This window comes from Drosophila gunungcola, assembly GCF_025200985.1.
Source record: "Drosophila gunungcola strain Sukarami chromosome 2R unlocalized genomic scaffold, Dgunungcola_SK_2 000017F, whole genome shotgun sequence".
NCBI lineage: Eukaryota > Metazoa > Arthropoda > Insecta > Diptera > Drosophilidae > Drosophila > Drosophila gunungcola.
Window position 1 is genome coordinate 1,073,881 of NW_026453173.1, and position 144,179 is coordinate 1,218,059.

Genomic DNA, 144,179 nt, shown 5'->3' on the forward strand with positions numbered 1-144,179 from the left:
GGTCAGTATATGATCACAGAAGGTTCTACATATAAACTACTAAGAGATCTGGATATGTTAGAGGATCGGGCTATTCAAGTCAGTCGAGATGATTCAGTCGATATGTTTAGGGGAGATGCAGTGAAAGCTATGAGGCAACAGCAACGTCGGAATAAAAAATCGTACAATTTAAGAAGCCGAGAAGTGTCATAAACTGTTGGCCAGGAGGTGTACAGAAGAAATTTTCAACAAAGCAAGTTTGTGAAAGGTTTTAATGCCAAGCTAGCGCCAACTTTTGTGAAAGCTAGAATAAGAAGGAAGCTAGGTACAACCTATTACGAACTCGAAGACCTCCAAGGAAAATCAATAAAAAAGTACCACGCAAAAGACATAAAGCAGTGATAGATGTTGGCTCTCCAAGCGTGTATCGCACATTGTGTGTTTAGACCTCCCAAGTGCGATTTTAGCGGTGGGGACTTGTAGAAGGGCTTGTTCGAGCTCTCTTATAAAATAAAAAGAAAACAATAAGAAATCCCGAAAAGTAGGCAGTATAGCTTAGGACTTATAGTCAGAATGCTAGCTTGTATCAAGTGCAGCCCATCATGATCAGGTGGCGCCCTCTAACGCGGGAATCCGAACTTTGTCGTACTGGCAACGCAACAAATACAATCAGCTGAGTAGAAGACAGTGGTCTGTGGTCAATATCAATTTTGACAGAGCTATATTTCCGTTTTGGGGTAACCTGCTAAACTCACGGCTTTAGCTTATTCTTTTCGATTTCTACCGCCAATGATACAAGTCGTCTGGAATAAATTTTCTCCAGCAAGCAGGCAGACCTCGTGCTTTGTTTATTTGGTTAGAAAAATAAACCGTGAGTAACCATCAACCAAAAGAAAAAGCAACGAAAGCTTATTAGTGCTGCAGAGCAGGTCCAGCAACAGCAGGGCTACCCAGCAGCCCAAATAAGCCCCAATACCCAGTGGAAATAGAGCAGAGCAGGAGCAGCAAACCCAGGGCTATCTTCAGCAGTTATACTAAAGCCTAAATAGGCCCAACAAGCTGTCCAATGTAGAGCAGCAGCCGCAGCAGCATCAGCAGTAGCTGTTGCTACTCATCCTAACCCTACCTCAACATAAATCTAATGCACGTTGTTGCTATATTTTTCTCAGTTTTATAAGAAAAAAATCTACCTAGTATGAATATAAATATTCGATAAAAAAATGTAATAATTAAAATTAGAGTTCTAAATTTGCTGTGGTTTTAAGATATTAGAGAGAAAAATTATAGGCAAAGAGATCAACGTTGCTGCTGCGAACCGGTGAAAATTTACAGTGAAAAAAATATATAAAAAAAACTTGGCGAAATAAATGATATGTGAGTGTGCTAGTAAATGTGTAATGTGTGTGTTTGAACGCGCAAATTTTATAAAATTCATACCTAAAATGTTAACGAAAAATAATTCACAAAATTAAAAGTAAACAATGTTGCCGAATCAAAACTAAAACATTGTTAGCTAAAAATAAACCCGACGACCATATAACTAAATAAACATGTACAAGAAGTCGCCGCTGCCGAAGATCTTTCGCCGCCGGAGTTAATCGACTGTAAGTTACCTTTATCATACATTGTTTCATTATTTCCTTTATTTAGTTATTTCGTCACTGGTTAAACTGCATAAAATTTACGATGTTTTGTTTTGAATATACATATTTGAGCGTTTACGCTGTATTGCTGACCGTTGCTCGCAAGTTCTAAAGCTTTGTTTTAATAAACGAGGGCCGCTAAAAAAGTTCTCTCAAGATTTACACGCGCAGTCACTTATAAATTTAAAAACCTGAAATCTTTACAATGATCGTATACTATTAACCTACATGATATTTTCATATAAATTTATATATATATAGCCATTATTATTTATATATATTAATCCCGTTCTCTTTCAGCAACTTTGAACTCTTTGCAATTTTCGATAAGAAAAAGAAAAGAATGAAATTAATTAATTAGACAGTTTTTTTTAGGTATGTACATAAAGCGGAAATTTTTGTGAAGCAGTAATTTTCAAATTATTTTGTTTTGGTAATACACAAGAATAAAGAAAAAAAATAAATAAATTAAATCGAAATGAAATCGAAATGATAGAGAGCTTTTGTTAGAAATAAAGTTTACCTTCATCTAAAAATTCTTTATATGAAAATTCCACAAATATGAAAATTTATATGAAAACCATTTATTTTTCTTAAGTCGAAGTAACCTACAAATAAACAAATTTAATAAAAAATAAGATTTTATGAAACTACAACAAAAATATCTCAGCCCATATGAAAGGGATAGCTCGTAATTATAATTTGTAATAAAAGAAATGAATTTTAACTAAGTTTCTCCTTATCCGGGGATCATGGAAGTCGAGTGTCGTTTAAAAAGGTGATTGGTAGTCACTCCTAGGGATCCTGACGAGGAAATGTTGGACCACTAGGATCATGGTAGGGTGGGCACTTCGCCTTCTTGGCAAAGTAAAAGGAGTGATGTTTTGGCAAGTATCTCTCACGTTTTGTTTTGTTTTCGTATTCTTTCCTTTCTTCAGCCCTTCTCTTTTATTTTTTTTTTCTCTTGCTTCCCCAATGTACGCAAATGAATAGTACGCGAATTTTAATTTATTTCTACTAGCATACGAGCCTTATAACGTGGCGGTCTTCTTTTCTTCGTTAAACCACCCCATGCCGACCAGACATATGAAAAGCCGAGGATGTCGCGTACTCCGCAAACACGTTAATTTTTTCACCAGCTCTTTCTTAATAGATCGTTATATGCTACAGAAATAATTATGGCGCCCAACCGTGTGAGGCCGACCTTGGCTGGCCCCGATATAGAATTAAATAGTCAACTTCATCAAACAGTGCGTAATTTTCATACACACTGGAGACTAAAAATATGGTCAGATTTATTACTTTTCTTTAACTTTCGCTTACCCAAACCGAAAATAAAACTAATTGCACCTTGATTTTGAGTTAAGATGTTTCTGGATTAGCGTACTATTAATATAGAAACGTTCCGAACAATTTTAATTTCTATGAGTCATTAAAGAGAAAACAGCTAAATCAAGTAGGAACCTGCGATTGGATGTGGATATTTTAGAAGATTTCTATCACCTGCCACGCAGCAAAATAAAAACTCTGATAGGCTTTTGAAGTACAAAAGGATTAGATACACTTTTATAAAAAGGGTTCTACCGTTACTTACAATATTCTCGCAAGGTGCTTAGGGTTTCCAAAACGGTGTTTTAAGATACGAACTAATCTCTTGCCAGGTCTATAAACTTGGATATAGATGGATATTAGTTGCAGTACCGCTTTGGAATTTTTTGTTGTTCAATTTAGTTATTGCAGGTTGCAAACAAGTCAAAATCGTAACAGAGGTGTGCCAGAGTAGAAGCTTTATTTAGTAGCTTTTAACGTTTTGGATCACACATTTGTACGAAGTTTGGAATGTCTGCAATAGTTAAACCTAATTTTTGTTGTTTTCTCTTGATACACAATACTTAAACAATTATCATTGCCAGACACAAAGATTGTTCTTATTCCCGGAAATTATTTGTAATTTCAAAGAATAAAAAAAAACTTTTTAAATATGGAGTTATCTTTTTGATAAATTATAAGAAAAATTAATGATTATTAAGAAATATACTTCCGTCACGGCAAACGGTGATTGCTTTATTTGTCTAAGAGGAATTGAATACGCTGCTCAGTTATTATCTGCTAACTGTGGTCATACTTTTCATCGAGTTTGTTTTAACACAAAGGTCCGAAATCATAAAAATTGCCCTGTGTGTAAAGCAGATTTAAAATTCGGTAGTGAAAGGGCAAGTAGACCGAATGCATTGGGTAGGTCTCAAATTGATTTGAGCAAGGAACTAGCAGGAAATCCTATTACAGACGACTTTAACATGGAAGAGTTACAGCAAGCCGTTAAGGAATCTAATAAAAGAACGGAAGCGTTAGCAGAAACTATTAGCGCTGGGTTTCAACGAGTGTTAATTTTTTTGGAGAACCAAAAGCAAGCCCCAGATGCTGGTAATAGGCTAATAGAGAAAGATGATCAGCTTCAGGAAAGAGGGAACTTCTCTGCAGCAGGACATTCTTCGGCTACAGGAAATCTTCCTCCAATAGAAAGTAGACCTGTAGTAGGAAATTCATCTCCAGTAGGAAATCGTTCGACAATAGGAAATGAGTCCGAAGCTAGGTTTTCGCAAATGAATACAGATTTAAGACCAGATCGTATTAGCCAGATAATGATAAACTGGAAACTGCGTTTCCCAGGCCGGTCAAACATGTCGATTGATAAATTTATATATCGACTTGAAGCCCTTACCTATCAAACTCTACATGGTAACTTTGATCTAATATCTCGCTACATACAGCAGGCCATGGGACAGCCACAAAGTAACATGGAAACTATGATGATAACTTTGCAACAAAATATGATGGAATTTATGTCCTTCATGAAAACCACCATGCAAACTCTAATGCAAAACCAAAATATCTTGTTACAAATGCTTGCAGCTCAGCAGTCCAAATAAATTATGCCTAGCCTCCGAATAACTCTGTGGAACGCCAACGGTGTTTCACGGCATATACCTGAAATAACTCAATTTCTGAACGAAAATCACATCGACGTTATGTTTCTGGCAGAAACGCATCTCACCAGCAAATATAACTTTCAAATACGAGGATACACGTTCTACGGCACCGATCATCCAGATGGTAAAGCACATGGCGGAGCCGGCATCTTAATAAGAGACCGTATCAAACACCACTTTCACCAACGGTTTGCAAAAAACTATCTGCAAGCTACATCGATAAAATTACAGTTGGGCACCAGCAACCTTGCCATTGCCGCTGTCTACTGCCCACCCCGCTTTACAGTCTCAGAAGACCAATTCATGGACTTCTACAATTCACTTGGAGAGCGATTCATAGCAGCAGGTGATTACAACGCCAAGCACACACACTGGGGATCCCGCCTTGTTACCCCCAAAGGAAGGCAACTATATAATGCACTCATCAAAACATGCAACAAACTGGACTACGTTTCACCAGGCAGTCCTACATACTGGCCAACAGATCCTAAAAAACGACCTGATTTAATTGATTTTGCTGTGACAAAAAATATTTCTCGCAATCTAATATCTGCAAAATCGCTTTTGGATCTATCATTGGACCACTCACCAGTGCTAATAACTCTTCTTCAAAGCCCGGAATTAATCGAGCACCCTTGCAGGCTGACGTCGCATCGAACCAACTGGCTGAAGTTCAAAAAGTACGTAAGTTCCCACATCGAACTAACTCCACAGCTCAACTTCAAGGAGGACATCGACTACTATGCCAATGAACTGGAGTCTGTACTCATCGCATCAGCCAAAGTCTCTACACCGCAAGGGAGGGATGGGCACACACACCAACACAAAACTAACCTTGAAATCTAACAGCTTGTTTTGGAGAAAAGACGTTTGAGGCGTGCTTGGCAAACCAGCAGATCGCCATCCTCAAAACATAGTCTTAAGGAAGCTGGTCGCAGACTTACCAGGGCTCTAAGGCACAGAGAAGAAAAAGCACAACGCCAGTACATTGAGAAACTTTCACCCACCAGCACCAAGCATCACCTGTGGAGGGCCCACCAAAATCTAAGTGCGCCGGACGAAACAGTAATTCCCGTAAGAGACTCTTCAAGCAGCTGGGCCAGAAGCGACAAAAACAGAGCCTGTACATTTGCTTTACACCTTCGAAATGTTTTTCAGCCAAACCCTGCAAATAATTCATTCACACTACCGTCGCCGTCAATTCGAGGTGGAACTGAGACGGCGCCAATTCTGTTCCAAACAAACGAAGTTGCAAAAGTCATCAGCGAGCAATTAAAAACAAAAAAGGCCCCAGGCGGTGATCTAATAACTCCTAAGATGCTAATTGAACTCCCAAACTGTGCAGTTGAGGTAATTTGTAAACTATTTAACGTGATTACAGGACTTGGCTACTTCCCAAAAAAATGGAAAAAGTCGGTAATCATAATGATCCCAAAGCCAGGAAAAGATCACACAATACCAGCCTCATATAGACCGATAAGTTTACTCTCGTGTCGGTCAAAACTGCTCCAAAAATGCCTTTTGACACGCATAATCCCATATCTGAAAGAGCACAACATTATTCCGGCGCATCAATTTGGCTTTCGAGAAAGCCATGGAACAATAGAGCAAGTTAACAGATTAACAACAGAAATACGAACTGCATTCGAGTCTCGGGAATACTGCAGTGCGGTATTCCTTGACGTTGCGCAGGCTTTCGACCGAGTCTGGCTCGATGGCCTTATGCATAAAATCAGAGCGTTACTACCGGAAAACACTCACAGGATACTTAAATCGTACCTTTACAACAGAGCCTTCGCCGTGAGATGCAACACTACAATATCCGACGATTACACGATAGAGGCTGGAGTTCCTCAAGGTAGCGCCCCTGGTCCAACTCTATTTCTCCTTTACACCGCAGATATTCCCACGAACGAGCGGCTAACTACTTCTACATTCGCAGACGATACCGCGATCTTAAGTCGGTCCAAATGCCCAATTCAGGCAAAAGCACAACTAGCTGATCATCTCGTGGTAGTGGAGAGGTGGTTATCAGACTGGCGTATAAAAATAAATTCGCAAAAGTGTAAACACATAACGTTTACTCTTAACAGACAAACGTGTCCCCCGCTAACTCTGAATAACACGCCACTTCCACATGAAATTTCAAAACAAAAGGCGTCCTACCACACCAAGCTAACTTCTCATCCAAACCAGCTCGCCAGGGGCCTAGCCAGGGTTTCCAACCGGACCCGATTGCAACGAAATGACCTTCCAGCTCAGCAATAGTTATTAGAGCCCTTACATCCCGTGTCAGTCAACTTGACTGTCAGATATAGCTTTTTAATTTAAGATTTTATATACTTATTGTTAGTCTCAATTCAGAGAAGATTCAATAAATAAAATGCATATGTAGAAAAAAAAAAAAAAAAAAACATAAGCAATATATTAGACGGAAGTGCTAATGACTGGTTTTGGCGTTATCACAAAAGCGTTCAACTAAGTCAGGGTACTAGATCATTGCAGTGGGTAAATTTGCGTGCCGCTATGAAGGCTCAGTTTAAAGATGAACTTACGGATCTCAACATTCGCTCAGCAATAGATCGACGTAAGCAGAGGGAAAACGAATCGTTTGATGAATTTTATGAGTCGATCGTATTGTTGGCCGATAAACTTTCGGTTCCATTGTCAGACTTAGCATTTTTGGAAACTTTACGGGCTAATTTGCTGCCTCAAATTCAACATGAACTTCTTTATGAAAAAGTGACTAGCACAGCACACCTACGTCACTTAGTTAGAACTCGTGAGGTATTTATGCTGAGCTTGACAAAGAATAAACCTATATCGCAAAGGCCACAACCTCCTCTACGACGTATAATTCACGCTGTAGAGACACATGGCGATTGCGAAGAGGTTTTCAGCGATGAAGACGAGAGTCTTGAGGTAGCAGCAATTAATTTGACTTTGCGAACTGCAGGTGTTTTGTTACGGCTGTGGTCAGCCCAACACTTATAAACCATCCTGTACAAAATGTACTGGCTCAAAAAACTTAGTAGATCGTGCACCAGTGGCAAGTGCACGGAAGAAACAAACAGCAAATACGACTCAGACGGAGTTGTAGAGCCACCTCAATCTACAAAAACAATTCTACCAGACAGAACCACAAACCTGCCAATACCAAAACTTTTGCATTCACCACCAGCAAGAAGCAAAAGATCTCGCTTGCGAATCAGTGAATACTATAGGAAAATTAGAAATGAAAAACAGGCCTTGATCTCAGCCACAGTCGGTCGCGACGTACGTCCTTATGCGGAAGTCACTATTTTTGTTGGATACCGGCGCATCTATTAGTTGTATAGGAGGAAACTTCGCCAACTGGCGAAATGTAAATTTTAAGCAAATGTCCTCAAATGTGCGCACGGCAGATGGTCAGTCACAGACTATAATTGGTAAACTTAATGTAGACGTCACTTATCGGGAGACAACAAAACGCCTAAATTTGTACATCGTTCCGTCACTTGTTCAGTCGTTATATTTAGGCATTGACTTTTGGACTGCATTTGATATGCTACCTTCTGGATTGTCAGTCCGCGAAGGTATTGCTAGCTTAGCAAGTCCAGGTGTATAAGAAGCTGATGCTGTTTCGCAACGTAATTTAACAGAGCACCAGCGTACTTTATTGGAAAAAGCTATTTAATCATTTCCATCATTTTCTGAAAAGGGTCTGGGTAAAACAAATTTGTTGCATCACGAAATAGATGTAGGTAGTACAAAGCCCATTAAGCAACGACATTATCCAGTTTCTCCTGCTATCGAAAAACTTATGTATGAGGAAATAGATCGTATGATTGGTCTTGGAGTCATTGAAGAATCCAATAGTTCGTGGTCTTCGCCAGTAGTGATCGTAAGAAAGCCCGGCAAGGTGCGCCTCTGTATAGATTGTCGTAAAGTCAATGAGGTGACACGAAAGGATGCTTATCCTATGCCACTAATAGAGGGTATCTTAAGTCGTCTACCAAAGGCTGAGTACATCACTGTCCTTGACTTAAAAGACGCGTATTGGCAAATACCTCTCGACCTTGATTCTAAAGACAAAACCGCCTTTACAGTTCCCTGGAGACCGTTATATCAATTAAAAGTTATGCCTTTCGGCCTTACGAATGCCCCTTCAACAATGTCAAAGTTAATGGATCGCATAATCCCAGCCTACCTTCGAAATGAGGTATTTATTTATCTGGATGACCTCCCTATAATTTCTTGAGCGGCACATAAAGGTGTTGCGCGAAATTGCAGAAGTATTGGAAAAAGCAGTTCTTACCATAAACGTTTAAAAAAGTCGGTTTTGTGTACCTGAAGTTCATTATTTGGGCCACATTGTCGGTCATGGGACCATAGCCATGGACGTTGTGAAGATTGAAGCCATTAAAGAGTGCCCCACACCGCAGTCGTTAAAACAACTTCGTAGGTTTTTAGGTATGACCGGGTGGTACAGTAAGTTTATTGAGAATTATGCTTTAATAACTTCTCCGCTTACAGATTCCTTAAAAAAGAAGAAAAACAAGTCTAGTGCAGCGGAGCAAGCATTTCAGGACCTAAAAGCAGCAATGTGTAAAGCTCCTGGAGTTTTGATGCAAGTTAACCAAGAAGGAGATTAAATTCCAATAGCATTTATGTCACGAAAACTTAATGATTGTCAGCGAAGCTATTCTGTAACGGAAAAAGAATGCTTAGCGGCCATTCTGAGCATAAAAAAATTTCGAGCATACGTAGAAGGAAGGTCGGTAATAACCGACCACGCCTCACTAAAGTGGCTGGTGTCGCAATCCGATCTAAGTAGCCGCTTAGCGAGATGGGCACTCAAGCTACAAGGATATAGTTTTACCATTCAACACAGAAAGGGTATTAGGAACGTAGTTCCCGATGCGTTATCACGGACGTTTACCGAAGATTTATCTAGTTTAGAAATCGAAGACTTCATAGATCTCTGTTCACCACAATTTCAATCAAAACAATATCAAGAACTAAGAGCAAAGCTAATGCAAGCTGAAAAGCAGTTTCCGGAAATCAAAGTCGTGAGGGATTGTATTTATAGAAGGACAGAGCATGCGTCGGCTGAAAGATTAGCGGATTATATGGTGTAAAAACTATGGTTGCCACAAGAACTAATCTCGGTTGCTTTACAAAAAGCTCACGATAGCCCGTTAGCCTCGCATTGTGGGATAAATAAAACACTTGAAAGGATTAGGCGACACTATTTTTGGCCAAATTTAGTTAATGATGTTAAAGATTACGTCAAAAATTGTGCAGTGTGCAAAACCACTAAGCATGCCAATTATGTTCTTAGACCTCCTCTGGCTAAAACAGGTGAAACCCAGAGGTTGTTTCAGAAACTTTATATTGACTACCTAGGCCCTTATCCTCGATCAAAATCAGGATATGTAGGAATTTTTGTGGTCCTTGATCACTTTACAAAGTTTCCATTCCTAAGGCCAGTTAAAAACTTCACAGCCGAAGCTATTCTAAAATATCTAGAGGAAGATTTATTTTATTGCTTTGGAATACCTGAAGTTATCGTGTCCGACAACGGAGTACAATTTAAATCCAAAATTTTCAAAAACTTGCTTAAAAAGTACGGCATACAGCATGCTTACACCGCTGTTCATGCTCCTCAAGGTAACGCGTCAGGGAGGGTTAACCGTAGCATTATTGCTGGAATCAAAGCTTATGTTCATCCGGATCAATCCAATTGGGATGTCAAACTTAGTAGCATATGCTGTTCGCTTAGATCTAGATGGCATTCAGCTGTTAACAACACACCTTATCGCCTAGCTTTCGGTCAGCATATGATCACAGAAGGTTCTACATATAAACTACTAAGAGAACTGGATATGTTAGAGGATCGGGCTATTCAAGTCAGTCGAGATGATTCAGTCGATATGTTTAGGGGAGATGCAGTGAAAGCTATGAGGCAACTGCAACGTCGGAATGAAAAATCTTATAATTTAAGAAGCCGAGAAGTGTCATAAACTGTTGGCCAGGAGGTGTACAGAAGAAATTTTCAACAAAGCAAGTTTGTGAAAGGTTTTAATGCCAAGCTAACGCCAACTTTTGTGAAAGCTAGAATAAGAAGGAAGCTAGGTACAACCTATTACAAACTCGAATACCTCCAAGGAAAATCAATAGGAAAGTACCACGCAAAAGACATAAAGCAGTGATAGATGTTGGCTCTCCAAGCGTGTATCGCACATTGTGTGTTTAGACCTCCCAAGTGCGATTTTAGCGGTGGGGACTTGTAGAAGGGCTTGTTCGAGCTCTCGTATAAAATAAAAAGAAAACAAAACGAAATCCCGAAAAGTACGCAGTATAGCTTAGGACTTATAGTTGGAATGCTAGCTTGTATCTAGTGCAGCCCATCATGATCAGGTGGCACCCTCTAACGCGGGAATCCGAACTTTGTCGTACTGGCAACGCAACAAATACAATCAGCTAAGTAGAAGACAGTGGTCTGTGGTCAATATCAATTTTGACAGAGCTATATTTCCGTTTTGGGGTAACCTGCTAAACTCACGGCTTTAGCTTATTCTTTTCGATTTCTACCGCCAACGATACAAGTCGTCTGGAATAAATTTTCTCCAGCAAGCAGGCTTTGGTTATTTGGTTAGAAAAATATACCGTGAGTAACCATCAACCAAAAGAAAAAACAACGAAAGCCTATTAGTGCTTTTATTTAATTTTGTTTAAAGAAATATATTCGTTCAACGGTAACGACCTAATTTCTTAGATGTTCTCGCTCGCTACGTTAACGGGCGGCTAGCTCAGAGAGGTTATGGGTTTGTTCCACCATATTTATATTGGGTGATTGCCTTTGACCAAAAAATAACGCAAGTCCTCGACTGCTTGCTGGTATCTGACTCGTGACGGCTCCTTTGAGACTCGGGATATTATGCGAACCTCACTGTCGGGACCGGCAAGGTGCTTCGCCTAGCAGGTAGAACTAGGTTCTGCCTCTTCGCCCAGCCACCTTTATCGCAGACTCCACGCAAGGACTCCCTGAGCTCGATTTAACCACGACCTAGCACCCGTTGGATCTCAGCGTTGTAGTCTCAGCCTTGTAGACTCTCAGTCGTTCGGCGTCTCGACTTTGCGATTTTGATCCTGGTACTCGGCACTTGTTTAACTTGCTACTGGTCTCGTGTACACTGCACACCAGTTTTTACACTATATTGGGAATCAAATAGGTTTATAAGGGTTCTTAACAAAGGAAAGCAAATCTAAACTACTAGTCGATATAATTACGCATGCATGAGCGGGTCTTTACCAAACCAAACAGTTCTCGAAGCATCGGCGAGAGGCAGTCGAACAGTTTCGTGAGGCAGGATACTGTATTTAATTGTATGAGGCGCCTACTCCTGCCATATGAAGATCGAAGACGGTAACGCAGCGTTTTGACGAATGTGGTGACTGCTCCTGATTCCTGCACGAAGATTGATCACACTGACATAGCGTTTTGATGTTTACTTTGCAAGCCCTGGCATCGTTTCGATTCGTGTAAGGACAGAGAGTTCCTATGTATGCGTTGTCAGCCCTGGGTGTGATGGTAACGCAACTTTCGATGTTCCAGGAATGTGCTTGAAGTTTAATGTACGTACTCCAGATATTAGAAATATCCAATGTTTTTGTTTTTAATTTCGATACTATGGACACAATCTAATAGAAGCTTTCAAAATATCGAAAACATCGAATACGCCAACTATAATTACCCAAAAAATGAAAAATTATCTATTTTCATGCCAATTTAAATTTTTATCTCCAGTTCTGCTTAACCGATTTCAGTCATCAAAAGTTAACCCACATAACCACCGATTGAGCCGTAAGAAGTCCTAATCTCTAACCGCGAGTGCTCCACGTGTGATGCTACTTTCGCGCAAACCATACTACCTCGATAAGAATTATGCCAGCCAGGAGCCTAGTATTAGTGTTCAACAGCCAGTTTACGTTATCCATATTTAGAGCCCTATGATCTCTCGAAAGAAAGCCGTCGTCTTAAAGCATATCATCAAACTTAAATTCGTGAAATTTTATACAGCACACCGTCATCTTCAGGCCTGTCGACAACGGAGGAAAGCAGCTGATTCGTGAGTACGGCCAAGCCGAAACATTTTTTTTTATGATTAATGATGTGAACCGTATGTTGATTAAACTTGTTTTGTATCTGAGCTGTTAAAACCCAAAGAGATCGTAACCTTTCCTTTCTGTTACCGAGAGCTCTTCATTAATATATTAAATTGTATTTTTGTAAAATAACTTACGGCCAACAAAATAATTTCCCCGATGTGATTTATAAACAATCGAATGTATTTCATATAAGTTCCTGAATAGCTAAGTAAACTTTACTTTGTTTACAATAATATTTTGATTAAATAAGACTTACAGTTGAATTTCAACAAATATGCGCGTACCCCAAGAATGAGTATCCATTAATCTGAAATCTGAATTGGTACTTAAAGTATGAGTCTCAAAATCCTAAACAGTTGTCCAGTTATGTGGTTTTAATCATTTTGTAATTGCATCCTTTATTGGGTTGCTCATGAATGAGTTAACAAAAAAGTGATCACTCAAGTTAGTGAACTGAACGTGTTTGCAATTATTGATCATTTTTGGTCACTTGTTTTGTTACTCACTTGTTCAGTTGCTCACTTGTTCAGCTGATCACTTGTTTAGTTGCTCACTTGTTCAGTTGTTCAGTTACTCACTTGTTCAGTTGCTTAGTTGTTCAGTTCAGTTGTTCAGTTCAGCTGCTCACTTATTCAGTTAAGCAGTTGCTTAAAGATCTTTATTCGCTCAACAGTTTTATTTGCTGACTAGTTCATGCAAAATATTATTTAAGTACATATGTATATGATCTCAAATAATATTCCATTTGACATTGTACTGTACTCGAAAACATTTGATAACAAATGTCTGCTGCAAATTATTTTTTTTTTTCAAAGCTTTTTTAACTTGCGATTCTCTATCAGTCATAAACTGAATTTTCGTCAGTGTGTTTGCTGCGGTCGCCATTTGATAATCAATTGTTCTCAATCCTTATATGACATCATTTATTTTTAATCTTTTACGCACTACGTAACGCTGTGAAGACTCCCCACAATAAGCAGTGAAGCGGTTGCGCGTAGCAACAGCGAAGGTGGCAGAAGGAGGAGGCCGGAGGAATACCGTTCTAGCGCGCTTAGCAACAGCAAAAGAGGCACAAGGAGGAGGCCGGATAATACTGCGCGCATAGCAACAGCCGACGGGCCAATGGAAACGAGATCGAACGGTAAATAAGTGGACTACGGACCCGCCACAAAGAGGACTCACCGATAATAAAAGGTACGATTATGTACCTTGCACCCGGTCTCAAGGAGCAAAGGATAACGGGACCGGGGTAGGCTATTTAAGGTAGGCGCAAGCGCAGCTCAAGGCAGAAAGTGAGTGAGAGCGCGCACGTTGAAAGCAGCCAGTGAAACAACAGTGAGACAATCAGGAAACCAGGCGTTGAGCCCGGCGTGAAACAAGGCGTAAGCCAGGCGTTAAACCAGGTGTTGACCGCAATTAATCCCACAGAAAGGATCGGGTGCCAAGACACGATCGAAAGGTGCCCGTCTCAGCAACGTATAGTGAGAGAAACGAATAATTTTATCGAACAATAAAGACGGGGATGTAGTCATTGAAGTTCTTTGTTCTATTTGGTTGGCGGCAATCACGTAATATAAATTTGGTGGGACGAACCTACGGATTCTCTGAGCTAGCCGCACGGTTACGTAGCGAGCGAGAAGGACAAAAACATGTCGTTACAACGCCTAAAACGCAAGTTAGTTTAATTAAACTGGCTTACAAATTTAAATCGATGAAATCCTCAAAAGATCAAACTTTGATTTGCCGATGGACTCCTTGATTCAAAAAATTACACTCAAGATTTTTTGTATGGTAAAATTTTTTTTTTAAGTGTAAATAACGTTTTTTACCTGTTTTCATCACAATTTTATTTTTTATTTCCAGTTCTGCTCGACCGATTTATCCCCAACTTTTATTTACACTTCATAAGGATAGGTTTCCCAATTTAGATGCTAAAGTTCGACAAAGCTTAAATTAATTTGAATACTTAAGTTTCGGCATCATAAATTAATTTTTAAAATTGGTCAAGCTCGCAAAAACGGTGATTTTAGGGGTGTTAGCGGCTGTAAAGCATTTATTTAGTACTATTTGCAGATGTATACGAAGACAAAAGAGGTCGAAAAATACAATTTTTTCGCAGACAGTAAAATCCGTAAAAAATCGGTTTACCCGCCGAATGTTAAAGTTACTAGTGAATACAATCTTGCAATCTGCAATTTATAATTTTATATAAATTTGTTATTTTTTCAGTCGTGTTTTTTTTTTTTTTTAATTAGTTTTTGGAAATTCAATTTTAGCCATTAATTCAAACTTTGCCGAGGTCAAGCATCTATATTAGGCATAGCTTTGTGATTAGTGTCACCGGACTAGCAACATTAAATTTAAAGGATGTGCGATCACAACATCATCTACCAGCGCATTACTGGATGATATATTTGCGAAGTTTGTAGTGCCCCAGAGGTAGTTTCTGATGATGGAACGAATTTTAAATCCGCGGAGTTTAACGAATCTTATCTTCAACCAGTCAAGTCGGCACTCAAGGCAACTTCGTGATCATTAGAGGCATATTCAAATTTATTCCTTTGGCTTTATAACAACGCTCCACTTTCAACAACAGGCAAGTCATCATCGAAATTGTAAATGGAAATAAACTGCAGAACAGAGAAAATATATAAACATGGTTACATTGGAGAAATCTCCATAAACTCACGTCATTCCATCGTGCTGCAGCACATACTCCGTCCAGTAAATCGCTGTGTTTAGGACTGTTAGGCGCTGGTTGAGCAAGAATTTTTGGCGGTACCGAGCTGCATTTTTGTAGCGCGGATCATGAATCACTTTCATAATAGCCTTGTAAAGCTGATTGATCGAAAGTGTCTGAAGATCTAGTTTAATGGCATAACCATCGAGCTCGGCCTTAGCTGAATTGACATCGTGATCGCAAAACACCGGCATTGTGACGACGGGCACCCCGTGAAACACCGTTTCAAACATGCTTAGCAAACCTCCATGAGTGACAGCCTTTACCGAAGATCCCATGGAAACATAAATGAATCCCGAGACTCCGGATGCACCGACGAATTCCTCGAGGTTCCTGGGAAGTTTTTTAGCAGCCTTACAGAATGCAAGCCACCTCTGCCACATTTGGATTAAAGGCTCTGGGATAAGACAGAACTGCATGTCCATTCTGCAAAATAAAGCTCACATTGCGCGACAAGTCGTAGGGATGTGGGCCCTTAAATGCTTTTTCAGCATAACATACTATAATGGAGATGACAACGATATTGATCACGTCCTTAACTTTACTTTGTTAATAATAATATTTCAATTAAATAAGAGGTATAATTGAATACCAACGAATTTGCGCGTTCCCCAAGAATGAGTTTCCATTATAAATGTGGAAGTAAATTATGAAACGTTACTTAAAGTATTAGTTGAATCTCATAACCCTCCCGCGAATAGTAATCTTAATAAATATTGTATTCCAGTATGACATTGAAAACATCAGGAGATGTTGATGGTTGACTCAACGTCAACCACAAATTGGGTAGGAGAATGCAACCATCTCAGGTTCTACAGGTATAGTGGTCCAGAAAAACAAGAACAACCACATCTTACTTCTTCTGTCAAACATATGAAGGTCAAACATATCGGAGTACCAAAATGATAGGGAATGCTAAATGACACAACCTCTTCTATTGAGTTCTTAATTAAAACTGTTTTATTTTTCTAAAATTTTTTCCAAGATTCTTATTCTAGTCTCATAATGGGCCTACGCAGAGACCGCATCTGTTTGCCTGAGAGGAAGAATTTCTTTTGACTCTCGCCCAGAACTGGTGCAGTGTGTGAGACACATCTGAAGCGATAATATGTAGTAGTTCGAGTAGCCTAATAAACAAAAATGATTTTTTTTTAAAGAAAAAACGAGTTGCCTTACAATTACCTATAATTAAGTACTCATCATGCCCTCCTGAAAGTTTGGTGAGGAGGCGGTATCTATTTTAATTTGGATATAGTTCACAGAGTTTTTGGTGTGACGCACCCGTCCCACTCTCTTGCATCCTTTCACAACTCTCTGTAATTATAATGAAATCTCATGAAACGGTAGAGAAAAACAAACTTACTTTTTCTCGAACCCAGCCGTCAGAGCCTTGGTTCGAACTAAGGACCTTTGGTTTCGCATCAGCAGGTTGCGCTATCACAATCGACTGTGCCCTAGGCCCGTACAAGAATTCAAACGGAAATGTTTGTAATCAATTGGCCTTAATTTTGCAAGTCTTTTAAAATTAGCTGAGTAAAAACTTAAAATAACAATAAAGGAAGCAAACCTAGGCAAGCTGAAATTCATATACGCATACTGCAAAAGTAAAAATGAAATATTCTTTAAAACATATAAACTTTGATTGCGTATATGTTTAAAAATATTGAAGCTATGAAGGCTTTCAGCCAAATTAAACTATCAAGTGAAATCTTGAGTGTCATTTTTTGAATCAGGGAGTCCATCTGCACCGGAAAATCAAGGCTTGATCTCTGGAGGATTTCATCGACCTAAATTTATAAACCAGTGTTATCTGTCCTCACAACAGGAGTCTCAAAGACTCCATCGCTTTCCACTGCATCTGAAGGGGATGCTAACTAAATGAAACAACCTTCTACATTGAGTTCTGAATTAAAACCGTTTTATTGTTTTAAATATTGTTTCCAATATAGTCTTATCAATGGCCTTCGCAGAGACCGCATCTGTTTGCTTGAGCAAGAGACTTATCTTTTGTCCCCCGCACTGGAGGTGGGATAATATTAGGCATCTCAATTGGCCTGCACTTACAGATTACAAGTACTAAGAACTGCACTTATGTCATGTTTTGATAAATAAATTATGGCTCTAGATCGATTAGCTAGACTCACCCTGAGCTCATAAAATCTTATACTTTATGATTTTTTGTGTTCTTTTGAACAGCATCCTTAATCTCTTTGGAGATTAGAGCACGTTGTCTTTCGACTCCTCTTGCGCATAGCGGCAAATGGGCGGTTGTCCTGAGTGACCCAATCGGCGCAGGTTTGACTAGAAAAGTATTTTAGCACCTTACCGCGAGTACTGCAATGAACCACGACTTCCCGAACCATCCCGTGAATAAATGCCTAGGGACTGTTTCGCGGGACTGGACACCACACCCAACTCATACACCACCCACATCCCAACCCTGATATGTATAATCATATTTGTTAAATAAAATAAAAAAAAGTTACCATGGTGAATGCGTGGCACGCAATACAGGCATATTATTCCTTATCCTCGTGCATTGCCTTACGTTTTTTGTATGACTTGCACAAACTGACGAAAAATTGGATTGGAGACGGGTGAAAAAAATTGGTTGCAGTGGATGAAAAAATGGCTAAATATTTCCCACCCGAAACACACAAAAAGCCTTTTAAAAGTGTGTGCCGGTGCTTTACTTTGCAGGTGATAAGTGCCACCGTTACAAATAGGTTTATGGATGTGCGCAAGGTGGCAAAAAGTAGCACTCTTTCAGTTCTTTGATACACACCGACTATATCTGACCGGTTAAGGGCGTGATATTGTTGATAACCACAGATGCATACTCAAAGTGGTTGAAAGTGGCAGCTACAAAATCGATAACAGCATCAGCTACCTGTGCATTACTGGATGGTATATTTGCAAAGTTTGTGGTGACCCAAAGATAGTTTCTGATGATAGAACGAATTTTAAATCCGCGGAGCCTAACAATTTTTTGAAGAACGGGCAAGCGGAATCTTATGTTCAAACACGCAAGACAACTTTGTGTTGATTAAAATCATACCAAGTTAATTCCCTTATCATTATAAAAACGCTCCAATTTTCAAAACAGCCGAGTCACCATCTAAACTGTTGATGGAACAACCACACATTTTGATCCTGTTCGCCTTGAAAGACCTGATAGCCCATTTTGGTTTGGACTATTAGTACTCGTACAATATCGTTTTTGGCTTATCAAAATGAACACTATGTTCTCCCTATCATCTTAGTTTTTTTAAATAACATCTCATTTAATAAAATATAGAACAAATTATAAATATATTTACAAAATAAGTTTTCCAAAATATATGGAAATCACTACAAATCCCTTTTAAATGGTTTAACAAGTGATCTCTTTACAGCTTTTTCGATTTCGTTTTTACTTCTGAATATGAAGCAGACGTCAGTAATTGAAGGCTCTGGAGCTTTTCAGACCGGAAGTCGATGCGTTTTATTAATAAAAACAGGCCGTAAAGTAAGGTTAAATAGACTGCAACTACATCAAGTAGATAGTATTGCCACCAACTAAGTACAGAGAAAATATATAAACATAGTTACATTGAAGAAATCTCCATAAACTCACGTCATATTCCGTGAGGAAGCCTGAAGGTGATAAGCTCCCTTGTGCCGCAGCACATACTCCGTCCAGTAAATCGCTGTGTCTAGGGCTGTTGAGCGCTGGTCGAGCAAGAGTTTTTGGCGGTACCGAGCTGCACTTTTGAAGCGCGGATCATGAATCACTTTCATAATAGCCTTGTAAAGCTGATTGATCGAAAGTGTCTGAAGATCTAGTTTAATGGCATAACCATCGAGCTCGGCCTTAGCTGAATTGACATCGTGATCGCAAAACACCGGCATTGTGACGACGGGCACCCCGTGAAACACCGTTTCAAACATGCTTAGCAAACCTCCATGAGTGACAAATGCCCGAAGCTTAGGATGGCCCAAAATATCTTGTTGCGGTAGCCATCGCAAGAGCTTTACATTAGAAGTTAGATCTTTAATATCTGCGGAGCTGCCTTCATACTTCCATAGCACATGATACGGCAAGCGTGCAAAGGTCCTTACAAGCATGCGCCGCAGAGCCTCTGGCATATTCGCAGCCTTTACCGAAGATCCCATGGAAACATAAATGAATCCCGAGACTCCGGATGCACCGACGAATTCCTCGAGGTTCCTGGGAAGTTTTTTAGCAGCCTTACAGTGAATGCAAGCCACCTCTGCCACATTTGGATTAAAGGCTCTGGGATAAGACAGAACTGCATGTCCATTCTGCAAAATAAAGCTCACATTGCGCGACAAGTCGTAGGGATGTGGGATGTGGGCTCCTAAATGCTCTCTCAGCACAATATGTGTCCTCCGCATAACATACTATAATTGAAATAACAACGATCTTGATCAATTGCACCGTAAATCCGAAGTCCACTCACCATGTGCATCAGGTTTTGTCCAATCTGCATGGCCGTGTTGACTGCCCGTTCATAGAGGCTCATAGTGTCCGTAAATCGAGAGTAAAAGTTCGGAGTAATAGCGTAGCTAACGGGATTTCCCGCTGTCGAAAGACTTCCTGTGTAGAAGCCCACCGTGTTTATGTACATGAACGGGATCTTAAACTGGTACATCAACCCCAAAAAGCACTCCGGGAAAGCTCCATCCAATACTGCTAAGTCAAAGCTCCGATTTGCCAGCTCTTTCGTCTCAGTGTCACCAAGCATGGCGTCGCACGACTGTTGATAAAAGAAAATAGTACGAAGCCTTGTCGTTAAGTTGTACAGTATTTAAGGTGCTTTGGTTATCTCAAAAAAAAAAGATCAGATTCGCGTCATATAACAAATTTCAAAATAATTATTCCCAAAGAAAACAAACGAAGTTTGGTGTCATCTACCAAACTGCATTAACAACACAACAAGCAAAAAGCAAATAGCGCACACACACCCCGCCAACAGCGGCCCCATATAATGCAGACCAGCGGCAGAGCACGACACAAACAGTATTAAGCCCCGTGCAAAAAATATTTTTCAAAGCCAACGAGGATATGCCATCTCTCAATATTGTTATGTAAATTAACCGAGAGGTGGTATGGCAGCTATATAGCTATAGATATATATCAGCTATTCGAATTCTATAAAATTAGAAAAGTACTACAATGTTCGTGCATTACAACTCAGCCTAGTTGACAGCGCGTCGGTTATATTAAATTAAAGGGGGTCTGGCAGATTAAGAACGAATCCTTAAACTTCCCCACACTGCGCACTTCAAATGCTTGTTTAGCTTTGATTGAACGTCTAAAATAGCTCAACACCGTTACTTACCGCGCTGCTTGACAGCGGGACGAGTCAGTCCCAATGCCGCTTCAACATGCATGGTTAACAGCTTTTTCGTCAAAACACCTCTTGGACTCTCTGGTCATCCCACGATTTTACGTACAGCGCCACATAAAAGACCTACAAATTCTGCAATGCCTGCGTACGGAAGAAGCTGCATCTACGCGCGAACGAAACTTATCACCTAAAATCGAAAGTGGCTTGCGCTTCGCAGAGCTGACCTCTTGGCTCGACTCTACATGCAAAAATAACCAGAAATATACAATGACATTTTGCAGGATTTTTTGTACCAAGTAGAAGTGTTGCTGTGCATGCCTGTTTTTTTTAAGATTGTGTGAAATGAAATTGTTGCTTTGTACACAGACGGGTAGTTTTGTGTTTCTCCTGCTTTTTTATTATGTTGTTATTGCATTATCTCTTATTATGAACATACACCAACTCTAAGTTGGACATTTGACCTTAACCCGGTCGTTTTAACATTTTAATAGGAACACAACATTTTGAGGCGACTAGTGACAAAAAAAACAAAACACAAAATTTGCGCAGAAAAATTTTATTTTGTGTATTTCGTAGTAATGGCTAACAATGCCGGACAATCAATGTTCAAACGTTGTTGGCTCAACAGCAACAATTTGCAAAGATTGGTGGAATCCATACTTACCCAAAAATATGGATTGAGAGTAGCTAGATTATCAGTGTCTCTGCCGTTACCAAATGTTAATAAAGTCTATCAGAATTCAAAAAAGTATCATCAACAACTATCCCAGGACTTCGCCGCTTACTCGGTATAAAGTGTATTTTCTATTCTACTCCAATCGACGAAGTTCGCACAGCTGCGTTGCAAACGTTCCGCCCCTCGATAACGTTCTCTTAATTGCCGAAACATACCAATCAACAACAAAAACAATGGCAGAAAACAAAAACAGAAAATAGAAAAAAGAGCTTTTGATATGAACGCAATCTTATTACACAAGTCAAAAAAAAGGATCTCAATGGTATTGACGCAAAAGAGTCACTCACATACTCGTGAAAATTGCAAATTTCGCTACGCAAGTGTGCTTAAAAGGGACATATTGCTGTTATTAGCTTATCCAACCAGTGTAAAACCGAAACAAGATCTCAAAAATAGTTTAAACAATTTACAATGCTTAAAGTTTAGTTAAGTTATAGGAACACGAAACCGGGATTAAAATTCGATTGTTTTTTAAGGAATGCTTAGTTTGACTTTGTTAGCTGAGTAACGGGTAACTATAGCGTTCTCTATTGTTTTAAAATGTCTGTGAATAGCAGGGTACTTAAATGACGGATCTTTGCAAAAATTACATCGAAGTACTTAAGGCAGCTATCGGTACAAGCATTTATTTAAAACTGAATTCCGTAGAACTGCGCCCAAGCCAGGTGGAGCACTATAATTTTGCGGCGATTTCAAACAAGATGTCAATTCCCAAATCGAGCCTAAAGCAAAATCCATTGCCAACTCGTGAGTCATGGAACACATTTTCCCAAAACTCAAAACGATGTTTTTTAATTGGATTTAATAAAAGCAAAAATTAAAATGTTTAAAAAAAAAAGGGTTGGTGCTTTTGCAGTATACACGTTTGACCTATGGAATAGCTAGCGCTCCAGTTATAATCCAGTGTCATCTTGAGCAACTTCTTAGTGGAATAAAAATTTGTGGTAATTATTCGACGGTATACCTTCTGTCTGTCAAAAAAGTACAGGGACTGGATTACTTAAAAATCCCGTGATAAAACGATTTTGGAATTTTTTTGTTACGTTGGTAACTTTTTTCTGCATTACGAAGGGAAGTTTGTGCGCAATCTGTCAAGTAGTTTGCTTACAGTCGCTGGTGGTGTAATTGTATATGTTATCATCTATTCTTAAATGTTCCTCTCTGAAATCAGCCTTTGTAATTATTGCATTGTTATATACCTTGTACACACACCAATACACACCCCAAGCTTGTATAAAAGGATGGCCACTGTTGGAAAAAGGCGTTTCCATGATCTGAGAGTTTCCAGACTCGGGTGGGCGTGCGTCGATTCCTGAAACTTGCGAAAGGCTGGCGAAGAAAAAAAAGCGAGACGAATGCGTGCGGTTTTTGATGGTATGCAACATTGAACTGTCTTCTTTTAATGGCAACACCAAGAATGCAGTGTTATTAACATAGTTTTAAAAAAGCAAAGTAATTAAATTGTTGTTAAAATAACATGTTTAAGTGTCAGTTGAATTCAAGTATTAGCCGTTGACCAAACAGTCAGAATAAAATCAGTTTGACATTTGATTTAAGCCCGATCGTTTTATTTATTTAATCGGAACGCAATAAAAATCATATAATTTAAGTGGATCTATACTATACACCTCTTATACAAGCAATTATTCAGAGCCTGGGCGATCTTATAGGAATGTGGTTAAGTTATGCCGTATTTCTGATTCAGAATTTATAAAGGGTTTCAAAGGCCATCTTTCAGTTGGTTTATGTGTGTGGCCCAGCTTTACCCATTTTTTTAACTGTGAGGCCTGGGATTTTTGTGGTGTTTGCGTCTGGACACTAATATAGCAAAATTGTAGTTTTGCAGACGTGTTGGCATTTATCTATTGAGACAAAGGATCCCAAATCAGCGTACTATTATTTTTTTACATGTGTCTTTCTATACGTCATAAAACCGGAAAGGTTTAATAAGGGTCGCGTGTCATAATGTACACATATGACGTTAAATTACGTTAAGTTAATTCAGACTTACAAATGGATCTAAATGCTTTTAAAACATTTTGTTGTTCAAATTTATTGGACTTGTACCACGTTAACGTTGCGTAGATGAGCGCTGAGTAAAATGAACTTGGCGTCCTTCTGGACCTAAGACTTAAGTTTTCTGACCATACTACTTTTATAGTGGATAAAGCCAGGGAAGATCTTGTCTTTTTTAGAGTTGTTCGAAAGAATTCGATAATCCCTATGCTCCAAAGACTTTATTCATTTCATTAGTCTGTCCAATCCTGGAATATTGTTCACCAATTTCGAGTCCCCAACATGGTATAGATATAGAATTAGTCCGTCCGTTCCTTCTGTCATGTCTTTTACTTCTCGTAATCTCGTTTTAACGACCCAAGGGAAATAGTTCTTTTTTGTACTAATCAAAGTGCTTCAACGTCCGACAACATGTTTAAGAATACGCGGCCCTACTTTTTACTTTTTATGAATACCCATTTATCAAAAGGATTTGTAATGAATAAGGTGATTATTGAAAAAAGACGGCTCAAAACTAGTCGACAGATGCTCTACATATACAACCCTGTCTGGACCGATATTCCCCTTTTAAAACCAGTCTGTTTTATGTTGCACCCTCCTAAAAATTACTTTATTCAGAACTATTGTTTTGATTTGAGGCTTTAATATGAAAAGATCTTGAATAAGTGTGTAGGATTGTGGGATGTGAAAATAAAAGTGATGAACAAATTCTAAGTGGGAAGGTGGTGGGTGTGTTTTTATTCCGAAGTCTCAGTTTGAAAGCTGCCCTGCGCAGAAAACCTTTAGTTGTCAGCAAATCGAAAACTCGAACTCATTTGTCTCGCCCAGGGATGACTCTAGTTTCCCTTACCAGGATCCAGCCACGATCCAGCGTTGCGGAGGGAGATTGTCCTCGTGGACGTTTACGAGTTGGCCGACCTGGATGTTGGCGTTTGGCTTTGATATATGGATATATTCCCTTTGCTACATACGCCAAAACTGTTGCTTAATGACTTGGAATCGTCATTGTCCTCTGCTGAGTTGTGAAAAGATTTGGCTGGCGCAGAAAGTAAAGGTGTCCCAATGAGAAAATTTTCCCGTCCCTCTTGCGTGCAATTCGATTGATGGTCAATCGAAAATAGTCAATTTTCCTTTACTCTCAACATAGTCAGGATTGCATTGCCTGTAGTCAACAAAAGGTGTAAGTCCCTGGCACGTGTACTGTTTCTTGAACAGTTGTATTTCTGACTGCAGGAACCCTGTTAAATACTCGAACAATTATTACTTCTTCTGACATTCTGGTTGTCTTGAGTAACAATGCATTTTGTTAAGCCTTAAGGGATAGGCAGATAGGGCCATTCGCTCTCCGACCACATGTTGCGTTGCAGATCTTCTACGCTGCAACTTCTGGATACGATGTCTGTAGGATTTTGGCTTCTTGATGCGCAACGGCTTTCGACATCTTGTGTGTATGACTGTAGCTCGGAAATCCTGTCAGGCTGGAATGTTGGCAGCTGAGGAGAGTGTTTTCGTAGCCACTGTAGAATGGTTTTTGCGTCTGTCAAAAAATATATCTTTGATATATAGAGCTTGAGGTTATGCTGGAGTTTTCGATAAGTTCTGTAGTTCTGCACAAAGTTCAAGCTTTGGAATCGATAAGGACACAATCGGCGTCACTCTCGCTTTTGCAAGTAGTAAGCTGACTTTAACGAAGTTGTCGATTTCGCCGCGAATGTAAAGACAGCTATCGTATCCACGCTTGCAAGCGTCTGCAAATCCAAGCGAGTCGAAGATTTGTGATGCTTCAGATAGAACGGTCCGTCTAGTAGGAGTATCAGAGAATTCGAATTTAAATTAATTAATTTATTCTTAGTCAACCCAGCTTTGTTTAGCATTTCCGATAACTACACTTTCTTTTGGTGTGCGATTTCCAGTTCATCTGCGCCTGTCAGCAGATCATCGACATATAGATCGGTTCGTAATATGGTGTTGCTGAAAGTCCGTAGCGTTTTTTTTCTCCAAAGAATTAATTGGCGGTACATCTTTGAGATGTCACCTGTTAGTGCGTAGCGGTTGAGTGGAAATCAAAGCAATGTCGTGATTAGGTCCTGTTGAGTTTTGGGGCCTACCGTTACCGAAGCGATTGGCCAAAAGATTGAGACGATTCCTTGAGTAGAAGGCGTACTGTAATTTGATTATCCGCAACTAAAGCTACTTTGGACTCGAAATGCTGTTCACAAAGCTTTTCTTCCTCGGTTAGTGTTTCTCGGCTCGTTCAATACTCCTTCTCTTCCCAGAAATGTAAAACGATTTCGTTAAGAGATGGCTGATCCTGTACCAGGTCACAATTAAATCGCGGCTGGCTCAATAATCAGCGTCGTGCTGCCTCCCATTTCCTAGCCAAAGCTTGTGTTGATGAGCATTGGCATGTTTGTTCCCATTATACATTTTCAAACGCAGATGGCGTTCAAAATTTCAATTTGGCTGGGCTGGTAGAATGTTGGTTCGGCTAGAACGGTTCCCTCTGGCATGTTTCCTTTGCTGATGTTAATACTCTAACTTGGTTGATTTTCGCAAATTTATGTGAGAACAGCGAAAGTCGAAAGTTGAAATCTGAAACTCGTGATTTTAGAGTAGTATTTACTTTGAAATGAATCTGTCTTGAGGTGTCAGAAATACCATTGATAGTTTGACTAACGCGGAATTTGGATAGTTGTAGACCTTTGGCAGTCTCTTCGGTTATCAAGTTTACTTCCGAGCCTGAGCGCTCGAAGACTTATCTTGGCGGTATGCGCTAGAAGAAATAACTGGGTTGTTCCTGGCTGAACCGATGTAACCTGATTATGAAATGAACCCAGTACCCTACACCTTGAATTGGATTGGCACTCGGCTACAGTGTACGTTTTTCGTACGCAGTTAAAAACAAGCAGTAACCTTTTTGCAAATTCCTTGCATTGAGCTAGTTTAAATTAAGCGACGGACTTACAGTGGGATATATAGTGATTTACAGATTCAGCAAACAATTGATTTTGAATGATTTGGGCTTCTGATATGCCTCACTTAGACGGTTCTTGTTTGAGATGCGCTGACGACCTTCTAAGAGCTGGCATCGATGAGTGGATGTTTTAGAAAAGTCGTCCCAAATGGAAAGCTCATCGAAAGATTGTTTTCGTCGAAGCTCAGACGAGTATCTGCGTCTTCCTTTGAAAAAACCAAATGAATGACTAACGCGTTCATGCGGTGCCTAACGATAAGAGCGACCACCGTATAGCTGATGACTTATTAACTATGCGCTGCAATGCTGCTGAATCTGACTTGATAATTCCTGGCAGGTTGAATAGATTTTAAATTGAATTCAGAAAAATTATTACGTTATAATCATAACGTTCCTTGAGCCGATCGAAGGCCATGGAGTAATTCTCTTCCGTCACTTGTTGTTGGGATTCATTTTACGAATCTTAGCTGGGCTTGTGAAATAAACTAGCACAAAAATCTGCAGTTCGAGAACTCGATCAACCCTTACCTGTACTCGAACTGCAGCTCGGCGTTAGAACGTAGCAAATGCAAATACACAAAATTCAGTAAAAGCTGTCTAAGCAATGGTAAAGCGTATGTATTTAACGATGTGTAGGAGAGAGATAGAAGATAATTCTGTGTTCTGTAGGTATATTCACAGCATGCGCTGTGGGTGTGTGTGTGGAATGTGCCGGTTTTCTTCGTGCGTATGTATTGGCGCTTGAGGTTGTCATTGCGCGTGGGTTGCAAATCACTGCCTTCTCTGATGCTTGGTAAACGTTGAATTTTTTTCCGCTGTTTGCCGAGGATATGCGCTGATCACTTTGATATAATCTTAACTTTTCATTAGTCTTGAGTGCGTCCTGTCACGGTCGCCATTATGTTCGATCAGTTGCCAAGAAAAGAAGGGCGTTGAAATTTTGTATTCACAAGTTTTCGTCACAAGTTTTCTCCGTTTCGTTAATGTGTTTATTGGGAGAAATTTTAATTTAGATTGGCGTAACTTTTTACTTTTTTCTTGAAAATATATTCAGGATGCAGCTGTGCTACCAAGTGCATTTGTGTTGTACCTGCAGTAAATTTAAAAATTAATGGGAATTGGGAGTTGTTGTGTGAGAGTGTATTTCTTGTAGAATTTTTTTTTGTTGGTAAAATTGCTTAGATAAGTATTTGTAGTTCTGAGTAGTTATACCAGTTACTCGTAGAGTACGTTGAAAAGTATATAGGAGGTAGAAGAAAGCGTTTCCGACTCTTGATCAGGATCAATAGCCGAGTCGATCTTGCCAACTCCTTCTGTCTGTCTGCCTGTATGAACGTCGAGATTACGGAAACTATAACGGGTATTTAATAGTCAAGGAATTATTTTAAAGCTATATTAAACTATTTTTGGCATTTATAAGTCTATAAGGGTGTGGGTTGATAAGATAGTTTCTCTATCACAGAAGTCAAACGAAGCCTCCCCAGACATAGTTGTGTTCGATTTGATTTTCTTGTTTGTGATTTTGTTTTCGGCTTTGAGAGTTGCGAGCAGGTGCTTAAACGTAAAGAGAGGTAAAAGTTGGTTTGGGGAATGATTGGGCTGGATTTAAAGAGTCTTATTTATTTTCCGTAGCTGTGTAAAACCTGCGTATGATATTGGTAGTTTCTTAGACGTATGTGTGTCCTTTGACTTGTTGAGGTTCTGAGTTAAGTCCAAGCGTAATGTTGTAATGTGATTTATGTAGTGAGTGCAGTCGCATTTTTTTATGCATTTGGAAGCCATGAGTTCTTGTTGTTTTCTAAATACTAGGTGTCTACTGTTAGTAGAGTCGTGTGGGGCGGTGACTTGATCGTCCGGTAAATTGCACATTTATGGGTTCTTGTGGGTTTTGCTTGTGCTTTTGTGTCTGTGAGGTGCTCTTCGCCGAAACGTTTCAACGAATTCAATATATCCTTTTACTCTACGACTAAGCGGTATAATTAAATAACTACTGAGTTCGAAACCGGAAATGTATAAGAAATAATTTTATGCATTAAAAGGTAGAATTAACGGGATAAAAATATTTTAACAATAAATTTTGAATTTAAAGTTTTAAATCAAGTGTGACGTTGAACTGATTACCAAGAAATTTTCAAGCAATATTTATTTAGTTGACTCTTTCTGAGATTCAAATGACACCCCATAACGGGAATACAAATACGAGTGGCAAAGTTTTATGAATTGTACAGCCAGAATGGGAGTCATATGAGAGCATTAGGTCATTGTTCCGAAAATGGAAAAAACAAATTTTTAATACTCTAGTTTAAGGTGCTCACCACCAAACATTACAAAAAAAAATATCCTCAAAGGACTTTTTACGACCTGCTTTAAAAGTAAGTAAAGGCTTTTCATTCCTTGGCACCTAAAAATGGTTTATTATCGCGCGATTTTTTTTTAATATAGTAAAAAATACGCATAGAAAATTAATTTAAGGACGGTGCCGTAATATGTTTAAAAAGAAAATCTGGTGGTAAATCGATTTTTTCCGGATAGTGTTGTCTTCGTTAACATCTGCAAATGACATTTAACATATGCTTTACAGTCGATCACAGCTCAAAATGACCGTTTTTGCAAGCCTTATAACTCCGTATTTACCGGCGGATTGTTGGGGCTTATAACTTGTTAGATTCGTGAATAATCTATCTTGAAGATAATGTTATAAAATTGTTTCGGGTTTTAGGCGTATATTTTTTAAGAACTTACTTGTTATGTGGGAACTTAAGTTTTAGCAATTTATTCAAACTTTTGTCAAGTTCTAGTATCAATATTAGGAAACCTAACCTTAAAAAATATATCAAAAATTTAACAATTTTCTAGTAAAAGAAGCTATGGATGACCGAAATCGGTTATTTAAACAAGAATATTACCAAACATTTTAGTAGACAGAAAGAAGTTGAAAATTTGACCTTAATCTCAAATCGGCAGATATAGCTGAGGAGTTTATGGTGATTTTCAGACGAAAAAAGCTTGTCCTATCAAAGTCGGGTTCAATATTCAGTTAGTGCAAGTGTAATGGCGAATTTCGCTAGCATATAAACTCCGATTTATGTTAAAACAACATGGCAATCGGCTGTTTATACCCGTTTGTAGTCCTAGAGGGGAAGACCTTACTCAGATTATCAATTTAAAATATGCCCAGAAAAGCATCTGGTTTAAGGTAATGTCATTAAACGAGTGCAGCTAATGATAACGGACGTGGTTACGCACGAGCTCTGGTAAAATTTGAAGAAAATGGATGGTTTAAAGACAAAATAAATAATATATAAAAAAAAAATAAAACTTGTGTATTACAAAACAATAGAAATTGTTATCAAATCAAAAAATCAGTGAAATGATTTAAAACCACTGCAAAATTATTTTATAATATTTCTCGCTTATAAAAAGCTCAATGAACGACGAACCAAATAAAGAGCGTCAAAGCTCCGTAATCCGAAGAGACGGGTACTTCTCGTATATGTCAACTCACGATAGCGAAGTGAAAAAAAACGTCTACTAAGGGTAACTCGGCCCTAATGACGGTCGATAGCCAAAGAGCAAGGTCTTGCTCCCCCTCGACTTGCTCTTTCATTTTCTTCTACGGCGTGAAGTTCTCAGTGTAAAACCCCCCACTATCAGACTCGACCACTGGCGCACCGACAATATGGAGCGGTAAGACGTCTGCAGTTGCACTAAAAGAAATAGCAAAAACTACAGCAACGGCATCAAAATTAACAAAAGAGACAGAAACGGCTCTTATCGCGGAACCGACTGCGATGTCAACGCCCACAGCGCCAAATACAACGGCAACAAAAACTTTGACAGTTTAATAAAACCAAAACAATATTCAACAAGTGGGACTGGCCATACAGACTGGCATCGCTACATCCAAATTAAGCGTAAGCTTTTGTTGGTAACAAATCAAATATAAACCCTGTTTAAAGAGGTAACGAATTACCCGGGAGTCAACAGATTTGCCCTCCTAGCTGAAAATTAACCAGAACTTGGTAAAGAGACGAAAACAAAAGCGCTTCTCACACGCCGATGCCCTTCGAACAGAGAAAGAAAACACACTCCAGTCTATTCTACGAAACCTTCAGCAGGTCCCAGGACAGTCACAAAGCACACTGGAAAACATGATGGTTACCATGCAACAAAGAATGATGGAATTTATGCCCTTCATGAAAAGGAACGTGCAAAAACTGGTTCAAAACCAGAACATAGTGCTACAGTTGATTGCAGCTAAGCAGTCCAAATAGTTGATGGCAAATCTACGAATAACAAACTTGAAATAACACAGTTCCTGGATGTAAATCTTATCGACATTACGGTACTGGTAGAGACGAACCTCACAAGCAAAGACAACTTCCAAATAAGAGGCTTCAACCGCACAGATCATCCAGATGGTAAAGCCAACGGCGGAACAGGCATTAAGCAACATTTTCACCACAGGTTTACAACTAACTACTCGCAGGCCACGTGCAGTTAGGTAACGGAAACCTTTCCATAGGAAAATTCATGGAATTTCACTACCTTCTTGGAGATCGCTTCATAGCTGCAGGAGACTATAATGCCAAGCATACTCACTGGGGATTGTGACTGTCAAAGAAAGGCAATCATATAATGCAATCATACAGCTGAGCAACAAATTGAACTATGATTCCCCTAGTAGACCCACATACTGGCCAGCAGACCCCAGAAAAGTCCCTGACTTAATAGATTTTTCGGTGACAAAAAACATATCACGCAACATAATAAGCGCCAAGGCGCTTTCGGACCTTTCATCTGACCATTAACCAGTGCTAATAACTCTTCTTCAAAGACCAGAAACCAAAGTCCACCCCCACAGGCTAACGTCGCAGAGAACCAACTGGTTAAAATATAACATATATGTAAGGTCAAACATTGAACTAACTCCGCAGCTCAACATCGAAGCGGACATCGACTGCTCTACCGATGCTCTTGAAGATATACCATAAGGGAAGGTTGTGCAAACCAACCATTTCAGAACAAATCTACAAATTGATCAGAACTGAAAAAGAGGCGACTGCGATGTGCTTGGCAAAACAACGGTCGCCATCCTCAAAACAACGTCCACGCGCTTTGAAGAAAGACTCTGAAAACGCACAGCTACTTTATCTGTAGTGGGCCCACCCAAATCTGAGCTCTCCAATCTAATCAGTCACTCCGATAAGAAATGCAGGTCTTCCAATCCGGTTCGTCCGATCCGGGCGTCCGATCCGGTTCGTTCCAAATTATGTACTACCTGCAATAGAAACACAACTTTTGGGAAAGTTTCATGCAAACAATTTTGCGTAGAAACGGACTGACAGACGGACGGACAGACGGACATGGCTAGTGATGAACTGTTTTCTTTTTTTCAAAATTCACTTTTTTTCGGCCTCTACGGGTACTTTCACAAAATCATTTCATTTACTTTTTATTTTTAAATTAAATTTTAAACTTTTTTAAATTTAAGCATACTAATATCAAACAATAGAGAACTCTATAGTCGAGTTTCCCGACTATTAGATAACCGGGCTAAACTTCCCAAATATCCCAACCCCCGATCATTTTCAAATTTTCAGGATCCATGGATTTTAGGGTCCAGATTGTCAAATCCTCATCACGCTGCCTTAACATAACAAGTCCAAATAAATTAGTTACAAAGTTATTTACAATTTATATTTATAATTAATTACAAATAACGTGATTATGTTAGAACCGATTTTTGTTTAATATGCCTTGAGAATCCTGAGATTTTGGTTAATAACATAAATGAACGAATGTTTTCGAAAGATCTTAAGCTAAAAAAAACAGCAACATTTCTCAGTTTAAAGCAGTTGTCGCTAACATGGCAAGAATTTTCTCTTAAAAGTGTGCACCAACAATTTCGTGAGGAAAATGTAATAAAAAATAATATGTGTTTGTTTTGTTTGTCTGAATCGATAAGTATACGCTTCAAGAAAATTCTGGCAAAATTTAAAAAGCCATTCTAAAAAATAATGGAAAATATCGCACCTAGTTCCTTTTTCCTTGACCGTAAACTTTAAACGGCGTTTTCTTAAACATTTTTCCATTTCGGCGTAGAGGATTGCAATAAAAGTAGTGAACCGTTTTTCTTCATCTAGCTTTTGTTTTAAAGAGCATAGAAAATTGCTATCAGTATTTAACGGACATGAAAAAAAATTTCAAAAAATATATACGAAAAAATCCAATTTTTTTTTGCAACCCTATTTTTAATGTAAGTGTTGCAATTTTTCGAAAAACGTAGAATAGCGGCTATCAAAACCATCTACAGTGTCAAAACGTTTGAGTGTATGATTTCAGATGAAAATTGCAGTCAGGATCTCAATTACAATTTTTTATAATGTAAAATATGTTTTTTTCTTAAGACTTTACCCTAAATATAAATGACGTCAATTTTATATGCACTGTTTTCTTTTTTCTTAAAAAAAATCGCAAAAATGCACTATTTTCGGCCTCTACGGGTACTTTTCCCATTAAAGATGAAACATTTCCACAAAACATTTGTAGAATATTACTTTTTATTTTTAAATTTAATTAAAAACCTTTTTTTAATTAAAGCATACTAATATTAAACAAGAGATAACTCTATAGTCGAGTTTCCCGACTTTAAGATACCTGGTATAAACTTCCGAAAAGCCCCAAAGTCCGATCATTTTCAAATTTTCAGCATCCATGGCTTTTAGAGTCCTGATTACCAATAAATAGATCTTTGACCTTTGCAACAAGACAGACGTCTTGCAAAATAACGGTAAAACCGTTATTTTTTTTTTGCTTTTTGTCAATAAATCCTTTAATATGAACTTTTTTAAAAAAACCTAGTTGAATTACACATTTTATGTTTTGTGACTTTTTTGCGTAAAGCTTATAGTTTACGAAAAAAATGAAGAAAACTGTTGCGCTCAATGAATTGGACTAAACACTTATCGATATTTTACACAACTTGGATTAAATGTTACTTTTCTCTAAAACCTATTTTTTTCGAAACTGTGAGGGTCTCTTTTGCGAACCCGTCAAACAACACCATCAGCTTCCCTTCCTTGTCGTTCAAGTTGGCAAATGTCTCGGTGACATTATGGATGTTCTGCTGAGCATTAAAGATTTCCGTAAGCTCGCTCATATTCATGATTTTTAATTAATTTCGTTTTGATTTGCGACAATTCAGAAGTAATTCAATTCAAAATGCTAATGCACCAATGGAATCAGCATCAATAGAGTAAGATCTATATAGAGGCGCCATTTGCTCTGCCCGAACCTCTGCCCAAGCTCTGCTGAGAGCCATGTATGAAGTTAAATTTTTATCCATGTTTATCACTGTAAAAGTCACTGAAGAGAGCGGCAGAGCAAATGGTGTGTCTAAAGTTCAATAGGAATGAACTTCATGTAACCCCAAAGAAAATAAAATAAAAATAAGCTAAGATCTTTACGCAAAATTCGCCACAATGACGTCACAGAAAGGTCCAATTGTTGCGAACATCGTGTGAGCGACACATTCGCGTCTTCTTGAACTGAAGCACTGGCGGCTGCGATGTTTTCATCACTTCGAGCACTTCTTGCTCTCACGGGCACCGGAACATTTATAGCGAAAACGTAGACTCAAATTTTGCCACTAGACGGTCGATTGTCGAACGGGCTGGCTTGTTAAATGGACCGTAAAATGGCCGTAATGCAGCAACAGAACGATTATTTTGATAAAAAAATTTGCACAATTTGCAATCGCTGTTCAAGTGTGTAGCGTTCCATGATGAAATGTATACTAATGAAGTTTCATATGTCAAGAGAACAAGGAAAAACATGGCGTCGTTCGCCGTCCCTATCGGAAAAAAGTTGAAGCGCACCTATTGAAAAACCCTTTATATAGTTCTCACTCTATGCTTTTTGCGATTGAACGACCGTAATCGTGCAATGAGAGAGAAAGGCGGCAAAGATTTACGATTTGTGGGCGTAAGAGTGGGCGAGGCTCTGTTTAGAAATAAACTTGTGCTACGTAGGAATTACATGTCAAATCCAATATATCTAGTTTCTATAGTTTCCGAGATCTCGACGTTCATACAGAAGGACAGACGGACAGAAGGACATGGCTAGATCGACTCGGTTAATGATTCTGACCAAGAATATATATACTTTATTGGGTCGGAAGCGTTTCTTTCTCCCTGATACATACATACCTTTCGAAGAATACAATATACCCTTTTGCTCTAGGAGTAACCGGTATAAATACTGTATTAAGGTTAAGTTAGCAGATTTTTTACAAAATCAAAACCCGTATACAGAATATTGACCAACAAATAACACTGGTTTACAAATTTAAGTCGATAAAACCTTGATTTTCTGGTGCAGATCGACTCCCTGATTCATTTTTTTAAAAGTGTTAAAAACGTTTTCACCTTTTTTAATGCCAATTTTATAGAAACCACCATGGACGACAGTACATGTAGTGACGATGCGCATCAAAAGCGTGTGCATGGGAGACAACTATATATAGTCGCAGAATTGAAATCCGATGTTATGGTCCGATCGTAACGAGTAACACACCAATCGAAAGGAATCGCTAAATAAATAAGGATTGCATACCAAGACTATAGGAAAATTATTGGTTCAGGAGAAAGGACGATGTAAGTGACAGACTAGAAATTTGTTTAGGTGGAGTTCTTGAGCTTGGATTGGTAAAATAATAGACTTTTAAATTTTATTCAAAATTTGCATCGAATGACACCAATTTTGCTATGATCCGATACTCCGTTCAAAAGATATTCAAAAAATAGTTTTCTTTGGTAAATTTAAAAAATAAAATAATTTTTCTCCATTGTTTCTCAACTTCAAAAAATTTTAAGGACATGTTTACAATTCTGAAATATTTTTTGTTTGCGTTGGGCCGTTTGTTCTACGACTTTTTGAGAAACCAGATATAACTTCTAAGCAATTTAAGCCACAGACAAGTGCTTTATGCCATTAAAAAAGGTATTTTCAAATGCTAATCACGTTGCATTAACATATGTGCTCTAAATAAAGAAGTTAAAAAATTATTTATTTTTTTTTAGTTTTTTGAAATTTTTAAAAATTGTTAGAGTCGATGTTTCCTTAACTTTTCACGTTAATAGCTCTTGAGATTTCTCAACTTTCGAAAGTTTTTAAGCAACAAATACGGAAATTCTTCTCAGTTCAAACCAGCCAACGCTGCCTGGGTATGAAATTTCTCTGAAAAGTATGAATCACCAGTTTGGCTGGGAAAATGTCAGAAAATAAGTATATAAGCAATTTCAGCCATTGCAAAAATTAAATATTCTTCAAAACAAGTTCATTTCGGTTTAATGCATTTTTGTTCAAAATCAGTAAAGTAATAATTTTCGATGAATTATTCAATTAAAACCGTAGTTAAGAAATAAAAAAAAATAATTCTCAAAAAAAAAAAAATATTTTTATTTAATTTAAGAGCAACAAAGTTATACTTTTTGTTAATTTTGATTCCATTTGTTCTTATAGGAGTCGATCTTAATAAAATTAAAACCGTAATTCACAAATATTAAATAATTTTTTTTCAATAACTAAATAATTACATTTAAACAAGAGAGAAGGCAAACTTCAGCAAGCCAAAGTTTATATACCCTTGAAGCTATTGCAAAAATGAGATATTTGTCAAAACATATAAATTTCGATTTATATGCGTTGAAGGTATGGTGATAAATTATTCGATCGTTCCTATGACAACTATATATTATCGTTTTCCGTTTTGAATAAAATTAAAAGCGTAATTTGGATTAATAAACCAATACAAAAGCCAAAAGAAATAAAGAAAAAAGAAAAAAATAGAGAAGATTACATTTTTTTCATTTAATTATTCTAGTATTCCGATTGTTTCCATGGGAGCTATATGATATAGTCGTCCGATTTTGATCAAATTTAAACCGTAAAAAACCATGACTATATCTCGAAGAACTAAAAAAAAATTCAAAAAACAGCAAAGTTTTATTTATTTTAGTTTTTTTTTAGATTTTTTCTATGGGATCTATATGCTATAGTCGTCTGATTTTGACCAAAGTTTAACCGTAGTCTGAAATAACAAACCAGGACTTTTTTCGTTTTTTTTTCGATTGTTCCACTGGCTAGATTGACTCTCCTAGTGATGCTGATGATAAATATACATACAATTTTAGTTTTATATCATTTTATAGGTCTATAAAACAAAACTATCGTTAAAACTCTACACTCAAAAGACGCAGTTTCAAAATGTATAATTTAGTCGTCCGATCAAGTCCGCCCAGATTTATTAATACTTTTAAAGGAATGAAGACTTTAGCTTTAAAACTGAAAGTCTTGTTTTTTTGTAGAAACGGACATGGCTAGATCGACTTTCCTAGTGATGCTGATCAGAAATATGTATACTTTTAAGGGTTGGAAATGTTTCCTTTAATGCGTCGCAAACTTTTGATTGAAATAATATTACCGTCTGCAAGAGCGTAAAAACACTGATTGTTTCTATAGCAGCTATACGATATAGATGTCTTAATCTTGATCGTATATATACAAAAATAAAAATGGGAAAGTTTCAAGTCTAGCTATTAGATTGAGCTCGCAATAGAAACAGACAAACAAAGCTATATTAACCCGCTTAGTCATGTTGATCAAGAATATATATACTTGATGGGGTCGAAATGGAAGGAGGCTTTAAATGCGTTACAAACTTCATACCAATTTAATAATACCCTCTGTAAGGGTATAAAACACGTCTAAGACCAACAAATAAAACTATTTACTCACACAAACATTTACAATGAATCGGGGGTGCCCAAACATTGCTTAGGGCAGAGCAAAAAATTTAAACAAAAATAGCTTTTTAAACTTGATCCAAGATAATCAAGAAATAAATACTTATCTGTCAACAATATTTCTAGAGCTGAACAGTACTGGGGATTTCGCAAAAACGATTTGAATTGCATCGTTGAAAACTACTAGCCCGCAACATTTTATTTAACTCCAAGTCCGAGTGAATTTCATTGGGAAGACCTTCACGAATTTCTATGTTTGAGAAATGAAATCTATGATAAAAAGCCACGAACTTTAAATAGTCTCATATCTTCAGATCCGGTTAGTGTTTTACTATTTATGAAAATAAAGTTTAAGGTTATATTGAAATTTTTAATGCCAAAGGATATGCCCCTTGGGGAAATAGAACTTTATGATTAGCGACTTGAATACCAATCACGAGGCTTGCTCCCATTATTGACAAATCAAGTGAGGAAGAGGTAGCCTTGTTCATTACCAAATTTTTAATCTGCCGTCTTCCCCCAAAAGTATAATTTCCAACCCTTTACGTTCGAGTTGCAAGTATCAAACTCATATACATAATAATTATTGGATGCGACAAAATAAAAGTAAAGCCGGGAAATCGTTAAAAGTTTGAAGACTTAACTTTTTTGACCTTTAGCAGTTGAGAATGTGGAGCGCTTGAAGAGGCTGACACATTCTTCAAATACCGCTATTCGGTACCGTCGAAAACACGGTGATAAGAACGATAGAATAGAAGTCGAAGAGTTATACTGAGAAATGAACTAAAGAATATGAAAGACGAAGATACAGATATATATTTCCCAAATTGGGTCGACGTGCATTATCCCACTCGTCCAAAAGAGCTATTAGATTTTTTAAGATTTTTCAATATTGTAAATGCAAGGCCTCCTTCTAAAATTGTTATATCATATTCTTATGAAAACAATTACTTACGCAAACGCAAAAAGCCATGTTTGTTAAACCATTTCAAACCAAGCCGGAAAATGCAACCGGAAAGTTATTACTATGATCCTTAAATTTTTTAGAAGCCTTGGTGTAATATAGAAGATCTTAAATGTGGCTTAAAATCATATTTTAATGCGTTTGCTATTTGTAAGGATGAGTTGGTAGAACCCATGATACATTAGAATAATTACTCAAAATACGCGAAGAGTTTGAAAATGACTTAGCGAGAGTAACTAACCAATTGGTAAATGAAAATTTAAACAATAATAATAACGAGTGTGAAAATATTGTTAGACTCGAAGTATTATTAGAAAATGAACTACAATAAATGATATGGCCAATCTGGCTTTAAATGAATTTGTTTCAATTTGTGACGAAATTAATCAGCTCAATGATGACCAGAAAAGAATATTTGACCACATTATCAATACTGTCTCCGATTATTGTAATACATGGAAAACAGAGCTAAAAAATAAAATTTTAAAAAATCCCACAGGAAAATCTTTTTTGAGTGAAGTAATCAGAAAATATATAATACAAACTTGGAGAACAACGTAAATGGATTAACTATACATAATTTGTTAAATTTGCCTATATACACAGTTAATAAAAATAAATAAAAAATGTTTCCCTAATTATAATCGATGAAATTTCAATGGTGTCGAATGTTACATTACAATATATTAGTTAATGACTATGTGAAATATTTGATACTTTGGAACACCCAGATAGATGGTTTGGAAGTAATATTATATTAATATTTTTTTGCTTGGAGACTAATTGCAATTAGACCCAGTAAACGAACCATCTTCAATTGTTAATATATCTAAAACAAGATTTCAAAAACAAATTTCTGTGCTACACTCCACAAACTTATGGACAAAGCTATTCTCTCATGATGAACTTTGTCAAAATGTCAGACAACAATCTGATCAAGATTTTGCGCAAGCCTTAGCTCGTGCAAGACTAGGCGTCTTAAATGAGAAAGATTACCTGCTATTGTCTAAACGAGAAATTATATTAAAAAGCGATACCATTGAAACATTTCTCTCTGAACTGATCAAATATATTGGAAAGATGCCACCACATACTTTATGTTTATTTCCAACAAAGGAACAATGCCTAAAGCTCAACGCCGGAATTTTGAAACCAATTCCATCAGAAAAACTACTGCTCATAGCTGAAGATTTAATTGAAGCGAAAACTTCGATTCAAAACGATATATCAGCAAAGCAAACTTAACAAAAAATGTACATGTTTGAAAACTACTTATTTGGCCGATACAATAGAAGTTAAAAAAAGTGCAAAAATAATGCCTTTTCGAAATCTTGACGTTGCATCTAGTTTAGTCAATGGAGTTATAGGGATAATAAAAAATCTACATGAAAAAGTATAAATTGTTAGCGCCCGCACTTTTAAAAAGATCGAAAAGCTGTCTGTTCAATTTGAAGAAAATGAACATGAAATTGAACCCATTGATTGAAAATTTCAGCTAAATTAAAATGTTTTTATAATTCGAAAACAATTTCCAATATGTCTGGCGTATGCCATAACTTTTAATAAAAGCCAAGGTCTGACAATAACATCAGGAGTTGTGGATATTGGTGAGAGCATATTTGCAAATGGTCAAACATGTGTCGCCTTATCTCGCTTAAAATACATTTCTAGCTTACATATACTTAACCTTTACCCAAAGAGTATTTACACAAATGATGGCGCTATATAAGGGTACAATCGACTAAGAAGTATATATAGAAAAGATTTACAACATTTTGTTGTTAATAAGAAAATCAATATAATGTTTATGATAAGAATTTATTACTATGATGTCAGACAACGGCTGTTATTGAGCCATCCGTATCAAATGAAAAGGTTGCGAAGGTCAAGGCTGATAATAATCATGTCACATTACAAACTTTTCGTGGTTGGAAAACCAAAATATTGCTTGCTAAGCGAATTCTGCTTCTAAGTGCCTAATAAATTTTAGGTTTATTAAGGAATCAGCGCAAAACGACTTTATGTATACACTCTTAAAATGTTCCAATTCGGCACGCTGCGATAGGTTAAAGTTCAAAAACCTAGCTGCAGCGGGCCGAATGGAAACATTTTAAGAGTGTATACATTTAGTCGAATGCCTTATTAAACATTTTGAACGTGCGATCGTCACGTCTTTTTTACCTCGTCTAGAGGTGTCTTTGTTTGACATAATATTACTAGAAATAGATCATTCTTCAACTTTCCCACACATGGTATAAGGAAAGGTTGTCTATTATAAATGCTAGAGCTCGACCAAGTTTGAGCAAATTGCTAAAACTGAAGTTCCGACTTAAATGAATTCTAAAATAACACACGCCTGAAAACCGAACATAATTTTATCACTTTATCTTGGAGTTGGAACATTCACAAATCTAACAAGTTATTAACTTTTGATCTCTGGAGGATTTCATCGATCTAAATTTGAAAGCCAGTGTAATTTAAAGTATCATTTTTATGTATAAGTTTTCTTAAAACACTGGCTTACAAAATTAAATCTATGAAATCCTCCAGAGATCAAACCTATATGGTGCAGATGGACTCCCTGATTCAAAAATGACACTCAAAAATGTTTGTATAATAAAGAATTGTTTTTTTTACCTGTTTTCATGCCAATTTAATATTTAATCTCCAGTTTTGCTTTACCGATTTCAGTCATCGATAACTGGTATTGCTATAAATAGACCATTCTTCTACTTTCCTATTTGTTAATGCGCAGCATAAGGATCTGAAGACGCAGCGACAGCCTCTGATGATTGCGATTGGGGTTGAGTAAGAGCTATTTCATCGTTTGAGTTTGATTTTATTGAATAAATAGGAAATTGACTGGTACAAAAAGTGCTCAGTTTAATTTAATACTTAATTCATGAGTGCAATAAAAATGAAGATATGTAGGCCAGTGTGTCTTAAATTTCTCCCGGCCGTTGAACAGGTGTTCAACCATCGTTGAAATTGAAATTAAAATTGCGGGGAACGGGTTCTGGTTGGGATGAGACGGAGTATGACTAACGATGACGAATATTAGAATCCTGCTTGATTAAGGCGATATGGTGCTCCAACACCTTTAGACGATTATCAGTTGCTACCTTGTTCCTTTTGAAGATGTTGATAGTTAAGTTCATAATTGAGGTTTGGTTTTCTAGCAGCCCCATCAGGAATCCCCCGTTTGATTCTATTTTGCTTATTGTTTTTGTCATTTCCTCATCATAATTTGAGTCAAGTACTCCACATAAGTCGATTGCTATGTACCCAATACCATTGAAGGGAGACCTGCGGTGTCGGGAGTGGTGCATTAGTGCACCGCCTGATTGTAACTCTGCCTATACATGTATTTGTGTTCTTGAATTGTCCCGCATACTGGTTTGTTTTGCATTGTTGGGCACATTTTGGCTAGTTGGCTGATTCCGAAATTTAAATATTTCATGTCATCATGGTATGAGTATATGATGAGGGTCCATTCTCAAACCACCATACGAGCGGTGCCACGTTGCTCGTAGAGTATTCCAGTGTTACTTTTTTGTTTGCTGTATTTCTGTAGAGCTTCCAAGTAATTGCTCATAACAACTTCACGGCATGGAATGAATCCCAAGTCGAAACGTCAATGCCTAGGGTCTTTAACGAGGCCACGGCCACTATAGTAGTTATATATCTAACTACTTGTAATGACTTGGCGCTGTCGCTACATGTGTTTTGGTGCAGCAATAGACTAATAACTGTGGTCAACTAATATCTCCCATGCCTGCATAAAGTTTTCTTCTTTAAGTTCTACTTGGCGTATTATTCTTTCCGCATTCCCGGTCAATGAATTTTTAGGTACCACATCTTTTTGATAGCGGGCATTTTAGTTTTATGAACCATGCATGAAAACAGATCGAAAAACTGTCTCCATTTTAACAATCTCCGTCGAATTTGGGGATGTTGATACGAGGTAGTTGCAACTAGGTCCTGCCTGTGGCTGCTACACTTGGCCTGGCCATGAGTGTTGTCTGCACCTCCCTCTGTAATTTCCCGAAGGCTTCTTTGTTATACCCTTTTTTTATTGGGTCTTCGAACTCCTCGTAAATTCTTTGGTCGACTTCTTGTACTTGTGTCCACAACGATTTAATTAAATCATTAGAGGCTTGCTCTTTTAAAGTCGCGTAGGCCTTAAGTGCGGCCTTCAGTTATTCGATTACCTCTCCTTGTCGGCGGCACAGTGTGGCTAGCCTTTTGTCACTAATTTCGGTGCTATGAGGCTGACAATTTCCGATCAAATTTTGTGGTCTGATGCTCTGGCTCGTGCCTTGCATCAGTGTTTCGAGTTTCACTTTTTTGTGTGACTGGTATGGTCGCATTTTTGTTTATAAACATCTCCCAGGCTTCCCTTGAAGCAAGGCTTTCAAAATATTAAGGCTTTTTTGATACACCTGTTTGGTATTTAAAATTTATTGTGTTTTATTCGCATATGCTGAATACGCCCCGTGTCGCAACCAAGGGCGAGGCAAAGAATTGGTATCCCCATATCTGACTAGCTGTCAGAATATTAGAGGACGTAAGTGAGGCTTAAAGTTTCGCATAGTTGACAACTTTAAAGGTGTATTCGGCATGAAACTCACGAATCCTTCTTTTCCGAATCCTTTTGACGGAGATGGTTTCCTTGTTGACCAGCCCTTCAAATCCCTGTGTCGATACCGCTCAGGTGTTCTTAGCCTGTCGTCTTTTGACCACTTCGGTAAAGGACTTGCTTGGATAGTATCTCCAATATGATTTATTAAATCGTTTGTCGGAGATGGTCGCCTTGTTGACCAGCCTTCCAGTTCCTTAAGTCGATTTCGCTCAGGTGTCCTCAATCTGTCGTCTCCAATATGATTTGGGTGTGAAATCTTGTTGAGATCCCGTGTCGCCTGTTTGATAACTTTAACGGTGTGTCCGGTTTATCAAATCGATTGTCGGAGATGATCGCCTTGTTGACCAGCCCTCCAATTCCCTGTGCCGATTCCGCTCATGTGTCTTTAATCTGTAGTCTGTTGACAAATTCGGTAAAAGGACTTGCTTGGATAGTATCTCTAATGTGTTCCGGATGTGGTCTCTTGTTGAGATCACGTCGGAGTCACCTAATGTTAATGCGCAACATGAGGATATGAATAAACAGCGACAACCTCTGATGATTGCGATTGGGGTTGAGTAACAGCTCTTTGATCATTTGAGTTTGATACTGAATTTATTGAAAAAAAAACTTAACGGTATTTATAGGAAATTAACTGGTACAAAAAGAGCTTAGGTTTACAAAGTAAAGAAAGAAAAATTGCAATTATAGATATTATTCAAACTTTACTATAAACAAAATGCATTGGTAGCACAAGCTATTGCCCGATATATGAAATCGTAGAGTCAGCTAACCGGTTTGTTTCGGCAAACTAATAATGTTTCGGCTGACCTACTGTCAGTTTTGTTAGCTTGGCTCTATTTCTTTGATATTTAATACTCGGTCCACTTTCATGTGTGCAAAAATAATTTAAATATGTAGGCCAGTGTCTTAACACCATTCATGTTAGGAAGGTAGGTTTTCTTATAGATATGCCAGAACTCGACATAGAATGAATAATTTTCTAAAACTGTTCCTAAAAATTTCCGACAACATAAATTAATTCTTAAAAATTACATGCCTGAAAACCAGTAATAATTTTATCACTTTATCTTGTAGAAGAAACATTCACAATAACAACTTAAAAAATGCGCCGGTAAACCAATTTTAAACGGATTTTACTGTTTGCCAAATAAGGGTATTTTTCGCTACAAATATCACTTAACATAGACTAACAGCTGATAACAGCCCAAAAATCATTGTTTTTGAAAACTTAAAATTATTAGATTTTTCCCTAGGTTTTCCGGATGTTTTCCGTGGAATTTTCCGTACGATTTCCTGGGGATTTTTACTAGAGGTTCCTTGCGATTTTCTCCATGAATTTTAGAAATTTTCCTCGAAGATTCCTCGGGAATTTCCCAAAGGAAAATTACTCTTAAAATAATAACCCATCACAAAATATCAAAGAACTAACCAAAAAATGAAACAATAGCAAAACTATAATTTTTTTAACAGATTGTTCCTATGGGCGCTTTATGCTTAAGTCGTTTGGGAAAGTTTCATGCAGATATCTTCAAAACTGTGCGATAAGTTTCCGTAGAAACGGACGGACGGACTAACAGACGGACGGACAGACGGACGGTCAGACGGACATGGCTAGATCGACACTCCTGGTCAATAAAATATGGTCAAGAATATATATATACTTTATAGGGTCGGGAATGTAAATTGAAATCATAACATCCTCTGCAAGGGTATAAAAGCAGTTGACAAGCGACTGTCGACATATTGTCATCTGCAAGGCTAGTTATATAATGAAATTTTATTTATGTGCTCTATAAGGTTAGCGTATTCGATATTTTCGATATTTTGAAAAAAAATTCGATTGTGTTAACAGAATCAAAATTAAATTAAAAAAAAAACATTGTATGGTTTTTTTTACCCGTAACTATCAGAACTTAAACTTCTTAAAGTTCTTTCCATTAATAAAAATTACGTTATACCGTTCTTTTCCCCCAAAACGGTATTTATTTGCAAACTCATTGCGAGCCTTCTTGTGACGCTGCAGAAGCTTGGGTTAAGGTACCATGGAGGTATGTTTCAGTAACGGATTTTCATGGTTTGCTTGCACTATACGAGTGTTGGTTATCATATGAGCTTTAACTTGTCATCTAGTCGTTAAATTTGCCGTTCGTACTGTCGAATCGTATTATACTTACTAGGATTTTTTAAATAGCTATAGATGCAGTTCCGGTGCCTGTTTAATTTAATTGTGATAGCGGTGATATTCGCACCGATATCTACACTCTTTTTATGATTCCTTGTTCATAGTATGTCACTTGCCCGTCCGGTACCTTTTTACTGTTTTTGTGATATTGGTGATAATCGCACCGCTATCATTCATTCTTTTTAGTTTGTCTCTTGTTACACGATAGCTGATAGCAAAATATTCAAAACAAATGCACTATCTTGAACAGTTACATACTTACAATAAATCCTATGATAATTTTTGCAACTCAGCTTTCGAAAACGATATTATCAACAGAAACATTTAGCTCGGACTGATGTGCACATATAATGATTTACTATGCAGCACCGAATGCGCGCGCCAATTTTCAAAACAACGATACAAAAAATGAAAGGAGAAAAAACAATTTTTGGTTAGTTAAAAAACGTGACGTTTCATATATGGCGAAAAAACAACCAAACTAGCTACTGTGTATAAGGTACTTTCATAAAAAAAAAACCAAAGATTCCCTTGTTTTTCGTGGTTAACACTGGTATAGTTTCTAAAAATTATATAAATGAATGAGTTTATGGAACTCTTTAATGCTTAGCAGAATGCTTCCGTGGCATTTGCCAGCTTTGACGAAGAGGAAGAGGAGCTGATGGTGTCGTTTGGCGGGCTTGCTAGGAAAGCCACTACAATTGCATAAAAAATAAAAAAATCCCGTGGCTATGTGTTTTTTTTTCTGCCAGAGGTCTAGTAGTAACGCATTGTGGTAATTTTATAAGGATATGCTGCGCTTACGATTTAATCTAAATGCGGAATTTAGCCTTATGGGAGTCCTTGTGTAAGTAACACAACATAACATTCGCTTAATGCTTTTTAGTGCGCTCATGGAATCAGGCTATTAGCCTCAGTGCGAGCACCCTTATGTTTTCCAACACTGCCTTTAAAACCATGCCTGTCTGTGACAGCCTGTTGCACTCACGTGAGTTTCGCGTCGATATCGGACTAAACGCAATTACGAAGAACTGCAGCTTACACTTACGCAAGTTATTGCGTCTGCCTGAATAAATTAAAAAATAACAAAATCTGGAAAGACAACATACAAAAATGATAATTAATAGCAGGGAAAACTTTGGATATGATAAGTTGCATTTCTTTAAACAATTATTAAGCGGAAATGTATGCAGTACGCTATATGTACTTGCAAGGCCTAGCAGGAAGAGTTTGTGCATTTCAAAGGTGTAATGCTTTTCTATGAAAGTACCTTATACACAGTAGCTAGTTTGGTTGTTTTTTCGCCATATATGAAACGTAGTCACGTTTGTTAACTGACCAAAAATTGTTTTTCTCCTTTCATTTTTGTATCGTTGTTTTGAAAATGGGCGCGCGCATTCGGTACTGCAGAGTAAATTATTATATGTGCACATAAGTCCGAGCTGAATGTTTCTGCTAATAATAGCGTTTTCGAAAGCTGAGTTCCAAAAATTAGCATAAGATATTTATTTTAAATATGTAACTGTTCAAAATAGTGCACTTGTTTTGAATATTCTGCTATCAGCTATCGTGTAACAAGAGACAGACTAAAAAGAATGCATGATAGCGGTGAGAATATCACCGATATCACAAAAACAGTAAACAGGCACCGGACGGGCAAGTGACATACTATGAACAGGGAATCATAAAAGGAGTGTAGATAGCGGTGCGAATATCACCGATATCACAATTAAATTAAACAGGCACCGGAACTGTATCACCAATTGTCTGTTTGAAGGCAAAAGTTATTTGCATTTTTCTTGTTAACAATGAACTAAACTCAAAAAAGTCTCAAAACATTATTAAAATGAATTTAAATTTGTAACTTACTTCGAAAGCGTATCGCAGACCGTCCCACGGCTTAATGGGCATTTCTCCAGCCATTCGAGCACCCAATAGATCCCAATTGGTGTAGTTATGAATATATTCAACTAAACCAGTAGGTGTTACTTCGTGCAGGCCTTCAATGTTAAAATCAGCAGGAAATCCACTAAGGAAGGTAATATTGTGTCCTCTGAAATCACGGAATAGTATTTATAAGTCAAAGATCTACATAGCTAGCTTAGATAAAGAAAATTAAATCAAATATTTTCAGATCATTCAGCTTACAATTATAGCTAACAAAGATCATGTATTTGGTTATTTTTGTTTTTTTTTTGTTCTCGAAAAGATCTTAAACTCGAGAATAAAAGATCTTGGACTCGAGATGAAATTAGTCTAAAACTTAAAAAATTGAAAGAGATAAAAATTGGGAGAGATGTTCTTTCTCAAATTGTTCGGAAAGTTACCGAAGTATACTTGGGGCCTAGTATTTTCCCTTTAAAGATTCGCCCGCGGCGCGAGGTAATGTTTTGTCTTTGATTGATAAGAGTGAAACCATGAAGATCACAGAAGATGACTGATTGTTCGACCTACTGGTCGAATTTAAGTTGTTGGAGGCCCAGCGATAATTGCACAGTTAGTAATTAATATTTTAATAAATGAAAATTAAATATATAGTTATTATTATTTACATATATGTTGAAATAATACTTTATATAATAATTTTCATTTTATTTAAGTGCATGTGACGCTGCTGCATTCCATGTATGTATGTTTTTTTTTGTTTCCTTTGACTCTTATTCTTATTCGACTTGTAAATGCTCGCACTACGTCACAGTCGTAAAAGAGTTAGTACATAAGAAAAAAAAAAAAAAACACCTTTGCAGTAGCGGCACTTGCGGTAAATTTAAATTCCACACCTCGTGTTAAATAGTAAATTTAAATATATTTTTTTGTAGCAGAACCACGTTTCAAATTTTTTTAACCAGTTTTTTTTCAGACAATTTAGTTTAGAAATTCGAATACATATATAAATTGTTACACTGTTTAATCATTATTTTCTAGGGGCCGGTGTTAGCTTCGAGTGCATTGAATACATCACAGCAGGGGAGCTAAAAGAGACGATTCCTCTCCCCTTCAATGTATGTTTTAATTAATGATATTTAGCTATATAATTTCGAATGTAAAATGTATAAAAAAAAAGGAAAATAAAAAACACAGAATTCGAACAGTTCTTGGGATCTGACATTTTTACTAAAAAAAACCGTCCTCAACAGTCTCAATTTCAGAACAAATTTACCGAAATAAATGAGAAATTTTTTCAGATCAAGACTGCTTTTTTAAGACTGAATATTCAGGATTTGAGAATAAGTCTTCAATTTTGATTTTAAAAACGCTTTACTCTAAAAGCCGAGAAGACTTATTCTGAAATCATACATACTTGAAAAAATCAGTCTTGATCTAAGAAAATGTGTTCTTGATTTCGGAGCAGGGAAATACTGAAATTGAGACTGTTGAGAACGGTTCTTTTTCTTGGTGTGCGCATGCCCTATTTAAAAATAAAAATGTTTTGATTCAGGAAGTGAATAACACAAAAGTATTCAATCTAACAATCTATTTTGCAAGGAAATGAATGGGAAAATTCAAGCCATAAGAAGGATGTATAGTACATTCTCTATAAGCATCATCAGCCGAGTCGATCTGCATTATCGCTCGCTCCGAAGAATTCTGTCCGCCTTGGCCTCGCTGAAGGTCCAACCCGTGAAATGTTTGCCTTTGGAATCTCGGTGTCTCAGTGATTTAAAAATTTCTTGTAAAGGACTTCTGAAGTTGACTGAGATCTGTACCCCGGCCAGAGAGCATCCTGTCTGTGTATGTTCTCCATTCTTTTTGATGAGAATTTGAAGATTTTAATGCTAAGGAAATTTATCTTCATTATCAAATATGCATGGCAGTGAAGGGGACCAACCCGTGAAGTTTTTGCCCTTGGAAGCTCGGTGACTTAGTGATTTAAAAATTTTTTGTAAAGGACTTCTGGACTTGACTGAGATCTGTACCCCGGCCAGAGTTCATGCTTTCTATGTATGATCTCCATCCTTTTTGATAAGAATTTGAAAATTTTAATGCTAGGAAATTTATCTTCATTATTTAATTTGCAAGGCAGTGAAGGGGACATTTCAAGCCATATAAAGGATATATAGTTTATTCTCTATTAGAATTTTCAGTTGAATCGACCTAGTCTTGCCCGTTCGGTTTTTCGCAAGCTAAAATCTATCTATTATTCCTTTTTATACCCTTGCAGAGGATATTATAATTTCAGTCAGAAGTTTGCAACGCAGTGAAGGAGACTTCTCCGACCCTTAAAAGTATAAATATTCTTGATCAGCATCACAAGGAGAGTCGATCTAGCCATGTCAGTCTGACCGTCCGTTTCTAAGCCAACTAGTCTCTCAGTTTTAAAGCTATCAGCATAAAACTTTCCCAAAAGTTATCCTTCTGTTGCAAGTAGTATAATTAAAAACGAGCCAGAACGGACGACTAAGGCATATATCTCACATAGGAACAATCGAAAAAAAGCGAAAATTCCTGGTTTGTAATTTCAGAATTACGGTTTAAATTTGGTCAAAATCTGATGACTATAGCATGTAGCTCCCATGGGAAAATCGAAAAAACAAACGAAAAAAAAGTATAACTTTGCTGTTTTTGAATTTTTTTCCAGTTCTTCAAGATATAGTCATGGTTTATTACGGTTTAAATTTGATCAAAATCGGCTATTTTATGATATATTGAAAATTAAATGAAAAAAATTTGAATCTTCTCTATTTTGTACTTTTTTTTTTAATTCTTCTTTTTATTTTATTAATGATTTTATATATTGTCATAGGCTTGGTCCTCAAGAACTAGTGGGATGGTTCGAAGGGAGGCTCAGCTGAGGCCACCAGGCGGGTCGCAGGTTGCGGATAGCGAACGACCTTCTGGGAAGGTTAGTTGCGAATAAGCGCAAGCAAATAAGCAACCCCGGACAAACAGCGGGTATACCGATGGAGGTAGACCGACCCCCTCCCTCACAACTACCTACCTCCATCCTATCCCCCACATCTCACCTCGGTGCTGGACTAAGGTGTCATTCGACCCGTGCCGACAGTCAGTCAGTCAAACGGAGGGTTCAGGCAATTGGCAACCGTCTGTCCTAACTACGCCTTACCTGGGTACGGCGGATCTCTGCCCGGGCGGACTATATACTTCTCCGCAACTCGTGGGACCCCATGAAGAAACAACAAATATAAAAATCCCGCAGGATATTCCTGCAACCGGTGTCGCAAGACACTTCGAGGACAGATCCCTCGACAGGCGTGGCCTGCCAGGGTCGAAGGTAAAGTGGTACCTTAGGTATCTCATGCAGGGTATGACACCGGAGGAGGCCTTGAACAAGGCAAAGGAGCCGAGGGAGCAGCCGGCATTGTTGGCAGCACCGGCTGGCAAACGGCTGAACACCAGCCGCACACCACCAACGGATACCCCCAAGAGGTCTAGGCACGGCACAGGGGCTAGTGAGTCGTCCTCACGGGTCCCTGGGCAAGAGGGGCCTAGCACATCAGCAGCAGCAGCGGCAGAAAAGGCAAAGGTGCAGGCCAAGAAGATACCTTCCCAGCCCCGCCAAAACCAGAAGCCGACAACCGCTGGAGGACGACCCTCCAGCTTAGCACCACCGGTCATCGGACCCCGTCCGACATACGCGGAGGCTGCCAAGAAAGCTACGCTCATCACGGTGGCCATACTCCCGGAGGGTTTCCCGGCGACCAGCCTGACCGCGGAGGAACTATCCGGGCTCCAGGAATCGGTCATGGACGAGATGCTCACGTCAGCGTGGAGCGGTCCGGTCGTTTTCAGGGGAATCCACTTCAGGGTGGGTTACCTGATTATCGACTGCCTAGATGAAGGCTGCGGACGTGGAAGGGAGTACCCCTAGAAACCCGCACGGGAGCAGACATCCCGGCAGCTTACAACGCCACGTTGTTCTGCCCGAGGAGCTCAGACCGAACCAATGAGGAGATACAAGCCTTCATTGGTTTTCAAAACCGTGTCGAGACGCACGCCTGGAAGGTCATCTCCAGGAAGAACGACGGAGCTGGTGCACTCCTTGTCGTAGGGATGGACCAGACCGGAAGGGATGAGATAGTGGAGCGTGACCACAAGCTCAACTTCCGGTTTGGCCACGTCACCGTGAGCGGTCTGAAAAAGACTAAGAAAGCTCCGGAAGAGACGCCCAATAACGACATCTGTTAGGCTGTCGAGTGTACCCTCGAACCACTGAACGTGCTCTCTCTCTTCACCAGACATCACGGAGCACCAAACCTCGGAGTGATAGCTGCAACAAGCAGCACTCGGCTAGCCCAGGTAAACATCCATCGGGCCAAAGCAGCATCTGCTGTCACCTCCCAACACCTCGGGCTAGCCCTTGTACAGGAGCCATGGTGGCACCATGGCATTAAAGGCCTGTACACAAAAGACACTAAGGTAATATGCGATCCAGGAGGATTACCTCCCAGATCATGCATATATAAGGAAAGATATCAATTATAGTATCTTTCTTGTCCACCGCCAGGAGTACCCGGGCTCGTGGACTACTGCCGGACAAACCAGATCCCCCTCATCATAGGATGCGATGCCAACGCGCATCATGTGATCTGGGGCAGCACGGATGTCAACAACAGAGGTGAGCAATTACTAGAATTTATTTTAAACAATAACCTAGAGATCTGTAATGTCGGCGCCAGGCCGACATTTGTTACTAGGGTATGGGAAGAGGTGCTAGATATAACTCTAGCAACCAATTCATTTAAACCCCACATTAGGAACTGGCATGTGTCACCAGAAGAATCCATGTCCGACCACAGGACAATTTTGTTTGAGGTAGCCTTCAATACAAAAAGATGTAACCCTAAAAGAAACCCCAGAAAAACAAACTGGGACAAATTCAGGTCAACTCTAGCGCTTAATCTTTCCAACGAACCGTCAGGATACCCTAGACATCCCTTGGAATTAGATAGAACGGTAGACAACCTAGGTTACGAAATAGTGAATGCCATTGAAGACAGTTGTCCTCTAGGCAGACAGAAGCGGGAAACAGACGCACCATGGTGGAATGCTAGTTTTGAACGACTACGAGTAACCACTCGGAAGCTCTTCAACAAACCAAAAACTGATAGGAACAACAAAGAGATCAGGAAAGTCAAACGGAAAAACTTCTTTGAGGCAATAAGTAACGTCAACGAGGGCGCGAGACTGCACAAAGCAATGGCTAAAAGTGCAACGGATAGTAATTTAGCCCTGAGGAAAGGGAATAACACCTTCACTTCCACGGATAGAGAGAAATTAGAATTGCTATTTGACGAGCATTTCCCGGGTAGTACTCCCACTACGGGAAACATAATGCGTGATCAACATAGAACCCCCTAGGACAGTAGCTAGTGACTAGGCAGCAGCCAAGTCTATAGTTACACCCGAGAAACTTAAATGGGCTATTGGAACCTTCCAACCATTTAAATCACCGGGATTAGACATGATCTCTCCAGCTTTCTTACAGCAGGGGCTGGAACTACTCCTAACCCGCCTAAGAAGACTAATGGTGCGCAGCCTAGCCTTTGGGTACATCCCAAGTGCATGGTGCAGCGCTAGGGTGGTCTTCATCCCCAAGATCGGGAAGAAAGACATCACCAGCCCAAAGTTCTTCAGACCTATCAGCTTAACTTCGTTTTGTCTTAAAACGTTGGAAAAACTGGTAGAAGAAGAACAGCTCTCAGAGACTGTCAGCTGCAAAACACACAGCATGCGTACAGAGCAAGCCGTTCAACAGACACTGCACTTTATCAACTATGTCGCACCCAAGAAGGGGCAATTGACAGCAAAGAAATAGATATCTGTGCCTTTCTAGACATAGAGGGAGCCTTCGACAACACATCACATGATGCAGTTCGAGCTGCCCTGCCCAGAAGGAACATAGATGTTACTACGAGCAAATGGATCGGCAACCTACTTGAATCCAGGCAAGCAACATGAACACTGGGTTCGGATAGAGTGACAATTGCAACCAGCAGAGGCTGCCCGCAAGGAGGAGTACTGTCCACTTTGCTACGGAGTCTGCTAGTAGATGAGCTTCTCAGCAAACTTGCTGGAAAAGGAATCCAATGTCAGGGATACGCCGATGACATCGTGATAATCGCCAGGGGCAAATTTGAAGCGACATTCTGCGACATCGTCCAACTCGGACTAAAGACAACGCTAGACTGGTGCAGGGAGGTTGGACTCAACTTAAATCCTGCTAAAACAGTCATCGTTCCCTTCACAAGGAAGTACAAACTACAGAGAATGAGACAAATCTTACTGCTAGGAACTCCTATAGAAACTAGCCGAGAGGTCAAATATCTTGGAATCACCTTGGATAATGAGCTGAACTTCGCTTCCCATGTCCAAAAGACACTGGAAAAGTGTTACAGAGCACCTGTCGGAAAATTGCTGGGAAATCCTGGGGAACCAGGCCTCAGATAATACGATGGCTATACTTAATGATTGTGAGACCAATCCTCACTTACGGAGCACTTGCATGGGGTAAACGAGCTAAGCTCACCAGCAAGCAAAACCAGCTAGGAAAGCTGCAAAGACTTGCCTGCGTATGCATGACAGGGGCAATGAGGACCTGTCCTACAACTGCCTTAGAAATTCTGATGGAGCTAACACCACTCCACTGTGTAATTGAAATTCAACGCAAAGCTACACTCCTGAGAGTAAGCACTGAGGGCACAGGTAGTGGTTGCATTCTAAATAACAGGGATGCGACTAATCTGTTAGGTGAGGTGCCCCTAATACTCCACCCTAGGGATGAAATGACAGCCGAACTAATCTTCGAGCAGAACTTCACAGCACACCTAGGCAATAAGAAAGATTGGATCACATTGTCTGAAGTGCACCCTATGGCTAAACACACCATAGCATGGTACACAGATGGATCCCTGACACAAAAAGGCACTGGCCTTGGAGTGGTAGGGCTTCGCATAAAATACTACGAATCCCTGGCCAATATACCAGCATATTCCAAGCTGAGGTATGTGCCATTGGACGTTGTGCAGAGCTAAACATACAGCGTGGATACAAGGAAAAGGACATATCGATCCTTTCGGACAGCCGAGCAGCAATTACTGCTTTACATAATAACAAAATTACCTCGAAGCTAGTCCTAGAGGTGAAGAGTAAGCTAAATATATTGCGCAGCCGAAACAGGCTGGCCCTCAGATGGATTCCGGGACATAAGGATGTATCCGGAAATGAACTTGCCGATAAAATGGCAAAACTAGGAGCCGAACAGCCCCTGACCAGAGCCCTACTGTGGCATAGGGAGGCACACCATAAAGGAATACCTTAGGAAAGAGGAAGGCGCCATGAGGCAAGAACACTGGAGGAATACCCCAGGCCTAAGGCAAGCCAAAACTCAAATAAACAACTACAACAAGAAGAGGTTAAGGAACTTATTCAACTAGGGACAAATTCACTTAGGATCGTTACCGGATTACTAACCGGGCACTGTAGACTAAAAAGTCACCTAGGTAAGATGGGAATAACCAGCAGTAGAACTTGCAGATTCTGCGAAATAGAGGACGAAACCTCTAAACACATCATCGCAGACTGTCCGGCATTAGCAAGTATAAGATGTAAAATCTTAGGAACCAGAACTCTTACACCTGAGATCCTAGGAAGAATCAACCCACTAAAACTCCTCGACTGTATTTGAGGAAGTGGGTTGATATCTGAGCTGTAGGCCCTGAATGGGGGTACAATAGATCTTACCGGTCGCGGTACACTAAACACCCCGATACTTATAATAATAATAATAATATTGTCATAGGAACGACCATAGCTTCAATTTTTTTTTAAACATATAGGCAAATAAATCATAATTTAAATATTTTCAAGAATGTTTCATTTTTGATATAGCTGCAAAAGTATATGAACTTCGGCTTGCCAAAGTTTGATTCCGTCTTGTTTTTAACTGTCTTAAAAAAATTAAGATTTTGTTTAAAGTGCAGCGGGAGGTATCAGGTATTTGCAGAAGCAAATACAAGCAGCATCAGAGTTCGTGAGTCGTGAATAGTCGAAAACATTTTGCTAACGTGTGCGCTTTTTGAAAGCGATTTTCGATACCTTCCGCTTTTGCATTTATTAATTTAAAATGCCTTCTGCATCACACACAACCGTCGTAGATGTGGTGTGTGGTGCTTGCACCCACCAAAAACCCTCATCAGGCCGTTTATCCACCAAAATTGGTTGTCTGTTGGCATCCAAAATGACGACCCACAGAGCACGTCTGCCCGTGTTCTGCATCAACACATTTATTGAAGCATTGGCATACACACAGCTGGTTACTGTGCTTTGCCCATCTCATGCACAAACCGAGCTGAAGTAGCCATCAGCCGTAAGCGCTTTGGTCAAGTAGTAGTCTACGTCCCGGTGTCGTCATTGCACCCAGTTTTTAAGGTCGGGTATGAGTTTTGTGTTCCATCTTGCGGTATATAAACTCTCATATAGCTATAAGCTCGTGCTTTTACTGTTTATAATGCATACACCGAGAAAATTTGAGAACGAAAAAACCAAGAAAAAATCTGCTCTATTTCAGTATTTTTACTTATCACTTTATCCAGAAGAAACGTTCTTGTAATCGAGGAGAAATTGTTCTTTTTGTTCTCGATTTCGCTGATCGAGAAGAAAAGATCTTGAACTCGAGAATAAAAGATCTTGAACCCGAGAAGAAAATAGTCTAAAACTTAAAAAAATTGAAAGAGATAAAAATTGTGAGAGAAGTCCTCTCTCAAATTGTTCGGAAAGTTACCAAAGTATAATTCGGGCGTCGTCGTTTTTTTTTGAAATTTTCGCCTGGAGCGCGGAGTAAAGTTTTTCTGATTGATTGAGTGTTGATTGAGTGTTGAAAAGTGGAAGCATGGAGACGGAGACCGCAATAGATGACCGGTTGTTCGACCTATTGGTTTCATTTGATTTGTTGGAGGCCCAGCGATAATTAAGTAATTAATATTTTATAAAATGAAGGATATAATTATTATTATTTACATATGTATATGTAGAAATAATATTTTATATAATAATTTTCATTAAATTTAAGCAAGTGTGATTGTATTAATTTATTTGTGAACAAAAAAAACGTGTTTCGAATGTTTAAATTTACTATTTAACACGTGCTTAAGTAAAACGAAGGATTGTGAAATATCAATTTACCGCAAGTGACGTTGCTGCAGTTCATGTATGTATGTGTTTTTTTTCCTTTGATTTTTATTCTTGTTCGACTTGTAAATGCTCGAACAACGTCACAACGTCACTTTTTAAATGTGCCTGATTCCATTGGCGCATTAGCATTTAGCTAATGCTACTCCGTCATGTGAGTGGCACGAACAGCTGATCTGGGTTTGTTTACTTTTGCATTTTGGCAAATCCAAAAGAAATTAATTAAAATTAATGAACATGAGTGAGTTTACTAAACTCTGTAATGCTCAGCAGGACATCTATAATGCGACCGAGGCATTTGCCAACTTGGACGACAAGGAAGAGAAGCATTGCCTTCTTATGACGGGTTTGCAATGGAGACCACCACAGTTTCCAAAAAGGTCTAGGATCCCCGTATATGTGGCAGTTATTTTATGCCAGAGATCCAGGAGTAATGCATTGTGGTACTGCGAGATGAATTTGCAGCGTGCGCTTTAGTTTTCAGTCATTTTTATACAAAATAGATTTTCATCAAAAATTGCGCCAACCTTGCATATAGAAAACAGCTGTTGTAGTAGTGGCACGAACAAAATATCGTTCAGCATCGGTATAATCCGGTATTTTTTCTATAAATGTTCGGGGCGAATGTCTTTTAGTCGCATTTAAAAATCGCATTTATTATAAATGCGGATTCCCTGTGTAAATAAATGCGCATTGGGCTAAATGCGTTTTAATGCGCCAATGGAATCAGGCTATTACTCTCGAAGCCGAGAAGACATATTCTGAAATCGAGTATGTTCAGTCTTAAAAAGCAGTCTTGATCTAAGAAAATGTCTTCTTGATTTCAGTAAATCCGTTCTTGGCACACTATTGAGCACGGAAATACTGAAATCGAGACTGTTGAGAACGGTTTTTTTTTCTCGGTGTAAGCGTTCAACAATGGACAACAGTACATGTAGAGACGATGCGCACCAAGAGCGTGTGCATAGGAGACTACTAAATGTATATAGCCGTAGAATTGAAAATCTGCTGTGATGGTCCGATCGTAACGAGTAATACACCCATTTTAAAGTATTGCTAAATAAATAAGGATTGCATACCAAGAGTTTAGCAAAACACTCGCATTTGCTTAAACAAAACAGAATAACGTGTTTTTTTTACGCTTTTCTCTACGGAACGAGCCGGATCGAAGGACTATAGCATATATATATATATATAATCGGAAAAATATATGAAAAAAATGATTACTTTGCTGTTTTATAATTTTATTTTAGTTCTTCGAGATGTAGTAATAGTTAAATATTTTAGAGTTACGGTTGTAATTTCATTAAAATCGGAAAACTACTTCATATAGCTCCCATGGGAACAATCGGAATATTAAATAAAATAATTAAAACAATATTCTCTATTTTTGAATGTATTTTAAAAATTCTTTTGAAAATTGTTATAATTCAATAGTTCAGGCTTACGGTTTATTATAATTCAAATCGGAAAACAAAATCATATATGTAGCTGCCATAGGAATGATAGAAAAATTGAGCTAGAAATCATCATAGCTTCAATGTTTTTAAATATATACGCCTATAAATCGAACTTTAAGTGTTTTGAAGAATATTTAATTTTTCCAAAGCTGCAAGGGTATATATACCTTTTTTGTTGGCAGTAGTGTTTTTACAAAGTTTGGATTAATATCGTCAAGTCCTGTAGCTTTAGATTAAATAAATAAGAAAGCCTCTAGGACGTCACACTAATTTACATGAACAAAATTTAAGCAATTATTTTGTGTTGTATTGTCTCTGTTGGCACACACGTACTATAGTCAGTATCAGGTACATTTATATTCAACAATTTCGTATTTTCCTAAGGTCGTCAGCATCTACATCAATTTTTATGTGATTACATCAAGCAAGCTGTTTTTATTCTTAGTATAATGTGTAGGTTCTCTGAATTGACGATTTTTAACCCCAGAGACTCCAAGTCCCCACCAAAAGTCAAATTATTAAGCGAAATGCATTTTAAGTCACCTGTCAGTATTATGTTGTTATCATTTAAAAATACCCTAGAAAATATTTCAAAAACATTCTTAAAGTATCTTTGCCTGTTCGGTCTATTAATAAATAAATATTTTAGATCGGTGCATGTATGTAATTGTGCAATACCTAACATATAAGATTTCCAATAATTTCACTTTAATGCAAGAGTTTACTTTCATTTCATTGTCTCAATTCTCAACGCGAGCGAATGAGATAGAAAAACAAAAATAATATGTTTAAGATCATTGGTCTTTTAAGAAATAGTTTCGATATGAACAGCTGTAAATGGTATACTTTTATTTTTGAAATCGAACTAATAAGCTCTGAATCTTTGTTTTGACAACTGGATATGATTTTCGCTTCCTGAACTTCTAGACGATTTTATACAAATTATCAACGAAGGGTTAAAGTTTTCAGCAACATATTATTTAATATTCTTGGGGACCTAGTATTGTTATTCTGGTGTGTTTTGGCTGACTCAAGGTCAGGGTATTTTTAGTGTATTCAAAAGACACTTTTTTTCTCCTTTCTCCAATACAAAGGTTTACGTTAACAAGCCAAGGACCCTAAAAGAGCTCAAGGACAACATTCGTGAAGAAATAGCCGCTATTCCGGCCGAAATGTTGGCGAAAACGATGGAAAATGCTGCAAAAAGGGCACAATACGCCATCAACGCCAGAGGCGGCCATTTGAAAGATATCATATTCAAAAATTGATGTAAACAAATCTACTTGGAACAAATTAAATGATTAAGATTGCCAACCGCAAAATTTTTATTTTTTTCTTTGATTCTTAAAAAAAAAACATGGGTCCGTCGAATATGGGCAACCCTGTATATTTAGGACCCACGTTAGGGTCCGTCTTCAGAGCTGTAAAAAATATTAACAAAACACAAGCTTAACTTAGTACTATTTATAAACCTGCCGCCCAAATAGACTGAGTGAAGACTAAAAGCCCAATGCAAGAAGAATCGTAATGTAAAAAATCTTTATCGAATATGTAATGTTATGTTATTAGAAGCTGCACCATGATCCTGTGTGGATGCATAGCGGGAGTTTATGTAATGCTGCACCATGATCTTGTGTGGATTCATGGCGGGAGCTTTTGTTATGCTGCACCATAATCCTGTGTGGATGCATGGCGGGAGTTTATATAATGCTACACCATTATCTTACGTGGACGTATGGCGGGAGCTTACTTGGGACTGCACCATGATCCTGTATGAATGCATGGCTGGAGTTAGGAGGACGAGTTGTGAGATATGGAAGTCCAGTTGGAAACATTGAATTCATTACCATTCTAATGTTTATAGTAATTTTTGTTGAAAGTATTGTCAATAAGTAAGTGAAAGCAAAAAATTTTAGTAACGCTTATTGGGTTATAAACAGGAGTACACAACGACGTGGGCCTGTCGAGAAGGCCGTGTCGCAGTACTTGGAATTATTTGAATTCTGGAAACTGTTAACTTATTAAGCGGCTATCCAGTTCTAAGAAGGTACCAAATACCACGTATTGCCACTCTAGCGAGACAGTGTTGCTTTCCCTTTTGGGGAACAACATAACCGTCGAGTGCGGCCCGGTCGCGCGAGAGCGAGATAGAAGATGAGTACATGAGAGAAGTGGCATGAGAGAGGTGACTTGAGAGCACGTTGAAGGAACGGCCAGTCAATTGGATTTGAACTCTTGCCGCGATCGGGACGCGCTTCGCTATGGAAAGAACCGAATATTATTATTATTATTTTGACCACTACAAATATACTCTCCTAAGAAGCAGTGCCGGTGCACAGAGGCCGGTTTCATAGACGTTTCCGACCCTATAAATTATATATATTCTTGATCAGCATCACTAGGAGAGTCGATCTAGCCATGTCCGTCAGTCCGTCCGTCTGTCCATCCGTTTCTACGCAAACTAGTCCCTCAGTTTGAAAGGTTTCTGCATGAAACTTTCGCAAAAGTTGTCTTTCTATTGCAGGTAGTATATAAATCGGAACGAGCCGGATCGGACGACTTTAGCATATAGCTCCCAAATCATCATAACTTCATTTTTTTTAAACATATACGATAGTCAATCATAATTTTAATTTTTTCAAGAATATTTAATTTTCGGCTTGCCGAAGTTTGCTTCCTTTCTTGTTTATTTTGTTTTGTATGCGTGAAATTATTAAGGAATCCGAAAAACATTAAAGTGTCTTAGCAATCAAACTTCCAATTTAAGCAGGCACAAATGCTGTCAAGCTTATAAGCGACCAACTGCCCTGAGGACTGTTTCTACTCCAGACAAAAAGGAGGCGCTAAATGCTGTTTCCAAGTAGATTGTTGATGATTGCCGCCCGCTTTCGGCTGTGACTGAAAGCGGCTTTAAGTCAATGGTACACTTTCTTATAAAAAATACAAGTATCGCTCGAAAGTGTCAAAGGGAGGCTGACGATAAAAAGGAACATCTCAGCCCACAGTTGAAGGGAGTTGTTAGCCGAAAATTACATCAAACCAACCAAAAACAACCAATTGCAACGGCCAGATCGCTTGGCACCAACAATAAGGAGTTGTTTTGTTTCTTGATGCGGTGTTTTGACACACGAGCTTACAAAAACATTGTGTGTGTGCGGTGTACTTGTTGTTGCGGTGCACCAATGCAGATCTGTGACATGTATATAAATTAACTAAATTTAACCGGACAGAGAGTCAACGACCAAATGTCCGAAGTCTGAGCGCTGGCCAAATAGCTGACACAGCATTTGACCGGAAGCTCGTGCATATCCGGCAAACACAGCACATTCGCGTGGCCGCTATGAAGTATCATTTATAGTTAGCTTTAAGTCAGTTCTGTTTTGCATTTATTAAGGAAACTCCGGCTACGCCGTCAACTTATTCATTGAATAAGGTTATCGCGCCTTAGGGGCCGGTAACAACGGAGGAAAGTTCCTTCCAACAACCTGCCAGGAGCTTCAAGCTTCACGGCTTGATTTCGAATTTGATTGACATCTCAGTTGACTTCACCGTTACTAGTGCTTAGTGACAAAAAACATTTACTTATTTATCATTTATCTTGCTGCAAGCCGCACATGACAATATTTAATAGGGTTATTGTTTTATTATTGCTTTATTTGCTTTTAATTTGGGCCGCAAATTAATATTATTTACATAAATTACTATTTTCATAGATATTATAATTATAAATGCAGTGACGCTGTGTATTTATATTTAATTTGAGCCATTTCGATTTTCTTGGCGAAACCTCAAATTATTATTATTTTCATAAATATTATAACTACTTTTATCATACTTATTTGAGTGCAGTGACGCAAATATTTTTGGCTGTGTATTCAATATAATTTTAATGCAGCGACGCACACATTATTTAACCCTACATACGTTTTGTTGTCGCAGTCGGTAGACTTTGTTATTGTTTTGTGTAGCGCTTTTGCTTACGCGCACGGATTTCTGTGCAGTTAATTCAGCTGCCAATAGGTTCTCCGTTTCTCCGATATAGAAACAATAAACAATACCCAAGCGACTCAGAGTCCGAAAGCGAAGGGCAAGTCCCAACCTCAACCTCAATACGCAAGCCTCCAACCCCGCCTACAGACATGGATCCCGACCAGCTCAGAACCGCAGGCCGCCGTTAGTAGTACACATCACATCAGAAAGGATCAGGTTTACGGAATTGAGGTCATAGGTTCAAACAATAGACAGGTATATAGAACTCAGAGTCAAATCAATAAACTAATGGGAACTGTCAATTTTTAAAGCAGTCAAGAACACTCAAATTAATACAGGTCACCTATATGAGACACTTATTGCTAGAATGATAGGATGGTGATGATGGAATTACAGAATTTAATGCTCGCTATAGCACTTGCTAAAATAAATGTAGTCAGCCCGAAAATGTTATATGTTATAGAACGTGCAGCATCCCATCCCCCAATTGGCCAAACCAATCAGCTGCATACGAACCTCCACCTTTTTGTCGTGCGCGCCAATATTTGGATCGTTTTGGCAGTTTAAATAAATGTTCAGCGCGTGCGCAGCGACGAGAGAAAAGCAAGAAAGAGACAACGCATAGCCTTAAAGGGTGATCGGAAAGTTCAATGACCTGTGAGAGGCGAGGTCTAGAGGAAAGCTATGCTAAGACAAAGCTTAGCTTTGAAGAATGATTTGAGAGTAAATGAGAGAGGAGCAGCGAAAAGAAGAGAGGAAGAAAAAGCATAGTTAAAGTATTTATAAAATTAGGAAATTAATTTAGTTTTTGCATTCTTTGTAATTCTTAAAATTTGTTCTAAGGGCCTCGGTGTGTTATTATGTGATTCACAAAAACTTCGGCAGAACTAAATTAAATATCGCCGAGTTTCTTTTGATTATATTTTCAAATTTCCAAAGCTCCACAGCCTCAACCAAAACTTGGAAAGCGCTTTCTTTGTTGGACGGGAATAAATGTGAGTGTAAAAATTGGTCTTTCTTCTTTATTCTTTTTTTGGCGATATAAACATTATTCTGAGATTTAATACCATTCAAAGTCCATAAACCCATTATAACACCACCTAAAACACAGCCTAGCTGTTAACATTTTGCTTACATTTTTAACATAACTAAAGCTGTTAATTAACATAGGAATCTTTGAAGCCATTTAAATCCAATTAGTAAATAAAAGAACTTTTTTTCGGATAAACGAATTCAATTAGATCAACTTATTTGGAATTATATTAATAATAATATTAATATTATTATATTAATTATTATATTATAATAATAACCAGTTTTAATTAATATTTTAGCTTCAATAAACTTTATAATGTATTCTTAAATTATTCTAATTGTTGATCTCCGCTAACTTACCCCAACCCCAAAACACTAACTCTTAAAGGAATGACATGGCCAAGGTTGGGTTTTCGGAAACTCTTTCCAGAAGGAAGACAAAATCCAGAACGTTATCGTCGAAGTGGAACCGATGCTGAACTCGTTCCGGTTGTTCGCTGATAGCTGCAACCCTCACATCTGAAGCCGTAGTCGTAATTAAGGATGACCACTTGATGCGGCTGCTTGAAATCATCACTGAGGTCATCTTCGAATCAGATGGGAAGGTGCGCGTTTCAATCTAAAATCTACAAGCCAGCAATTCACTACCTTGATTAAGGGACTTTGTAGAGCTTTGATAGGTGTGAGGCGGACCACTGCCTGCGGAAATAGCAAATCAAACTCCGCAGCGGTTTGGCATAAACCATATTACCCAACTCTGAAAATCCGTTCTGTCAAGCGCATTAATATCAACCCTGAAATTGTGCCATTGTTTTTGCTTTTATTGCAAGTTGAAACCAACCAGCACTTGGAGAAAGAAACAAGTTTCGTTTTAAAAATTATTTCTAAATCGGTCTGGATTACAAGTTGCTTCCATTGAAAAAGTTAAAGTTAAAATCGGAAATACCACAGCAAAGTATAAAAAATCAATTCTTGTTTTAAACGAACATTATTCGTCTGGGCGAAACTCAAATTATTCGGACATATCTGGCATATGTTGGCACTTATGCAGCAAAGCGATCTGAAGACCAGACACTCATTTCCGCTAAAAAATGCTACGATAGCCATTTTAAGCCAATGCATGACAATCAGAAAAAACAACTTTAAAAAAATGTGCTATCAGAAAACAGAGCTGCAGTAAAAGTACAAGCACAAGTAAATAACATGGCACAACGCCGTTTAGTTGTAGGACAAGAACTTTAAAACGCAGCAAGGAGGCAAATCCTACCCTATAAGTATGTTCTTGATCAGCATCTCTAGGAGAGTCGATCGAGCTATTTTCGTCTGCCCGTCCTTTTCTTAGCAAGCTAGTCTTTCAGTTTTAAAGCAATTTGCATGAACATTTTCTAAACGACTTTATCATATAGGCACAAAAGGACAAAAAAATGTTAAGCGAGAAAGGAAACAAACTTCGGCAAGCCGAAATTCATATACCCTTGCAGCTATTGCAAAAATAAAACATCTAAATTCCAAATTATATGAGTACCCATTAAAACCCATTGAAGCTTTGATGGTCTTCACCCCAATAATTCGATCGTTTGTGAGGAGTCTTAAAACTCCCCACAAATCCCGATGCAGGAGAGCTGCATGGCAACAGTGAAGGAGCCGAAAATGCCGGAGGAGTCAAGGGCAATTAGGACAAACGGTGAACAACGGACCTTGGACCCGGGCAAAGCAGAGACACCGTTAACTAACGGTACCGCGCTGGACATTAGACCCTCACACGGCAAGGGCAACAAGGTCTAACGGTGAATTGGCGGACTTCGGACCTGCACAAAGAGGACGCACCGTAAACTAACGGTGCTGGAGCTGGAGGAGAGGAATAACGGGACGTAGAGGGCGGCGCAAGCGCAACTCAGCCCGAAGTAATAGTGCGAGAATCAAAGCGAGTGCGTGTACGCGAGACCATTAGCAAGCTAATCAAGTGCCGAGTGCCAGGATCAAGATCGCAAAGTCGAGACGCCAGCCGACTAAGAGTCTACAAGGCTGAGACTACAACGCTGAGATCCAACGGGTGCTAGGTCGTGGATAAATCGAGCTCAGAGAGTCCTTGCGCATAGTCTACGATAAAGGTGGCTGGGCGAAGAGGCAGAACATAGTTCTACCTGCTAGGCGAAACTCCTTGCCGGTCCCGACAGTGAGGTTCGCATAACATCCAGAGTCTAGGTGGAGCCGTCACGAGTCAGACTCCAGCACGCAGTCGACGACTAGGAGCTACGCCGCAGAAGACAGCGACGAGGAGCGACGCCGCAGAGGACATCGACGAGGAGCAGCAGTAACGGAAGAGCCGCGAGGCTATATTTAAGGAGACGAATAAAACCTTTACGATCCCAGCACAACCCTTGCGTTGTCTCTTGTCAAAGCACTAACCATACAACATATAGACTGGTCATTTCATAGAAGGCATTTGGCCAAAAAAAAAACGGATCGCGGGAGGTCCCCCGTGCTCACAGCAGCAGGTCCCTGCACTTCGTGTGCGTTCGGGTTTTTTGCTCTCTCATTCTTATTCTCATTTTTATGCTCGCGCACTCATTGCACGAGTTCAGTCTTTCAGTCGCAGAGACGCGCTTTTTGAAGAAGGCTGCCCTGCGCTTGAATTCGTCTTTGTATGTATGCGTGATCATGCATTCTCATACACGGGAGCATGTGTGCGTTTATTTCATTTCGGCACATCAAGAATATTTTGTCTTTTGCCACTTTACAAACTTGGTACCCTAAGAGTATGGGCGTATTTACTATTGGGTTGTGATAAAAATATGAATATTATATGTTACAATATATTTATTTAATATTTCAGCATATATTTTATGTATTAATTTACATTAAAATTACACTGCGAATCATTAAAAAATAAATCAACCAAAGATCACTAAACATAACACTTAAAACAAGTATTCTAAAAGCCCGCTCCCCTTAAAAGCAATCGTCGGTAGGGTATGCAGGCATATATGTAAAACATTTTACTGCTACCACTAATTTGAATTTGTAAACAAAAATAAAATGTATGCTTAAATATTATAAAATATATTATAACATATAATATTCATTTTTTATCATAACCCAATAGTTAATACGCCCATACTCTTAGGGTACCAAGTTTGAAAAGTGGCAAAAGACAAAATATTCTTGATGCGCCGAAATGAAATAAACGCACACATGCTCCCGTGTATGAGAATGCATGATCACGCATGCATACAAAGACGAATTCAAGCGCAGGGCAGCCTTCTTCAAAAAGCGCCTCTCTGCGACTGAACCTGAACTCGTGCAATGAGTGCACGACCATTAAAATGAGAATAAGAATGAGAGAGCAAAAAACCCGAACGCACACGAAGTGCAGGGACCTGCTGCTGTGAGCACGGGGGACCATTGTTGCCATTTTAGCTTATTTCAAGCTAGATTTAGCATATTTTAAAATGAAATAGCTTGAAAAATACTTGAAATGCATATAGCTTAAAATCTGGCTTATTTCAAATTTCATTTAGCTAATTTCGGCTTAAAAAAATTTATAACAAAAAATTTTTTGTTTTTCGATTGTATTATAATTTTTGGTATTTTTATCGATAATTTGGACAAAAGTCATATTTTTTGTTGGTATTTTAATAATAATCGTTAGGAAGTTTCGGTCACACTGAAATTTTGCACATGTTTGTTTTGCGTTTGTTGTTGCGTAGTTTAAGAAACATGCCGAAAGGGACTTACAAGCAAAATTTCCGCGATTCGTGGTTAAATTTTGAAGAATTTAAGCAGTGGCTACGCAAAGAAGGAAATCAAAGACGAAAAATATTTTGATGAAAAATATAAAATCAGAGAAGATTGTAAAAACTTCATCAAGGCTTTAATTATTCAACTAAGGGAGAGGTAAGCTTTAATTGGATTTTAATAAAATGATATGTATTAATCTGCAGCGTAATTTCAGACTTCCTGATAACATTGAAGTACTAAAACAAATGGATATTTTCGCCGTTGGCAATATGCTACAAGCAAATAAAACGCCAGATAAAATTATTTCGTTGTTGGAACATTTCAAATATGAAAATATTGATGAAATAGTATCCCAATTTGGAAAAATCCACCTTATTAATTGGGAAAAAAAAGGAAATAACTATAGAGTTTTGGTCAGAAGTTTTGATGTATAAGGATGCTGGCCAAAAAAAAGCTTTCGAGCAACTGGCGTTATTTGCTTTGCACATTCTTTCACTGCCATGGTCGAATGCTGCGGTTGAGAGGGTATTCAGCCAAATGAACATGGTCAAAACAAAGTTGCGCAACAAAATGAATTTAAAAAGCTTGAACGCAATTTTAAGAATAAGGTTTGTTTTTGAAATTTTAAATTTTTTAAAATATACTAAGTATTTTTTTTTTATGTTATAGATATGGACTGCGACGTCATGGCAAATGTTGCCATGACTACATACTTCCAACGAAATACCTCAGCTCATCCGCTAAATATATGGAATCGAATGATGAAGTCGATGAAATTATTTCTTTGCTCTAATAGCTATATAAATATAATATCAATAAAAGTAAAAAATCAACTATTTTAATGTTTTCCATGGTTAGCTTATTTTTAGCTTAATTTTTTTAATTTTTAGCTCATTCTAGCTTATTTTTTTCTTCAATCTAGCTTATTTTATCTCTCAAAATCTGGCAGCACTGCGGGGGACCTCCCGCGATCTGTTTTTTTTTTGTGTCCAAATGCCTTGTATGAAATGACCAGTCTATATGTTGTATGGTTAGTGGTCAAAGGCAATCACCAAATATAAATTTGGTAGAACGATCCCACAACCTCTCTGAGCTAGCCGCCCGTTTACGTAGCGAGCGAGATATTTAAGAAATCAGGTCTTTACATCTGGCGCCCATGAGTGATTGTCCTGACCAAGAATACAAAAGGTCCAAGATGGGAAAATCCTGGATATATAATCTCAGGAAGGAGGATTTGGCCGCTCAGTAGAGGCTATGAGGAAGAACCTGGCAGACGCTATTGACCGTAGAGCAGAAGAGCCGGACATGGCACCGTAAGTGCTGAATAATTAATATTAAGCCTGGATATCCAAAGCACAGCAAGCGACGGCAGGCAGCGAGAAAGTAGCTGAGAGAGGAGAGAAAGCGTACGGCCACAACCGCCGGACTACGCCAAGGAGTGAAACTTTCGGTATGACGGCAACGAAAAGCCACTGGAGTTCACAAAAAAATGTATAATTGATAATTTTTTAATTTTTAAAGTCTGTTGCGACTGAAATCGTAATTCTTTAAAAAAAAAAATCGATGAGCCTTATCATATTCTTAGCGCCATTTGTTGCTTTAATATTTGGTTCATTAAAAAAATATGCATAACTTTTTCATTTGGTTTAATGAGCGAAAATTTAAGTTATAAGAAAGTTTGGCGTTTCTGCTTTCAACCAAAATTATAAGAAAACTTAAAGAATAGAATGGAACTTTTAAAAATGTCTTTATATTTTCTGATGTCAGCAGCTCGCAATTTAATAATAAATTTATCGTCCGTAGCTTAATAGATTTTATGTTCTATTTTGGCTGCGAATATGTTGAATGGAACTACTTTGAAATTGAATGCTATTTTTGAAATGAGCAACATAGTACAAAAACTGACTTATGTATTACGTATTATTTCTTAAACACACATATGCATTTACTTAACGACGTTGACCAAATTACAACCACTAACTCATATGGCTGATGTAGATAAAGTAAGATATAATCTGAAAAAATTTGTTCATTAAAACTAGCTTAGATGAATGCTTGTACCCTCTAGGTATACTGAAAAAAGTGATGTGCAAAAACTCCATTTAGATTCGCAGACCTTTGTGTTTTATCGTGTTTTGTAAATGGCTGTACCTTTTTTGTCGCGTCTGAAAATCATGTATTTTTTTTAATTCCAAGAAGTTTCTGGATATATTTAGCAAATTTTTTTATTATTGGTAGAGATAATTCCCACTTATTTTGAATGTTAAATGTTGTCAGGTTGTCGCGTCCGAAACCCTTTAATTGCCCATATGGCAATTCTACGTAAGTAAGAATAACTACATTTTTTGATTTTAAATTTCGTAAGTGAATCAGCTGTTTTGTTGGCAGTGCTGTAAACTTTTTTTGAGGGCCAGACATACCGGAGCGATGAAAAAGGTTATTAATTTAAGAGTCTTTCTTAATAATAATTAATCATAAAGTAGAGAAACTATTATTTTTTTTTTTTAATTAAAAAAATGTTCTATAATGTTCTATATGAAACATGTTTGTTTCTGATGATTTTTTTCAGCAAAATTTTAAAAATAACATTGATTAATTAAGCTTTAATAGTTATGATCAATTGTATTGTATTTATCTATCTGAACAAGAAAGGAAGCAAACTTCGGCAAGCCGAAGTTCATATACCCTTGCAGCTATTGCAAGTATTAAATACTTTTGAAAACATTAAAATTATGATTTACTTGCGTATATGTTGAAAAACATTGAAGCTATGATGATTTGCAGCTCAATTATTAGATAGATATTTTATATATTTTTATTATTTCTATAGAGCTATGTGATATAGTCGTCCGATTTTAATGAAATTTAAACCATAATTCTGAAATAAATACCCAATACTATATGTCGAAGAACTAAGAAAAAAATTAAAAAACAGCTTAGTTATAATTTTTTTCGTTTCTTTTCCGATTGTTCCTATGGGAACTATATGATATAATTAACCAATACTATATGTCGAAGAACTAAAAAAAAATGAAAAACAGCAAAGTTATATATATTTTTTTAATTTAATTTTCCGATTGTTCCTATGGGAGCTATATGCTATAGTCGTCCGATCCGGCTTGTTCCCACTTATATACTACCTGAAATAGAAAGACAACTTTTGGGAAAGTTTCATGCAGATAGCTTTAAAACTGAGAGACTAGTTTGCGTAGAAACGGACGGACAGACGAACAGACTGATAGACGGACAAACGGACATGGCTAGATCGACTCGCCTAGTGATACTGATCAAGAATATATATACTTTATAGGGACGGAAATGTCTCGTTGCAAACTTCTGACTGAAATTATAATACCCCCTGCAAGGGTATAAAAATACAAACATTTTTCGGGTTAGTTATATTTTAATCAGGATACGAAATTTTAGACTTTTAGAAATGGATTTCAATGTTAAAGAAAATATTTTCAGATATAAATATAGACATTTTTTTTGTTTTTAGGGCGATTTAGGTTTATGGCGACAATTTCTACTTTTGAAAAAAATGTCCATGATTAAAGAAAAATGCCCATGTTTTTAGAACAAAATTTCTTGAAACTAGAAATTCTGCCTTTTTGGAAGATTTTGACTCTTTTGCTCTTAGCCAAGGAAAAAACTGTACAAAAAAATTACTTTAATAAATACCAGTCATTATTAAAAAAAAATTGGTTTTACTGATCTTGCGCACTTCAATATCGACCGTCTGGCGACGCCTTTCAAGAATATTTTTTTAAGGGTTTTTAATGGTTTCTTCACTTTGACCCACACTCCCCTTCACCAAACGTTAAAACTTTCCAGGGTCTTTTCCTTTAATATCGTAGTTTAAAATATTCAATGAACATACATACATACCTGGCTATTAGTCCTCTAGCCAGCTCCCAAAAAGGTATCTTGTGTGACTTTGTTCCGCCTAAAAAATTCAAATATTTATGTTAAGATCTCATTTTCAGATGTTAAAGGGTTACGCTTACCTTGAGTTGCCATTAGGATGTCTGCAGCCAGTATGCCGCAACTCCAGATAGTTAAAAACGAGGCAAATTTTAGAACCATGTTGCTATAAGGGACAAATAACATTAAATGTATTAGGCTTTCTTGAAGACTATACAGACTTAGTAATTTTAAACCTTATGCTTTGAAGTCAGATCAGTATTTTGACCACATCCGACTAGTCGCTTGGCTTTATAGATTTAATACGTAACCAGCTCAAAACGCGTGCTATTTAAGTCATTTAATGGAGCGTTTAGTAAGCCACCCAAAATAAATAATGTATATATAATTGCTGCGTTTTTGCTAAAATGTTCTTTTAATACACGCACAGTGTCAACAAAAAGTCAACGGGCAATAAACAATAAAGCAACGCAGCGTTGGGTATAACTCCAAAACAGGTTAGCCCAAAACAAATTATTTTTAAATACACATTTTAGGGCAGTACTTATAGACTTCGTTGTACTTCCAGATTCTAAAGAAACGTCAGAATATTAATTAAGCAAGCAAAATAATTTCCTCCAAGAGTTAAAATTAATATTTTTCACTGAAACTTTTTAGATGCTATAAAATTCATTCAAAATAAGTGACTACTTAAAAGGATACGCGTTTCTGTTGATCCTGTTTTAAAATATGTGAGAGAGGGTGTGGGTGAAACCACAAATCTTAAAGCTAAGGAAGGTTTTATATTAAGTTTATTCAATTACACTGGCTAACAAATTTAAATCGATAAAATCCTCTAAGGATGAAACTTCCGATAAAGTCTCACTCTCTGATTCAGAAAATGACACTCAACCTTTTTTTTATGGCTCGACAAAGTTTGAACAAAGTTCAGACACCACAAAATAATTCTTTAAAAATATACGCCTTCAAACCGAAACTAAAATAACTGGGGTGGATCTTTAACTAGTTAAATTAATTAACTAGTTAAATTAATTACACAGCATAATATCATTTACATCTAACGTTAAATTACACAGGTACACAACCAAAATTTTCCATTATAATTGGGTGCTCCTAATTGAAAGTACCCTACGAAAATATGTTAGATTTGTGGTACGGCTAAGAACGACAACCCGATGTTTGACGAAATTTTTTATTATGTAGCCCATTTAATGGGATCTACCTAATTTCTTTTTGGTGACGCACACTCTTTAAACACCACCGCACTATCTTAAAGTGCCTCAAAATATATATCTTTAATGTGTTCACGCCTGTAGGCTTTTATATTTTCTGCCAGTGTAGTGCGAAGGTTTCTCCAAAGGTCCTAACCCGCTGTCCCTACCCTCTCCCGCTCCAACTCTCCCTCCAGTCCTCGCTCCGCTCTGGAGCGCTAGATGAGTTAAGTTTAAGTTAGTTCCTATTTACAAATGTAAATTAACACACGCACTTCGAGTAATACCCCCAATTCTCAAGTTTTTTTTATTTTTGCATTTCTACGTGGGAAACGGTTTCCTCAACAGATCAAACCTTGATTTTCCGGTGCAGATGGACTCCCTGATTCAGAAAATAACTCGAAATAAATCCCGATTTTCAATTGTTTTATATTTATACCCTTGCAGAAAGTATTATAATTTCAGTCTGAAGTTTGCAACGCAGTGAAGGAGACGTTTCCGACCCTATAAAGTATATATATTCTTGATCAGCATCACTAGGAGAGTCGATCTAGCCATGTCCGTCTGTCCGTCCATTTCTACGCAAACTAGTCTCTCAGTTTTAAAGCTATCTGCATAAAACTTTCCCAAAAGTTGTCTATCTATTGCAGGTAGTATATAAGTCCCATATAAGTATCCCATAGGAACAATCGGAAAATTAAATTAAAAAAATTATTATAACTTAGCTGTTTTTCATTTTTTTTTAGTTCTTCGACATATAGTATTAGTTAATTATTTCAGAATTACTGTTTAAATTTCATCAAAATCGGACGACTATATCATATAGTGTTTTCAAAAGTATTTAATTCTTGCAATAGCTGCAAGGGTATATGATCTTTGGCTTGCCGAAGCTTGCTTTCTTTCTTGTTTTTTTTGTATTTTTATTGTTCCCATGGGAGCTTTATGTTATATTCGTCCGATTTTTATAAATTTAATCCGTAAATCTGAAATATTTAACCAGTACTATATATCAATTAAATTTCATCAAATTCGGACGACTATAACATAAAGCTCTCATAGAAAAAAATAAAAAAAAAAAAAATTTTTAAAAATTTAACTTTTTAATTTTTTAATTTTTTTTACAAATTCTGTTTTGATTAATAAGTAATTCTAATGTCTTAAAGAATACTTAATTTTTGCAATAGCTGCAAGGGTATATGAACTTCGGCTTGCCGAAGTTTGCTTTCTTTCTTGTTTTTATTATATTTGCACAAGTAAATCAAGTTTTGATCTTTGGAGGATTTAATTTTTGCAATAGCTGAAAGGGTATATAAACTTGATACCACTAAATTGATTTTTGTATTATTTTCGCTTATATGCTTATAAAAAATAGCATAATTTCACTGCAAATTGAATAAATATTTTTTCCACCGTATATGAAAGATATAATATAAGATACTTCCTTTTACATGCTTCTACAAACAGACCTAATTGCCAGATGGTATGCACAATATCATAATTCATCTCCATCTTCGTGATGAACAAATTGACCTCAAAATTTAAAACAAAATTTATTAAAATATGTGTTTATTTTCCTAACACTGATTATATCATAAAAACATTAAGTTATTTTTTTCTGAAACAATGAAAACTTCCCTTAAAATTCCAAAAGGGTCATTATTTTACAAACCGAACGGATTTTGAAAATAAAAATTTCACATATTTGATTTGCCTGAAATGCTTTGTTACAGATACTATGTGTCAAATAAGTTAACCCAAAAATAAGGCTGTTGTAAAAAAAATTTTTTTGTAATAATATGTAATACGTATAAAATTTTGAAAAACAATACATCTGCAATGTATATCTTCGGCTGTAGCGGTCCTATCGGCTTCATTTTATTTAATAATTATAAAAATAAAAACAAATTAGGATTTTACAAAAATGTTTTAAGGCCTGTCCCCACAACGATTTTTTTTTGTATCGGTTTGTCCGCTAGATAACTACCTACAATCGGTTTTAAAAACTTTTTGGAGTTATTTTTTTATTACAAGTTTTCGAACTAAAAAAAATACTATATTTTATTGACGAATTCATAGCATACTTGTTTTAATCTGTAATGAATTCCTTTACAAATTTATCATAGTGTTAATGGGTTTATGACCTTACATTGTTGGCCTCATTCATTCATTTATTTTTTTAACTATATGATTTTACATAATTTCGAGCACGACAAACGTGTGACGATTCCAATGAGTAAAGAATGGAGAAAATTGACAGAACCCGATATCCGATAGTAAAATACTAGGCGGAATTGGGCAACAAAAATAACATTCGATAAAATACCACCGGAGCCGATACACCAAAGAGCAAAATTGTATTTAATAAGTAAAATTTTGCTTGTTCATTGGAGTTGACGGCAAAACGGAATAAAAAAACGAGACTTAAATGTATACGAAATAATTTTTACCATTTAAAGTAAACAACTGAAAACCTTTAAACATTAAAAATAGCGGGATAAACACAATATTATAAACAAAACAATAAAGTTTGAATTTAACGTTAAAAAGACAGTGTGACCGTGAACTTATTACCAAAAAATCTCAATCAGTATCCATATAGTTGTCTCTGTATATCTATATATAAATCTACTTTTCTAAAATACAAATTTTTTTTAAAGATAATCCCAATTTATTTAATTTTTTTTTTTGCTTATGTTTTTTTTTTTGAATTGATCTGTTTTTACTTTAAGTTTTTAGTAAGCTTTTAAATGATTTTAAAAGACTAGCTAATAAGGCCATTTGATTGCAAACTTCGAATTCTTATACGGGCTTAGTGCATAGTCGAAAGTGATTGCTGCATGGCACAACCGTTAGAAATATGAAACAAAGCGTTTCGAATTTTGATTGAATTAAGCAAATCGGCACTACCATTATTTTGACCGGCCGAATATAGACCCCATTTCAGATAATGGTTTCTTTAAAGTAAACTGTCTTGAAATAAACCAAATTTTTTGTTTGTTCCTATCAATAACATATTGTACTCTGATATATATCGATATCGATACAAGCCTCCGCCCCAAAGCGCGCGTGGTGTAGTCTGATTCCTTTGCCGCATTAGTGAAATTTTAAATGTGCCTGGTTCCATTGGCGCATCAGCATTTAGCTAAAGCTACTCCAACATGTGAGTGGGCTGATCTGGGTTTCAATCAAAAATTTCGCCAGTGGTAGTGGTAGTGGTTGCATTAACGAAATATCGTTAAAAATATGTATTTTCCAAAATTTTTTCTATAAATATTCGGGGCGAATGAATTTTAATAACATTTATTTATCGCAACTATTTTATTGCGGCATTTAGCCTTATGGGATTCCCTGTGTAAATAAATGCGCATTAGGCTTAATGCGTTTTATTGCGCCAATGGAATCCGGCTATTACTTAAATAAAAAATATAATATGTATTACATATCCGACCCGATCCACATCAATCTTTTGCAAGCACCATCCACAAAAATACCGGAAGTTCCTTCAAAGCACGAGTACGAATTAGAAGGACAACAAATGGCCGAGCACGGGCCGGAAACTCCAGAGGCGGGTAAGCCAGCAGTAGTTTCCACACCGAAGAGAGGACGTTGGCGAGCAATGGGATTCGCGTAGACACCCGGTGTAAGTTACGATTGAACGGTGAGTTTGAGCAGAGTCCTAAAAAGCAAGAAATCAGGATGCACCACCGATGTTATGTAGGTCAATAAAAGGTTAGGCGTGAAAAACGCCAAACCAATATCGACACCCTTAGCAGAAAATGAGCTTTTCGAAGAGACGCTCCCGGTTGATCAAAAAGGAACACCCGAAACAAAGGACCCACCATATCATTCATGTATCTTGCAGTTTGCACTAGGCCAGATCTTTCTTATGCAGTAAGTTGCTATTCAAATGGGCGTTAATATATATATATATATATATATATATTATATATATTATATATATAATAAATGGTCGGAAACGCTTTCTTCTACCTGTTACATCATTTTCAACGAATACAATACAATATAACTCTACGAGTAACATCGATTTTGTTTAACATAAATTTGGGGGCCGATATACTTGTTGTATTCTCATATATATCGATATACATTCTCGTTGTGTGTATGCCTTCGCCGCGCGTGTTACTTAAATAAAAGATATTTTATGTCTTATATATCCGGCTGGAAATAACATAACGAACATTTAAAAATGATAGGTGGTGCCAATACTATTATTTTGACCGCAACTGTAGATGCGACCCGTCTTAAATAGCTGTAAGCAACCAGGCCAGACGCGAGAATATAGTATTCTTATATTTGTTTACAATCAGTTTCTTTTTAAGGAACTTTGTTTATTTTTTTCCCATTTAAAAATAAATGCCGACAACACATACTCAAAAAACTATTCTATAAAATCGAGAAACAATTTGTTTCTTCATTTTAGAAATATTTTTTTAATAACGAATAAAATACAAATAAAATACTGATGCTTCCTGACACCGGTCCCCTTTATACGCGTCATTGGCGCCATACGAAGTCCTTTGTCCATGCTGGAAATCTTCGGGACCCTGTGAGTAGACTGGCTTAAGCCTTAAAAGATCCTAGAGAAGGGAGATCTCACATAAAGTAGGCTCGGACAAAAATTTCAGTTGGTTCTGGACATGACAAGTTTAAAACGTTTAAAAAACTACGCAAAAATATTGTTAATGGAATAATCAGTGTTTGCCGCAGAACTGTGTGTGCGGCCATCAGTTTCATACTGATCGTGTCGTGTTCTGACGCTGCATGCATATCGAAAACAAAACTAAAGTTTTTAATTACAATTTAGTAACATCACGTTACTAAATGACTGGTCGGTAAGCACAAACGTAGAAGTAATCAATATCAATAAAAATTGTAACAATTTATGAGGTGAGCCTCCTTTTACATTTGATAGTAGCTGGTGGTAAATTCATTATTACATATTTTGCCATAATCTTTTGGTAGCCGCTCAAAACGAAAATGAAGGTGCAGACTGCTTTCAGAAAATTAAAGACAACAACGTTTTTATATATGCAGAAATGCATACATATGTTTCAGGTACATTGTACATACATACACGCAAAGGTTTGGCCAAGGCACGCTTCATTTACCTATAGCGGTCGACAGCACAACGTGCCAAAAATGGCATAATCAAGGCATTGTTTTATTGTTTCCCCAAAACGAAAGAAAGCTTTCGCCCGTGACGCTCGAATGGTTTCAAAATACACCTGTCACCAAAATCCAAATGCAAAAGATGTGTTAACTGCGCAACGAGGCGTAAAATAGACTGTATCCGAGAAGTGGCTCGACCCTTAGGGAAAGTAGGTCTTTGATGTGAGAAAGACTTGAAAGCCGAAGCTGAACAAACATTTTTTCACGTGTATCATTTAACACTAATTTTTTTACACGACCTAAAGACATTCTGATCCGATGCTAGCGCACAAAATTAATTAACAATTACTTTTAGTTCCGTTATTAATGTTTCATCTTGTCCCGGCTTTCTTTCAGTAAATTATTACTTACGTGAAACTGCTGTTAGGTAATGAAGCATAACAGTTTAATTCAGCACTTAGTTGTTAGGTATAATAATTTATATTTTATTTTGTTACATTTTTTATATTTTACTGGTTTTTAAACCCGCTAATTAACCTTTGGCTGATGACATCTTTGTCATCTGTTGAAACCAATGATTTATCTTTACCGAGCAAGTTGTTCATAACTATGTTGTTCCGTAAACTCCATTGTCAGATGCAGACAACACGCCGAGCTACGACACATTTTTACATTACCATCAAAAACCTTTTTTGTGTTTTATTACCTTATCTAACTGAAACTTTAAAGTGCTTAGTAACTTAACGATTCAAACTTACTTATATATATTTTAAAACGAAAAATAGCAACAAACCTTCTAGGGTCATTATGCCAAACTTAAGAGTTTGGACTAAGCATCTTAAAATTTACAAAAGAATTTAACTTTCATGAGACCTATCTTTAGTTGAAGAACAGGTTAAGTAGTTCATTACCTTAAATCACCTTAAATTTAATCTATTCACAAAAAAAAAAATTTTAAATAAACTAGGGTCATAAGCATCTTAAAATTTACAAAAGAATTTAACTTTCATGAGACCTATCTTTAGTTTATAACTTATAACTTATAACTTATAACTTATAACTTATAACTTATAACTTATAACTTATAACTTATAACTTATAACTTATAACTTATAACTTATAACTTATAACTTATAACTTATAACTTATAACTTATAACTTATAACTTATAACTTATAACTTATAACTTATAACTTATAACTTATAACTTATAACTTATAACTTATAACTTATAACTTATAACTTATAACTTATAACTTATAACTTATAACTTATAACTTATAACTTATAACTTATAACTTATAACTTATAACTTATAACTTATAACTTATAACTTATAACTTATAACTTATAACTTATAACTTATAACTTATAACTTATAACTTATAACTTATAAGAAACGAGAGGAAAAACAAACGGACATGGCCAGATCGACTATCCTAATGATGCCATTAGGGTCGGGAAATTGTCCTTCTGACTTAAAATTAAAACATAGCATTTTCCTCACCAAAATGGAGGTGGATATTTTTAGGAGGAAATTCTTGCCTACGCAGCGTTAACTTCTGTAAACTGAGAAAAGTAGCCGGTTTCGTTGCTTTCAAAAAAAAATTATGAAAAATTTATTGTCAAGGGCTATAAACGTAAAAAAATAATCAAAAATCGACACAACAATTTGTAAAAACTTGCAAAAAAATAAAAAAATAAAAAAAAATAATTTGTAAATTATTTTATTTAGACCAATTATGACATTTTTAATGAGATACATCACTTGTCTGTAGCGTCACTAGTTTAAAAGTCAAAGCTAGCGATTTCCCGCTAAATAAGCTAGTTTTCAAAAAGCCGTAGAAAAAACTTTGTTGTTTCCACCTGCCCAACAAAAAAAAATTATTCCAGAAATTTAAAACAAGACCTTAAAATTTTTTGAAACTTTATTTTTTTAAATATAGCAAAGATAATAAAATTAAAAGCGTAATTCTGAACTGTCAAATAAAAAAAAAATTAAAAAGAATTTCTTAAAAAAATTACAAAATAAATAGTTATATTTTTTTTTTATTTTTTTTTTTATTCTTCCCATGGGAGCTTTATGATATAGTCGTCCGATTTTATGAAATTTAAACCGTAATTCTAAACTATTACTATATGTCGAAGAACTAAAAAAAAATTAAAAAACAGCAAAGTTATAATTTTTTTCATTTTTTTTCCGATTGTTCCTATGGGAGCTATATGCTATAGTCGTCCGATCCGTCTCGTTCCGACTTATATACTACCTGCAATTGAAAGACAACTTTTGGGAAAGTTTCATGCAGATATCTTTAAAACTGAGGGACTAGTTTGCGTAGAAACGGACGGACAGACGGAAATGGCTAGATCGACTCTACTAGTGATGCTGATCAAGAATATAAATACTTTATAGGGTTGGAGACGTCTCCTTCACTGCGTTGCAAACTTCTAAAATTATAATACCCTCTGCAAGGGTATAAGAAGTATTTTTGAATAACTTTTGAACGGAGCATCAGATCCAAGCGCATTTGGTGTCATTCGACGCGTATTTTCAAAAAAAATTTAAAATGGGTTACAAAAGTGTAATTCTTTACTTTCCCAAGCCCGAGAACTCCACCTAAAAAAATGTCACTTTCACCGCCCTTTTTCCTGAACAAATTAATTTGCCTAAACGGTTGGTATGCAATCCTTAATTATTTAGCGATACCTTTCGATTGGTGTGTTACACGTTACGATCGGGCCATCACAGCAGATTTTAAATTCTGCGGCTATATATAGTAGTTTACTATGCACACGCTCTTGGTGCGCATCGTCACTACATGTACTGTCGTCCATTGTGATATTGTTGAACGTTTACGCATTATAAACAGTACAAGCAAGTGTCCCAACGAAACCAAGCAAGAGCTTTTTACGCGCAGATCCTTATGTTAAAATTGTAGTTTTTAAAGACAGGGATACGGCGAAAAAGAAATGAACATCACCTCGGGGGCAGCTCAAGATGCTATCTTAGGACCGGAACTGTGTAATAGTTACGACATATTACGATATTTTTAACACAGAAATGCTTCACGGTGCATTTCTGGTAGGATACGCGAATGACATAGTCGCAGTAATCACAGCACGCAATATGGAGTACGCCCAACGTAAACATAACCAAGTCATGCTCCGTGTAATCGACTGGATGCACTCTGAGTTAATAACTGAGTTAATGCTGGTCCCTCGAAAGCAAATACACCTGGAAACGGACTTCAATCTGAGTGGGACAGTCATACGGAAGCAGAAATCGGTTAAGTTCATTGGAGTCATGCTGGACCCAAAACTCCCTTTTGGGCTGCAACTTAATTACACGAGAGACAAGGCTGCAAAGACCACTGGCTTACTAAGCAGACTTATGGCAAACGTTGGAGAACCAATGTCATCCAGACAAAAGCTGCTGATGAATGTTAATATCGCCATTTTTCTATATGGATGTAAAGTCTGGGCTGATATGCTGAAAAACCAAATGCTGCCTGAAGCCTGTTTTGGTGGTTCAAAGAACTTTTGCCATCCGAATAATAAGCGCTTATCGAACAGTATCGTGTGCGGCAGCACTTGTCTTAGGAGAAGTTGTTACGATTGACCTGTTCGCCAGAGAATAAAAAAAAACTGTACGGCTTCAGACAAGCGGGCGGAGCGTATAGTCAATCAATTTTAGATTGCAAAAGTGAGACTCTCAACCTTTGGCAAGAAAAATGGGAACTGGGTGCAGAAACGAAACCGGGATGTAGACTACTACTTGACTTCAGTTAAAAACAAGAACGGAAGCAAACTTTGGCAAGCCGAAGTTCATATCCCCTTGCAGCTATTTCCAAACTGAAATATTCTTGAAACAATAAAGTTTCGATTTGTTTGCGTATATGTTTAAAAATAGTGAAGCTATGATAGTTTTCAGCTCAATTATTTGACCGTTCCTGTCGTTTACCGATTTGAATAAAATTAAATGCGTACTTTTGAACTTATTAGAATGTCAAAATGAAATTAAAAAAAATATATTTTTTTATATATTATTTAATATTTTTTTTATTGTTTCCTTGGGTGCTATATAATATACTCATCCGAATTTGATGAAATTTAATTCGTAATTCTCGACGCTTTTACCATTAACTACATCTCGAAGAACTAATAGGAAAAAAAGGAGCAAAGTTGTAATTTTATTTCATTTATTTTTTCTATTCTTCCAATGGGAGCTATATGCTGTATTCGTCCGATACGGCTCGTTCTCGGCTTATATAACTTTTAGAAAAGTTTAATGCAGATCGCTTTAAAACCGAGAGAGAGGGACAGGCGGACGGACAGAAGGAAAGACGGACAGAAGGACAGACGGACAGACGGAAAGATGCACAGATGGACAGACGGACTTGGCTAGATCGACTCTCCTAGTGATGCTGATCAAGATTATATATATATATATACTGTATATGATCAAGAATATATACTTGTGATTGAAATTATAATACCCTCTGCAAGGGTATAAAAAGCTAAACAATCATGAGTTGTGTAAGTATTTGTTAAACCATCACAAAGCGAGGTAAATTTAAAATCTTTGTTATGTTTTAAGAAGTTATCTTCTTAAAAAACATATTAAAAAACATATTCTGGGTATTCCCGAAACGTCTGAATTGTTGAAAATTCTGCAGAAATATACTGAAATTCGGTCAGCTGATCGTCAGTTGTTCCATAGAAAATTCGATTTCCAACCCAGTAGCTTCTGAAAATGTTTAGTATATTTTTGCTGAATTTTCATCAATTAAGAAATGAAACAGTCAAAGTCTCAAATTGTATTAGGTGCTTTTGCTAAAAAGTAATTGAACCTTACGAATATACAAAATATATATTAGCTTAGTATTATTTATATTGTAATAAGCTTCTCTTTTTTGCTTCGACAACACTGTTTACAGTTTACAGGTCATAAGCCAACTGAGATACTGCTCAAATGCATGTTCGTTGTGTGGTAGCACTGTCGGAAGTTAGAGAACGCGTTCCAACAAAAAAAAGCTTCTTTCATGCATGCTTTGCAAGCGAAACAGAACGTAAGAAGCTATAAAGAAGCGTTGCTTGTGCATTCTCAAGAGTTTTTGTGAAATCGTCCCTTCTACTATAATGCATAAAAAAGACTTATTTTGTAATGTAAGCAAAAACCTGAAACCCGAACGCTGCCGATCGTCCGATATTTTTGAGATAGTGTTTTTCGCCTACTAAAGAACGCAAACAGAAGTCTTGTTTCGGAATGGACAAAATAAATGGGAAATCAATTTATTATATATTTCTTAATGAATAGCAGCGGCGTGAATATATTCACTTTTTATCTTTAAAAAAATATCTGAACGCTTTGTTACGTTGGTGGTAAATGACCTGCTAACATTTTCCTAAAATGAATTCTGAAAAAAAATATTAATATTTAATTTTATTCATAATAACATTTAATATTTTTTTTATTATATTAGAAAATTATTAATTTGAAGCAGTTTTTTATATATTTTAAAAAAACGATTACATGATTTCATTTCAAAGCGTGATTTTGTTTTGAATTATTATTTTACATTTGCCGGCGCTATACTTTTCGCCGCCACTGTAATTACAAGGAGTAACCGAACAAAACGGTACTCTTAAAAGCAAACGACAAGAACAAAAGGAAAAATTCAAGAAAGCGCGCGGTCTTTTTCGTTTCTTTTGAATTTCCCGCAACTTGCGTTTTGATTTTCTTGGAGACAATCTCGTGCGCTGTGTTTTAAATAACTTTGAAAAAAATCAAAATGTCAAGAACAAAGGTTAACTGTGTAGACTTTTGAATACCCTTTTTTAGAAGCGCTAGTATATTTATTAATTTTTAAGATGATATATAAATGATTTTTATTGATTAAATGTAATAACATTTAGGAAGTTATTGTAAAGTTGCTATAGGCAACGCCAAAATGTTAATATTTGATTATCTGCCTTATGTGACTTTAACTACAAGGCATTCTTGTGGTCGGATATACTCTGGTACGCGTGAGGCAGAAATTTCGGTTTCGTTTTTCGTTCTCCCCATTCCCTTTACACTTGAATTCGACTGCAATTATTAATTAATCAGGTAAGTGCATAAATATAAATAAATAAACAAAGCTGACGGCACTGCTGCAGATTTTCCTTAAGGGAAAGGCTAAGGATGCCGAGGTACCCGATTCCATTCCGATTGAAAGTGAGGAGGAGCTGGTGGCGTTAGAAGTTAAAATATGCTCGTCTACTAAAACCGCCTATGTAAGTAAAATATTTATGAAGAAGATGAGTGTGCAATTAATTCTGTGTTTTTTCTACAGATTGAGACCATCACCGCAGTTCTTAGGCGAAATAATTTGCCTAAGTCTTTTAAAGGAGTTTTGGCAGAGCACCTTCTTGCCGACTTCAATATTGACGGAGTGAATGGAAAAAAGGCCCTTAAGGGCTTTCCAGGGTTTTTTTCCGTTATAGTCGGTATGTATAATTGAGCAAAATGTATCAAATTTTTTATTTTATTCTAATATACATATCTGTTTTGTTTACAGACACCATATCTGCGTTGGGAGGCCAGCTGCTGGCGGAGAAGGCTCTTGCGCACGCCTTATCTTGCGCAAAAAACAACGCAAACAAAAAAAAAAACAAAAATAAATGTTAAAAAACTAATTTTAATAAATGATTATAAATTGAATTTCTAATGGTTTTTTTACTATAATTTCCGTAAGGATTCCCTTGACTTTTCCCCAGGAATTCTTGAAGATTTTGCTTAGGAATTCGGTAAGGATTGCGTGCAGTTTTCCCTAGGAATTCCTGAGATTACGGAAATCATAGTAAAAAATATCAGAAATTCAATTTATAAACATTTATTAAAATTAGTGTTTTAAAATTTATTTTTGTTTTTTTTTGTTAGCGTTGTTTTTTTGCGCAAGATAAGGCGTGCGCAAGGGACTTTTCCGCCGGCAGCTGGCCTCCCAACGCAGATATGCTGTCTGTTAACAAAACAGATATGTATATTAGAATAAAATAAAAAATTTGATACATTTTGCTCAATTATACATACCGACTATAACGGAAAAAAACCCTGGAAAGCCCTTAAGGGCCTTTTTTCTATTCACGCCGTCTATATTAAAGTCGCAAAGAAGGTGCTCTGCCAAAACTCCTTTAATAGACTTAGGCAAATTATTTCGCCTAAGAATTGCGGTGATGGTCTCAATCTGTAGAAAAAACACAGAATTAATTGCGCACTCATCTTCTTCATAAATATTTTACTTACATAGGCGGTTTTAGCAGACGAGCATATATTAACTTCTAACGCCACCAGCTCCTCCTTACTTTCAATCGGAATGGAATCGGGTACCTCGGCATCCTTAGCCTTTCCCTTAAGGAAAATCTGCAGCAGTGCCGTCAGCTTTGTTTATTTATTTATATCTATGCACTTACCTGATTAATTAATAATTGCCTAAAATTTTCACTTTTAAAAACACTTCCGCACTCTGTTGCAGTCGAATTCAAGTGCAAAGGGAATGGAGAGAACGAAAAACGAAACCGAAATTTCTGCCTAACGCGTACCAGAGTATATCCGACCACAAGAATGCCTTGTAGTTAAAATCACATAAGACATAAAATATTAACATTTTGGAGTTGCCTATTGCAATTTTACAATAACATCCAAAATTTTATTACATGAAATCAACAAAAATCATTTATATATCATCTTAAAAATTAATAAACATACTAGCGCTTCTAAAAAAGGGTATTCAAAAGTCTACACAGTTCCTTTTGTTCTTGACATTTTACTTTCTTTCTCCGTTTTCTCTCCGTCCAACCCTCTCCCATTTTCAGCCGCTGCTCCGGATTACTTCGAAATAAACAACAACAAAAAAGTTCGAGCTTCGGCAGTGGCAGAAGTGCCGACAGAATTTTGTCAGCCTACTTTGTTTTGAACTTCGCTAGATGAAGCCAATGCGATTTATTTTTGTTTTTCGAACATGCCGGCCAGGAAAAAGCAGGGAAGGGAATTTCAGAACTACAGGGTATAAACAGACTATAAAGAAAAAGGAGTTCCAATACTGTTACCGCCCCAGTACAGCAATTTGAAATTTAATTCTTATTAATTTTTTTTCTACAAAATTATCGATGGAAAGAACGATTCATTTTAACATCAATCGATGTGCATCTAGGAAGAGAGGCAACTATCGAAAACCAATTGCAGCACGAGCCTCGAGAAGAGATGAAGATTTTTTAAAGCTCTTTATAACTACAACTAAAATGCTGTTAGAAGCTTCGTTTTAATGGGCGGCTGTAACGTTCTTTAAAAAATCTTACTATACGTGTATTGAACGACTAAGTTCCGCGGGTGCAAGAGAAATTATAGTGAAAGGAAGAAAAAATAAACTACTATATGCGTATCGAACAATTAAGTTCCGCGTGACTCGTGACTAGTGACTCCTAGTTGGTTGCGTGTATATATATATATATATATATTCATATGTATATATATAAGAAAGGTACAGTTCCGCCCTATCAAAGGGAAAAGACACAGCGCAGTTGTACTCGTATACATACAAAATTCCCATATACCGATGCGAATTTTATAAGAGCATAGATAAGAGCAAGACAGTTCCGCAGAAAAGAATTTTGAACACATGACGCCGTCTAGATGTGTATCGTTTTCGTGATAAAACTAACTGAAACAAACTGACCACTAAAGCTGTGAGTAGGGCATAGCTTTCGATCGTGGAAAACAACTTGCAGCAAATGTACGAAATACTTGCACAGCAGTGTGGCGCGAACATGACGTTGCAACATACCAATATGGGTCCAACCAGCGCTCAGCTATCAGCACGCCAAATTCTTCCAGCAAATTTACCACCATTTAATTACCAACCTTTATAAGCGCTTTTGAGAACAGCACCTCTGTAGCTGGCTTCTCGAATGTGGGGAACATGTTACGCCTCCAAAGATGTCTGAAAGGAAAGGCGTACGACCTAGTGAGAGACAAGCTTTTGTTGCCAACAATGGTCCCTGAGGATCGGCCGCCCCGATCAAATTTTGGATCACCTAATCGACAAAGCAAGGAGAATATCCGTAAACAAGGACAGGCTGGACTCACTGATTGACTACGCCCTGGCAGTTCGCAACATCTGCGCTACGATGGAAGCATGCAAACTCGACGCTCACATCAACAACCCTATGCTTGTAAAGGAGTTAGTTGACAAGATTCCCAAATCAATATAAATAGACTTGGGCAATGCACCCAAAAGACGGATCCATTGGAAACGTAAAGGCTTTTAGTGATTGGTTATACAGGATCGCTAAAGCAGAATCCACCGTGGTTTCAACGCCGTACTCAAAATCAAATAACGTACACACTCACACCAGCAACAGCACCGGACGGCCCCAACACACCGAATCGGTTGAACTCAGCTCTGAGAATACGCCTTGCTTTAAATGCCAAAGTACACAGCATCAAGTCGCACAGTGTGAAGGGTTTTGTAATCTCCTCTATGAGGAAAAGCAGCTTATTGTTCGTGACAATCTACTGTGCTTCGAGTCCCTTAAAGTCCACGGAAGAAGATGCTTCTCAACTAGGCCGTGGGGGATCGGAGGATGTGAATCAAGACATCATCCTCTGCTCCATAAAGGTAGCCAGACTAACAATGTCGTTGCATCTCACCGAGCCAAGTCCCCTGACGGAGAGCAATATTTTCGAATTGTGCCCATAAAAGTTCATTGCAGCAATGTTATCATTGACACTTTCGCCTTCTTAAAGGAGGGATCTTCGGTGACACTCATAGACAAAGCATTCTTCAAGCGCTTTAACTTACGCAGCACTCTTGACCCAATATGTATGCAGTGGACTAATCAAACCGCCAGAATGGAAAGGAACTCTTTGCGCTTTAATATTCGAATCTCAAAAGCAGACGACCAAAAATCATACTGGCTTAATAACGTTTACACCGTCAAAAATTTGGGCCTACCAAGACAAACTGTCAAAATAAGTGAGCTTACCGCCAAATACCCGCACCTAAATGGAACACCCTTAAAGTCTTATTCAAGTGCTAAACCAATGCTTCTGATTGGCACAAAAAACTGGAAGCTTGCTGTTCCTCGAAAACTACGAGAAGGAAAGTGGAACGATCCCATTACGTCGAAGTGTATACTGGGTTGGGGACTAGAAGGCTCCGGCAACGCCAAGCCCGCATTCTCTATGCACCACTGTCAATGTAATTGGGAAGAAATCGATAAAACCGTTAAAAAGAGTTTTAATGTTGGCTCTGTTACTCCAAGGACTCTTCGTTCCATCGATGACGAAAAGGCCCTACAAATATTGGGTAGTACTTGCACAAAAGTTGATGGCCACTATCAAGTTGGTCTCCTATGACGTCACACCAACCCCATTTTACCAGAAAGCTATAAAAGCGCGATGAAAAGATTGGACTGTCTGAAATCAAAAATATCCCGAGAACCTGATTTGTACGACAAGATTAAGCTACAGATCAATAATAACCTCGAGAAGGATTACGCAGTCGAGATGTCTAAATGAAATGACTATACAGCATGAGCGCGTTTGGTACCTTCCGATATTTCTCACTCACAACCCAAATAAACCAAAAAAGGTTAGGCTTGTATGGGATGCAGCAGCTAAATCTCACGGAAAGTCACTGAACGATTTCATGATCACGGGTCCTGACCTTTTGCATCCCCTCACTAAAGTTTTAATTCCGTCCCGGGCTGGAAAAATAACAGTTTGCGATGACATTGCGGAAATGTTCCACCAAATTCGTATCCAGGAAGCAGATTCGCACGCTCAGCGATTTATATGGTTTAACAAAGAAACCCGAGCTTCAAGGACATTTGTAATGAAAGCAATGACTTTTGGCATATCCTGCGCTCCATGCATTGCTCATTACGTGCGAGATAAGAACGCGAAGGAGTATAAACTGAAAAGTCCCCGAGCCTTTGAAGCTATTACTAAAGCACACAATGTCGACGACTACATAGACAGTCTGGCCGACGAAGCAGAAGCAATCAAGGTTTATTTAGAGGTTCGGGACATACACGCCGCAGGAGGCTTCAATATAAGGAATTGGGCATCTAACTCCCCCGAAGATCTGAAGCATTTGCTGGGCGACTCAATTACCCTACAACCGGCAAAGGAGCTCGGAGATACAGAGAAAGTCCTTGGTATGTTTTGGGAACCGAAAACTGACATGTTTAAGTATTTTTTCTAATTTACACGAATGAAAAGAAACATCCTTTCCGAAAAAGCGATGCCAACCAAATGAGAGGCCCTACAAGTGTTGATGTCTATATTTGACCCATTGGGATTCTTATCCTGTTTCACCATAGGCCTAAAAATTCTGCTACAAGAAATTTGGCGCACAGGAATAAGATGGGACGACGTCTTACCGGTACCTCAGCTTTTATTTGGAAAAAAATGGAAGGGCCTGCTTTCCCAAGCCGCAACAGTTCAGGTCCCACGACATCACTCGCCATTACTCCATATCGCAGACTTCACCGAACTACACACCTTTGTGGATGCCAGCGAGTTCGGATATGCAGCCGTCTGCTATTTTCGAATAAGAAAAGGAGATGTCATCACTATATCATTGGTCGCAGCAAAAAGCAAAGTGGCTCCTCTTAAGCCGCTTTCCATACCCCGAATGGAACTACTTGCCGCTTTGACTGGCGCGCGCTTATCTCAGAAAGTCCGTAACACACGTAACATAAAGGCCAATGAACACATATATTGGACGGACTCAAGGACTGTTATTTCATGGCTGACAACGGATCCGCGAAATTTTTACGCCTTTGTCATGCACCGTGTTGGAGAAATCATAGAGACTACGAATGCCAGTCAATGGCATTGGGTTCCAACGAAGCTAAATGTAGCAGAAATGGCCACGAAATTCACAAAATCCAAGCTCAATCCTGAAGAATGGGTATATGGGCCTCACTTTCTCCAGCAGTCAAGGGACCAATGGCCCAAACAACCCGAAGTATGCACCTTTCCAAATGCTAAATGTGACGAGATCTGAAGAACTGTATTGGTAATGAGAAGGACCAGCGTAAAAGCGATAAAAGTTGAGTGTTTTTCGGATTGGAAGCGCTTGTACAGGGCAACCGCTACTTTCTTATTATACGTAGGAATTCTTCAAGCTAGATGCAAAACTGAAAAAATAGCAAGACACCTTTCGATTGAGCAACTAGCTTCGGCAAAAAACATTCTTTTCAGGAAAGTGCAGCAGGATGGCTTCAATCAAGCCAAACCATAAAAAAAACCAAGCGCGTTAATCGGCTTCAGCGTATACATTGATGATGCGGGAAAAATGCGTACTCAAGGCCGGGCGGATTCAGGGACCAGATCGTATTGCCAAACCATAGTCACATCACACATCTTTTAGTAAAGGACTTTCACGAGAAAAACCTTTGGTTTTTAATATGCTCTTCTATGAGAATCGAGGAGGAAAGCGGTAGAAATTTGAAATTTTTACATGATTGTTCTTATGGCAGCTATATGATATAGCCGTCTGATTTCCAACGTTTTCATTCTTGATCTGCGTGCACTTAAAAAAAAAAGGTTGCGAAAGTTTAATATCTCTAGCTATTAAGCAGAGCTCCTTCACTGCGCTACAAACGTCTGACAATAGCCACTGCAAGGGTATAAAACTAATAGGTTGCCTGTTTTCATTTTTATTTCCATTTTTCCATATAAAGTTGTTGTTAAATATTTCAGAATTTATTTTTATTTTGTCAAAAATGCTATTTATACGCATTAAGATTGGAGTAAAGTTGTAATGAAAATATATAAATTTTGCAATACTGAGTATATTAATTTCGGCTAGCCGAAGCTTGCTTCTCTTCTTGTTTTTAATTTAAGTGAATAAAACTTTGTATTCTTTGGTTTTAATATATCTTTAAGAATGATCAAGCAATTTTAGTACGCTGTTTGAAAATGAAAAGTCTTATGAGTCGTCTTAGTTTTGCCTTTAAAACTTTGTAGAACAATTTTAATTAAAAAAAAAATTTAGATGCCGACAAAAAAGGATTTTTGCCAACTGATTTGTTAGAGAATCACAAAAGAATTGTTTGTCAACGCAAGCCCATATTTTAGAATTAGAAAAAGGTTACCAAAACTTATAAGTGCCATACGATATGTAACCGAGTTTTTATTGATTGGATAAACTTCCAAAAAGCCCCAACGCCCGATCATTTTAATATTTTCAGGATCCATGTAATTTTGGTTCTGGCTTACGAATAAATAGGTCAAAGTTGGCGACAAGACCGATTTCTTAGAAATTTTCTATTTCTTTTTTGTCAATAAATCCTATCAATAAATCTATAAAGCTGATAGCTTACAAGAAAAATGCAGAAAACCTTTGCATTCTTTGGTTTTATTATATCTTTAAGAATGGTCAAGCAATTTTAGTACGCTGTTTGAAAATGAAAAGTCTTATTAGTCGTCTTAGTTTTGCCTTTAAAACTTTGTAGAACAATTTTAATTAAGAAAACAATTTAGATGCCGACAAAAAAGGATTTTCGCCAACTGATTTGTTAGAGAATCACAAGAGAATTGTTTGCCAAAGCAAGCCTATCTTTTAGAATTAGGAAAAGGTTACCAAAACTTATAAGTGCCAAACGATATGTAACCGAGTTTTTATTGATTGGATAAACTTCCAAAAAGCCCCAACGCCCGATCATTTTAATATTTTCAAGATCCATGTAATTTTGGGTCTGGTTTACGAATAAATAGGTCAAAGTAGGCGACAAGACCGATTTCTTAGAAATGTTCTATTTCTTTTTTGTCAATAAATCCTATAATATTAAGTTTGTCAAGAAAACCTTAAAAAAAGTTCCGTAAAGCTGATAGCTTACAAGAAAAATGCAGAAAACTTTTGCCTTCAAGCCGTCATCTAAAAATAAGTTAATTAAGTGATTTTCGATATTTTACAAAACTCCCGCTTAATTGCCATTCTCTAGGGTTTTTGCATATCAAATAGCGCGATGTTGGTTTAAAATATTTTTAATTTGGCCGTTACAAATAATTGTTTTCGAACATAACACTGGTTTCTATATTTCAAAATCCTACAGAGATCAAACCTTGTTTTCCCAAAACAGTTTGCCTTCCTGATTAATTTTTTGTAAGGTATTTATATTTAATGAGTAATCATCAGTTTCATGCCTATTTTATTTTTATCTCCAGTTCTGCTTAACCGGTTTCAGTTTCATCGATAGATGAACGCATATCAACTTTTCTTTACATGTTGTAATGATAGTTTTCCTAATATGACTCGAAAGCATTATGGATGTCCTGCTTAGCATTAAAGATTTCTGTAATCTCGCACATATTCATGATATTTAATTAATTTCGTTTTTATTTGTGACAATTCAAAAGTAAAAAAAACCCATAGTGCAAAATGCGCCAATGCATTGCAATGAAATCAGGCACATTTAAAAAGTCCGCTAATGCGGCAATGGGATCAGGCTAAAAGACATAGAGAAAAGTCATACAGAAAAAACGATTTGGAACGTTGAACGGTTGGGTTCGTAAATGTTCCATCTTTAAGAGTGAAAAATTTAAAGAATTTAGGTTTTTAGGCTTATATATTTTAAGATTTCGGAAGTTCAGTTTAAGCAACATTTCCAAACTTTGTTGTGCATCTTCATTTAGAAACCTTTACATGTAACATGTTTAGAAAAGTAAGCGATGACTGAAATTGGTAAAGCAGAACGGGAGATAAACCGGTGAACAAAGTTATTTACATCATCCAAAAAATTACATTGCTTCTTATTTTAGGCTGCTTTTACCAAATTTAATTTCGATGGGTTAAGCTTATAAATCGGGACAGTAGGTTAAGTCGTAGATTACCAGTTTATTTACATTTTTGGATTTACTTTCCAAAGTTTAATTTTTTTATATTTTTCTGCACTTTTAGCCCTTATGCATATGCATAAACATGTCTCCGAGATGCGTAACGCTGCTGCTGTGACTGCTTCAGGTCAAAACAATATTCCGACGTATACAAAGCTATTAACACACTTTTACTAAGACAAACAAATTATTTAATATTCTGCGTTAAAATGGAAAAGATAAAAACGAATCACAATTATACATAAAAAGGCATAGCAACCACACTGCACTTAGAGCATGCCATTGCACTCTTTGGCCATTTAAAAAAAAAACTAGATTGCCACAGTCGCAAAACCTTCACGTAGTTGGTCTTATAAACACATTGACTGTCAGCCCGGTAAAATAAAACAAAAACGAACACTACGACTTTTCACTTTTCTTCGAAGCTTAAGCTCTGGGTTTGACGAAGTTTCTCCTCGGGTTAACTTAAACAAACTGAAAGTTGGTGTAAGCTTTTGGCCTCCGATCAACGTCACAACGAGATACCGGTGTTACTGGAATATATGCACACAACGTGTTTTGGTTACGTTTCAGTAACTTTGGTTAGACAGCACTGCACCTGCTGTGTGATGTTTTTTAGTACAACTGTTGAACAATTTAAATTGGTTCTAATCAAAGTTAGATTTTGGGTCCTGTTTGAGTTCCCACAATTTTCAAGACCCTTTTTGATTTTATTTAGCTTGGAGCTTTTGAACTTAGAATCAAAGGACATTTTGTACTCAACTTTTAACTTTAAATTAATGGTTTGTAAGGTATTTTTAAATAAGTCCTTATTGCTTATTTTGAAACCCTTGCAGAGTAAAGTATACATATTCTTGATCAGCATCTCTATGAGAGTAGATCTAGCCATGTCCGTCCGCCCGTCCGTCCGTCCGTCCGTCCGTCCGTCCATCCGACTGACCGTTCTTACGCAAACTAGTCTCTCAGTTTTAAAGCTATCTGAATAAAACTTTTCCAAAAGTTGCCCTAGTCTTGCAGGTGGGATAAAAAAAATAATTAACTTTGCTGTTTTTTTTTGTTAAAATTCAGTTCTTTAAGGGCCTAGTTACATTTGGGTTGCTTCATTGTGTCAGTGCGCTCATGGCTAGACGCAGTTTATTTTACATAGGTTGTGTGAAGGCAGATAAAGTGCGTCATAGTGCATCGTTCTACAAAATGTTGATTTTTACCGATGATTACTCAATGCTTATGACACTACATTGTTGGCCTCATTCATTGCTCATTTTTTGTTTTAACTATACGATTTTACGTAAATGCGAGCAAGATAAACGTATGACGTTTCCAATAAGCAATGAATAAAGAAAATTGTCAGAACCCGATACCCGATAGAAAATACTAGACGGAATTTGGTAAAAAAAAAATAACATTCGATAAAAACCAACGGGGCCGATACATCAATGAGAAAAATTGTATATAAAAAGTACAATTTTGTTCATTCATTAAAGTTGACGATAAACGGATGGAAAAAGCGAGCCTCGAATGTATAATAAAAAATAAACCAAACAACAAAGTTTGAATTTAACGTTAAAAAGGCAGAGTGACCGTGAACTTATTACCAAAAAAATCTCAAGCAGTGTCATACCCGTATTACTAAATATTTGGCATGTCGATATACTATCGTGGGGAACTATCACCACTTACGACCGAAAACAACAACAAAAATTGCCGATAAAAAGGCAGGAGGATTTTCCTTGACAAATCAAAACAAAGAACAGCTGTTCAGACGACGCTGATAAGGATATAAGAATTAACGAGAAAGTTGTTTGGCTCCTAATAGAACATTCAGTTTTTCATAACTTTGTTGTTTTTAAGATATTTACAAAGTATATGATTTCATATTAGTTTGATTTTTTTAGGAAAAGTAATTCATTTAATTTTTAAGAAAAATGTAATATTTTAGAAATATATAGTGAAATTTTATCTTCCTTTAACCTGAAACCATTTTTTATAACATTTTCCTCGCAAAATTGATGGTGCATACTTTGAGGAGGAAATTCTTGCCAGAGCAGTGTTATATGATCTTAATTCAAAAAAGTTGCTGTTTTTGTTGCTTAATATCTTTTGAAAACATTCATTCTCATTATATTCCAAAAGTTGAGGAATCTCAGGGGCTAAATACGTAAAAAGTTAAACAAAAATATGTTCTAACAGTTTTTAGTAAAATGGAAGAAAGGAAGCAAACTTCGGCAAGCCGAAGTTCATATACCCTTGCAGCTATTGCAAAAATTAAATATTCTTTAAGGCATTAAAATTATAATTTACTTGCGTGTATGTTTAAAAGCATTGAAGCTAATATTTGAGTTCCTGTGGGAGCTATATGATATCGTTTTCCGATTTTAATAAAATTAAAAGCGTAATTCTTAACTGTCAAATAATTAAATAATCAAAAAGAATTTCTAAAAAAAATTACAAAATAAAAAGTTACATTTAAAAAAATTTTATTTTTTTTATTTTTATTGTTTCTATGGGAGCTTTATGTTATAGTCGTCCGATTTTTGTGAAATTTAAACCGTAATTCTAAAATATTTAACTATTATGTCGAAGAACTAAAAAAAAAATTAAAAAACTGCAAAGTTATAATTTTTTTTATTTATTTTTCCGATTGTTCTTATGGGAGCTATATGCTATAGTCGTTCGATCCGGCTTATATACTACCTGCAATAGAAAGACAACTTTTGGGAAAGTTTCATGCAGATAGCTTTAAAACTGAGGGACTAGTTTGCGTAGAAACGGGCGGACAGACGGACTCGCCTAGTGATGCTGATCAAGAATATATATACTTTATAGGGTCGGAGATGTTTCCTTCACTGCGTTGCAAACTTCTGACTGAAATTATAATACCCTCTGCAAGGGTATAAAAATTATCCCTCCTGATACGTACTTATATTGACCCTAATCAGCACGGGTTCATGCCTGGTCGTTCTACTACCTCAAATTTAGCTATTTTCGCGAAACATTGCATACAAGCCTTTGAGTTACATTCCCAAGTGGACACAGTTTATACTGATTTCGCCAAGGCTTTTGATAAGGTTTCTCACTCTGCCTTGCAAGCAAAACTCTTTTCTAAATTTGATCTCTTCTTATTGGTAAACCGATTTTATCATTGAAGCTATGATGATTTGCAGCTCAATTATTAGATAGTTATTTTATATATTTTTATTATTTCTATGGGAGCTATATGATATAGTTGTCCGATTTTAATGAAATTTAATCCGTAATTCTGAAATATTTAACCATTACTATATGTCGAAGAACTAAAAATAAAATAAAAAACAGCAAAGTTATAATTTTTTTTGTATTTTTTTTTCCAATTGTTCCTATGGGAGCTATATGATATAGTCCTCCGATTTTGATGAAATTTAAACCGTAATTCTGAATTATTTAACCATTACTATATGTCGAAGAACTAAAAAAAAATTAGAAAACAGCAAAGTTATAATATTTTTTGATTTATTTTTTAATTATAAATATTAAATTATAATACCCTCTGCAAGGGTATAATAAATATCTAATAATTGAACTGCAAATCATCAATTCTTCAATGTTTTTAGACATATACGCAAGTAAATCATATTTTTAATGTTTTCAAAAATATTTAATTATTGCAATAGCTGCAAGGGTATATGAACTTCGGCTTGCCGAAGTTTGCATTCTTTCTTGTTTATATTTATTTTATATTTATACCCTTGCAGAGTGTACTATAATTTCAGTCAGAAGTTTGCAACGCAGTGAAGGAGACATTTCCGACCCTATAATGTATATATATTCTTGATAAGCATCACTAGGCTAGTCGATTTAGCCATGTCCGTCCGTCTGTCCGTCCGTTTCTACGCAAACTAGACTCTCAGTTTTAAAGCTATCTGCATGAAACTTTCCCAAAAGTTGTCTTTCTGTTCAGGTAGCATATATATCCAATAGGAACAATCGGAAAAATAAAAAAAAAAAATTTATAATTTTGCTGTTTTTTTAATTTTGTTTTAGTTCATCGACATATAGTAATGGTTAAATATTTTAGAATTACGGTCTTTATAATATAGCTCCTATAGAAATAATTAAAATGTATAAAATAACTATCTAATAATTGAGCTGCATATCATCATAGCTTCAATGTAAACATATACGCAAGTAAATCATAATTAAAATGTTTTAAAAAACAATTAATTCTTGCAATAGCTGCAAGGGTATATGAACTTCGGCTTGCCGAAGCTTGCTTTCTTTCTTGTTATTTTTTGTATTTGAATCAACAATATGTTGAGTACGTTCTTTACAAATTATAAGTCAATCCGAGTAAAACTAACGGAGTTACAGAGTTTCAAACGACCCTCTCACGTATGAAAAACTTTAAATCGATTTTTCTTTTTTGAAGTTTGTGAACTGCAGAACTCAAAATCTACTTCACATAAATCAGCAAGTATTCACAAAGAGTTTTTTTAAAACTAAATTCGCGTTGCTCACTTCAAAATGCATACAAAAATTTTTAGTTCCTTTAAATGGATAATTTCGCTTTTAACTGTAGTATTTAAATTTCGAACAAATGTTTTGAATCTGCAATGGAGTTTCTAATGAATCAAAAATATGTTGAGAATGTTCTTTACAAATTTCAAGTCAGTCCGAGTAAAACTAACGGAGTTACAGCGTTTCAAACGACCCTCTCACGTATGAAAATCTTTAAATCAATTTTTCCCGAAAACGTTTTTTTTTGAAGTTTGTGAACAGCAGAACTCAAAATCTGTTTCACATAAATCAGTAAGTATCCACAAAGAGTTTTTTTTTATTTTTTAATAATAATTTTTAACTGAGATTCTTAAACTAAATTCGCGTTGCTCACTTCATAATACATAAAAAAAATAGAAAAATAAACTGTTATTACCTTGAAACATTTATCAGCTTTAAAATGCATATACATTGTTTTTTGTGATAATCCGGTCACGTAGTTTGATGTTCACCTCAAACCAACTTCACGGTCACCGGCTTATAATACCCTTGCAGAGGGTATTATAATTTCAGTCAGAAGTTTGCAACGCAGTGAAGGAGACATCTCCAACCCTATAAATTATATATATTCTTGATCAGTATCACTAGGCGAGTCGATCTAGCCAGGTCCATCTGTCCGTCCGTTTCTACGCAAACTAGTCTCTCAGCTTTCAAGCTATCTGCATGAAACTTTCCCAAAAGTTGTATTTGTATTGCAGGTAGTATATACGGAACGAGCCGGATAGGACGACTATAGCATATAGCTCCCATAGGAACAATCGGAAAAATAAATGAAAAAAAATTAGAACTTTGGTGTTTTTAAATTTTTCTATTAGTTCTTCGACCTATTGTAATGGTTAAATATTTCAGAATTACAGTTTAAATTTCATCAAAATCGGCCGACTATATCATATAGCTCCCGTAGAAACAATCAGCAAACTTCGGCAAGCGGAAGTTTATATACCCTTGCAACTATTGCAAAATTTAAATATTCATGAAAACATTAAAATAATGATTAGCTTGCGTATATGTCTAAAAACATTGAAGCTAAAATGATTTGCAGCTCAATTATTAGATAATTATTTTATATAATTTTATTATTTCTATAAGAGCTATATGATATAGTCGTTCGATTTTGATAAAATTTAAACCGTAATTCTGAAATATTTAACCATTACTATATGTCGAAGAACTAATAGAAAATTTTTTGAAAACAGCAAAGTTATATAATTTTTTTTTATTTTTTTTCTAATTGTTCCTACGTGAGCTATATGATATAGTCCTCCGAATTTGATGAAATTTAAACCGTAATTCTGAAATATTTAACCATTACTATATCTCGAAGAACTAAAAAAAAATTAAAAAACAGCAAAGTTATAATTTTTTTTTATTTATTTTTTTGATTGCTCCTATGGGAGATATATGATATAGTCGTCCGATTTTGATGAAATTTAAACCGTAATTCTGAAATACTTAACCATTAATATATGTCAAAGAACTAAAAAAAAAATTAAGAAACAGCAAAGCTATAATTTTTTTGTATTTACTTTTCCGATTGTTCCTATGGGAGCTATATGCTATAGTCGTCCGATCCGGCTCGTTCCGACTTATGTACTACCTGCAATAGAAAGACAACTTTTTTGGAATGTTTCATGCAGGTAGCTTTAAAACTCAGAGACTTGTTTGCGTAGAAACGGACGGACAGACGGACAGCATCTCCTAATGATGCTGATCAAGAATATGTATACTTTTTAGGGTCGGCAACGTCTCTGCAAGGGTATACAAATATATATAATATATAGAACAACAAATAAAGACATATAAATCGAATAAAGACATTCAAGTTAAAAAAAATTGAAATCCAGAAGGCATTTACGTTTGACCAACCATTTGAGGCCAACTAACAGGAATTCTAAATATAGAACTGAGAGGCAAGACTACAAGAACGTGTGAAGTTCGTTTTGTTTTCGGTTTCCCGAAAAAAACCACTCCTTAGAGACAAATTTTTGTACCCCCATAATTTAATAAGCTAATAAGAGGAAAGTAAAGTTTTATAAAAACAAGAAAGAGAGCAAACTTCGGCAAGCCGAAGTTCATATACTTTTGAAAACATTTAAATTATTATTTACTTCCGTATATGTTGAAAAACATTGAAGCTATGATGATTTGCAGTTCAATTATTGAATAGTTATTTTATATATTGAACCAGAAAGAAAGCAAACTTCGCAAGCCGAAGTTCATATACCCTTGCAGATATTGTAAGAATTAAACGTTTTTGAAAACATTAAAATTATGATTTACTTGCGTATATGTCTAAAAACATTGAAGCTATGATTTGCAGCTCAATTATAAGATAGTTGTTTTATATATTTTTACTATTTCTATGGGAGCTGTATGATATTTGTTGTAATTTAAACCGTAATTCTAAAATATTTAACCATTACTATATGTCGAAGAACTAAAAAAAAATAAAAAACAGCAAAGTTATAATTTTTTTTGTTTTTTTTTCCCGATTGTTCCTATGGGAGCTATATGATATAGTCGGCCGATTTTGATGAAATTTAAAACGTAATTCTGAACTATTTAACCATTACTATATGTCGAAGAACTAAAAAAAAAATTAAAAAACAGCAAAGTTATAATTTTTTTTAATTTATTTTTTCGATTGTTCCTATGGGAGCTATATGCTATAGTCGTCCGATCCGGCTCGTTCCGACTTATATACTACCTGCAATAGAAAGACAAGTTTTGGGAAAGTTTCATTCAGATAGCTTTAAAACTGAGAGACTAGTTTGCGTAGAAACGGACGGACAGACTGACAGACGGACAGACAAACAGCCGGACGGACAGACGGACATGGCTAGATCGACTCGCCTAGTGATACTGATCAAGAATATATATACTTTATAGGGTCGGAAATGTCTCCTTCACTGCGTTGCAAACTTCTGACTGAAATTATAATACCCTCTGCAAGGGTATAAAAAAATGTAAAAAAATTATAACTTTGCTGTTTTTAAATTTTTCTATTAGTTCTTCGACATATAGTAATGGTTAAATATTTCAGAATTACGTTTTAAATTTCATCAAAATCGGACGACTATATCATATAGCTCCCATAGAAATAATAAAAATATATAAAATAACTATCTAATAATTGAGCTGCAAATCATCATAGCTTCAATGTTTTTAAACATATACGCAAGTAAATCTTAATTTTAATGTTTTCAAAAATATTTAATTCTTCCAATAGCTGCAAGGGTATATGAACTTCGACTTGCCGAAGTTAGCTTCCTTTCTTGTTTTTCATTATTTTTATTTGAAAATTTTTTTCTTACTAAAGTATCCTCTTTATTCCCAAATGAAACATCAAGTTTTAAGTTAAATTGTATCTTTATTTTGTAGGAGCAGCAATGCTGCCGCTTCAACTTTTATATGTTTTCTGTTCTTGCATTATTCTTTTAATTCTAAGTAAGGCTTAGTCTCGTCGCTGCGCTGCCCACAGACGGCGGCAGAAAAACCACTATGTGTATGCTTAGGTCTAGCCTATATGGCTATGCTCTCTTAAGCGGGAGCGCGAGGTATATGCAAATTAATTATAAGTCCTGTTTAAGGATTTATTTTAAGACGCACTTTACTGTACGAATGAAAAGACTTGGTAATTTTGAGGTTTGACCGTCACGGTTTATTTCCAAAATTCAACTAACTGCTAAGTACAATAATTCTTATAACGAAAGCTAGCCCTATGCCCTAGAAGTGCTGACCCGGCTGCCCATGCATGATCTGGGTAGCCGCCGTTGCATCAGAGTGCATTGCGCTGCAACATCCGTAAATGTTGCTGGTCTTGCATTATTTTAGTCGGTTATGCATGATCAGCTTGGGAACTTCCGTGTTGCTGTGAAACCGTGTTAACTCCTCCCTTACTTAGATGAAGGACGTCCTCGGACTTCTTGAAGCTGTCAATGATAATTTGAAGGTCACGCTGACTTTGATCTCGCAGGCTTCTTTGGTAGAGCTTGTGAATAGTAAAGCAGGTGACCAAGAAGGCGATCGTGGCCACTCCAGATATTATAGGCCGTGTTTCCAGTCCCTTTTCTATTTCGCCAATGTAACGTAGGTTTTTCATATTTAATTTTTGTAAGTATGGTAAGCTCAGTATTTCTTGATGGCCCGTAATGTTAAGGACTATTGATGCAGCTGGGGCTGGTGACTTCTTAACGTAGCTCTTCAAGTTTTGGTATACGGTGTTATTTATTTTTACCTCGTCTTCGAATGTAATGAGGAACGTTCCGGTTACCAGTTGTCCATTGATCGTAGCTGTTCCGTCATTAAGAATGATGATGCCATCATCGATGATTGTTAGGTATTCAAGGTGGCTGGTGCGAGTCGAGCAGTGTGCGTTGCCTCCTGAGTGAAGTTGCTGTGCGCAGGTTGTGTAGGGCATTTCTCTGCAAAATGTTGTTGTAAGGGCGGTGCTGCAGTTTCCAATCGGCATGATTTTGTTACCGCAGTCAGCTATAGTATTGTCTTCAGCAAAAGTAATAATAGTGCCGTTGTTTTCAACGGGGTGCAAGATTATCTTCTTACAAGCTACATACGGCTTAGGATATTTTAATATTAAGTGTAAAAATTATTATTTAATAAAACTTTAATTTGAGCAACTTCCATTAGATCAGTAACAGTAACATTTGTAGAATGTTCATTGATTAAATTTTGTAAATCATTCGAATCTAAAATTGCGGGGTTGATTATTCCAATTTTCGCAGGTGTAACTGACAACATTAAGGCTTCGAGTTCGGAAATAATTATTCTGTTTCTTGATAGCAATTTTTCATACAAATTTTCTGTATTTATCTGTTCTACTTTTGCGTTTTTACTAAAATGTTTACTGTGTTTGTTAGGATATTTATTTGTTCCTGGGTCTTTGTGTTAATGTTTATCTGCCTATTTTCTGATTCTATGAGTTCTTTCTGCGTGAATTTAATTTTCTCGAAGTCAACGAAATCTGGAGTACCGGCTACGATTTTTAATGCGGTCCCTTATAAGTTGATGCTTCTAGCGTGTCTATGGTGAACATTAACTGTATCTATGAGAGTTTTGATGTGCCGTAAATCCAAGTCTAATATCTGCCTCATATGTGACCGAGGGAAATGTTCTTTCATTTCTTCCGTGTCCTATACTATCTCCGAATACATTGTTAAATTGGTCGCATGCTTTAAGTACTGGAAGTCTTTCCTGGTTGTTTTTATTTGGTTGATTTGTTGTTGTTTTTTCTCTTTTTTTTTAATCAGCTTGGGAACTTTCGTGTTGTTGTGAAACCGTGTTAACTTGCACATGTGGTCCTTTCGTGTTACAATTATGCCGACGCTAGCACTTTCGGTGTATACCCTTTACAATACAATAGTACAATAGTACAATATGTGTGCATACTACATATTCCTCCTTTTGAAAAAAAACGTTATAAAATGAAGTTATTTTCTAGTCATTATGTTTAATTGTTAAAAATATAACATGTTGGAAAATTTAAAAATGTTTTAATTATTTATTGCTTGTTGTTGGTTTTTAATTATTTTTTTTTTTTATATAATGGAATATGAAAGAATTGGTTTTTGTTTTATTTTTTGTATATAAGTATATATTATTAGAACTTATTTGGTTGATCAGACCATTGCTATTTATTTAGTTGAAAATTATGAATGAAAATTCTTTAATTTGTCCTTATGAAATGTTTGTCTATTATTTTTTTTTTTTATTTGAAATTACTATGTTATCTTTTTCTTCTATGCTTTTAACCTTATAGGGTCCAGTATATTTTTAGGCTAGCATATGCCCTGTTTCATTTTTCAATAAAACCTGATCTTCTATTTTTCAATCAAAAAAAATCTAAATTTCTGTGGCTTTGCTCCACGGTACCAACAGTCTGATAATGATGTGCGGTAGAAGTTATGTTTTTGATATTCAATTTTTTGCATAATTCTTCTATTATTGAATTCTTATATTCTGTTCCCATGTCCGTAATGAACGTCTTCATTGGACAGTACTTCAAAAAAAATCTTCAAATATAGCTTTTGCTACTGTATTTGCACTTTTATTCGCTATTGGTACAAGATATTTTGTTAAATCGCAGATAAGAGTTACTGCACATTCATTTCCTTGTTCAGATTTGTGTAGTGGACTGATCGTATCCACAATAACCCTGTCAAAAGCCATTTGTGGCGTTTCAGTGATAGTCAATGAGTCTTTGTGTGTTTCGTTGTTTTTGATTTTTTGCATTTTGAGGTATTTTCTCATATACTTTGATATATCTCTGATCAGGTTTTTCCAATAATAACACCTTTTTATTTTTGCTAATGTTCTAGCTATGCCTGTATGACCTCCTGGTATTGGATCGTCATGGAATGTTAACAGTATTGCGTCCTTCTCTATATCGTTATTTGATAACAGGTTCACCGGTTTGAGTAGCGCTACTCTTAGAGATTGTAATATTTTATTGCCCATTATTTTGAAAGATTCCATTGAGTTGGTGTCAAAGATCTTTTCGCTCGGTGCCACTTTGAGCTGGCTGATATTTAGTATACCGGCTTGCTTTTCAAGCCTTTGAAAGAACTGACCTAAGTCCAGAATTCCTTTGGTGTACTTATCGCTAACGTCAATTCTTGGTATAACTTTTTTCCCATGCTTTAGTTAGCAAAGTAAATCCGTTAATCGCAAGGTCACTACTTTTCGTACATCATCATTTACAATGACTTCGTATACGTTGGGCTGAGAAGCTTTATTTAGAGTTTGCCTAGGCAAATCTTTTTTTTCTTGTTCTGTTACTGCGCAGGAATTTTTTTGTTTACTTTGGTTTCTGGTAGTGCCTTTCAGAATTTTGTTCTTCCTTTGAATATTTTTTGTGTCCGTTATGGTTATTCGAAATAATGCGTCTGCAATGTGATTGTCCTTTCCCTTTAGATATTCAACAGTAAAATCGTATTCCTCTAAGTCAAGTCTCATTCTGGTTGATTTTGAACTTGGGTTAGTCATTGAAAATACATGTGTTAGTGGTCTGTGGTCTGTTTTTACTGTGAAGTGTTTTCCGTATATATAAGGTCTAAAGTGTTTAATTGCCCAATGTATTGCTGCTAATTCTTGCTGTCGTGTTTTTATTACTTTCTCCCTTTGTTGCGTATGCTACTGGTAGATGCGTTCCATTATGTTCTTGTGTTAGAACGGCTTCGCATGCTTGTTTACTTGCATCCGTTGTTATGCAAATTTCTTTATTATCGGGAAACTGTAATAATGTTGGTTTCATCAGTTGTATTTTTAGGTACTGGAACGACATTGACATTGATCTGTCCACTCGAATTTTACATTTTTTTGCATATTCGCGTTATGTGTCTTGAAAATTTTTAATGAATCTTCTGTAATAATGGCAAAATGCAATGAATTTTCTAGCGCTATCTGCGTCCGTTGGGACCGGGTATTTTTCTATGATCTCACATTTCTTGTTGTCTGGTAGAATACCTATGTCAGTACACTTATGTCCAAGGAAGGAATGTGCACTTTTCTGAGTGCAATTTCCTGCATAATTCAAAAACATTTGTGAGGTTTTTAATCATATGCTTATCTGAACAACCGAAGACAATTAGGTCATCCATATATAGGAATGCCTGTGAAGGTTTGATACCTGAAAATGCAATTGTCATCATTCTTTGAATAGAATTTGGTGCTATTTTTCAGCCATAAGGTAATCGCGTGAAACGATAGGAGCCATTGCTCGTGGAAATTGACATTATATTTCGAGAGTTTTCCTCGAGTTCTATTTGATGAAATCCTGACATTAAATCTAAGCATGAGAAGTATTTTTCTCTGCCTAGTTGATCGAGTATGTCGTCTTTTCTTGGTAATGGGAATTTATCGGATAAGATTTTCTTATTGATTTGGCGGTAGTCAATTACTAAACGCTTTTATCGGCTGAATTGGTGTTTTTTTGGGTACAATTAATAATGGACTGTTATATTCTGATACTGAAGGCTCTATGATTTTATCTTTGATTAATTTATCGACTTCTTCTTTTTGTCTGTGAGGAATTCTGTAGTTTTTAAATTAAACTGATTCATCATCTTTCATTCTAATTTTTTGTTTGTAAAAATTATTTGTTGATATTAATTCGGTTTCTATTCCGGATATGTCCATGTAATTTGTGCATAATTCATTAGGTATTGTTTTAAATTGGGAGGGGAAATTTTTATTCATTTTATTTAAAGTATCTGTGTTGTTGTCATTTTCGTTTGTTTTTACTATTTCGTAGTCATCTAATGGTTCAATTTTTAGTTCTTTTAATTGGATAATTTCGTTTTTTTGAATCTGCAATTGAGTTTCCAATGAATACTCCGTTTTGGATTTCATGGTTTGGTATAAACTCATACTTGGTTGCTGCGTTTATAGCAATTTTTCGGACAACTTCGGACCTTGCTGGTAGAATTCTCAAACTGTTTTAAAGTGTTTGATTTGTTGGAATGTTTATTGGGTGTTCGAGACTGTTGGGCCTTAGTATAAGCCGATCGTCTTCTGGTTTTACGTCTATTTGACAATTATATTTTTTCATGAAGTCGATGCCATTTATTTCATCACATGGAATTTGAAAATCTGTTGATACTAAATATAAATTATGTGGGATGGCATAGTTATTTGAAAACATTTCTATTGAAGTTAGTCCCTTAGAGTTGGATGTTCCTTCACCAACACCTGATATTTGAATAATATTTGTGTGATCTACGTTGTTAAGTAAATCTTAATTTTATTTTATTAATGCAATATCTAAACCATTATCAACTAATAATGTATATAATTTTTTAGTTTGTTCATTCCGGAGTGAAACGAAAAGATAAAATAAAGGTTAATTGTATGAAGCGTTTGTTTTACGTTTGTTTCTATATTAGCTTGTACATTTAGGAAACTATTATTATTATTATTCCTGTTTGCGTTGTTATTATTATTGTAGTTACCGTTATTGGCTCCGCCACGGTTGTTTTCTCTATAATTTCCACTACCTCAATTATTAAGGTTTTTGGTCCGGTTATCATAAGTTTGATTATTACCGTTGTATCGGTTATATTCATTGTTTTGGTATTGGTAGTGACCGTTGTAGTTACCACGGCCTCCTCTACCACGAAAATTACCTCTATAGGCTTGTCCTCCACGTTCGTATAATATGGAGTTCGCGTTACCCGTTATTTCTGTACTATATTGTATATACTTCGTGATGGCATCATTCATTGTGGTAAAGTTACCAGCTTCTAGAATCGTTTTTAGTCTGCTTACCCATTGTTGTGATGGCTTATTTTGTGCTGAACTTATCAGCATGTTCGGCTGATAACTCATTATCGATATACAAAGCTTCAAGTAGCTTTCGTAAATTGTCTATTTCATTGGTACATTTTTCAGCTGTTTTTCCTTTCAGCGTTGTTTTAGTTATTTTAGGCTTTAGTACATCGGATGTTTCACCGACGACATTGATTTCCAGCTTCGCAATTTTTGCCGTAATAGTGAATTTATTTTGAACCTTGTATAAGGTTGAGTCTCCTATTTTCGGTCTTATTACTTCGATATCCAGGTGTTCAAATGGTCATTTTGTTAAGTCAACCAATTTGACTGTTGTTATGAATCTTCGTAGATTCAATTTGTGGCCATTGAATTCAGTATGGCGCTTGATATATCTTTTATGTATGCCCGCTGGGCAACGGTTTCGTCTGCCATTATGGTAGGCTTGGATTCTATTATATCCAGGTCTGAATCTTCAGTATCCGTTTTCTGTGTTTTTGGTATTGTTAATACCGCAGGGATTGTTAGATCGTGTAGATCGGTTTTTTCTAACTTAGTTTCTTCCTCTACTTCAGAGTCTGAGCTTTCTTGTGTGTCTGACTCAATTGGTTCAGGGTTATTTGATTCAAGTTTTTCACTTGGATCTATTGTCAGAAGGGTATTTAAAATTGTTGGTATAGTTATATCCAATTTATACCTCTCTCTGACTGTTAATAAGTTCGAAAGTAACTTGATCAATAATTTTGATACCTTTGACAAGTTCGTTTAACTTTTTATTTTACTATTTTCATGCACTAATATTCTTGCCTCATTAAATAAGTCAATAAGTATTTTTGCATGTTTTCTTACTGTATCTTGTTGTATTGGCCTCTTTTGGCTTAAAATCTTATAGGATTTTATAAAAGCGTCTTTTATTTTATGGATATGGAAAGTTAATTCCTCCCATTCCATATTAAGGCTTTTTGTAAGCGACGAAATAACTAATTGTTGATAATACAATTTTTTTTTGTGTTCTTGAGCAATGAATCATTGGTAAAAAAAACTAACCTGAATCAATGTAACTGTATTCGAGCTCTAATATGCTCCTCGGGGTCGTTGAGACCAATTGTAGAATTCTACGTCGAAAATTTGGGTCATTCCTATAGACCTTTGTAATAGCTTTTAGAGTGTTCATTTTTAGTTGTTTAAAAAAATATGCAGGATACCGGGAATTATTGGATTTGAGTGAAGTATGTTAATTTTTTTTTTTTAATTTTGATGAACGTTAATGATGATCGCAATTATGATGGGCAAGTTTTAAATTTTGTCCAAGTCGTTTGCTTGATTTTGGAATCTTTTGAGTAGGCAGTTATTTTGCAATTTATATATTTTTAAAAACGCATTTGCTAACATTATAACTGCTATTATCATTTGTATTATTGTGATCATTTCTGAGCCAATTGTTTCAGATTCGATCATTTTCACAACGTTTGCTGTTGAGTCTACCACTTTGGTGTCTACTAAACCCATTTTGGGTGTTTTATAATTTATGCCAATTATATATGGTGTTTTTCTCTATTTATTATTAATGTGTCATGTATATTGGTTCATGAAGAAAAAATGATTAAATTGTTTTTTTTTTTTTTTTGAATTGAATTTTTAATTTAATTTTTATTAATTTTGTTTAAAAATTTTAGGAATTTGTGGTTTTGTATTTTGTGTTTACATGTTCTACCTAATATTTCGTGTGGCTTTACGGGCCATACTTCTAACTGGGCAGAAAGGGTTCCGCTCAGTTTTACAAAAATTATATTATATTGTATTTAGTTTTGGCGACCTTTTCAAATTATATTAATTGTTAGCCGGCTCAAAGTCAGGATGTTGAAAAAATAACACAATTTTTTTTTTGGTTATTTGTCGATATATTTCGGATGCTCTTCGGCAACCGTCTTCAGGACAACTATAAAATAATAACAACGATTTTAATATTCTTAACAAAAAAACAATGTACATTTAACATACATTTAATTTACACGTTGTAACGTACACACCTAGACGGTGTACGATACAATTTTTAGTAGTATGTAAGGTTATAAGTATAAGCGACGCATAATGGATAATAAATATTAAGTTTAAACCGAATAATAAGCCGTAGTTAAGTTCCAAACCCGAGTAGCAACGCTAGCCGATATTTAGTGAGCAATAGAAAATACTAGAAATTAAGGAATATATTAGAAATCCCGAAAGCGAGAAAAAGGGAGCGTGGGGGAGGTGGACATACACCGATGGAGCGAGCGTTCTCTGGTGTCGGAATGGTAAGACGGGGCGGACGTGCCTCCCGCAGTAATTTTCCGTGTAATCCGAGTGACGCCTCGACCGCGCGACTGCACGCGACCAGTGAATAAGTGGGCTGATCAGTGTTTTGAGGTTAGTGTACATAATATTCCTCCCCGTTAAGTAAAGACGGTGTAGCGGACTCGTAGGAGGGTATTAGATAAATAAAATAATCTAGAAAAAAAATAAAGAGAAGAAGTAAAAGTGAAATTCCTCGTTTGTGATTCTTTTATTCGTAGTCGATCAGTAGCTTCTCTCCTCGTAGTGCATGTGACCTGTACGCGGACATCCGTCCCGTCTGGTCTAGTATCCTAGCTTCCCTCCCCGTAGTATTTGAGACCTGTACGTGGACACCCGGCCTGTCTGGTCTAGTATCCTAGCTTCTCTCCCCGTAGTATTTGAGACCTGTACGTGGACACCCGGCCCGTCTGGTCTAGTATCCTAGCTTCCCTCCCCGTAGTATTTGAGACCGGTACGCGGACATCCGTCCCGTCTGGTCTAGTATCCTAGCTTCCCTCCCCGTAGTATTTGAGACCTGTACGCGGACATCCGTCCCGTCTGGTCTAGTATCCTAGCTTCCCTTATCGTAATATTTGAGACTCTCACGAGGACAGCCGTCCCGTCTGGTCTAGTATCTTAGATTCCCCCCCCCCCCCCTTCGTAGCGCATGCGACCGGCACGCGGACACCCGGCCCGTCTGGTCTAGTACGCTAGCTTTCCTCCTCGTAGCGCATGCGACCGGCACGCGGACACCCGGACCGTCTGGTCTAGTAACCTAGCTTTCCTCTCGTAGCGCATGCGACCGGCTCGCGGACACCCGGCCCGTCTGGTCTAGTAACCTAGCTTTCCTCCTCGAAGTGTAAGTGACCTGTGCGCGGACATCATTCCCCACTGGTCGACCATACCGCCATCCTTTTCCCTTCAATCCCCCCCACGTCCGACAAATTCTACCCGGCTTGGCCTCGCCCGAAGGTCCAGCCCGGTGGATTTTTGACCTCCGATACGTGGAAAACGACTTGCGCGTGACCTCCCCTGCCGGCCCCACTCTCGCGAAATAGTGTCCTGGCTTGGCATCGCCCGAAGGTCCAGCCCGGTGGATTTTTGGCCTCCGGCACGCGGAAAACGAATTACGTGTCCCAATCGCGGAAGTGACCAGTGGGATCACCCGGCGTCCCCACCCTCGTGAAATCGTTCGCCTGGCTTGGCCTCGCCCGGCGCGATCAACTCGGACATTACTCTCTCTCTCTCGACGTCCACGAGAACCTTTGGCGTGACCCCCCAAACGACTCATTCACTCGTTGAATGAAACTCTCTAGTCCGGTGTTTCGGTGATTTACAAATTTCTTATAAAGGACTCCTGGATCTGACTGAGATCTGCACCCCGGCCAGAGAGCATCCTTACAAGTGGCGCCCGAGCAGGGACACCGAGACTAGCTAGAGAATCATCCAAGTGGCTTAAAGACCCACTGAAGAAAAAGAGGGGAAGAGTCACCCGAACCGTTCACACCCGATCTCCGGAAGGACCTAGAAGACTTGAGAAGGAAGTCAACACTAAACTAAATCGAAGAGGACAACAAACAATGAGTAACCCCAAGGAATCCGACGGTGAGTACGAAGAAGCCGATTTAATTAAGAATCCAGGTATAGGAGTCCGCTGGATATACGCTCGCGGAAAAGACGAGCTCAGCTCTCTCGCCCTGTAGTTTGGTTTTAAAGCCGACGGTACCGTCGACGAGACCAGGAGGGCATTCGCCAGCCTCGTCAGCACAGGGTCGTTCCCACAGAGTGTGTGGGACCGACTGGCTCAGTTGCAGGAGCATTATAGCAGCCGGGCCCCAAGCCCGAATCCTTCAGGAAGGAACGGTGAGACGGGACAACTCACGGAATCCCTCACCACTCCCATGACTTCCGAAGCTACATCGATCGGGACTCCAGCCCGCCATCGAGGGATTCACCCAGGATCGACGCACGGTACCTGGATGCCATCGGTAGACGCCCGCTTACCTGCCGATCTACAAGGACGAGACGCAAGGAGCAGCACGGCTCCCACTAAACATCTGCTCCCCGAGAAGATACATAAATGGAATTTGCGGTTCGATGGGAGTTCGGATCCGTTGACTCTCATCGCCTCGCTCGAGGAAAAAATGACGACGTACTGGATAAATCCAGAGGAGGTACCCCCCCTATGTCCGAGATCTTGGAGGGCCCAGCGGCACGGTGGTTTCGCACGAGCCACCTACAGTCGGCCTCATGGGGAACTTTCAGGAGGGAATTCCTCGACTTCTTCCTACCACCTCGATATTTCGAGCGGTTGGAAGATGAGATACGGACCCACGTGCAGCGGTGAGGAGAGCCTTTCAAGACCAACTTGATCGAGCTCAGAACCAAGATGCAGCAAGCCGGTTATCAAGAAGAGGAAGAATTGTACCGGGCATACGAAAACATGGCTCCAGAATACCGACTGTATATTAAACGCAGTGAATTCGTGACTTTGACACAGTTGACCCATATGGCCACAGAATATGAGAGTGTCAAACAACTCGAGACGACTCGACGCGAGCCAAGAGCAACCATGCACAGGAACAAAGAAGAACTTCAACTTCGCCGATCGCCGAACCCACTCCGGAATCCGGTGAATACAACGCAGACAGGACACGTGACCCACCAGATGATCGGTCAAGGAACCTCTCGAGTGGACATACGGCGGGCTTGTAATCGCTGTGGGGAGAACGGACATCTCCAAAGGAACTGCCCCAAACCACGTCGGGATTTCTGTTGGGACTGTGGGCGGCCAGGAGTTTTAACTATAGACTGTTGCCGTCGAAATGTGTCGGGAAACGGGGAACGCCTCCGCCGGAACCCGGGTGCGGCGGAGACGAACGGAGCAGCAACCCGACCCCAGTAAATCCCCCGTTAAGGTTACACGGCGGGCTCATCACAGCAGCGATAGAAGTCGGAGGGCAACGGGTGGACGCCACCATTGATGCAGGGGCATCGAGGAGTTTCGTCAGCGAAAGTTTTACTCGGCTGGCCACAAGTGCAGGCGAGTTACAGGATGTTGTCACTAGAATAGCGTTGGCCGACCGGTCATGTCTGGATGTGACGAAGCTCTGGCGAACCTCGGTTACGTTGGCCGGAACTACGGTGCTCTTACCTATGTTAGTAATGCCCACCATGTTAGATCGCGTAATACTTGGGATGGACTTCCTCAAAGTAGCGGGAACTCAGACGCGATGTGGTCGAGCTACGCTCGACTTGCAAAATGAATCCCAAGCGGCAGGAGACCCTCTCTTACATCCAGTACTTATAAAGACGCGAGGCAGCCAGGAGGAAACGGTACGCCCTGTTGGGGTTGGGGCCCATTTGGGGACTGCCAGGCCAGAAAAAGCAGAGGCACCCAGTCTTATTCCTACGCGAGCTACGACCCCAAACATCGACGCCGGCGCACCCATTAGGATGGGGACGGTAGCAAACGACGAGCAGCGACAGAGCACTCTATTGAGTCTGGCGCAACAAAGCTTCATCGATCGGGAACTGGCCTTGTTCGAGAAGTTGCGTGGGGTGTCTCACGTCGCCGAGCAGTCTATCGTCATACGCGACGACAAGCCCGTAAAACAAAGGTATTATCCCCGGCCCCGTGACGGGGCCATCGAACCTTCAAAAAGCCCGCGGGCGGCGAATTTAAAGGTAAATCAAAAGAAGTGTTGCTTCTTCAAGCAGAAACTCGTTTACCTCGGCCACATCAGACTGATCCCGAGAAGGTGTCTGCGATCAACGGGTTAAAGGCCACCTCTAACCTAAAGGAACTCCGTCAATGGATCGGGATGGCTTCGTGGTATCCAGTGCTGCCAGATTTTGAGAGATAAAATAAGCTAGATTGAAGAAAAAAATAAGCTAGAATGAGCTAAAAATTAAAAAAATTAAGCTAAAAATAAGCTAACCATGGAAAACATTAAAATAGTTGATTTTTTACTTTTATTGATATTATATTTATATAGCTATTAGAGCAAAGAAATAATTTCATCGACTTCATCATTCGATTCCATATATTTAGCGGATGAGCTGAGGTATTTCGTTGGAAGTATGTAGTCATGGCAACATTTGCCATGACGTCGCAGTCCATATCTATAACATAAAAAAAAAAATACTTAGTATATTTTAAAAAATTTAAAATTTCAAAAACAAACCTTATTCTTAAAATTGCGTTCAAGCTTTTTAAATTCATTTTGTTGCGCAACTTTGTTTTGACCATGTTCATTTGGCTGAATACCCTATCAACCGCAGCATTCGACCATGGCAGTGAAAGAATGTGCAAAGCAAATAACGCCAGTTGCTCGAAAGCTTTTTTTTTGGCCAGCATCCTTATACATCAAAACTTCTGACCAAAACTCTATAGTTATTTCCTTTTTTTCCCAATTAATAAGGTGGATTTTTCCAAATTGGGATACTATTTCATCAATATTTTCATATTTGAAATGTTCCAACAACGAAATAATTTTATCTGGCGTTTTATTTGCTTGTAGCATATTGCCAACGGCGAAAATATCCATTTGTTTTAGTACTTCAATGTTATCAGGAAGTCTGAAATTACGCTGCAGATTAATACATATCATTTTATTAAAATCCAATTAAAGCTTACCTCTCCCTTAGTTGAATAATTAAAGCCTTGATGAAGTTTTTACAATCTTCTCTGATTTTATATTTTTCATCAAAATATTTTTCGTCTTTGATTTCCTTCTTTGCGTAGCCACTGCTTAAATTCTTCAAAATTTAACCACGAATCGCGGAAATTTTGCTTGTAAGTCCCTTTCGGCATGTTTCTTAAACTACGCAACAACAAACGCAAAACAAACATGTGCAAAATTTCAGTGTGACCGAAACTTCCTAACGATTATTATTAAAATACCAACAAAAAATATGACTTTTGTCCAAATTATCGATAAAAATACCAAAAATTATAATACAATCGAAAAACAAAAAATTTTTTGTTATAAATTTTTTTAAGCCGAAATTAGCTAAATGAAATTTGAAATAAGCCAGATTTTAAGCTATATGCATTTCAAGTATTTTTCAAGCTATTTCATTTTAAAATATGCTAAATCTAGCTTGAAACAAGCTAAAATGGCAACAATGGTGGTATCGGAGATTTGTCCCTAGTTTCGCGACTATCGTGCAGCCGATGACTGCGCTACTAAAGAAAGGACGAAAGTGGACCTGGGGACCAGAACAACATGCCGCCTTGGAAGAAATTAAAAGATGCCTGACTACTGCTGCCGTATTAGGCTGTCCGGATTTCGACCAAAAGTTCATTTTGCAAACAGATGCGAGTGACGTCGGTGTGGGCGTAGTTTTATCACAGGGCTCCGAAAGTCAAGAAAAGGTCATCGCATACGCTAGTCGACGACTAAACCCCGCGGAACAGAACTACACTACCACGGAGAAAGAGTGTCTGGCCATAATCTGGGCAATCAGGAAGATGCGGTGCTACCTGGAAGGATACCGATTCGATGTCGTTACCGACCATCTAGCTCTCAAGTGGCTAAATTCTATTGAAAGCCCTTCCGGCCGAATAGCGCGTTGGGCGCTAGAATTGCAGCAATTCCAATTCGACGTACGCTATCGACGAGGGAAATTGAACGTCGTGCCCGACACACTTTTTCGACAGCCTTGTGAGGTACTGCAAGGCGCTGCCGAACTCGAGGACCACTGCGACTGGATCAAAAAGATGAAAGACCAAATACATGAGGAACCTGAGAAGTTCGCCGACTACATGATCGAAAACGACCAGCTCTTCCCGTGGAAGCTCTGTGTGCCCACTCCCCGTAGAGGCCGCGTCTTACGTGAGTGCCACGATTCTCCGACCGCAGGACACTTGGGAGTCCGAAAAACGATCACGCGTCTGACCCAGAGGTATTTCTGGCCCGGTATGTATCGCGACGCGAAACGCCATGTTCGCCATTGTGAATCTTGTCAAAAGTTTAAGACGGAACAAACCAAAGCGGCAGGTAAGATGCTAACCCGGGTCGTCAGTGAACCTTTCGACATTCTCTGTGCGGACTTTGTAGGCCCACTACCCCGGTCGAAACAAGGAAATACTATGCTTCTGGTGTTTCACGACGTATTATCGAAATGGGTAGAACTGATCCCACTCCGGAAAGCCACGGCAACTCAAGTGCAGAAAGCGTTTCGGGAACGCATACTTGCACGAGCGGGCATTTCACGGAAGTTCGTATGCTACAATGGAACCCAATTCACAGGCCGGGTCATAAAAGACTATTTCACCAAGCTCGGCGTAGAAATCCAGTACACGGCTCCATATTGCCCACAGGAGAATCCCACAGAAAGGACCAACCGCACTGTGAAGACGCTGATATCCTAGCTGTCGGAAGGCGACCAGAGTTCGTGGGATAATATGTTGCCAGAGATATCCCTCGCGATCAATAGCAGTATATCGGATTCGACGGGGTATAGCTTCGCGTTCCTAACTCAAGGACGGGAACCACGCTTACCTGCGATGCTGTATGATGAACTTACCCTCGGATCGGCGGTCGTGCATACAGGTCCTGATGACAAGGCGTCTCACCTCAAAGGAATCTTTGACATCGTACGAGCGAATCTTTAGCGAGCGTCTCAAGACCAGGCGCGACATTATAACCTACGAAGGCGAGAATGGAGACCCACGCTCGGCGGTCAAGTCTGGCTGCGACAGCATCCCTTATCGAAAGCAGCCGAGGGATTCGCCGCCAAACTTGCTGCCAAGTGTGACGGCCCTTACACCGTTACGAAGTTCACATCTCCGAACTTGGTACGCCTGCAGCGCCCCGGAGATCGACGGCGGCGGATCGCCAACATATCCCAGCTCAAACCATACTACGCAGGAGCCACTCCAGATAGGATCGACGGACCGAGCAACCCGATACAGTAAGCGGCATACAGCCGCAGGATAGTCTAACAACTAGTCTAATAACCATTGTATAACCATTGTATAAGGCGCCAATAACCATTGTATAACCACTGTATCACCATTGTATAACCAGTCGAGTAACCAATCTATAACCATTGTAACAGATTAAGACCGAGTCCTTTGTTAGCTACACCGTCAGGTAGGGAGCTCGAAGAAGTGGAGCAATACCAATAAGTTTAGTTTACCGTTTCAGATGGATGAAATCAAAGTCAACTTCGGTCGCGTGTAGACGTGTTTTCTTAACGCTCCGGAAAAACAATAAGCCACTAAGTCGAAAACGTTCGAAAAAATTTATAAACGCGAGGTTTTGCGATTCGCGATGCTAATTCGCATATCGTAAACTAAAGTTTAAGTTAATTAATTAATTAATATTACGCTCTATCAATAAATGAGTAAGAACGTGGATCAGCGCACTCAACGCCAAAAGCAACAAGACGAAGCCCGTGAAAAAATTCAGAGAGAGCAAGACAAACGTCGTCTCTCTTTGGCCCGAAACAATGCTTATTTCTCGTTCACGAGTAATACTCTAGAACCGAAAGTGCAGGAAAGTGCAAGTTTACTGACCGCCGAAAACCAGAGAGCTAGTTCTTGCTCTCGCGCCCTGCTTTTCACCGCACAAACACCATGGAGTGAGCAATGCAAAACTCCAACAGAGCTTCTGCCAACTAGTGCAACAACAACAGCAACTACTACGTCAACTACAACGGTCTCTGTCGCCAACAATGCAATAACGACTCCACTCTCTTCTTCTGCAGCGGGTAAAGCAACAACACAACCAAGTGCAAAAATCGGGTCAAACGGCAGAAACAAAGCTACGGTAGAAAAAATTACAATTCCGCAAGCGGGTTCGGCCATGCAGACAGGCATGGATCGCTATATTAATATTTCCAAGCGCAAGCTAACCCCCCCAAAAAAATCTGACGGCAATATGCCCAAAATAAACCGTACCAACAAAGGCCCTGAAAATCTCGGGCCATTAAATGAAAATAGATTTTCCATTCTGGCGGAGCCTGAAACAGAGTACGAAGAATTAGCCCCAAAGAAACTTAAGCCCCCACCTATCTTTATTCGGGAGAAGATCTCCAACGTCCTAGTAAATAAAATAGTTGAGCTTGTCGAGAAGGATAACTTTCATGTTATTCCGCTTATGAAAGGGAATATAAGCGAAACCAAACTTCAAACCAAAACCGAAGATGATTTCCGAGCAGTGTCGAAGTACCTAAACAATGCCAAAAAGAATTAATACACGTACCAGCTGAAAAGTTACAAGGGCTTACAAGTTGTCCTCAAGGGAATAGAACCCGATGAGACCCCCTCTGAAATTATAGAGGCTTTAAAAGAAAACGGTTTTTGCGCCAAAAATGTTATAAACATTATGAACAAAAACAAGAAGCCGCAACCACTCTTCAAGGTCGAGCTGGAGCCAGACAGAAGAACTTTGAAAAAAAACGCAGTGCACCCGATCTACAAGTTGCAGTACCTTCTGCACCGTCGGATCACAGTCGAAGAGCCGCACAAACGGAACGGGCCAGTGCAATGTACAAACTGCCAGGAATACGGACACACCAGGGCTTACTGCACCCTCAGGTCAGTTTGTGTAGCTTGTGGAAACTGCTACGGCTCCGAACCCTGCCCTGCCAACAAGGGAGACTCTCTCACTAAAAAGTGTGTAAACTGCCAAGGAAACCACACAGCAAACTACAGAGGCTGTCCAGTCTACAAGGAGATGAAAAGTCGGATGCAAAGAGCGACAACGGCACGCCAGAACATTTACATGAAATCACAAACGACACCCGAAGTTTTCTTCGCAAAAGCAGCCAGGTCATCATTTGGCCCTTCAATTACCACCAACAGCATTTCCTACGCCAGTGCTCTAAGATCAGGCACAGCTCACATAGAGCCGAAAACTGATAACATAATGCAGGCCATGGGACAGCCACAAAGTAACATGGAAACTATGATGATAACTTTGCAACAAAATATTATGGAATTTATGTCCTTCATGAAAACCACCATGCAAACTCTAATGCAAAACCAAAATATCTTGTTACAAATGCTTGCAGCTCAGAATTCCAAATAAATTATGCCTAGCCTCCGAATAACTCTGTGGAACGCCAACGGTGTTTCACGGCATATACCTGAAATAACTCAATTTCTGAACGAAAATCACATCGACGTTATGTTTCTGGCAGAAACGCATCTCACCAGCAAATATAACTTTCAAATACGAGGATACACGTTCTACGGCACCGATCATCCAGATGGTAAAGCACATGGCGGAGCCGGCATCTTAATAAGAGACCGTATCAAACACCACTTTCACCAACGGTTTGCAAAAAACTATCTGCAAGCTACATCGATAAAATTACAGTTGGGCACCAGCAACCTTGCCATTGCCGCTGTCTACTGCCCACCCCGCTTTACAGTCTCAGAAGACCAATTCATGGACTTCTACAATTCACTTGGAGAGCGATTCATAGCAGCAGGTGATTACAACGCCAAGCACACACACTGGGGATCCCGCCTTGTTACCCCCAAAGGAAGGCAACTATATAATGCACCCATCAAAACATGCAACAAACTGGACTACGTTTCACCAGGCAGTCCTACATACTGGCCAACAGATCCTAGAAAACTACCTGATTTAATTGATTTTGCTGTGACAAAAAATATTCCTCGCAATGTTATATCTGCAAAATCGCTTTTGGATCTATCATCGGGCCACTCACCAGTGCTAATAACTCTTCTTCAAAGCCCGGAATTAATCGAGCACCCTTGCAGGCTGACGTCGCATCGAACCAACTGGCTGAAGTTCAAAAAGTACGTAAGTTCCCACATCGAACTTACACCACAGCTCAACATCAAGGAGGACATCGACTGCTATGCCGATGCACTGGAGTCTGTACTCGTCGCAGCAGCCAAAGTCTCTACACCGCAAGGGAGGGATGGGCACACACACCAACACAAAACTAACCTTGAAATCTAACAGCTTGTTTTGGAGAAAAGACGTTTGAGGCGTGCTTGGCAAACCAGCAGATCGCCATCCTCAAAACATAGTCTTAAGGAAGCTGGTCGCAGACTTACCAGGGCTCTAAGGCACAGAGAAGAAAAAGCACAACGCCAGTACATTGAGAAACTTTCACCCACCAGCACCAACCATCCCCTGTGGAGGGCCCACCCAAATCTAAGTGCGCCGGCCGAAACAGTAATTCCCGTAAGAGACTCTTCAGGCAGCTGGGCCAGAAGCGACAAAGACAGAGCCTGTACATTTGCTTTACACCTTCGAAATGTTTTTGAACCAAACCCTGCAAAAATTCCTTCACACTACCGTCGCCGTCAATTCGAGGTGGAACTGAGACGGCGCCATTTCTGTTCCAAACAAACAAAGTTGCAAAAGTCATCAGCGAGCAATTAAAAACAAAAAAGGCCCCAGGCGGTGATCTAATAACTCCTAAGATGCTAATTGAACTCCCAAACTGTGCAGTTGAGGTAATTTGTAAACTATTTAACGGGATTACACGACTTGGCTACTTCCCAAAAAAATGGAAAAAGTCGGTAATCATAATGATCCCAAAGCCAGGAAAAGATAACACAATACCAGCCTCATATAGACCGATAAGTTTACTCTCGTGTCTGTCAAAACTGCTCGAAAACTGCCTTTTGACACGCATAATCCCATATCTGAAAGAGCACAACATTATTCCGGCGCATCAATTTGGCTTTCGAGAAAGCCATGGAACAATAGAGCAAGTTAACAGATTAACAACAGAAATACGAACTGCATTCGAGTCTCGGGAATACTGCAGTGCGGTATTCCTCGACGTTGCGCAGGCTTTCGACCGAGTCTGGCTCGATGGACTTATGCATAAAATCAGAACGTTACTACCGGAAAACACTCACAGGATACTTGAATCGTACCTTTACAACAAAGCCTTCGCCGTGAGATGCAACACTACAATATTCGACGATTACACGATAGAGGCTGGAGTTCCTCAAGGTAGCGCCCTTGGTCCAACTCTATTTCTCCTTTACACCGCAGATATTCCCACGAACGAGCGGCTAACTACTTCTACATTCGCAGACGATACCGCGATCTTAAGTCGGTCCAAATGCCCAATTCAGGCAATAGCACAACTAGCTGATCATCTCGTGGTAGTGGAGAGGTGGTTATCAGACTGGCGTATAAAAATAAATGCGGAAAAGTGTAAACACATAACGTTTACTCTTAATAGACAAACGTGTCCCCCGCTATCTCTGAATAACACGCCACTTCCACAAGCTGACGATGTAACGTACCTTAGCGTCCACCTAGACAGGAGACTTACATGGCGGAAACATATCGAAGCTAAGAAAATTCATCTAAAACTAAAATCCAATAACCTCCATTGGTTATCCAATCAAAAATCCTGAGAACTATCACTGGGGCACCTTGGTATGTTCGGAACGACAACATCCACAGAGATCTTGGCATTCTACCCGTAAAAGATGAAATTTCAAAACAAAAGGCGTCCTACCACACCAAGCTAACTTCTCATCCAAACCAGCTCGCCAGGGTTCTAGCCAGGGTTTCCAACCGGACCCGATTGCAACGAAATGACCTTTCAGTTCAGCAATAGTTATAACGTACACACCTAGACGGTGTACGATACAATTTTTAGTAGTATGTAAGGTTATAAGTGTAAGCGACGCATTTAAGGAATATACTAGAAATCCCGAAAGCGAGAAAAAGGGAGCGTGGGGGAGGTGGTCATACACCGATGGAGCGAGCGTTCTCTGGTGTCGGAATGGTAAGACGGGGCGGACGTGCCTCCCGCAGTAATTTTCCGTGTAATCCGAGTGACGCCTCGACCGCGCGACGGCACGCGACCAGTGAATAAGTGGGCTGATCAGTGTTTTGAGGTTAGTGTACATAATATTCCTCCCCGTTAAGTAAAGACGGTGTAGCGGACTCGTAGGAGGGTATTAGATAAATACAATAATCTAGAAAAAAAATAAAGAGAAGAAGTAAAAGTGAAATTCCTCGTTTGTGATTCTTTTATTCGTAGTCGATCAGTAGCTTCTCTCCTCGTAGTGCATGTGACCTGTACGCGGACATCCGTCCCGTCTGGTCTAGTATCCTAGCTTCCCTCCCCGTAGTATTTGAGACCGGTACGCGGACATCCGTCCCGTCTGGTCTAGTATCCTAGCTTCTCTCCCCGTAGTATTTGAGACCTGTTCGTGGACACCCGGCCCGTCTGGTCTAGTATCCTAGCTTCTCTCCCCGTAGTATTTGAGACCGGTACGCGGACATCCGTCCCGTCTGGTCTAGTATCCTAGCTTCCCTCTCCGTAGTATTTGAGACCTTTACGTGGACATCCGTCCCGTCTGGTCTACTATCCTAGCTTCCCTCATCGTAATATTTGAGACTCTCACGTGGACACCCGTCCCGTCTGGTCTAGTATCTTAGATTCCCCCCCCCCCCCCCCCCCTTCGTAGCGCATGCGACCGGCACGCGGACACCCGGCCCGTCTGGTCTAGTAACCTAGCTTTCCTCCTTGTAGCGCATGCGACCGGCACGCGGACACCCGGCCCGTCTGGTCTAGTAACCTAGCTTTCCTCCTCGTAGCGCATGCGACCGGCACGCGGACACCCGGCCCGTCTGGTCTAGTAACCTAGCTTTCCTCCTCGTAGTGTAAGTGACATGTGCGCGGACATCATTCCCGACTGGTCGACCATACCGCCATCCTTTTCCCTTCAATACCCCCACGTCCGACAAATTCTACCCGGCTTGGCCTCGCCCGAAGGTCCAGCCCGGTGGATTTTTGGCCTCCGGCACGCGGAAAACGAATTACGTGTCCCAATCACAGAAGTGACCAGTGGGATCACCCGGCGTCCCCACCCTCGTGAAGTCGTTCGCCTGGCTTGGCCTCGCCCGGCGCGGTCAACTCGGACATTACTCTCTCTCTCTCGACGTCCACGAGAACCTTTGGCGTGACCCCCCCAAACGACTCATACACTCGTCGAATAAAACTCTCTAGTCCGGTGTTTCGGTGATTTACAAATTTCTTGTAAAGGACTCCTGGATCTGACTGACTGTACCCCGGCCAGAGAGCATCCTTACAACGTCTGTGTCCTTTCCCTAGTAAATGTCAACTAATGTCATCAACTAAATTAACTATGTTAAAAACAAACATTAAATTTCTTTAAAAGTGTAGGAAGACAAAAATAATACTCAAATTCATAAAAGACAGCACTAGGTGTAACAAATTATTTACAGACGATAAAGACATACATTTTGACATAAACAAATTACTGTGTGTTAGTGGTCTGTGGTCTGTTTTTACTGTGAAGTGTTTTCCGTATATATAAGGTCTTAAGTGTTTAATTGCCCAATGTATTGCTGCTAATTCTTGCTGTCGTGTTTTTATTACTTTCTCCCTTTGTTGCGTATGCTACTGGTAGATGCGTTCCATTATGTTCTTGTGTTAGAACGGCTTCGCATGCTTGTTTACTTGCATCCGTTGTTATGCAAATTTCTTTATTATCGGGAAACTGTAATAATGTTGGTTTCATCACTTGTATTTTTAGGTACTGGAACGACATTGACATTGATCTGTCCACTCAAATTTTACATTCTTTTTGCATAATCGCGTTGTGTGTCGTGAAAATTTTTAATGAATCTTCTGTAATAATGGCAAAATGCAATGAATTTTCTAGCGCTATCTGCGTCCGTTGGGACCGGGTATTTTTCTATGATCTCATATTTTTTGTTGTCTGATAGAATACCTATGTCAGTACACTTATGTCCAAGGAAGGTCACTTTGTATCTGAAAAATGTGCACTTTTCTGAGTGCAATTTAAGGTTGTGTTTCCTGCATAAATCAAAAACATTTGTGAGGTTTTTAATCATATGCTTATCTGAACAACCGATGACAATTAGGTCATCCATATATAGGAATGCCTGTGAAGGTTTGATACCTGAAAATGCAATTGTCATCATTCTTTGAATAGAATTTGGTGCTATTTTTCAGCCATAAGGTAATCGAGTGAAACGATAGGAGCCATTGCTCGTGGAAATTGACATTATATTTCGAGAGTTTTCTTCGAGTTCTATTTGATGAAATCCTGACGTTATATCTAAGCATGAGAAGTATTTTTCTCTGCCTAGTTGATCGAGTATGTCGTCTATTCTTGGTAATGGGAATTTATCGGATAAGATTTTCTTATTGATTTGGCAGTAGTCAATTACTTAACGCAATCTTTTGAATTGGGTAGTGACTTTTTGGGTACTATTTATAATGGACTGTTATATTCTGAAACTGAAGGTTCTATGATTTTATCTTTGATTAATTTATCGACTTGTTTGTCTACTTCTTCTTTTTGTCTGTGAGGAATTCTGTAGTTTTTAATTTAAACTGATTCATCATCTTTCATTCTAATTTTTTGTTTGTAAAAATTATTTGTTGATATTGATTCGGTTTCTATTCCGGATTGTGCATAATTCATTAAGTATTGTTTTAAATTGGGAGGGGAAATTTTTATTCAATTTATTTAAAGTATCTGTGTTGTTGTCATTTTCGTTTGTTTTTACTATTTCGTAGTCATCTAATGGTTCAATTTTTAGTTCTTTTAATTGGATAATTTCGTTTTTATTTGTAGTATTTAAATTCGGACAAATGTATTTTTTGAATCTGCAATTGAGTTTCCAATGAATACTCCGTTTTGGATTTCATGGTTTGGTATAAACTCATACTTGGTTGCTGCGTTTATAGCAATTTTTGGGACAACTTCGGACCTTGCTGGTAGAATTCTCAAACTGTTTTAAAGTGTTTGATTTATTGGAATGTTTATTGGGTGTTCGAGACTGTTGGGCCTTAGTATAAGCCGATCGTCTTCTGGTTTTACGTCTATTTGACAATTATATTTTTTCATGAAGTCGATGCCATTTATTTCATCACATGGAATTTGAAAATCTGTTGATACTAAATATAAATTATGTGGGATGGCATAGTTATTTGAAAACATTTCTATTGAAGTTAGTCCCTTAGAGTTGGATGTTCCTTCACCAACACCTGATATTTGAATAATATTTGTGTGATCTACGTTGTTAAGTAAATCTTAATTTTATTTTATTAATGCAATATCTAAACCATTATCAACTAATAATGTATATAATTTTTTAGTTTGTTCATTCCGGAGTGAAACGAATAGATAAAATAAAGGTTAATTGTATGAAGCGTTTGTTTTACGTTTGTTTCTATATTAGCTTGTACATTTCGGAAACTATTATTATTATTATTCCTGTTTGCGGTGTTATTATTATTGTAGTTACCGTTATTGGCTCCGCCACGGTTGTTTTCTCCATAATTTCCACTACCTCAATTATTAAGGTTTTTGGTCCGGTTATCATAAGTTTGATTATTACCGTTGTATCGGTTATATTCATTGTTTTGGTATTGGTAGTGACCGTTGTAGTTACCACGGCCTCCTCTACCACGAAAATTACCTCTATAGGCTTGTCCTCCACGTTCGTATAATATGGAGTTCGCGTTACCCGTTATTTCTGTACTATATTGTATATACTTCGTGATGGCATCATTCATTGTGGTAAAGTTACCAGCTTCTAGAATCGTTTTTAGTCTGCTTACCCATTGTTGTGATGGCTTATTTTGTGCTGAACTTATCAGCATGTTCGGCTGATAACTCATTATCGATATACAAAGCTTCAAGTAGCTTTCGTAAATTGTCTATTTCATTGGTACATTTTTCAGCTGTTTTTCCTTTCAGCGTTGTTTTAGTTATTTTAGGCTTTAGTACATCGGATGTTTCACCGACGACATTGATTTCCAGCTTCGCAATTTTTGCCGTAATAGTGAATTTATTTTGAACCTTGTATAAGGTTGAGTCTCCTATTTTCGGTCTTATTACTTCGATATCCAGGTGTTCAAATGGTCATTTTGTTAAGTCAACCAATTTGACTGTTGTTATGAATCTTCGTAGATTCAATTTGTGGCCATTGAATTCAGTATGGCGCTTGATATATCTTTTATGTATGCCCGCTGAGCAACGGTTTCGTCTGCCATTATGGTAGGCTTGGATTCTATTATATCCAGGTCTGAATCTTCAGTATCCGTTTTCTGTGTTTTTGGTATTGTTAATACCGCAGGGATTGTTAGATCGTGTAGATCGGTTTTTTCTAACTTAGTTTCTTCCTCTACTTCAGAGTCTGAGCTTTCTTGTGTGTCTGACTCAATTGGTTCAGGGTTATTTGATTCAAGTTTTTCACTTGGATCTATTGTCAGAAGGGTATTTAAAATTGTTGGTATAGTTATATCCAATTTATACCTCTCTCTGACTGTTAATAAGTTCGAAAGTAACTTGATCAATAATTTTGATACCTTTGACAAGTTCGTTTAACTTTTTATTTTACTATTTTCATGCACTAATATTCTTGCCTCATTAAATAAGTCAATAAGTATTTTTGCATGTTTTCTTATTGTATCTTGTTGTATTGGCCTCTTTTGGCTTAAAATCTTATAGGATTTTATAAAAACGTCTTTTATTTTTTGGATATGGGTAGTTAATTCCTCCCATTCCATATTAAGGCTTTTTGTAAGCGACGAAATGACTAATTGTTGATAATACAATTTTTTTTGTGTTCTTGAGCAATGAATCATTGGTAAAAAATCTAACATGAATCAATGTAACTGTATTCGAGCTCTAATATGCTCCTCGGGGTCGTTGAGACCAATTGTAGAATTCTACGTCGAAAATTTGGGTCATTCCTATAGACCTTTGTAATAGCTTTTAGAGTGTTCATTTTTAGTTGTTTAAAAAAATATGCAGGATACCGGGAATTATTGGATTTGAGTGAAGTATGTCAATTTTTTTTTTTTTAATTTTGATGAACGTTAATGATGATTGCAATTATGATGGGCAAGTTTTAAATTTTGTCCAAGTCGTTTGCTTGATTTTGGAATCTTTTGAGTAGGCACTTATTTTGCAATTTATATATTTTTAAAAACGCATTTGCTAACATTATAACTGCTATTATCATTTGTATTATTGTGATCATTTCTGTGTCAATTGTTTCAGATTCGATCTTTTCTCAACGCTTGCTGTTGAGTCTACCACTTTGGTGTCTACTAAACCCATTTTGGGTGTTTTATAATTTATGCCAATTATATATGGTGTTTTTCTCTATTTATTATTAATGTGTCATGTATATTGGTTCATGAAGAAAAAATGATTAAATTGTTTTTTTTTTTTTTGAATTGAATTTTTAATTTAATTTTTATTAATATTGTTTAAAAATTTTAGGAATTTGTGATTTTTTTTTTGTGTTTAATGTCTAATTTTTCGTATGGCTGTTTTACAAAAATTATATTATATTGTATTTAGTTTTGACGACCTTATCAAATTATATTAATTGTTAGCCGGCTCGAGGTCAGGATGTTGAAAAAATAACACAATTTTTTTTTTGGTTATTTGTCGATGTATTTCGGATGCTCTTCGGCAACCGTCTTCAGGACAACTATAAAATAATAACAACGATTTTAATATTCTTAACAAAAAAAAATAATTTACATTTAACATACATATAATTTACACGTCTGTGTCCATTCCCTAGTAAATGTCAACAAATGTCATCAACTAAATTAACTATGTTAAAAACAAACATTAAATTTCTATTAAAGTGTAGGAAGACAAAAATAATACTCAAATTCATAAAAGACAGCACTAGGTGTAACAAATTATTTACAGACGATAAAGACATACATTTTGACATAAACAAATTACTGGACAAACACACGCATTACTACCATATGAAAATATTAAGCTTACTGATCATACATAAACAAGATATCCAAAAAATACTAATCAAAAAGAGAGAGGAGAAGAGAACGACGTTACAAAAACAGCTAGACCCGAACGACTTCACATCATTTATGGAGAGCGAAAAGAACAATGCCAAAAAACTAACAACAATAACCAATATGAGATAATAAGGAAACTAGAGAGACTGCAGATGGAACGGAACAAAATTATTTCCGACAACAAAAAAACAGCTGATTGGTTTGTAAACAAAACGGACACGGAGTTCCCGCCAGCAATACAATCACTTTTGGCGAAGGGTCCAAAGTTCGCTCTCCCAATTGAGAAGAAAAAATTCCATCTCTTAAAATACATTGTGGGCGGAGAGGAAATGCTCACAACTATTAATGACAAAGAGAAACAAAAAGTGGCGCGAACCCAATTATCTTTGCCTATCAAAGACCACAAAACATCAAACCAAGAAAGTGCATTTGATCGTGCAATACTAGACACAGTGTGACAAACACGGAGATTTCTAAAAGAAAATGACGATATTTTAATATTGCCCTCAGACGAAGGAAACAAGACGGTAGCTATGAACAAAGATGACTACAGCCAAAAAATTAAGGGTCTATTAAAGGATATGAACACATACAGATACTAAGGAAAGACTCCACCTCTAGACTGCAAACAAAAAATAATGAAATAGTGGACAAACTATCAAAAATGGAACTTATCTCAAGGATCGAAAGAAGTAAGTTGACAACTACCTCAGCTTAACCACCAAGAATATATGGACTACCAAAAATCCATAAAGAAGGAACCCCTCTACGACCAATCTGCTCCCCCATCGGATCACCGTCTTATGCGTTATGCAAATACATAATTGATACATTAAAAAACACAACAAAAGACTTCAATGTAGAATTTTTTTATATATATTGGGTTTCAATATTATTCTGTAAGGACTTTTTCATAGGCTGGGATAGGTTTCAGTCCGGCCAGAGTCCTCTACAGTTAAATTTGTAGAAACACAGGAGACGAAAACAGGACTGGGAGTTGCCGCCGGGATTTTGTTATCGGGATCACGTGGCCGGCCTCGTCCTCCGTGTTGCGTAGAGAAAACAGACCTCGGAAACGCCACACGAAAACGGGACCGGGGTAGATCTAACTGGGCCCTGCGCGGAGCGAAGGTGAGCGCGCGGGGAAATCGGCGGAGATTTGCCCGTCCGGCAAGTGTTCGGATTGCGCAGAGTAAACCTCGGAAAACGAAAATATGGGAGCTTGACCGACGTGGATGGGCACGCGGGCAGCTTTGGCTTCCGCGTTGTGTAGAGAAAACAAACCTCGGAGACGCAACTCAGAAGCCTCACTGGCCCGAAAAAGCCCCTCGGTGAAATTCACTAAATTTTACTAGCCTGTCCCTAACCTGGACGTGAGTAGAAAAGACCGGCGGTAGTTTCCCGCGCTTTTCCCCGGTCTGGTAAGCGTTCGTATTGCGTAGAGAAAACAGACCTCGGAGACGCAACACGATAACTTGCCCGACCAGGAGTAGCACGTAGGTAGCTTTGGTGTCCGCGTTGCGTAGAGAAAAACAGACCTCGGAAAGGCAATGCGGCAACCTGGCCAACTCGAAAAGGCACTCCCCGAAGCTCACTAAATTTTATTACCGGCACTTGGGGTTTTTAATTTCACAAGTTTATCTTCCTTTTATTTATTCTTTTGTTCTCCCTAACCTTCGCACTCAGTACTGCCTGCCTCAGATCTCTGTTGCTTATTGTACTCCTAAGCTTTATCTGATGTCGCCGTCCGCTGGTTCCTTCCGGTGAGTTTTCCTGGTGGTCCGTCCTGTTCGGCTGTCGCAAAAGAAAAAGAGCGATCTCAGCGGATCGCTGTGCCACGTCGACACGCTTGTTTCTGCGCTTTACAGCACGCTGGCGTTATCAGCACTAAGCTTGCCTTTAACAGCACGCTCGCGCTTAACAGCACGTTCGCGCCATCCGCGCTAAGCTTGCCTTTAACAGCCCGCTCGCATGTTCACGGGTGATTGCGATAATTTTAACAGCACGCTTGGCGCGTAACAGCACGCTCGCATGTTCACGGGTGATTGCGATAATTTTAACAGCACGCTTGGCGCTTTACAGCACTCTTGCATGTTCACGGGCGATTGCGATAACTTATCGATTCCCTAACATGTCCCTAACCTGGACGTGAGTAGAAAAGACAGGCGGTAGTTTCCCGCGCTTTTCCCCGGTCTGGTAAGCGTTCGTATTGCGTAGAGAAAACAGACCTCGGAGACGCAACACGATAACTTGCCCGACCAGGAGTAGCACGTAGGTAGCTTTGGTGTCCGCGTTGCGTAGAGAAAAACAGACCTCGGAAAGGCAATGCGGCAACCTGGCCAACCCGAAAAGGCACTCCCCGAAGTTCACTAAATTTTATTACCGGCACTTGGGGTTTTTAATTTCACAAGTTTATCTTCCTTTTATTTATTCTTTTGTTCTCCCTAACCTTCGCACTCAGTACTGCCTGCCTCAGATCTCTGTTGCTTATCTTACTCCTAAGCTTTATCTGATGTCGCCGTCCGCTGGTTCCTTCCGGTGAGTTTTCCTGGTGGTCCGTCCTGTTCGGCTGTCGCAAAAGAAAAAGAGCGATTTTAGCGGATCGCTGTGCCACGTCGACACGCTTGTTTCTGCGCTTTACAGCACGCTGGCGTTATCAGCACTAAGCTTGCCGTTAACAGCACGCTCGCGCTTAACAGCACGTTCGCGCCATCCGCGCTAAGCTTGCCTTTAACAGCCCGCTCGCATGTTCACGGGTGATTGCGATAATTTTAACAGCACGCTTGGCGCTTAACAGCACGCTCGCATGTTCACGGGTGATTGCGATAATTTTAACAGCACGCTTGGCGCTTTACAGCACTCTCGCATGTTCACGGGCGATTGCGATAACTTATCGATTCTATCGACTTTCGACCCGACTGGCCAGCTGACCGATCTTGCTGATCAACACTGGCAACCTCGCGCGCTTATGTTTGAAACTAGGATAACTTAGGTTTTAAGCTTAAATCTATATTTGGAAACATGTAATGAGAACTTAACATAATACTGCCTTCAATGGCTGAGATACTGGGTTTTCAAGTGGGGAAAATGTGAGGCGCCTTGAGCGTCCTCACACCCCCCCCCATTACTTCGGGGTGGTTAAAGAAGTGGGCGGAGGGCCACGATGACTTCTCCCGTGCAGTCACGTTGATACGTAATTTAGCGCCGTTGATTTGGCGAAGATATCGCACGCGCCGGCGATCCTGAGCCTGGATGGATGCGACGAGAGCGGGGGGGGGAAGGCGGCGGTCCGGGGTGTCCAAATAGTTAGCCTAGTACTACGTTACCTAACTTGCCTAGCCTGAGTGCGAATTCGATACAATTTTCCCGCTTAAAGGTAACTTGTTACTAGCTTCGTCGCTTACGACTACCCTTGTAGAGTTGTATCGGGTACGTCATCAAGGGTGGGTTGAGAATCGCTCCTCCTGTGGTCTTCTGTAGAGTCGTCGTGTTGTTCTTCGCGCGGATGATATTCCTTCAGATCGCCTATGCCAGCTGTACGCCTCTTCCGGCCGTCTACCTGCTGTAGTCGCACGACATTTGATGATAGAAATTTCACCACCTTAAATGGACCCGCGTACTTCGGTGCAAGTTATGGGTTAAAGCCCTCGCTGGCCTTGGACAGATGGTGAAGACGGACTAGCACCTGTGAACTTATTTGGGGTTGCCACTCGCGTCGCCTCAGGTTGTAGTGTCGACTTTGTTCCTGAGAAGCTATCTGATTGGTTTCCAGGGCGGTACGGAACGCTTCCTAAAGCCTTTTGGCTCGTTCCGTTGGGTCCAATGGCGAGGCATGTAACTCGGGTGCGACCGCATCGAAGAGGGCACCTGGCAACCTAGGCTCCCGACGTTGTACTAGATAAGCCGGACTAAACCCCGTGCTATCTGAGATGCTGGTGTTTATGGCGAGGGAGATTCACATTTGTGCTATCATTGTCTTAATAGTACGGTTGGCGCGCTCCGTCGGAGCCAGATTAGCTTCCGCATCCCAATTCCTCTGGTTTTCCAGCATTCAATTGATAACGTTTTCCACTGTCAGGAAACGCTCGGTTCTAAATTCAGCTTCTGCTCGGTTCCTCGCGTATAGGGGGAAGATGAAGAATGCGTGCTCCGCGTCTTCGATGCTTGCGGTGCAGTGGTCGCAGCAGGGGTTCGGCTCGTGCTTGAACCTGTACAAGTATTCTTTATTGCATCCGTGCCCGGAGATCATATGTGTGAGGTAGAAATCTACCTGCCCGTGTCTTCTCTTCAGCCAAGGGATTAGACTGGGGATTAACCTGTGCGTCCACCGTGCTCGCATTGTTCCACCTCCTTTGCCAAGCCTCTATCGTGCTGCTGCGCTGGGTCCTACTTCCTGTACTTCCTGTCCTTCGTTCTGCCGCCAGGAGGTCTATCGGTATTGTGCCGGCTATCACTAGCGCGGCTTCCTCAGATACCGTGCAGAAGCTGCTTGTGATGCGCAGTGCGCAGCGTCTGTAGACAGCTTTGCACTGGCGACTATATGTTGCGGTCTTCATAGCCTCGGCCCATATGGGCGCGGCGTACAGGATGGTCGAGGTCACCACTGTGGCTATGATCCTTCTGCTGTGCTGCTTTGGTCCTCGGGTGTTGGCCATCATCCTTGAGATGGATGCAGTCGATCTGGACGCTTTGGCTGCTGCATAAGCTAGGTGGGTCTTGAACGATAACCTGTGATCGATCATTACATCAAGGTACTTGATTAAGTCGCTTGATGCTATTAAGGTTGATCCGACTCGAATTGTTGCCTTCTCAACAATCTTCCTGCTGCTTATGAGCACTGCCTCCGTTTTGTGTTCGGCAAGCGATAGCCCGTTGTCTGCGAGCCAGCTCATAAGGGAGAGGCTGCACCTTACCGTGGCCTCTTCGAGGGTTTTAGCTACTGGTACCAGCGCTAAGTCGTCCGCAAAGCCCACTACGGTGCTTCCTTCGGGTAGTGCCTGCCTTAGGATCCCGTCGTACATGGCGTTCCACAGGATCGGGCCCAGCACTGAGCCTTGAGGTACTCCTCCTGTCACCTTGTACTCATGCTCTCCGACGTCTGAAGAGTATGTGAGCACTCTGTTCTTGAAGTAGTCCGCTATGAGGTCGGTAAGGTAGTCAGAAATTCCCATTAGACGAAGCGCTCGCAGGACAAGGTTCCAGTTGGCAGAGTTAAATGCATTCTTGACATCAAGAGTGCATACGAGGCAATACTCTTTTGAGCCGCCTATCCACCTTTCTCCTTCAATTGCCTTAGCAGCCAGTTGGGTGACCGCTCGGATCGCGTCAATGGTGCTTTTTTCCTTCCGGAAACCAAACTGGTGGTCCGAGAAAGCTCCGAGATCGTCGAGTTCCTTTTCGAGGCGGGTGCATATTATGCGCTCAAATATCTTACCCATCGTATCTAGCATACACAGGGGCCTGTATGACGATGCGTCATCGTTCATCTTTCCCGGTTTTGGGATGAGCACTAATCTCTGCCGCTTCCATCCTGTGGGGAAGGTTCGTTGGATGAGACACTTGTTGTACATTTCCGCGAATATACCCGGGTAAGCTACCACCTACCATTGTGTGCAGTGCAGCATTGGGAATGCCATCCGGACCAGGGGCTTTTCCAGCCTTGGTTTTTCTTAATGCTGCCAGTACTTCGGCTTCGCTGGTCAGTACGGTATCGCCTAATCCGGTGGCTTGCCAGGTAAGCGGCGGCTGTGTGGGGAACAAATTAGCCACTATGTTGCCAAGCTGCAAGTGGTCAGTAGGGGTCGGCTGCCTGTTGAGCTTGCCCATGACCATCCTGTATGCTGACCCGAATGGTTCTGCATCCGCGGCTTCGCACATCTCCTGGAAGCATCTGGCCTTGCTGGCTTTGATCGCATTTTTCAGCACCTTTCTCTTGGCCCTATAGGTTGCTTCGCTCAGCTCTTGGTTTCCGCGTCCTCTGCTTCTCTGGCACCTGCGTCGGGCCGCCAGGCAGTCTCTCCTCGCTCCGTCTATCTCCTCGTTCCACCACGGAGCTGGTCTACGCCCATTACCACCTTTCGTGGCTTTTCCCATGGAGGCATCACACGCCGCCTTAACTCTATCGGCTAAGTTCTTTGCGCAGGTGCTAGCGTCTCCTGTAACGCAGACGCCTTCCATGTGTGCTAGGAGGGCCACTGTGTTAAAGGTATGCGCCTTGTAGGACGTTAGGCGACTGCTAGGGGAGGCCAATCTGGGTCTTGTCTGGGTGATGATCTGCCTTATGCGGCCGATTACCCATCCTACCCTGATTTTCCCCTTGTCGAGGATCCGCTGTGCATGCTCTTGTATGAGGTGAACCGTCGCCGTTTGGGTTCCGCCATAGGCCTTTCGCATCCTAGACTGCCTGTAGTACCTCCTCGCAGGTGGTCATCTCGTCCAGGTCGCGAATTTCCACCTGTACCGAGTCCTCCAGTATAGCCACTTCGGCTTTGCCGCCGAAGGCGGACTTCATGGCTGTATGCAGTTGCTGCGTGGCTGGGTCTGAGGGTTTCTGCATCTTGAGTAGCAGGCTCCCATTGGCTGTCCTGCGTATGCCTTGCACCCCATCCTTAAGCCCCTGGAGGGTAGGCTCGGTTTTAACCAACTTGAGCATGTCTGCGTACGATCCTTCGCTGCCTTTGATCAGGACGCTGGCTCTTCCGATTCACGGTGAGTCTCGCGTGGTCTTCGCTTTCTCTGATATTCTCACCAGTCACGCGGGGCTTCTTGGTTTTGCGCCTAACCTGCTGCCAGCCGGGGTTTCTCGTCTGGTTCCCTGCGCCAGTATGCACCCTCTCTGTTCTAGCGGCTTCTTGTCCTGGGCCAACCACCGATGGCGTTGTCTGCTGGGCTGCGCAGGCGGTCGGAGCCCTGGCGTGAGTTTCGTCCAGCGTCGCACTCCTGATGTGTGTATCTGTGTGTGTGTGTGCTTGACCGTTAATTTCGATACCGTGTATCGTCCTCCCCCTTTCATCGGTTAGGGTACTGTGCTCCTCCGATACGACGGATTTGTTGAGACTGCCCCTCCTTGCTTTGCGGTTTTAACTGGCTTATGCGTGTTTTTCTTTCTTTGTCCGTATTTTCGTGCCGCAGGTTGCAAATAACCGGAGAGTTGAAATTAATTATTTTAAACGGCCCTTCGTATCTGGGGGCCAGTTTCGCCGCGAATCCTTCTGCTGCCTTGGATAGATGGTGCTCCTTGGCCCATACCGTGTCTCCGATCTGTGGTTACCAAGGGCGCCTCCGGAGATTTTAGTGGCGGGCCTGATCCTGCGCCGCCTTCTCCATGTTCCGTCTGACCAGCTCGAAGATTTCGTTTATTTTCTTCGCATTTTCCGACGAGGTCTGGGTTTCCCTTCCTGTGCCGGTGGTTTCTTAATCAAACAACGCGCTCGGTAACCTGGGCTCTCTACCCTGCGTGACGAATGCCGGTGAATACCCTGTGGACTCGGCTACACTAGTGTTCACGGCCAGCTGCAATTCTGGCAATTTCTCATCCCACGTTCTCTGGTCTTGTCCGGCAAACTGGGCGATCATTGTTTTTACAGTTCTATTGGCCCTCTCCGTGGGATTTTCTTGTGGCGTGTACGGGGCTGTGAACTGGTGCCGCACTCCCAACTCTGCCAATAACCGCTTGAACGCCCTGCTCGTGAACTGCGTCCCGTTATCGGTGATCAAGACCTTCGGCACGCCGTACCTTAAGACAATTCTTTCCGGATTGCTTTTTCCAGCGTCTCTGTGGTAGCCCTACGCATTGGCACTATTTCCGTCCACTTCGAGAACCGATCCAGCTACATTTGGCTTGTTTCGCTGGTTGACCAGGTGGCTTCGTGTTTATCATTCGGCAGGTTTCAGGTAAGGGCTGCCGCGACAGTGCGTCCGCAACGATATTCAGCTGGCCTTTCCTGTATGCGATTTCGAAGTCGCATTGTTGGAGCTCCAGTGCCCACCGTGCGAATCTTCCGGTTGGGCTCTCGATGCTATTCAACCACTTCAGGGCCATGTTATCTGTTATCACTTTGAAGTGGTATCCCTCCAGGTATGGTTTTAATTTCCTTATAGCCCACACGATTACTAAACATCCTTTTTCAGTGGCCGAGTAATTCTTTTCCGACCCGTTTAGGGTCCGGTTGGAATAGGAGATCACCCGCTCACCCTGGTCGGAATTTTGAGAGTTTTGTGAAATCCCGGCATGCAAAAATTGGGTCAGCGACCAACCTCGCCTTGACAGCTTCAAAAGCCTGCTGGTGGTCGTCGGTCCATTCCCATTTGACACCCTTTCGGAGAAGGGCGTTCAGTGGATGTACTAGCGTGGCAAAATCTGGCACAAAACGCCTGTACCACGTCGCCACTCCCAAATACTGCCGCAGCTCTTTGACAGTTGCCAATGCTATCGCTGATACCCTTTCCGGATCCGTCCCGATGCCTTGGTCTGTAATGCGATGCCCTAAGCATTGAAGTTCCTTCCTGAGAAATTTACACTTATCAGCGTTTACTTTCAGGTTCGCCGCTCGCAGTCTTCTGAATACTTCCTTTAGGTTCCGCATGTGCTCTTCTAGCGTCCGTCCGATGACGATTATATCATCCTGATACGCGAAGGCGTGCGGCATAATTTCGGGTCCTATTACCTGGTCCAACGCCCGCTGGAATGTTGCTGATGGCGAGTGTAAACCAAAAGGCATAACTTTCCATTGAAACAGGCCTTTCCCTGGCACTGTGAATGCGGTATACTGCCTGCTGGCTGCCTCCAACGGTATTTGCCAGTACCCGTCCTTTAAGTCGAGGCTGCTAATATATTTAGCTTCTCGGAGTTGGTCCAGGATGTAGTTGATCATCGGCATTGGATATGCATCCTTCACGGATTTTGCGTTGATCTGCCTGAAATCCACACAGAGCCTCCATTTCCCGGTCTTCTTTCTCACCATGACTATTGGTGAGCTGTACGGACTTCTTGACGGTTCGATGCAGCTTTTCAAGTAGCTCATCTACTTTGGCGTTGATCTCGCCCTGCATTTTTGGATTCTTCGGATAGTACCGCTGTTTGACCGGCTGATGGTCCTTCATGGTGATCCTGTGTACTGCCACGTTTGACGTGCCTTGCAGATCTTCCATGCTCTCCAACTTGGTCTTTAAAAACTGGTCCACATCCTTCTCCGAAAATTCCTCCGCGGCTTCCACGACTGCTACCGACAGTTTTTCCTCTAGCCAGCCTCGGTGTCTGTCCCTCGCCGGTATCATCACTCTGTGACCTGCGCATTTCACCTCGGCTCCGATTTTGGTGAGGAAGTTCCATCCTAGCACCAGTTTGTCAATCAATCCTGGGAGGATCAGCAGCTCCATTGACACTTTTCTTGTGCCAAGTCCGATTTGAATTTCTAACTGCGATTTTACGTCTCCGCATCTACCGTCCGCCATCCGTACTTGCCTCTTTGTGGGTCCAACCTTTCCTGCAGCCTGCAGCCTGTCCGCCAGCTCTTTGCTGATGAAACTCGCTGTGGCGCCGGTGTCCACCGTGGCCTTAACGTTCGCGTCACCTATGAGCAATGTGGCGGACAGTTGCATTTCTTCCGCCTTCAGGTCGCCCATTATTTTTAAGAGGCAGCACCTTACGATCCCTGGCCGCCCCTCGGAGGCTGGGATCGTTGCGCGTTTCCCGAACAGCACTCCACCGTTCGGACGCCTATCTTTCCGCATCGCCAGCAGAATGTGAGTCGCCGGTTCCGGCACTCCTTCGTCCAATGGTCCGCGCCCCGCATCTGCGACACGCGTTGGCCGGAGTCTGTATAAATCCACTGCGATCGGCTGGTGGTCCGTGTTCCTGCGGCGTATGCCTCCGTGGCGCCTCCGTGTCCTCCTGGCACCGCCTACACACCGCACCCAGCTCTGCCCTTGACCTTGGCACTAGGCGGTTATGTGTTCTCTGAGAGTGGTTTTCCATTTCAAACTTCTCGCGTTGCTCCTCCAGCTCCTCGAACTCGTCTGCCAGCGCCATCAGGGTGTCCAGGTGCCGACACTCGTGCGCCCGGATAAACATACGGAGGCCCGGCGTGCTGTTCTCCTTTATCCTATTCAGGACTTCTTTGGCAGACATACCCAGGGGCCGCATCATCGTCTGGATGTACACCAAGTTATCCTTAAATTTTTCCCCGTATGTCTGCCTCCGCTGCCTAAACTGGTCCGCCAGCTTCTATTGGAAGTATATCTACCCAAAATGGGAATTGTAGACGTTAAGTCAGTGGAATCCACTGCTAACGGTATTAACAAAGTAGAACCAAACAATATTACCTATATTGGGAGCATATACTCTTAATAATAATCATTGTCATCATGAGCGCAAATTTTTTTTTTACAAAATATACATGTTGCACAATAAATGTTTAAAGAAGAAGTATTTAAAAAGAGCAGACAATCTGGATAAGATCTAAGAACAAAGGCTAGAGTGTTCCATTTCATACCCATTTATTGAATGCTTATCTATTCTCTAAAAATGAATATCCAAGAGAGTATTCAGAAAGTTTACTTTTCGGACGTTCTGTTTATGTAACTCAAAAATAACACTATTAAGAATCATTCCAGGCATTAGGGTAGAATCAATTGAAACGGACTTCGGTATTTTTGGTACAGACACCAAATACTTAATTTCAAGGAACAAATTATATGGCCCAGTGGCGTAGATAGCTTTTTGATATGGGGGGGGGGGATATGACTCAGAATAATATCCTGTTTTTTTGTAAGTTTTATTTTACACTGTGATAATAGTCCGCGTTGCACAGTCGTGTACAAAAATCGGTCACATTTTTCACATTGATAAGTTGCATTATAAAAAAATTCTCTTACCGAAGAAGAAATTCAAGCTTTCGAGATTATTTTGCTAATCTATCAATGACTTCGTCTGCTGTGATTCCAATGTCACGATGCATTGCCAGAGCTGCCAAACCATTCAAGCGGTCCTATAATAGATAAATCAGACAATAATTCGAGTTGTTATTGATGCATATTCGATAGTATCCAAACATTTAGATGGAACATGATGAACTCACTTCTTTTATCATGCTCCTTTGAATTGTTTTTATCCGTTTCAAACTTGAGAATGTTCGTTCCGCAGTAGACGTAGATACTGGCAATGTAGCTAATATTCTTAGCAACATTTTGATATTTGAAAATTTTCATCTGGACAATCATCCAGCGCTTTCAACGAATTGTTAGGCTTGATGTCGCCTTTACGGATCAAATACTTCTTCCACGTTTTCAACTCGATGAGAACAGCAGTTGTCCCAGAATCAAGAAATTTTTGATAAAACTCGACAGTTTCTATAAATTTCTCAGCTGATTTGTCGATTTCAGATAAATCATGCTTGAAGAGCGCCGAAAACCCTTCTAATATTTTTTCGTGATCGATATATCTCTCGCCAAGATCCATGATGTAGAAGTCCTAAAATGGATTGAACACCGTGACACGGAAGTATTCTTCTGCACTCTGAACATCAGGATTTGCTAAATTTTTTTGTCTGCTCACTTTTCGTTTGTGTTTGATTTCAATGTCCAAAGTTTCAGCAATTTTCTTTGCAGCTTCGAAAATTCCAGGAAACGTATCTGCTTCTGCTCGAATCCTTTTCAGTTCATCGCGTAAATCCTTGGCGAGATCCATAGCTTGGACCAAGTCTAAATCAACCTTTTGAAATTCTCGACTCAGGGGCAAAGAAAGTTGGTAAATCACGTTGATAACCTGTAGACTGATCAAAAATTCGAAATCCATTGCATTTTTAAAATTTTTCGCGTCAGTTTCCGAGATTCTCATTTCGTCAAGAGTTTCGTAGATAAACGGAAATAATTCATGAAAATCGTCTACGGCTTCATATTTTGACACCCATCGAGTCAGATTCAATCTCTACACAGTTTTCACAGATTGTTCAACAGTGTTCTCTAGAACAGCTCTTCTTTAAAGTGTGTGGAAGAAATTGTAAACAATTTCTATGGTGCTCAAGCAGTCTCTGATGGCAGGTACCTTGCTGGTGATAGATATAGCAAGATTCAAAAAATGTGCGGCACAGTGAACGTATAAAGCATGTGGCGCATAATTGCTTGAACGCCATTATATTGACCAGACATATTCCTCGCCCCGTGGAATCCTTGGCCGATCAAGAAAGTAATATCCAGTTCGAAATTTTGAAGATTTTCAACCATTAGCTTGGCAAGAACATTACCTGTAAATATGTACATCGTACAACTACAAATCATTCTCTAGAAAGTGCGTCTGCAGCGAAAAAAAGCAAATTTCTGGAAGGATTTATATTATAATATGATTTTTACCTGTAGTGAAAGCTGTTGGGATAAACTTCACAAAATCTTCATGTACAATATGCTGGCCATCGTCTCTCTTACTCTCGTATCGAATGCAATGGGTAACTTGCTCAATAGTAGCTACACCTGGAGTTTCATCCATCAGAACTGAGTAAACTTTCGCAGCTTTGATTGCAGCTATCAGTTTTCGAGTCAATATCTCATAACATGCATCGATTTAGTTTTGGACGGTAGGGCTTTTGTCACGTTTCCCTGGACCTTCTAAAGACTAAGAAGAAGTGAATCCCCCTTGGCTCTATATCTCAATAAGGCTCTGAAATTCCCTTCATTTGGTCCGGTGAAATCATTTTGGATGACTATTTTGCCACTATCACGGTGTCCACGCAAAGCCAACTCTTGCCGCCCGAGAACGATAATAGCTTCAATAACACGAACTATGTTTTTTCTGTTTTTCGCTAATTGCTGCATACGGGACTCGTCAATCAAATTTTCAACAGATTGGCTTTCATTTTTTGCAATACGCAGAAAATTATCGCTGTCAGCAACTGCATTTATGTGATAATATTTTTTCTGGTGAAAAGTCTGAAAAATTAGAAGTCATTAAATAAAATTCAAAAATGATGATTTTTCAGTGGGTGAAAATTCAATTTCAAGATAAATTGATTTTTTCAATATTTCCACTCAATTTATTGAACGTCAACGTCAAAGGTTTTTTGACGGATAAACAAATTCGTGATAATGTCGATCTCTAGTTAGACAAAAAGTAACTACAAACATAAATTGGAGGTTTTCAGCGAGCAAATTAGGATTTCGAAGTAGCTCAGTTGGTTAGAGCACTCGACGCGAAATTGAGAGGTCCCGGGTTCGATTTCTGGCTCGGATGATAATTATGGTACACACCTCTTTTGCTTTCTTCCAATTATCGAATTTCACTTTTATTAAATGACCTAAAGGTTGTGACCCTTTGCCACCGCTTACAGCAAATGCTGCACACGAAACACAAAATGCACCATGATGCAATTCTGAGTAAGCAAGCCAGGAAAATTCATCAAACCATTTGTAACAAAATTTTAATTTTCGAGTTTCGAATTTTTGCAGCAATGGAGAAAAGTAATTTCCGACGTCGTGTTTATTTACGTTCCGATAAGGCGGATGAGGGTTATGTTGTTTAACGTTTTTGTTGCCTTCACTACATGGGCTTTGATCGCTCGTATTTTTACTACCCGATGCAGCATACCGAGGTTTTTTCACGGCTATGTCGACAGATGATTGCGCTACTTCATTGTCTTCAGTTTTTGGAGGTTTGCAAAATGGTTTTACAGGTACTAAAAATCGCTTCATTTTAATAGAATATAAACGAAATGCATACTCGAAACTGCTCGAAACTATTATATGCAGCTGATTCAGCGCCGCAGCACCTAGTAAACTGAGAGGCACTCTGACTGACTGAGGTATCACTTGGAGGTCGCATGATTGGTCGGTCCGTTAGAAGCGCTGGAGTTATCATATTTTCCACGAACCCGCCTGATGAACAACAAACCGGCAGGCAGACGCCAAAACTGTTTGCAAGAAGTCAACAGTATTGAACATAGCTCGGGGGATTGATCCCCCTGATCCCCCCACCCCCCCCCTCCCCCCCCTATCTACGCTACTGATATGGCCTTACGATTTCGTCTAACATAATTAACGCAAATGATTTTAACAATATTTAAATCAGAATAATCGTTAAACAAAATATAAAAAAAAATTTTTAAATAAAATTATGGTATTTAATACTATAGAATTGGATAGCTGTCTTGACGAAATAATTATTAAAGACCCAGAGTTTAGAATGCGTACATGAACCATTCTTTATTGTCATTAAACCTTCGATACCATTACTGAATTTGAATATGACTATATGGAAAAGTACAATTTGGAATTCAGCCCTTTGTTTGCTTGCATTAACAAAAAAAGGGTTTAATCCTAGATACGTTGCCATATGTCCCAGTAAAGGAGGTAGTGGATTACCATCATATACACGGTAAAACCACGATCCTTATGGTAAAATTACATAGATAATATTACCATGGAATGGAACGATTTGTATGCGAAATTGAATAAAATAAAAACAGAATTCGATAAATCCTACAAATCTCTTAATCAAAACAGACCAATTCAGGGGAGCACAAGGCGCGCATATTAATACTTGGGCAACGAGACAAATTAAATGATAGTAAAGAGTATCAAAATTTTTGAAAAGGCTCACAGAAAATCTAATATCGATAAAAGATTCAATTTAGATATATCTGCACCTACCACTCTTAATACCGCAAAAACAGTTGAAACCGATGAAGAATCAACATTGGAAGAGCCAACTGGCGTCGATCAGACGGAGTGAGAAGAGTTCAACGCGAAAATAAAGGAAGAAGATTTAAATAATCTACTATAACAGCCATTATATTATCAAACGTAGATAATACAACAGACAGACTCAGAGAATAACTGAGAACAACAACTTCGAAATGGCACAAACAAATATTGACTTCGTTAACATTGCATCACTGACAATTGGGATAATACAGACTTTTGTCTAGTTTCTTAATTTGCTTCGACTACATCGTAGTTCAAAAGTGATTCATATACTAAATTATTCGCATGTTGTATGTTGTAGATATGATACTTGCTATATAAATTCCCTGCTCAATTTCTTGAGTTTTGAGTTGGATTTAGTATTTTTTTGGCTTATTCCCCGTAAATCTATTATGTTATTATCTTTTACTATAGAGATTTCGGTTCTATTCCGTTAGCCACATGGGTGAATGAGACGAATATATTCTGGCAGAGATTAATAGTATGAACTGTTACGTTTTCTACTGTTGAGTATTTAAAGGTGTTTGGGAGTTTCCCGAAGTGTCATTGGCTACTATTACATTATTTGTATTGTTGTTATTGTAGCCACTGCTCGAGTTGCCACGGCCCCTTGAGTTTCCTCTGTAGTTGCCGCGACCATTGTTATTTCCGCCGCGCTGTGTATAGTTGTTGTAGTAAAGGACCGAGTTCGGTTGTCCAGTGGCTTCTGTGCAACTGTTTACGAATTTTGAAACAGCGTCATTCATTGTTTTGAAATTGCCGGCTTGCATGATAAGTTTTACATTGTCAATCGTGCAGTTTTTAGTCATTGCTATTACTGCGTGCTGTGTGGAATAACTTATTGCTAGTTCTAGTTTATGCCGTCTGCTATGTACGGACTTTTTAAAGCCTTCGTTATCTGCTCAATCTCTGATGTGTATTGACTGGCAGTTTTATTGCGATGCTGTAGATTCATTAGCTTTGCTGACAATACTTCTACAGTCTCACCTTTGACGTTGCTTTTTAATTTGGCAATTACTTCACCTACAGTTGTTTCGTTTCCAATCAGATTTCTGGCTACACCCTTTAGCTTTGTCTTTATTACAGAGACAGCTAGGCTTTCGTGTTCGCCTTTTATTGACTCTATTATATGTAATGCATCAATGAAACTGGTTAAGTTTTCTGCTTTACCATCAATAAGTGTTATAAACTTTGATGCAGTGTTAATGAAGTCAATATTTGTTTGTGCCATTTCGAAGTTGTTGTTCTCAGTTATGCTTGCGCTTGAGTCTGAGTCTGTTGTATTATCTACGTTTGATAATAAAACGGCTGGAATAGTAAGATTAGTTAAATCTTCTTCTTTATTTTCGCGTTGAACTCTTCTGACTCTGTCTGATCGACGCCAGTTGGCTCTTCCAATTTTGATTATTCATCGGTTTCAAATGTTGTTGCGGTATTAAGAGTGGTAGGTATAGAGATATCTAAATTGAAATTTTCTTTTATCGATATTAGATTTTCTCTGAGCCTTTTCAAAAATTTTGATACTCTTGACCCATGTATTAAAATACCCGCCTCGTTAAAACAGTTTACTACTATTTCTGCATGTTTCTTTATTGTGCTCCCTTGAATTGGTCTGTTTTGATTAAGAGATTTGTAGGATTTATCGAATTCTGTTTTTATTTTATTCAATTTCGCATACAAATCGTTCCATTCCATGGTAATATTATCTATGTTATTTTACCATAAGGATCGTGGTTTTACCGTGTATAGGATGGTAATCCACGACCTCCGTTACTGGGACATATGGCAAAGTATCTAGGATTAAACCCTTTATTTTTTGTTATTGCAAGCAAAGAAAGGGCTGAATACCAAATTGTAATTTTTCATATAGTCATATTCAAATTCAGTAATGGTAACGAAGGTTTTTGGACAATGAAGAATGGTTAATGTACGCATTCTAAATTCTGGGTCTTTAATAATTATTTCATCAAGACATCCAATTCTATAGTATTAAATGCCATAATTTTATTAAAATTTTTTTTTATATCTTGCTTAACGATTCTGATTTAAATCTTGTTAAAATCATTTGCCTTAATTAGTTAGACGAAATTGTAGGGCCATATTAATTGTTCTTTGAAATTAGGTGTTTGGTGTCTGTACCAAAAATACCGAAGTCCGTTTCAATTGATTCTCCCTAATGCCTGGAATGATTCTTAATAATGTTATTTTTGGAGTTACAGGTACGAGGTGTTCAATCAGTTACTTAAACTTTTAAACTTTTTGAATACTCTCTTTGATATTCATATTTAGAGAATAGACAAGCATTCAATAAATGGGTATGAAATTGAACACTCTAGCCTTTTTTCTTAGATCTTATCCAGATTGTTTGCTCTACTTAAATACTTCTTCTTTAAACATTTATTGTGCAACTTGTATATTTTGTAAAAAAAATTTGCGCTCATGATGACAATGATTATTATTAAGAGTATATGAACCCAATATAGGTCAATATTGTATGGTTCTACTTTGTTAATAACGTTAGCAGTGGATTCCACTGACTTAAAGTCTACAATTCCCATTTTGGGTAGATATACATCTAATATATAGGTATTATTATAAATACTCTGATTTTCTGTAGATAATTTATTTATTTTATTGTAATTCATTCATTTAAAGAAATTTTAAATATATATACGTAAATATTCGTGTTTTTGCATATTTCGCTACCTAGCTTTCTCTTTGATTTTAGGGCCTGAGAAACACAGTCATCAATTTAAGAATTCAAATTTGATCAATTTAATAAATGTAATAAAATGTCAGCTGGCATAATAGCATAAATTTCCTTTCGATGAAATTGAAAATTGAAAAAATTTTGATTTTTAATTTACCAATTCTTATTTATAATTGGTCTAGCTATTTGAATTTATTCAGCTTTTTGTTTTGCTCTATCTGTCCTCTTCAAGAATAGCATCGAAATAGAGAACATGATATGCATTGGGTATTGCAGCGTAAGCAACGTGCAAAGGAAGCTCTCCTTAAAAAATGTTTTAAGCTTATTAAAAACAAGTTTAAGTAGAATGAAATTGCTTAATATTTTTTGAACAAAGGTATTAACTTCCATTTTACATCAAAAAATATTTTTAGTATGCGTAATAATAGCATACTATTGCCTTGGGAGTGCCAATTTTCACGATTGCGTTCTGTTCTGTGTCGTATCAATGAAAGCTATATGATATAGTTGTCCGATTTCAATAATATTAAAACCGAAACTCGGAAATATTAAACTATTACTAAATCTTAAAGAACTGAACAAAAAATGTGAATATCAAAATAGTTATTTTTTTTTTTTTTATTTTTTTCCCGATTGTTCCTATGAAAGCTATAGGATATAGTGGTACGATCTGGCTTATTCTTGTCCTATATATTTATTAAATTTTTCTTGATTTTTGGCACAAGTTTCAAAGGGATAGCCTTTCTAGAAGTATTTATGGCCGCGGCTCCCATACAAGACCGAACACTGTGCCTTGTTGCTATACTTTGCTCGTATTTTTAGTATTTTGTATTTTGTCCAATTCTTTAATATTCCGTTCATGTACTTTCTTCTCCTGCGAGGTCGTTGGTGCGTCCCTTTTCTCAACAGGAGCAGGTGCCTCCCACGAGGGAGGTGCAGAGGGCGGACTGGCCTCCGCACTCATATGCCTCCTGCGTTGGTGTAGCCGGCAGGTACACACAGTACCACTTTTATCACTGCAACATTGTGGCATTTGTTTATGTCCTAATATTTGGAGCACTTTAAGTGCAGAGTAATTCGAACGACACAACAATGTTATGAACATCCTAAATGCTGAGC

At 38.5% G+C, this 144,179-nt stretch overlaps 2 protein-coding genes and 1 long non-coding RNA gene across 11 annotated transcripts; 1 reads left to right on the forward strand and 2 right to left on the reverse strand.

Annotated features, from left to right (window-relative positions):
* Window positions 1–15,084: 15,084 nt before the first annotated feature.
* Window positions 15,085–17,939, reverse strand: LOC128256366 (UDP-glucuronosyltransferase 2B19-like). Its single transcript, XM_052986666.1, is given in 3 exon segments — window positions 15,085–15,866; window positions 15,868–16,050; window positions 17,833–17,939. Coding segments are annotated over 3 exon segments (705 nt in total). The 3' UTR covers window positions 15,085–15,451.
* Window positions 17,940–18,769: 830 nt separating this feature from the next.
* Window positions 18,770–96,641, reverse strand: LOC128256371 (UDP-glucuronosyltransferase 2B20). Of its 9 annotated transcripts, none has more exons than XM_052986685.1 (8): window positions 92,110–92,203; window positions 91,721–91,884; window positions 70,567–70,649; window positions 70,448–70,505; window positions 47,055–47,238; window positions 19,970–20,266; window positions 19,123–19,910; window positions 18,770–19,064 (listed from the first exon to the last, which is right to left on the reverse strand). In XM_052986685.1, exons 3-8 carry the CDS (start codon window positions 70,643–70,645, stop codon window positions 18,896–18,898), a joined length of 1,575 nt encoding a protein of 524 aa, XP_052842645.1. In that variant the 5' UTR covers window positions 70,646–70,649; window positions 91,721–91,884; window positions 92,110–92,203; the 3' UTR covers window positions 18,770–18,895. The 9 variants fall into 9 exon arrangements, with proteins under 9 accessions (XP_052842645.1, XP_052842639.1, XP_052842640.1 ...); XM_052986679.1 differs by having other exon boundaries at window positions 92,046–92,191; XM_052986680.1 differs by having other exon boundaries at window positions 91,721–91,910; window positions 92,046–92,189.
* On the forward strand, window positions 66,526–67,288 carry LOC128256375 (uncharacterized). Its single transcript, XR_008267758.1, has 3 exons — window positions 66,526–66,715; window positions 66,774–67,167; window positions 67,229–67,288. It is a non-coding gene; the product is annotated as an uncharacterized LOC128256375 (long non-coding RNA).
* Window positions 96,642–144,179: the final 47,538 nt, after the last annotated feature.

Bases quoted from the DNA above. Each gene is read 5' to 3' on its own strand.
- LOC128256371 (XM_052986687.1), bottom strand. From the start codon at position 70,645: ATGGTTCTAAAATTTGCCTCGTTTTTAACTATCTGGAGTTGCGGCATA. The intron at 70,506-70,566 runs GTAAGCGTAACC...TGAATTTTTTAG, and splicing joins CATCCTAATGGCAACTCAAG to GCGGAACAAAGTCACACAAG. The intron at 19,911-19,969 runs GTGAGTGGACTT...TTTCAATTATAG, and splicing joins GACAAAACCTGATGCACATG to TATGTTATGCGGAGGACACA.